Raw genomic sequence first — 144,179 nt, 5'->3', positions numbered from 1 at the left:
AATATACCCAAATTATCCTAGTGCACCCCACCTATGTCTGAATCCAAGATGCACTGTTATTGCTTATTAATTTTGGGATGTATAATTGCCAGGAAATGAAGATCTGCAGAGAGCAAAGTGTAATGTTTTCCAGACACAGCCTCCAGACATCTCACTGTACGAAATGTGCTTCAGATTTAATGAAGCCTTTATATCCTGTTGTATTCAGCCTGTGCGTTTCACGCAGGGTCACGCAGCAATCAGACAAAGGGGTTTGGTTTATAACTGGGTGCGGGAGGAAAAATACACAAACAAACTCAAAACTCATTTCTAATTTGCTTATGAGCTACACCGTATTTTCTTAATTAACTCTACTGGTTTAAGTGCTTGAACATCAGCTGACCCGGCCGGGAGATAGGGATTTATAATTAGTTTAGTGCTTTGCATCAAACGCATAAAGATAGAGTTTTATGACATCTGTAATTTGGTGGCCCTTTTTATTGGCCTCCATCACCCCAGCAAGCTGAAAAGAGGGCCCTTCAATAAGATTCCTCGATGAAGTGCAGGGCAGGCAGTTCTGTCCTCCTCTGCTTCCTCCAGCACTTCCTCTGCCTCTATTTTTCACCCAAGGATATCATTGTGTCATCTGAAGGGGGCACAAATTTATAGTGCATTGCCCAATGGTTCCTTCTGGGTGCCAGAAATTAACCATTTGTGGATAATGGCATTACCCATTGTGCTAGTCCATTTTTATAGAAACAAGAAGTTTTAGACTTTACAGAGGCTTGTCCCATGCTTCATAGAAACAATAAGCCAGTGGCCAACCTATTCTCACTGACCACTACTGGGTGATTTTTGGTTTTATATGTTGGGTTTAATTCTGATGATACAGGTTTATGTACATGGTTGCCATGTTTGTGTATTTTTCCTCCCGCACCCAGTTATAAACCAAACCCCTTTGTCTGATTGCTGCGTGACCCTGCGTGAAACGCACAGGCTGAATACAGGGCTGACCAACTGGAGTCCCTAGACCCAGAATTTCGCCTCCAAAGGATAGGTATATTCCCTGGCTCCATCATTACACTTACACACATGGCGTGTTGCATGGCCTGATACATGGAAGAATTTGGACACAGCTGATATACAGGACCAAATGCCACAAATGGTACCTTTAAATGCCATTATTGATACAAAGCATAGACTCCAACAGATGCAACGTGTCAGGCTGTCATGATCCTATTTCTCAAGTTTGAAATCTATGCTATTTGTTTCAAAAAAGACATTTTAAGGTACATTTGACCCTTTAGTGTTGGAAAGCGGATGGAAGATAGCATGTGCACCCTATTAATCGACTAGATCTGGGCAAACTAAACTTGTACTAGAAAAGATATACAGTATATGGAAACAAAGACTTTGTGGCAATGGTAAATGTGATGTTGTGAGCACAAAGTTTTACCCCTAAGAATAGAATGATGATCATCTGGGGACATCATAATCCCTGACCTTGCATACTGCGCCTGTGCTACCCCCTTTAACTCGGTCCTCAAAGCACAATGGACTGCGATTTAGTGCATTTTTATGCTGTTTCTTGTACACCACAATGAATCTAATACCCTTGAATATGTTCCACAGCTGTAATATTATCACATTCTGTATATAAAATCTTAACTGCACAATCCCAACCATATAACATTTTAAAACCCTTTATGTTATCACAGTGTATTACAACAGATATACACACACATGGCTCTGTTCTAAATAGTTCATTGTTGCATTTCATACAGAGAGACTTACATGTCACTTCACAATAAACCTGATTCATGGATCATTGTTTATCACAGGCATGTACAAGTGAGGGCTTAATCTTAGCACAAGCAGGGCAAGTAAATTATCTTGGCCCCTCTCATTGTGTTGAGTGAGCAATTGCAGGAGGGCACAGGAACAGTGACGGTGAATGAGGCTGGGAGAGCAAGTGAAGGAATTACAAATGAATGTAATCTGATGTCTACAGGCTGCTTCTGCACAGGGTGTCTGGGGGTTTAGAACAAAGCACGAGCAGAGAGGGGAGCAAGGAAGCTGCATGTTTAATGTATAACACTATTAGCTGGCAGCTCGCAAAGGCTCTGACCCCTGTGGAGGTGCAGAGAAGTCATGAACACAGATTGATGAAGGGGACAGAGCCCTGACCTGTAGCAGGACACAGCCTGTGACAACTGACAGAGCACAGAAGGAGGGGTAAGAACATACATTAGTGAGCTGGGAAAGTGGAGGACACAGAAGCAGAAAACATAGTGAATGGCACAGAGTGGTGTAGGGAAAACGGTGCAGCAAAGGGGCATTTATTATTAGTCTTTATTTATATAGTGCCAATGGATTCTGCAGCTCTTTATAGGGATTAAGAGAGAAAATGTTGTTATACGTAAAGTTGGAAGGGCATTTGACACCTATAACTACAACTCCGAGCATTCTAGGACAGTCTTGGGCTAGTTATGTGATTCTGGGTGCTGTACATTAACATGTTTAGGTGCCAGATGTGAGGCACCCATTGCCTTTAAAGCAGGGAGACACTGCTTCCATCATTTTCATATTTAAATGAATACTGGATATTCAAGAATTGATTTGGGTCAACTCTGAACCAAAACTCGGTTTAGCATACCCCCCCCCCAAAAAAAACACCCTCTAACTCTCCCTAGAAAAAAAAAACCAGGAAAATCTGTGACCAAACTGTCATGTGACTTTATTGCGCTGGAGAGTTAAACACAACTAATCTATGCATAATAGAGATGTAGGAATCATAGTGGGTAGCTGTGGAATATTGTATACAGAATTATGCCTGTGCATGGCTGTGTTTCCCTGTGCATATCTTTAGAGCAGACTCCGTGCAATGAGACAGTGCAGTTCTTGTTTAACAGCCCCGTTCCCCTCTACCCACCCTGCTGGACCCAGCCTAGTTCCCACTAGCTCTATGCATAATGCTGTTGCTGTAATTGCCTTATTTATCTTGTGACTCTCACACAAGCTGTGTGTGCACTGACTTCTTGAGTTTGATGCATGCGTGTCCCAGCCGGGCCTGAGCGAACCTTCGCTTACACTTCACAGCCATCTTGCCACCCTCCCACTCAATGTCCCTGTGCAGCCCCTGGATAAATCATCTCCGAAATTTACTCTGGTGAAGTTTGGCTGCGGTTGGAGCTCCAGCTTCAGAGTTGCTGGAGCGCAGGCCCATAACATGCACTAATTACAGCGGAAGTTCTGGTCAGTGAGTGATGGATAGCCCTCCGCAAGGCAACCAAAGCATTCCCAGCACAACTGATGGGGGGGTCGAGCGAGCAATATTCTGCAAGCAACTATTCATTCCCAGCCAGAAGAGCCACTAGTTCATTGTAACTCAAAACTGACCTAAAACCTGCACGCAGACCAGACTATGCTTACTATAGTGAGATCTTGCCCTTACCTATTGTAGTGCTGAAAATAATGATACCTATTTGAGTCAGTAAGTCACCCACCCATTTAGACAGTGAGCTCCATGGGACAGAGGCATCTTTCCTTGCATTTTAACAGTTAATCTCAGTTGTAACGCCGAGTTGCTAAAACTATACAGTTTGGTATATATTATTTCATACAAAAAGGTAACGATGTATGAAAACATGAACATTTCAGTTATCTTGCTATTACTTTGCTACACCTTTGGGGGAATACTTACAATCTGGCAACCTATGAGTAAGAAAGTAGAGACTATAAAGAACACATAACAATTCAGAGGCAGTAGGCCTTTATATATAAAAGTGGATTCGGAAGTACCTGCAAGAGTCATTCTGCAAGACTTACTATACATACAGACTAAAGACCTGCGCTAAGGTAAGCTTTCCCGTATGGTTGGTGAATATAAACAATTCAGATCTGTGACAGAGACAGGGCAGTCTTTCACAGCTTATATTGGTATTAGGAAGGTAGTAAGGAGAATTAAAAAAAAAATTGTGTATGTCTGTGCATCTAAAATAAATTATCTGCAGAATGTGTGGGTGAACTGAAACTCATCCACTCTAGCCCACCATTTACATTCATGAAATCAGAGCCATTAGTTCACATTTATTGGACAAGGAAAATTATATTTAATTTAAGTGTTATTCAACTGGTGCAATCTGGAGTGATCCAAACTTATAAAAGGAAAAGCAGCTGAACATTACAGCAGATCACCTAAAATCCATATGTTATCGCTCCCTCCAATCAACCAAAGCAACACTGTAGAGCTGGACTACTGTAAACAGAGTACAAGTGTATGTGTGGCATGGTGGATAAGCGGTTATCACTCTGCCTTCCAGTGCTTGGTGCCTGAGTTCAAATCCAAACATGCCACTATCTGCAAGGAGTTTGTATGTTCTCCCTGTAGGTTTCCTATGTACATTTTGGTTTCCTCTCACAAAGATATACAGGCAGGTTAATTGGCCTTAATGTGATTTCTACATACTATGTGGGAATTGCTACCTTTACAGATATACCCATTTACATTTTTTAAATCACTGTGTGTGTGTAATATGTTAGTCTCTCTCATATATTCTATATATATATATATATATAGAAACGAGTTGCTGGAAAGCTGCACACCATAAGAGCAAGATAATACCTGGGTGCCAGTGCTGAAAGCGTAGATACACAGGGTTGGAATGACAGCACACGCAGGATGTTTTTCAAGAAGAATCACAGAGGTTTAGATAAATAAATGTGAGGCTTTATTCAGTCCGACGTTTCAGTTCCTATCTGGAACTTTCATCAGGGACTGTCCCTGATGAAAGTTCCAGATAGGAACTGAAACGTCGGACTGAATAAAGCCTCACATTTATTTATCTAAACCTCTGTGATTCTTCTTGAAAAACATCCTGCGTGTGCTGTCATTCCAACCCTGTGTATATATATATATATATATATATATATATATATATATATATATATATATATATATATATATATATATATATATATATATATATATATATATATATATATATATATATATATATATATATATATATATATATATATGTAAAATAAAATATGGTATTTAATGATTCCCTCAATCAGTTTTAAGGTTAATAGAAGACACCAAGAAGTCCAAGGTATGTATCATATACTATGCATTTGTAAGGATAGGTATATTTGCTCATACACGGTAATCACCCATATTCCTCACCTCCATAAAAGAGATGCCCAAACTCCAGACATCAGAGTGGATTCCATACTGTTCTCCTGCAATACGCTCTGGCTGCAAAATGCAGGATGGGAATTAGAACAAGAACAAAGGGAATTCATTCATATGTGAATCAACATATGGCTCTGAATTCTTTCCAAGGTCAAACAAGTGCAAGGTTAGTGGATAGTTTTTTGCCCTGGACTGAGCTTCATGCTGTGCCCCTAATGCACCTGGCTGACTCTCTCTCCAACTAACAGCCTCATAACCCGGGGCCCTGTACAAGAAACCAAACCAAGGAATTAGTGCCAGATGACTGTGTTTTGGGTGGTTATTCAGGTCAGTGCTTATAAGGTAGAGGAACAGTAACTAAGAGTCACAGTGTGATACTTAATGTGAGATGTGTCTCAGTATTTTCCTTTAAAGAGTTATCCCCAGAATACTGGGAGATGCTGAGTGTATGTGTGTACTATTACAACTCCTCACTCCAAACTAATTTACCTTGGATCTAAGTTGGCACATTGTGATTGTTTTAACATAGACCAGCAACGACACAGTTACTTATATAGTATCATTTCCAACAAAGCAACAAAACAAGCAGAAATTACATTGCTTCTTTATTTAATCCCATGTTTCAATTAACAGATGGACCCCTTAATCTGCCAATCTCTTTAATGTACACCTGGGAACAGTAGGGGTTATCTGCCCTTTTGCCATCAAAAGGGCCCTTAATTTAATTACAGTCTTGTTTTATCTTGAATGAATAGTCATACTTTTAGGTTAATGCCACAAGGGGCTGATTCTCAGCCTTAGTTTTTCAGCGGCATCAGCCTTGTTCCTTGCCTGCACCCAGAACCAGTGAGTTGGCCTGGGCGCAGGCACGCGTGGCAGATATAGGCATGGAAACATACGAGTATGCACTTTCCATGCCAAAATATGCCTGCATTCGGGTTGACTCAATGGTTCCAGGGGGCAAGCAAAGGAAGAAGGATAATGCCAGCATAGCAGCCCTGTGTGGCATTAGCCTTAACTCATACTTCAAGCATGTAGCTCTACATTGTAATCATACAGTGCACAGGACATGAAGAAGGAATTCTGGGCACACCCTGGCAGATCACACTATTCAACCTAATAGCTGAATGACTAGATTCATGGGCAATTTGGAAACATAACTGAATTACTGGGTGGAAATCTAGCAGCTTGGCCACAATTAACTACTGGGGCCTATGTCTAAATACAAAAGCTGATGTAAGATCAAAATCTGTTTGACTTCAAACAGAATCCAACTTAATTGTGGTTGCTATAGGCCCACACAGAGCCAGATTTACCTATATTTTTGTATAGTTCCACTCATATGAAGCTAAGAATTTTTACAACAATGGGGGAAGAGTACAAATATGCAGCAGTTGGAAATACCCTGCACCACTAAGTTTAATATCACACAAGGGGCCCTTATTGGCAAATAAAGCATTACAGAAGTCACAATCAAAGCTGTTACTATATTTTTAGCAGCTGCAGAGAACAATGGCAAGTGTTGGACAGAAAACAGAAAAGCAATAGTCTGCACGTGGTAGAGCAGCCACTATAGTTTGAGTCTTGCCTACAGAAACAGCAGCCGCTATAGTCTGAGCCTTGTCTACAGACCCACCTTCCTCCTTAGCTAGCCATACCAGATCTGGCCACACCAGGCAATATGAACACAAGTAGCTGAGGAACCTTGAACTCACCGCCATATAAGCGTTTGTTCCCACATACGTCTTGGCGATAGAATTCACCAACTACAATAATAAGAAAACTTGTTAAAATGGCTTGAACATAAAATGGGTAATTATTTCTCATTTAATCCACCCATCAAAAGCAAGAAGGATAAGAAAAAGAATGAAGAAATAAACGATGAAATAAAATAATATAGAGAGCCTTTATCTGCAGACATTAAACAGAAATTGATTAAAACTCTCTTTCACACATGAAAATAAGAATATTGTGAACAGTGAATCAAGTATGTGCTTGGCTGATAATCAGGACGCTCGAAGGCAAACAAGGAGACTGGTAGCTGCGGATATTATTGTCTAGTCTATACTAAGCCACTGAGCAGCCAGATGGGTCTACTGTTATAGCTAAACACTTGTTATTCCTGTCTCCTCTTACCTGTCCTGATCATTCCCTGTAAAGAAGTGCTCATAATCTGGGGTAGGGTATCAGTGACTCTGCCTGTAGCAGGTAGGAAAACTGGATATGCATGGGAACAGTAGGACTACTGGAGATATAAAAAGCACTAGTTACATAGACCTGTACAATGAGAACAGGAGATATTAAAAGCACTGCTTATGAAATAGAACAAACAGGATACAGACATATCTGAAATTCTCCACCTACGGTTTGTTCTCTTTCATAAGCAGTGCTTTTCTTATGTTAAAGAAATGTAGAGGAAGAATTGTAATTCTTACAGCTTATGTAAGAGAACTAACTTGGGACTGAGAATTATAGATATGAAAAGGGCTGTTTAAATTATAGAAGCGACTTTTTTTAAAAAAAACTTTACATACAAAAGAAGACTACTTTGGCTAGAAAACTAGATGTACAGGGGATAACGCCAGATACAAAAAGGGGGAAAAGTACAGATACAAAAACAAGGGCAGCTGAGATTACATAAATAACAGTTGAGAAACAACTCATATATATATATATATATATAAATAAAGCAGGATGGTTTATGATAGACAACTAAACGCTGAAGAGAAATGTCAACATAAAGAAGGACAGTTTAGGTTATAGAAGACATACTGTACTGTGTGAGCAGGGGGTGATGTGCTGAAGAGACATAGCTAGTAGCATACAACTGCTGTGTGGGTAAGGCTGGCAGTGCAGCAGGTGGGGCCTTACAGAATAGCTTCTGGCCCCCTGAGCCCTGTGGTCTTTAGCTGAGGAGGGGACTGGAGGGCCCTATTGAAAGTGACATGACAGGAAGGTCAGGGGTCACCTTGATGGGTGCTCCCTGGGGAGGCTCTGAGATGGAAATTAATTACAATTTAGGGGGAGGGTCCTGCCCAGACCTCACAGTCTTTGTTTTGCTCAACATTCATTTTTTAATTATTATTATTTTTGATAACAGTTTCCCCTGAAAGTCTCCCCCCCGCACATCATTCCTTTGTCTGGACAGAACCGATCTTTGACTAACTCCCCAGGCCGCATATTAATAAGGCCGCAATCCCATTTGTAATTACCACATCATCTGGTACTCCCTTTAACCCCCTGCCTGCTGGAGAGAGCGCTAGTGCCCGGCAGTGCTTCCAGTACTACTTCAGTGATTTCTAGTAAGGAGATGCAGACTCACCTGTGTGCTCACACCAAAGTCGCACAACTTCACATGGCCACGTGTGTTCACCAGCATGTTAGAAGGCTTTACATCTAAAAGGGCAAACAGACATAGGTTTCATATATGGGACAGTTCAATAGACAGATTATGTATGTCATTCAAATCAATGCAATTAATGTAAACCCTTCAATCAGCTTTATGTAATCTGCAGCTATATCTTATCATATATGCCCCATAAATATTTACACAGAGCTCAAGAAATGTAATATGAAATATACACAGATACTGCCCACAGTTGGCATTAGGGCTTTACTTTAGTTATAGATTGTATTACCAAATGAGATTTTATATATACACCGTATAACCAACATTCAAGATTACTATATGCCCTGAAGAATGGTATTATAAGTAGTAATTAGCATGGTTTTACAAAGGTCAGATCATGTCAAATAAATGTAATTGCTTCCTATAGCAGTAGGAAGTTAGACAATCAGGTTGCAATTAATGTGTTCTATAAATGTTTTGCCTAAAGCTCTTTATACAGTGTGACATAAATGTCTAAAGTAGGGTGGCGCTATCTACAAATGGATAAAAACCTAGCTAAAAGATTGTGTACAGTGTAATAGTTAGTGGTACGTTCTGAGGCCCAAGTATTCTGTACTGGGTCCACTTTTCCGGTGACACCAAAGTGTGCAGAACAAGTGAATCTATTCAAGATGTGGCTGTCATTGCGCACACATGATGGGGCAGATGGGAACAGGTCCACATTTCTCCAACAGGAGTATCCTCCCCAGCAGACAAAACACTATGTATATGCTCTGATAAAGCTGTACAAAAAGTTTTTCAGTGTGTGTGTGGTAGTACAACAATCCCGAACAATATCAATGTAATGGGGATATCAGTCGGCTCAAGAAAATATTCAGCTTTGAGAATTTCAACTTCCAACACACAATAGCTGTCAGTGTATGGCAAAGCTCATCTTCACTTTCTGCTAGAAATGCAGCTACACTGTGCAGAGCCCATCATGCTCTATCTGTCCGTTCGGCCCACAGGCCAGCATACAGCGATCATAAGGGGACCTGTCACCCTAAGTAATAATTACAAGTTATTTTCCATTGTGCTAGTCAGGCAAAATAAACTTTATTTGCAAATAAACTATAGAAGTCTTGTTTCCTTCAGTCTTGGAATTCACAGCCATTTTGTGAATACATTTTATATGTTTAGACAATCTTTGCATCACCCCAAAATCTTTGCAGACTGAAAGGTGAAAGTAACTGCCTGTCCTGCCCCTCAGCACACAGGCAGGGCAGGCAATATATCTGCCATCTATATATGCCATCTGAGATTTTTAAATACCAGTTATTATGTTCAAATTAACACTCACATATGTTTTCATTTAAAAAGGACCTCTTTTATCCAGCTTTTTATGTCTGGGTAAGAGGTCCCATGTATGACAGGTATATACCCCTCTTGTACAGCGCTGCTGACCATGTTGGCGTTTTATAAATACATGTTTACTATTGTAACATGTAATATTAATAAAAACATGTATGGAGGGTCTCAGCTATGAAAGGATTGTTTACATTGGAGAGGAGATGTTTAAGGGAGATCAAATCACAAAGTATAAATATACTGTATAATAATCTCTTTGATGCCTTCATTACCAATAAATCATTCAAGGGGACGCAAGGGCATCCCTTGAGAGTAAAATGGAAAAGAAAAAAAATGTTATGATGCAAAAAGGGTTTTTATAGTGAGATCTGTGGTGAAATGTAATTTCAGAGAGGATGGTATTGGCAGATAAAATTTTAGCAAGTGACAAAATACTATACTACTGAGATAAAATCTTGGCATAAAGTTGATGCAGGCACTGGCCTGAGTGCCCTTTAGGAGTATGAGAGGTCTCTGTTACCCTCTCTGAGGATAATCAAAGATGGCTTCAGAGGGGTTATTCTCTACCTTCCCCTGGATAGAAGGCAGGATTTGTTATGACAAAAGTCTGAAGTTGACAGATGTGATTTTTTCTTCAGTCTCAGTTTGGTTGCCTTATGCAAACCATTAACAAACAATGTGTAAAACAGAAATGAAAATAATCAAAGAAATAAAATGCCAGGACACTTGGTATGCACTCATTACTTGTAGACATAATTAAAACAACAGCTATTGACCATGACTAGCTTCCCACTGACCTGGATAGGAAAGACCATGGTTACCCTGAACTTGTAATCCAGACCCAAAAACGTACCAGTGAACATTTTAGGTTAATAAATTCCCATGAGGTGCTACTTAAACCACTTCCTTGGCTAGTGGTACATGCAGTATTTTTACCACTTGCACCACCGGCCATTGACTTGAATGATGACTGATTATGGCTTAAAGAACAAGAAAAGCTGCTCATGCATTTTATTACCAATAGATTAGGCCAGTGTCGGACTGGCCCACCAGGATACCAGGAAAACTCCCGGTGGGCCCAGGGGTCAGTGGGCCCTCCTGCTCCTGACCATTTGGCCTGTTTCATGATCATACCCTATTTCTGAATGTGAACAAATAGGAGAAATAGATGGAAGAATAGATGCTAGCATGTAAATAAAAGAGATTAGGAGAATAAAGTGGTTGAGTGAGTAAAGGAGGAGAAATAGTTTGGAGAGTGGGCCCATGGTCTAAGGTTTTCTGGTGGGCCCCTGGGGTCCCAGTCCGACACTGGATTAGGCACAATAATGCAAGCTAGAACGCAACATTTATTCTGCAGAAACCTTTACCATACAGTAAACAGCCCTAGACGCTCCCTCTGTTTAAGATAGCAGCTGTCATTTTAGCTTGGTCTGACTTCACTTCCAGGAAACAGTGCGCAGGCAGGGAACAGCTCTCAGCTCAGATTATAGCAGAGGGAAGAGGGAGAGAGAGCAGAGGGGAGGGGGAGAGAGAAGTAAACTGAGCAGGCTTGTGATGTGCCCTGAAGGATTTTTCTAAGAGCACAAAGTCAGACACAGGGAGATCATGTGTACAGAATAGAAGGAAAGAAATGCGGTGTTTCTTTTCACAGAGGACCCAGAGCAGCAGTTCTGTAATTGCTTATGGCTGTATTTACACAGACCTTTCTGGTAAAGCTTACTTAGTTTTAACCTATTCTTCTCCTTTAAAAACATCTGATCAATTTTAGGCCAAGATTTGCCGGTGAAAGTTGCCATTCCCATTAATGGCAGGCATTCAGCAGAGCCTAATAGGCTGACCTAACCATTTGGCCACTGGGCCAATGATATCATGTATGACAATATCATGACTGAAGGCTATGGTTTTGGCACCATACATGGAATATATAATACTCAGCATTTGGCAGCCTTTATGGGTACTTGTATGGGCAGCTTAAGTTGAATACAGAGCTACATAGACTTAGGTTATATAAAATACATGAGTTAATAATCCTAAAATGTGCTCATTTGTAGTGCAAGTTAATAGCCTACAGAGTATGTATTCAGATACAGTGAAAATATTGGCATCACCCAAAGGATAATACTCAGAGTTTTAGACTATACCTGCTGTGAATTAAAGTGTATATTGCAAAGGGGAACCATAGAGCGAATTGCTCAATTGCCACTAAATATACCTACTAGTCAAGATTTTCCCTGGCTCTACAGGAGGCTAACCACTGCTTCAATGGAATCATTATTATATAAAGATAATAACATTAATTTTTTTTGAATATGTGGAATTTTTCTTATCAGTAAATATAGGAGAGATAAGAATGCTGCATAAGACGTTTCAGAAAATACCTTGCCTTAAGGCTGAAAAACGCTGCTGCTTTAAAACTCAAATGACTCAAGAATTAATTTGAAGGCATATCACAGGGCACCCTGATTAATCAGAGAATTGGCCTTGTGGACCGCTTTAGATTCAACTACCCACATCAGTTTCATGTCTGTTTTCTATTGTAGGTAGTTATTTTAGTGCATTACTGCAACTGTCATGAGTTCCTCCTGTATTCAGCCATGCAGCAGGTTGCTCTTATCTCTTAACTGATCTCAGAGGATGTTGGTGCAGCTACATCAGGGTGCATCCTCCAATACCAAACACAACAAAACACCATCAAGGTTGAAGACAAGATGGGCACACTGGAAACATTGGATATTATCATATTCAATTAGTTAACTAAATTGCAGTTGATTACATGTTCCAGCATTGGATTATAATACAATGATGTCAGAAAATAGGTCTGTGGAAAGGTAGGGCAGATGTGGGTCAACGAATCTCTCTGGGGGCCATACCTGTCCCACAGTTGAATAGCCCTCAACTACATGAATTTTCTGTCCAATGCTCTAATGCTATGGCAACCAATTTCACCCTGATCTACCCTGAAAACAATGCAAACCCCATTGATTATGACATGGCCACAACCAGAATAAACTGAATGAACTGCAGAAAGATTACAATCTTCGTCTAATTTTATTCTGAGGCAGTCTGATAAATGCCCCCCCACTGGTCTCTGGGGTGTCACAGTGTTCAGGCTGCTGGCTTATTGACAATGCACATGGTTGGTAGATGAGGTGTTGCATGCTGTGACATCCTTGGAGCACATTTAGTACATCCAAATCACTGTCTCCCATTAAGGGATACAGAGCAAACTTACCTCTGTGTAAAATCTTTAAGCTCCACAGGTAAGTCAAGCCTTTTAATACCTATGAACAGACATACTGTTAGCCACGTGCAACTAAGATATAGTAAAAAATAAGTGGATCTACAGATTGCAGGATGTAGACACTAAAAATATATTCTAAAAGAGAGCAGTTTAATAATAACAGAAAACTAGATATTCATAAATGGTCCCTTTTTAGCCCAGTAAGAAGTCTTGTTAGAATACAAACAAAATATTATATGGCTAATTCTCCTATCGAGGGGCTATTAGCAGGGTTGTAAATTTCCAATCACCACTGACTAATAAAATGCAAGAGAATGGACAATGCTTAACATTGAGTGGACTGAGAACATTTTACCCCTGACTGGCAGATCTCAGTGCTCATCCATACTAGAATGGCACAATAAAGCTTTCGGTGGAAATAGCAATGCACAGATTACTAGTGTGTCTGCACTGAGTGATGATATTATTATTCCTGGCTAGTGGCTAAAGGACACAGGCCAACTTATGCTCTCGAGGGTCACAGTGTAGCCACAGTAAATTATTTTGTAAATGATGTTTTGTAAATTAAATCTGGTGTGCTTGATTATGATGTATTAATTAAAGAAATCTCACAAATGGCCATAGATTGTAAATTAATTGCTCCTTCAAGACATAAATAGCCTATATATTCAAAAATTAGCCTGGCATTCATTTTCTGGGAATATTTTGCCTTTAAATCAGACAAAAACATGTGGCACTTTTATCCTGAACTACAGATGCCAGCAATCTCAGTCAGTTTTTCTTTCAAGAAAAAATGTAAAATCAGTTGATGTGTAATTGCACCACTTTCACTTGCTCTCTTTCCTCATCATGTATCAAAAATGTAGTTTTCCATAAAAACCGCAGAATCTAGGTCCACATATCGAATTAACACTCAATACTAAAATGGGAAATGTTGAGGCCTGAGCCAGACTTACAGCAACAGCAATTCTTCCAAGGACCTGTTCTGGAATCTTCCGGTACACATCCAGGGATCCACCTGAGCAGGTTGTAAAGGAGAAGCAATGTGAGAGGAAGCCCTTCTGTACACGTGCAAAAATATTGGTTAACAGGAATCCTTTTTTTTTTTTGTCCAATTCACTGATGAGCAGCAAGTTTTACTTGACAACAGTAATATATAGCATTTGTATTAGTCTTACTGTAACAGTTACTGTGGATTAGTTGTCATTTGTTACTATTCTAGAATAAAATGATTCCAATTTTACAACCTTCCCCCCCACACCAGATCCAATCTAGCTACTCACTCTGCTTACTATCAATGAAATTGTATAATCCTTATTGTGTGTGTGTGGAGTAGGTGCTTACCCAAAACAGCAGATCAGGTTGGCAGCTGACCCACATTAGAAAGTGTACACAATACAGAATTGGATGGGGTTACAAATCCACAGGGATTAGATTGATGCCTACAAGTTAACCTGTTGGACCGCTATAACTTGCCTACCAGCAGGTGCAGCCAGTCTGATCAATACGCAACTATCTGGCTTGTGGAGCACAGAGGTGCAAGTTATGGAAAACTTTAGAATGCAAAAGAGAAGATTTATGTTATTCCCCAGAAAGTACTGTTTGCACTAACTTCAATTCCCGCATTATCCCCAGTTATTTAATAACCAGCCACAAGAATAAATTACAATTCATTTCTCTAAACTCACCATCCATAAATTCAGTACAGATGGAAATCCGGTTTTCCACAAAAAATGCTCCGTAAAACCCAATTATGTACAGAGAATCGCACTGTAAAGGGGTAAGATTGAAAAAACAATCATATGTCCATCACAACAACATACAACAACACAAGTGACACTGATTCCCCAGACACTGACCCCCAATGTTCAAGTACCTTGTACAGGATTTCCAGCTCTGACATAATCTGTCTCTGCAGCTCCACAGTAATATCTAATGGGATGACCTATGGAGAAGAGACAGAGCATTGTCACTGATGGATACTATGTGCTTGGCTCGCCACTGCTAGCAGCACGCTCTCTCCCAAACACTGCTATGGCTCCATGTTAGAAGAGACACTGCCGCTCTGAGCTCTGTTTGCTCAAAAACACACTGATAGCATAAAGCTCTCAGTACTGAGACTAAATAGCAGATGGTGAGGTTTTTTTTTCATTAAATGGGAACCATTGCTATTATAAAAATCCATCAAACCATAGTGGAAGTTCATCAGAGCTATTCCTCAAATAGTTTTTATGTTCTTGCAGTTGTGTATATATTTAACAAGTTACTTGTGCATTCCTCAGCCTAACATTTTATCCTGGCTGCACTCGGGTGCTGTGAGTTGCTGACATGTTTCACCTGCTCTGATTGGCTGATTTTAGCAGGAGACAGCAATCTGCAAGCACTACTAACTAGGGGAACCATAGTAGGGAACACTAATTAACCATTTATATCTCAAAGCCATAAGAAAAATATAATAACACCTGTGTATGAATTATTATAGTTTGGTGGTTTTATTTAAATAGCAATGTCTCCCCTTTAAGTGGAAGTAAGTTTATTCTATGTATAACAAATCGTACCCTGCACAGAACATTCTTGCCAATATATTTTAACAAATATCCATTAAGTGGCAATAAGGAGTGATTTTGTTCCAGCATTTATGAAGCATTTCTTAGCGGAACAAGTAATATAGCTCCCACTGATGCTGATATCTGCAAACAAGCAGAGAATGAATGTTTTGTGTACACAATAAGAGAGCTAGGCTGGCATTCTGTTCTTTACAGTCTATAAAAAGGAAAGAAAAAAACCTATATATCCCCTTTAAAAGTCACACTGGGGCTCATGTTCCAAACTTGGGCAATTCAACCACAGTGCCGTTATACACAGGAACCAGGGACTTAAGGGGAAATGCACACAAAAACAGGTTTTTAGACATAACAAAAAAAGTTTAATCCTAAGCAACTTCCTATATAAATAAATATATCTACCGGTAATAGTTTTGACAATATTTGCAAATGCATTTTTTACTGAAGTAGTATCTGTCTGGCTGTTTAGATTCTCTGTATTTCTGGTTCTATCCCCAGAATCCCATATCATGGATGCCAACTGTTTATCTGACCTGTGCAGTCCTGGTGCAAGAAGGCCAAATTGCCCAATGGGATTTTCTGGGTTTGGGGACCGAAATGTTTATCCACTAAATCAGTTGACATTAACACTCTGTGTGTGGCCATCTTAAATGTTATTTTTCTACTTGCAACAGAGAGGTCAAAGTTATATGAAGCAGTGTGGCAAACGTGACCCCTTATTTCTACATCAAAATCTTACCCTTTAGGTAAGAGCCTTAGACACTGGCCTGGCTTTGTAGCTCGCATACACCCTTGCCTAGCATTAACTGGAGCCGTAACCCTTGTCTAGCATACACCACCACCCTAAGCCATACTTAGCATACCACTGAACCCCCCAATAACTGCTTAGTATTCACTGGAAGGTCAATCCTTGCCTAGCATTAACTGGAGTCCTAACCCTTGTCTAGCATACACCAGCACCCTAAACCATACTTAGCATACTATTGAACCCCCCAATACTTGCTTAGTATTCACTGGAAGGTCAATCCTTGCCTAGCATTAACTGGAGCCCTAACCCTTGTCTAGCATTCACCGCCACCCTAAACCATACTAGCATACTACTGAACCCCCCAAATACTTGCTTAGTATTCACTGTAGTCCTAATCCTTGTCCAGCATACAAAAGAGTCCCCCAAATCATGCCTAGTATTCAATGAAAAGCCAATCATTGTCTGGCATTAATTAGAGCCCTAATCCTTGTCTAGAATACCTTGCCACCCTAATCCTTACCTAGCATACAAAAGACACCCCAATACCTACCAAGTATTCAATGAAAGCCAATTCTTGCCTGCACATCATAAAAATGTCCTACTTCTGACCCATGCAACACAAACCATTTCTTAGTGTGCAAATATTAGAATGCACCCAATCCTTATATTTTGATCCACCAAATACTTGAAAAAATATTTAAAAAAAGACTTGGGCAAATAACAAACCAAATCCAAACCTTAATTTGCATTTTAAAAATGTGAAAAGGTCACTTTTTCTAGTCCACAGCTAATCACAAGACTAGGGGTTCAGGTTCAGTCTGGCTGATCAGTTTAGATGAATTCTTCAAAAATTCCTAGTGTGCACTCAAATCCGGAACCGAATCCTAGATTAAGTGCAGCCCAACAAAAATCTTTAAGGTTGATTACTGGCCATAATACCTATACTAGTACTTAACCCTTGCAGTGTTGGTTGGGTTTCTCTAATTGTGCGTTAAAGACCCCCGGGGCACTGACAGAAAAGGAAAAAGATGTCTTGATGTGCCTCTTATACAATGCACTTGTATATCTGTGCAGCCATCAGAACAGACATATAAATGAAGATTTATATGTAGTGTGGGGGGGAGAGGAATCTACAGACAGGATATTCAAAGGCATAAATTAAATTTCAGAACATTGCATGAGAAGAAATAGACTAAGACGCAACCTGTTTCAATCAAAAGCTTGCTTTAGGGTTATTTATAAACGCTCTGACTAATCCAGCTTGTAACTGTAATACAGAACTGCCAAGAGAAATTTAAAACACACATTCCCAAATCAATAGTCATTTGCCAACTCCTCTCACTTACATTTTTTTCAGCTCAAAAAAACCAGAAAAAATATATATAATTTGCTGCTACATCATAGCAATTTTACTCAATTAAACTATGAAAGGCATTTAACGTTTGTCAGGTGCAGCCGAGGGGGGGGGGGCTGTTCCCTGGGGACAGGTCAAACTGCTTTGCCAGCAAAGGGACTACATACGTTATTATGCTCTAATGGGGCAGCACACAAACAAGGTTCACTACTACTGCAATTTTATTTTAAGTATTACATTTTGTGTGTCTTTTTCCATTTGTGATAGCGCCCACCTAAGCAAAATCCCTCGCTTTAATATAAATTAGAAGGGATTTGACAATTTTTGAATAAAAAGTATATCCTATTCATACACAGGAATTACTATACAATTCTTTTATTTATGCAATAAATGATTACTCCTATGATTACTCAATAGATTTCAAAACTACTTAGTAGAATTAGATTGCGTTCTTGATGCCAGTACATAATGAAGTTGCTACCAAAAAGCGTCCAACTATAACAGCTTGCATGGGGTCCTGGGATGCACTTCTGAGCACTGTAACCATTCTTACAGCTTAGTGGTATAAAGCAGCTTGTTTACTTCTGGCTTTTCACTGCTGCATTCAAGATAGTCCCTTCCACCCATAGCTAAGGAGCTAAAGTCTTCTAATGCAACAATTATTCTAAATGTTGAGGAAAGTAGACCCTATTCAGCAACCCATTAGTTTGAAAAATCAAAGTATAAGAGAAAAGTGGATTACTTGACTTATTTCCCATATCCTTCAAACAGCACTGTAGTCTGACCGCACCACCATCCAGGCCCGGACTGGCAATTTCCAAACAGCCCATTCTGGCATTTGCCAGAATCCACAGATTGCCAGTCAAAGCCTGCCACCATCTCATATTTAGGCTAATTATGACGTGGACAAGCCAGTCAGTTCACCCCTATATAAGAGACATTAGTGCAGCCGTACTACAGTGCCATTTAGGAATAGAGTTTATCAGTCATAAACTCAACTTGTCCCTTACTTTCTAATTTTTTCTATGTGAATTAAGCTGTGATGAGCACATCTAATGTCTGTCTAGAAATCACTCTTCTCTGGTGTTGTGGGGAGTTCTTTCCATAATAAAACCCAATTTGCCACAAATTTTGTTGACCTAATCAGCTTACATGTTTATTTTGCTCCAACAGCAAAGATCAGATCTCATAGGGCATCTGCAGATCTAATGGCCATGGCAATGTTTCAATGGCCACATGCGGTTCTTGGCTGAAGGGATTTTTCCAACTCTATGGGGTCAGCTTCCTCCTATGTCTCATAACATTTAGAACCTAATCTTGTGACTGTGTATATTTATTGTTGGCTATACATGCAACCTGTCGATATAACTAATGTATTGAAAAAATGTACAGTATTGCTTATACAAGAAGCACCATAAAAAGATACATATTCATCCATACAGTAACCAGGTTACACAGGGTCTCTCTGTATATGGTGTCTGGCCAGCCATCCTTGGCCAAACATGTCTGAAAGCTGCAATACACTAATGCATGGGAGAGCTGTTAATGCCTTTAAATCAGGGGTCCCCAACCTTTTTTACCTGTGAGCCACATTCAAATGTAAAAAGACTTGATGAGCAACACAAGCTGGCTGTTTGGTAGCCCCTATATGTACTGAGACTCTGTTTGGCAGTACATCTGTTTTTTATGCACCAAAACTTGCCTCCAAGCCAGGAATTCTAAAATATGCACCTGCTTTAAGGCCACTTGGGCGCAACATCTGAGGAGTTGGAGAGCAACATGTTGTTTACGAGCCACTGGTTGGGGATCACTGCTTTGTACACTGTATATGGAGGGAAGTGATTCTGTCATGATTTTTATAGTGTAGGTTTTTTTTACTACATTACACTGTGTACATTACAAATTATTCATTCTACCATTTAAAATTTTATTCCTGAACCAAAAAATGTATTATTTTTTATTTTGCTTTCTGCCTGATTGGAATCTTCCTTCCCTGTCTCTAGAACCATGCACCAACTGATTTTAATGTTATTCTACCTTGAGCCAAACAATCAGATCACAATGAAAGTAATGCAGGCTGCTGGCCCAAAAACTGCATCAACAAGCCAATGCAGTCCTTGCCCCAATGGGATTATTAAACCTGCCCAATTAATACTTATTCGATTTTTGAAAAAATATTGGTTGTACAGGGCCCAGGTGTGTGCTGATTGAAGCTGGGCATATGTGCAGTAGTACGATACTACTTATATATTATAATAATTCTATACTATGAATGCTTCTGTACAGGGTGGCACAACAGTTATCTGGGGGCATGACACGCTGGCAGAAATGGACTCTGGGGTGGAAAAAGGTAGCAAATTTGGTTGGCAGAGCACCTAAAACTGGCACGTCCCAGCGTGTAAGGCTTTTATTTTCCTTTAACATCATTATTAATTATTAGCTGGTCCAGCCGCTATTACAAATGTAACTTCAATTTCTGCTAGTTTAGATGAGTTCTGCTGCCCTCCGGGCTGGTACAGTAAATTCAGCATATAGAATACTGCATTTCTAGCCGTATCCTTTTTTTAGGCTTTAGTTTTCCTTTAGCTTTTCACATAAGCTCTCAAGAAGGAGAGCTCAGATATAGCCATTTCAAATTCACTTGCGTTGCTCTATTTAAATTACTGTGAGACTATTAAAATATACAGGTATATATAAGGCCATCTATCACAGGCTGTCAGTGCTGACTCGGTGGACAAACACTGCACCAAAGAGAAGGTGCAAGCATCACAGGTCAATTGAGGCGCTGTTCAGTTTTAATTCACTTAATCACCAGTGACATAATTGTCTGCTACAGTAAGTAAAACACTGCAGGGCGCGGGTGAGGATTATGCTGCCTCGTGAAAGGGTTATCCTTCTCTCTTACACCTGTACTCTGCTGCTGTAGCTTCTCTTCATGCACGAGGAGCATCCAGGAAAGGTAGCAGTGCAAGAGCTATGGGTGCAAAGAACAGAAGATGGGTCCTAGCCTTGCAGTAGATCAGGTCAGGTTATTACAGAGAGGGTCATCTTGTTTTAAAGTCAAATATGATATGTCGCCCACTATTGTGCAGTGCGGCACCATTATCTGTGTCAAGGAGATAGACACAATTCGGAGGCAAATGAAACATATTTAATGTCACGATAAATTTGAAAATGCAAAAATAATACGTTTTGGTCAGTGTGTATTGCATTGGAATTTTGACTTAACACTTAGGGCACTTAGGGCCTTTAGTGGAAAGTTGACCTCCTGACTGAAAGGGAAAATGCCAAACACTGTCTAAAAACATCACCGGGGCTCTCTGGGTTAGGTATCTTCATGCAAGTGAGTAGATGCGTTTTGTTTCTTCTAGCACCAAAAACAAAAATAATAAATACTACTACTACATACCATATATTGTACTTAAGTCGTTAATTTATAAACGTACAACTTCAAAAATGTACCCATAAGTCTCCAACTTCAAGTGATTTTGACGCGTTCCTATGAAACTGTAAAACCAGTACCTGACAGACCCTGGGGCAGAATTAGGGGATAGTTAGAAAGGCCTGGACGTTAATATTTTTACATTGAGCAACCATTGCTGCTACATACCTGACTCTTCTATATCCCCTACAATGTCTCATTTATCAGAACAGTAATATTAAAAATGTTTTCCAGAAGTTGCAGACCTTGCAAGAAAATCCCAGTATCTTTATAAACATGATTAGACTGTTGCCTTTCTTTGTGCTGAGTTAAAGTCTGGACATGTAGCTAAGAGCATAAGTCATTTACTCATCCCACCATTGGCCATGGACTTTTTATAACAGCTGGTTAGTCTGGAGCTTAGTTGTATGTGGCCCAGAGATTGACCTGAGACAGCTGAGCACTCAGACACCTACCTTTACAGCCAGAATCTTCCCACTTGGCACATGATATGCTCTGTGAAGACAAAAGAGAAGAGGTTTTACTTTCCTTTTCTTGTCTAGCACCTGCTCTGGAGTACAGTCTAATAATGTCCTTATAGGTTTGTGCAAGGAGCCTTTTCAATAGTGGTGCAAAATTAGTAAATATACTTTAAGTAAAATAAGTATAAGAATATAAATACATCTGTGACTTGGCAGTGGCTAACAGGGAATCTTTCAATGTCTTTGAAAAACATGTCTGAAACAGCTCGCAAAACAGCAGCCTATAGGGGGCTGTTTGGGACTTTGTGTATTTGAAATTCCAGGGCCTATGGTAGTCCAGACCTGGATAATATGTCAAGAATCCAAGAATGGAACTACCTTTACTCCAACAGATGTACTGGGCACTACCAATTTTAGGGGCTATTACAAACAGAACTTTGAAATTCAATGTATTCCTATTCTTTTTTCCCCCAGCTTTCTATAAAATAGGAAAAATGGCTTTCCTGCTGTTAATTTCCTAGTCTTCCCTGGAAATCCAATGACCCTTAAATTGAGAATTTTACTGATCAGATTGTTGAGAAAATAGATGCTTTTTATTTAACTTTGTACTTAGAATTTCAAATTATTTTGAGTTAATGGAGGCTTTATAATTCATTCATCAACAAGGTTATATGAGAAGTGAAATTTTAGCTGCAGATTTCAACTCAGTAAGTGATAAGACTCACTGATAGTCTGCACTGAGATAAAAGAGAGCTGTAAAGGGCATTTAGTTACCGGAATGAGTGCTGCCATTTAAAGCAAGAAGTTACACAACGTGCAGATGCCTGATATGAATCAAACCTGCAGATATTCCTCTGGTCTAAACAACAGCTTCCAGAATATTGTGAGATGTAATTAAAAAGCAACGAACGGTCACTATTTACAATACCATGTTTAAAGAAGCTTCAAAAAAGGTGCTTCTCAAAAAAAGAGAAAAACAGCAGGGAATATACGTTTTTGTAAATATAATGGGAGTTGTGGTTCGGCCACGTGGAAAATAGGTTAAAAAAATAGTACCCTTTATGAAGCAACATAATGGGCACATTTTGTTACATATACACAATACTAGTAGGCCAGAAGAGATGGAAATAATGTTATAGAAAGAAGCTGGCCACCCAGCCAGAAAGAAAGAAGCTGGCCACCCTGCCGGCTACCCTTCCAATAATCAAATTTGTCAGGGCTAAAGAAAATCAAATTATCAGCAGGGCTAGCCTTAAAAATTACAGACCCCCTGGGGCTTGCTGGGCTTATGATTATTTCAATTTACAGCTAGGCAGGCTTCACTTTGACGAAAGGTTTCTGATAGCCATATCTTTTTTTCAACCTCACCTACTACATTACTATGTATACTCAGGTTTTCACTGGCAGCCTGTAGAGAATGGCTTTTGCCAGTAATACATTATAAAAGCACAGCCTGTCAACACAAGACTCATCTTTTCACTTGAAGCCATCACATTAGTACTGAAAAATGGCACAATCTGTGCATACCAGGAGCCAACTTTAAACATGTAGCAAGCTCAATCCACATCCAAAACCAATGAGAATCAAAGTCCCAAATTCCAACATGCAGTTACCACTTATCACTGCAGCACCTACAAGAACACATGCTTGCAACATAGCACCCATGCTACCTCCTAGCCATCTCCAATTGGATGAACCAACGCCACCTCAAACTAAACCTAACAAAAACTGAACTAATGATCTTTCTGTAACCTGCTACTAACCGGCCTCCCTAACTCCCATCTTTCCCCCCTACAGTCTATATTAAATACTGCTGCCAGAATTCTCCTCCTCTCATCCAGGAGAGTTCAGGCCCTTCCCCTGCTAAAGTCCTTATCGTGGCTTCCTATTAAACAAAGAATATCTTACAAACTTCTCTTAACCTTCAAAGCCCTCTGTTCCTCACTACATCGCTTCTCTTGTGTCTCCGTATGTTCCTGGCCGACTCCTTCGTTCCTCGCAGAGCAACCGCTTGGTTGTGCCCCCCACTACTACTGCTGTTTCCTGCCTTAAACCTTTCTGCCTCCCTGATTTCCTTCAAAGAGAATCCTCCCTCAGTCTTTTTAAAACTAAACTTAAAGACTGCCACTGGAGCACTCGCACAGCACCTGATCTGGAAACTGGCACTTATATTATATTGTCACCCACTGTGACCTACAGCACTTATATTTGTCTATTTGTGTCTGTAAGTTACCCCTCCCATATAGATTGTAAGCTCTACGGGGCAGGGACCTCCATCCTCTTGTGTTTTTGACTCTTAACTTATTACAACTGTATCTTGTATTTATTTTTATACTTTGTATTTATCTATTATTATCTTAATAACCCCGTTTGTATTAATGTATTCTACTGTACAGCGCTGTGTACATAAGTAGCGCTTTATAAATAAAGATATACTTACCTACATACCCATACTGCTGCGGCCTGCAAACTCACACACAGTAGGCTGTGGCTCCCTTTCCGCTCAGCAACAGTCACATGTTTGCAGATGCCTCAGTTCATTAAAGAGTGCATCACAAACCAACTCGCCAACTTTGAGTAGGCTCAAGGTGGAGAGTAGGGGCTCAGTCTAAAGCTGAGATTTGCGGTACTGACCTTTGTGCTAGCTTCTAGAACTATTGTAAGGTGTCTATTAAAACAAAAATCCTTAGACCACAAAAGGTGAGATTGGGTCAGAAATTAAAGCTGGACTGAATTTGAGCTAAGAATTGTGATGAGAGACTGGGGAGTTTATCTAGCTCTACCTTGCAAAGATTTAAAAATATTAATTAAGGTATCTACTTTACCACCCTTGTGAATAGAATGAAAAAATAATGAGCAGCAGTGTATATACGTTAGGGCTAATATACCGATATCCCACCCAGAAATCGTTATTTTGCACTGCCCCATTGCTCTGATTCGAGGAGCACTATAATGGTCAAAAAGATAAACTTTTCTTAATTCCAATTAAAATGCCAATTTATTATAACACAAAGGGTAAGCAGGTGTATGGTTTACTTGAGCAAGCACATATAGGGGGATGCCTTGGTATGTGTATACTAACACAGGCCAAATTCATTCAACTCACAGTGTTAGGAATTGGAAAGAAAAGGATAATAAAATTTTTTTTAAAATATCTGATCCGACTATTTTGCTTTAAGAAAACCCATACTGGCTAACATTGATACAGTGGATGCTGATGCATTTTAGGGATACTAGATGCTAAATATGAATGGTACTTATATGTGTTTTACATTCATTTATATGTCGATTTGATGTTTACTGAAATACATTTCTGGTGTCATCTTTGCTTTTTGTCCATTATTAGAATTAAGGATTTAAAAATATAAGTGAGTTTTGCAAGTCTGTCACCGTACCTCACTCACCTCCCCTTAAATGAGGCTAAACTTAATACTTGGCCTATTTCACCCCATGAGGACTGGAGCTGTTCACGCCTGCTTTATAAGGCAGTATAGTAGAGATGGTCAGCTCCAAGACCGAGAATTTGCCTGATCTCACCTTGAGAAAAACAAAGGAAAAGCTGCTATATGGGCACAAAAATCAGGGGGAATTCATTAACACTTACTATACCAGAAGTTTGCCAGCTTAATTAGCTTGTTAGGAAACTGGACCCTTTATCCAGAGGATGGCTCTACTGTTTCCCAGCCAATTAAAAGAGGTAGCATGATGATTTAATTATGGCTTGTGCCAATTCACCCGTGGAGACTCGGGTTAAGTTTCCCGTGCAGGGTACACGCCTGGTTTGGTTTACAGATCACTGACAGTACCAATTTAACATTTAATTATGGGGAGGATTTAGGTCACAAAAGGAGGGAGCAGGCAGAGGACACGTGTCAACGGGAAGGAAAGGGAATGTGCTGGCTTGAGGATGGCATCTCAATTGCCTTGACTTACCCCAAACACTAACTGTAAAGTGATTAAAGGAACCTGAATAGTAGATCTAGTTTCACTGTAACAGACACCTGCACCGCGTACTTCTCTCTTACTTAACAGCCAGGCCTTCAAATGAGGCTGTAGCAGCTGTAGTAATTACCTGTCTGTCTGCAGCATTTGCATAACAGAGAGGAGAATTTTAACTCTTCCTACTGGCAACGCACAACCAACCGGTATGGCCATAAAATGGTTAACAATTATGCATATGTCAAACTAAAATACTCTGGGGGGTTCAAACTGCATGTTATGCAAACATGAAAAGAAGCTCCAATGTAACATTACTGGCACAGTAAATGCTGCGTTATTTCCTAATTGTCATTATTATAGCATCTATAACGTGCAAAGTAAAGGAGTTAAGAACTAATTAAGCTCTAATGACTAAATAATCGGATTTATGTAATAAAAAGTCAGGTGTTAAAAAGCTGCGTTAAGAAATCTGGTGCAGCATTTTTCATGTGTCCTTACAAAGTACACACTACAACTTGTTTTGGACCTGTGTTGAAGGTATTTTTGGTAAAGGGGAGACTGTATACAAAAAAAATGGACTTATTCCCTAATGAAGGTCCTGAGTTCACAATCTAACAGGATCTGATTGGGCAGGATAAGGACTTCAGTCCTATTGGACATGCCAGTATGCACATTCGCTACTCACATTAGACTTTGACATGAGGAAGAAATGCTAGCAAGAAATGCTAGACGATGCTAAACTGAAGTCCTCAGCCTCTCCCTACATGTAAAGGGTGGAAGGCACTTAAGCCTTGATGGCTTTCAGTTTCATCTGAACCTCTTGCACAATGTTGAGTCAATATTGAAGAAATACTTGGTAGCATACTACAAAGTGGCTACCAAAAGAAAGAAGAGATAAGTAATGTCAATGTTGTACTATGATCTTGGGCATCACTTTTGCACCATTTATTTCCAAGCAGATGCGGGCGAGGATAACGACACCACGGGGCGCGCAGGAAAAAAATGCTTGAGAGTAGGAGCCCTAAGGGATAAGTCCTTGTACGACATTTCTATGCCAGACTTCTGTCACCAGTAATATTTGTTTGTGGTCACTTTCATACAGGACAGTTGGAAGACCTGTGCACAAATGGAGGAGCCTCAACAGGACCTTACTTTGTATTAATGTTGTCAGCAAAATGGTAGCAGTGGCACCTCTGTGGCTCTTTGCTCTGTCTCCTACTGCTTCTCTGCTACTTTCATCACATTTCTGTACATCACATATGCACTATACTCAGCTGGCCTGCAAAGATTTTCAGTGTTATTTCATGCTGGAAAACATAAGCATCACACTAGCACTGGAAGAGGGCTGTTTAAATCTCCCCCCTGTTTGGTTTTACTGCAGCTCCCTTATTTAAGAAAGGAGAAAATCACTTGCAAGGAAAAGGTAAAGCACTTACACAGCTTCATGTAAACGAAACACAAAGGCAAGGCAAGGAAAGGGAAATGGCAAACAGAAAGTACAGAGAAGGGTTAAGTAGAAATGTTATGAGACAAGAAAAATTAAAATCAACAAGTCTGGTGGCTTATCACTAATAATAGGTCCCCACACCCTGATAGTGAAACATACAACAACTTAACCCCACCACTAATAAAGCACAAATGTTGGTACAGCTCACATTTTCTCATGCATCATGTTAAATAGTCCTAAATTAGTCTCCTTATATACAGTTATGCCAGTGCCCCAGCATGCGAGTTTGCAGAGGGGCCAATGAGGCCCAGAAAGCACCCCCAGCACTGTCTCTCTTGCCTGCAGCCATGCTGTTAGATCCATTCTCTGGGGGCCAAGGGAGAAGGGGTGGTGGTAATGTGACATGGAGGGGGACACAAAAATGTTTTTGCAGTGGGCTCCAGGAAAGTGAAGTTACACCACTGTGCTGCGGTAAGGGGATAATGTTGTTGCTGAACTACACATATCACCTCCTGACAGTCTTTTGTTTGCTAAGGATATTGGGAGACAGCGGCAAAAGATAAATAGGGGGTGGCTTGTGCAGAACGCTGGGAACAGAGTTGGGAACAGCTGGCAAACCACAGTTTGGAGATGGGTATTTAAATGACAAGCTGGTACAAGCAGTAGTTTAACTGCAATGAATTCCTATTTTATTGCTAGAGGTGACAGCAATTTGTTAATAGAGTGCTTCAGAATTCAAACAACTCCGGGAACCGAACGGAAACTTCTGGGGCAAATAAGACAGTGGTATTTAAAGCGAGAAGGTCAGATTTCAGTAGAAATTTTAAAACATGTGAGATGTGCCTGCCAAGCCCTGGGGAGCTCCGGCATAAACTTGTAAGTGTGCCTTTTTATTTTGCGTGACGCTTAAGTATGCATCGGGAAAAAAAAACAAAACCTAAGAAAGTACTTTCATTTAAGAATCAGCCTGTTTCTAATTAAACCGGCGCCGGTAACTGGTTGCCTAAGTTTTAATCAGTTTCAATCACCTATTGATCTGCATACAGAAGCAAAGCAAAAATCATCTGAGTAAGAGATGGGCTGGGAATAGAAACGGCTGAGAATAACCCAGCAGCCTGGGGAAACAAGTCCTGCTTTAAGCATCCGATAAAGAAGCTGTTCAGCGCCGCAGCCTAAGGCCCCCGTGCAGAATGACTTTAACTAACCAGCAGAAATTTATCATCTTCAGCCAAAATCAATGCGCTGATCAATTCCCCCGAACGCTGCTGTCTGCAGGGACTGGTTGGCAATTTAGGGAAATTACACCATGTAAATGCTTGTGCTTTTAATTGAACCGTTTCATCAAGATGCTTTCCTGAGGCTCACCCTCCATCTATCTGCCCAGGACCAGGAACTCTGTCGTTTAAAAGCCTTCACTGCAGGAGAGACAAGGACTTTACTCAGATTTTAAGGAAAGCTACAGGGAAATAAAAGGAAGATGGGGAAATGTTCTGCTTACTTTGAGTGATTTAATGTATTAACATTTTACAAATTAGACTGAAAGCTTTTGGGTAAGCTTTGAGATTTTCTAAACAAGTAATTGTAATGTCACCTCTATTGCAGGTAATCTAAGTAGTGTAAACATGCTGTATATAAATTTATGAGCACATCTGGATGTGAAAAAATTAAATCAGACCCATAATTTGAAGGTCTAGTTTACTGTATAATTAACATTTAGTATGATGTAGACCAGGCATCCTCAACCCTTTTTACTAGTGAGTCACATTCTAATGTAAAAAAAAGTTGGGCAGCAACACAATAATTAAAAAAGTTATTGGAGTGCCAAATAAGGGCTGTGATTGCCTATTTGGCCTCTATATTGACTGGCAGCCTAGAGGAAGTTCTGTACACCTGGTACAACCAAAATTTGCCTCCAAGCCAGGACTTCAAAAATAAGCACCTGCTTTGATGCCACTGGGAGCAACATCCAAGGGGTTGGGGAGCAACATGTTGCTCATGGGCCACTGGTTGGGGATCACTGGTGTACACAGTGATATTCTGAGACAACATGCAATTGGTTTTCACTTTTTGTGTTTTTTTTTAATGATTTAGCTTTTTCTTCAGTAGCTCTCCCAGATGGATTTCAGCAGACATCTAATTGCTAGGGTTGCATTTACTTTAGCATCCAGGCAGGGGCTTGAATGAGAAGATGGAAGATGAACAAGAGAGGGAATTGCCCCTAAGGCCAAAGTCAAATGGGCCTCACATGGAACATGTGGATAAACACAAAACAAGAATCAGCCCCTACTCTCTAAACAGCCTTTCCGTGCACTTGCAACCAGAGCCACTGTGTCGCACTGGATGCGGATTTTGGTGCTGAAATCCACCCCATGGGCCCACACATTGGCTCTGGGTGTAGGCAAATGTTAAGGCTGTTCTGAGCATAGGGGCTGATTCGCAGGCTGAGAGTCATCCTGTGTGGCCGTGGTCTAAAGGTTCTGCCTACCCGAAACCACCTAACCAAGAGGTTTCCCAAAGCTGACCCACCCCATGCTGGAAGTATACTAAAACTGGGGAGCAGATGTTTCTTAAATGCTTTATAGCTGCCCACAGCCTAACTGACTACCTCTGCTGGGTACCCAGGGACTGCCTGCACAGTCAGGGCTTTTCTGCCTGAACCCTGACCACTTCAAAAGTATTGCACGGGAACCCAAACTAGTGCAGGACCCTACCACTCAATCATTTTTTTGGCTGCCAGTGTCAGTGAACCCCAACTGAAAGCCAAGAGGTAGAAAGTAGCAGTAAATCCTTTAAAAACTATAAAAAAAAAAAATGAAGACAAATTAAAAAGTTGCTTAGAGCTGGGCAATCTAAAACATACTAAAAGTTAAGGGATTTCAAGCAATTTCAATAAGATTTCATCAGTTAGGATTTTGATACCTAACAAGGAGAACATTTTTGGCATAGATAATATTGCTAATTGTTGGAGATACTTCTAGTCATTACCACGCACAATGCAAGGAAAATATAGGTGAAATAAAAGGAGCTGAAAAAGCGTTTGTTCTTCAAGTTGAGAAACTACAACTCCCAGCATGCTGTGGTTCAACCAGATAGCTAGATAGATACCAGATAGATACAGGCTGCATGCTCCTGAGAGGGAGAAGGAGATCTGAGAAGAAAGGAAAGACAATGCAGAAAGGGAAGGGAGTGTACTTTATACACAAGCCATGGGCCTAGCACAGCACACCCGCAGAAACATTTAATTAGACCGTGAAATGGTGGCGCAGAACCGGAGCTGTCTGTTCCTGAAGCAAGAACGGGATGGATGTCGCACACTGACAGTTGTTTGAGGCTTAATTGGTTTTGCAAGAAAGTTAAATTCAAATAAACGTGCAAGCTCCTCATTTACTGCCACAAATAAAGACATACAGACTTGTTAAAGGTGATGGGAAAAGTTTTTATGACTTTAAACGAGCTCTTTCTCTGGAGGTTTTCCGCTCCATGATTTCTAATATATATCAGCTTTTGCAGCACTTCAATTTTTTTTTTTTTTTTTTGCTAAATCAATTAGCTATAGTTTATTGCTTTACTGCCTACCTTGTCTATCCTTCTGCGCACTACAATACAGAAAAAATATCATTATATGGAATTGGCTGTGAGAGAAAAGCATCTCTCTCTGTTCCCATTCTTCTGTAAGATAAAAGGGCAGGATTAGATATGGAAACGTAGCAGGTCAGGAGTTACCTGGGAACATAATTGAACATTGGAAACTAAAGGCTAAGTAAAATATTATTTTAATAGTAATAGGGCTAAACGTGGCCATGCACGGACAGATTTCAGGTGCCGACTTAAGTCCTTTAGACCGATTCGGCAGTTTATCTGCCTGTTTATGGGCATCCCCGACAGGCCTACCCAACCGATATCCGGCATCCGGCTTTTACGTCAGATTGGGAACCACTTCAGCATGTTGATGTGGTCCTTGGTCCGACAGTGCCTATGTCTGCCATTTTAATTTTATCATTTGGCCCTGGGGCAAAACGATAGAATTAGCCCAATATCGCCCACCTTGGGTGGGTATATCGGGAGAGGATCTGCACGTTTGGTGACCTTGTCAAACCAGCGGTTCGCAACATGTACCTTTAGGGCTGCTGTGCTGCAACAAGAAGTCCTAAATGATATACCCCATGTTCCCCAAACTTACTTTCCCATGATCCTCCTGCATGGTCCTTTATCCAAGTCTTCTGAGGTTCTGCCTATTGACATAGCAAATATGGGCCAACTGGTGACAATACAGAGGAAGACTACATAAAGCAACAGATGGCATTATAACAGAAAGCCCTATCGAGCAATGGATGACATTATAGTGGAAGGATACGTGGAATAATGAGTAACATTATAGGGTAAGGCTACATGGAGCAATATTTGATATTACATGGATATATGAAGCAATAGGTGACAGAGAGGAAGGCTATATTGCGCAATGGGCGACATTGCAGTGTAAGCATATATGAAATAATAAATTACATTATAGGGGAAGCCTATATGGAAAAATGTGGTGTTACAGAGGCAGAATATATGGAGAAATAGACTAAGGAAGACTATATTGTGAATATATATGGATTAGTAATGCTGATTAAGAACTGGGAAAAATTATTGGTCATTTCCCACAATGGACAAACAGAAAAAAAAATACGATGAGTATAGCTTACTTACACCTAAGAAATGTACGTGAAGTTCCTATTGTCCATAACATAAACATGGAAAATCTCTATGCCTTTCATTGCTAAATGCATTGATCCCTAACCAATGGCTCAGGACCCAAATATTGGCCCACATATTTAGGGGTGTGCCTTGGGAACCCCATGTGCCCTCCCACCGATAACCTGTACCCTTACTCCCTTTCCAGTGACCCAGCAGTTCGAGTGCTCTGTTAGAGGGTTCTGACTGGGCCCCCACTTAATAACCCACTGCGGGATGCCATGCAAGAGTGGGTTCTACTTCCCTTTAGTTTCACCACTACCCAAGTTGTTTAGGGAGGGCTTCCATGAAGTGTGAGAGTATAATTAATTAGAAAACTATTTTTAAGATTAAATTCTGACCTAATGTCAAATTTCCCAAAGAAGAATGTTTTGGACCAAAACTAGGAGGCTTTTATGGCAGCCTAATGAAATAAAAGCAAAGAAATGTAGAAAACTGATCTGGGTAACCAGAAAGGATTTTTAAAGGGGACCTGTCACCTTAAGAAATAATTACAAATTATTTTCTATTGTGTTTGTCAAACAAAATAAACTTTACTTACACCATATAAATTATTTTAATCTTATATTCTTCAACCTTGGAATTCACAATTACAGCAAGCAGGCAGGCACCATTTTGTGGACACTGTTATCAAAGCAGGCATTGCATCCTGTCAAAATCTTGTTTCTGTGCCAGTGTGGAGGGACCTAATGCCCATGTCCATGCACTGGTTACAAAATTAGATGGTGAGGAGGGAGGGGGAATGTGAGGAGAACAGCAACATCTAAGAAGTTCTGAATTGAAAGTGAAAGTAACTCTCTGCCCCACCTCTATGCCTAAGGCATAGAGGCGGGGCAGGCAATATATGATTGACAGCTGGGATTTTTAAATGCTTTTATAATGGGTATGGATCATGACATCATGTAATGAGATGATATAACTTAAATATATAATATATAAATATATAGAAGGATTAAAGGATTTTCAGTACAAACACATGGGCCAATTATAGTTGTATATAAGGATACAGAAGACTGGGCAGTCCTGTCAATGATGTTTCCTTGGGAACAGTCTCAGAACCAGCATCTCTCACTAGTTGGCTTGCCAGCTATATAGCCAAAGGGTGACTGTAATACCTGGCAGTTAAGGGGTTATCAGGTAACAATGGAGTGGCAGGGGAGGGGAGCGAGCCCCCTGGTGTTTCATGGCAGGAGGGGTGTTTTTGTTTTATTTCTTTTCCTTCTTGCAGCAATGTTATTATCCCAGAGAAACAGGCTGGTAATTACAGAGCGTGCAGAGTATTGTTTCAGGGTTCTGGACAGGTTGATATTGCTACACAAACAAGTTTTCATCCAATTGAGCCCAGTAAAATCAATACAAGGTTGCCATATTTCAGCACTGAACTTGCTGAGTCCAGATTAAGACTGCAGCCTGCATTGAGTGTGATGTTCCACATAAAAAAGTCCCAAACATATAACAGATATCTCTCAGCACAAAACTGCAGATTTATGGGCACAAACACTGTACAAACTGCAGGACACAGCTAATAAACAGCACAACCCTGCACACCCATCTTCACAATTCCACACACAGCTAGAAACATAAGGGCACAAATGCTTTGTGAGCCTCATACCACACAGCAGGATACATATTCTTTTTGCCAAACCTACTCTACATGCCTGGAAAGCATGCTAGCCAGCAAGATATAACATACAGAGAGTAGCAAACATGCACGCTGTATGATCAGCAGCAAGGCAGCCATTACATAAGCCCTGCTTGAGTCAGCAAGACATTCATGACCTTGCTAATGGCAGCATGTACACCATACAGCATCCAACATGGCAATTTATATATTAAAAAAATGCAAACCTACACAAAGATACACAATCCACTTTAACGTGCAGGATGTTGGTTGCATAAATAGCCTTAGGACAGCCAACATAAAAGTACTGGGCCCCATTAATCCCAAGGCACTGAAAAGCAACATTTTGAATTGATTAAGCCACAGAGTGTTCACTGGATTTTAATTATATTTACTGGAAGCAGCATCTAAATTCATAATAGACATATTTACACCTGTGTGTTAGCAGGCAAAATAGAAGGGCACTACTAAGGAATGTGACCAGCTGTACAACAATAATTTATTTTTTAATATTTGTTTAACAAGAGCTTCATTTGTGTTGTGTGTGTATATAACCTCTTAGAAAGGAGCCGAAATGTCAATGTGTACATCTTTTTTGCTACTGTATAATAGTGATCACTGAAACAACTTCTGGGTACATTCAGCTTCTGTTATGATGTGTTAATACGTGGATCTATTAGACAATATAGTAAGTCTGGGTAGCCATTTGGGACAAGCTTGGTAAAGAGGTGGATGTTTCTGAAATGTTGCTGTTTTAGCAATTATATGTCATAAACAATAAGCCGTCTTGTTGACCAATTTATAAGTTAAGGTGTACGACAGATTTTAGCTTCCACCAGACAAATATAACAGTTTTTCTGCCCGTGTCTGGGGCACTCAGACCCAACCAATATCTGGATTAAAATCATCCATATGTCAATCAGGCAAGTTTGATTTTCCAGTCAGGTAAAGGACCACATCAGATTGTTGATGCTGTCCTTGCCTTGACAGCCTGTCTCCCTATTGTTGAGATCTGATCATTTGGCCCTAGGGCTAAACTATTGGATAAGCCCAATATCAGACACTTTAGGTGGGAATATCAGAGAAAGAACCGCTCATTTGGGGGCCTCAACAACAAGCAGATCTTGTAATGCAAGGCCAGCTTAAAGGAGAACTAAAGCCTAACTAAAGAAGTAGGCTACTTTTATATTATGTCTTAGGCTTCTGTTCCAGCCCCAGGCAGCCGCAACCCTTTAGCAGGGAAGATCTGTGCCCCCCATAGATGCCTCCAGTAGCCCCCCATCTTCTTTTCTGCTGATTCACAGCACATGCTCTGTGCTGCTGTCACTTACTGAGCTTAGGGGCCCACTGACAATTTACTGTGTATATAGAATATAAATGTCACAATGAATATAAGGCTGATTAGTATTAATACAGAACATTACTACATGGTAGCTCAGAAACCAGCATTACCATTTGCAAATTTAAGATGTGCTCCAACTTAAATTTTGAAGAAGGTCATTTGTAAGTGAGCAAAACGTTGGATAGACATGACTTGATTACCGTAATAAAGAGATGTGATGATAAGTCCCACTTATTAAATTACTTTGCACATATATTTATTTATTGATACAAAGTCAGATTAAAAACATCTCTATTTTGTTTGGACTATAAATGATGGTCACAGTGTTTAAAAATAAATTGATTAAGATTTGAGTTGTTTTGTTAATGACCAATTGCCTTCCATCAATGGTTATTTGGAGTGGTGTTAGGGCTCAGTGCTGCTGCTGAGCTCTAACACCTCATGGAACAGTGTTGAAAGCAGTTTTACACAATCTGATGAGATTATCTGCTTAAGGTGGCCATACACGCACCGATATTATCGTACGAAACCTCGTTTCGTACGATAATCGGTGCGTGTATGGCATGTCGGCGAGTCGACCGATATCGCAGGAAGCTGCTGATATCGGACGACTCGCCGATCGGACCAGTTTGAAAATTTTGATCGGGCGCCATAGAAGGCGCCTGACCAAAATTCTCCCTTCAGAGCTGAATCGGCAGAAGGAGGTAGAAATCCTATTGTTTCTACCTCCTTACCTGCCGATTCAGCCCTGAATGGTGTGTGGCGGATCTTACGATGTTTCGTGCGACCGATGGTCGTACGAAACATCGTCAGATCGCCACGTGTATGGCCACCTTTACATAAGTGTGTCTACCCTCACACACTTTCCTGACTGTCTGGACAGGGTTTACTAACTTAAAAAACATGCTAACATCCCTTACGAATCCCTAGTTCAGTTATAAATCTTAATGACACTTTTGAGAAGACCATGGATAATAAGTTTTGGTTATTAAGAATTGCTTCTGTAGGTCACTATGTGTCTCTCCTTCACTGATGCGGTTTTATCATATGACCCATTTAACTACAATTGTGTTATGCAAATGAAAGAACCTGCCATGGACAGATATTTCGATCACTGAATATGGCTCATACCCGCAGCAAAACTTACCCTTAAATCCATCATTTACTCTAAATGAAGGCAACTATTTGGGTGAAGCACAGACAAGTGGTGCAAAGCTAATTATCACAATACAGAGCAACAGCTTGATGGCAAAATGAAGACATGTTCACCACCAGTAAAACAGACTTTACAACCCTCCTTAATGATTACTGCAGCAAGCTCCATTGTGAAACGGCTTTGCTTTACAACATTATAATGAACCTACTTTTTACTTGCCTTCGTTTCCCATCATGCTTCAAGCTCAACCATATTATTTATAATGTGCTTGATGTTTTTATTGCAATCTACACCTGGAGCAACATGTATTCCACGGACAAACTGGCATAAATTTAATTGTGCACACTTGTATGTACATTATACTGGGAAAGGGAATACCCTCTGCAACTTTTCGACAAATGACTGAATGGTGGAATTTGGAGAGTATGTGCACAGCTTTATTTAGAAATGCACTTTCACTGCCTGATAATTTCCCCCCTCTGATTTTGATAGTGGGTTTGTCCCAAAGCAGTGCTATGTGTTTAGCAGAAGGAGAACAGCATACTTACTTATACACGGTCCCTCCATTTCCATGCCCCAGAATGTCACGGCACTGGATATCAAGCTCATTAATCTGCACAGCAAGAGAGAAAAGGAGTGAACAAAATACCTAAATGTGAGAATGAGGCAAGAGGGAATGATATACAGAAGCAACGCAAACAAAGAATCAGAGGGAGACAATGTTAGAAGCTGAGGAGATAGAAACAGAAGGGAAAAAAGTGTAAATAGATAAAAGGGTAAAAACAAACAAAATAAGGATGTAAGAGAGCAAGCCAGCAAGTGAAAAGAGGCAGTCAAACTCTGGATGTAAAGTGTCAGGATAAAGCAACTTGGGGCCATAAACAACACAGAGGCCAGGTCAATCCAAGTTCAGCTGCAAGAACAGCAGGATCAATACAACATTTGCTGTCCAATTTATAAAAGGTGATACCAAGGGACAGAGTGATGGAAAGTTTAATGGCAATTTGTTTACCTGGGTCATTTCATTAAAGTTTGATAAAAGGTGTCAGGCTAAGATGATATAGTTGAGGTGCAGAGGGTCACACCAGGGGAGGGCAGGGATAGGGGACCTTCAATAACCCTACACCACAGTTGGGGTTTAGCAAGGCTGAGCTGCTTAACTAGTTCCTAGGCACATACCTATGTAGTCACTTTGTGATTAGACAGTTAACCAATCGCAATTCACTAACAGATGGCTCACAGTATCTTTACTGCTTGTAAGAAACCAAAAGGCCCTCATTTTGTAGAGAGTTGGAAAGAATCTAATCCAGTTAAGAGATAAAGTACAGGATTTTTAGAATGATAACACTCCTTATCCCATTACTGGCTCCCCACTACTTTTCCATTCCACAAGCTCTACAACAAACACCTACACAATTCAATAACTTCTCTACTACAGACACCATTCAATTACTTACTGTCTACAATAAGAGACTGGAAAATTCTAAACAAATTAAAAATAACGCAAGGTAAGAGCGATGTTATGGGTGTTGGAGGAGGGAAAGAGGGCCATATCTGTCTAAGGGTTATGTATATCCAAGGAAATATCAAAACAGACATACTTGTACCCATCAGTATTAGTCGTTTCATTGGTTGGGCTGGTTTGAAAATTTCTGTCATTCTAGGCAGTGTCATTCTGTGGCTTCTAAAGCAAATAAAGTGCTCTCTTGTATAAAACAGTTATTGACTCAAGGGATGAAAACATAATTGTGGTGTCCTTTTATAGGTCCCTGGTAAGGCCTCACCTTAAGTCTGCAGTGCAGTTTTGGGCTCCAGTCCTTAAGAAGGATATTAATGAGCTGGAGAGAGTGCAGAGACCGCAACTAAACTGGTAAAGGGGATGGAAGGGTTAAACTGTCAGGGTTGGGGTTGTTTTCTCTGTATAAAATGGCGCTTGGGAGGAGACGTGATTACTCTGTACAAGTACATTAGAGGGGATGTTCTTTTTCCCATAAAAACGACCAGCGCACCAGAGGCCACCCCTTTAGATTAGAGAAACAGAACTTTCATTTGACTCAGCGTAGGTGGTTTTTCACGGTGAGGGCAGTGAGGTTGTGGAAAGCCCTTCCGAGTGATGCTGTGATGGTAGATTCTGTTAATGCCTATAAGAGGGGCCTGGATGAGTTCTTAAATCTACAGTTAGTATTGATGTTGGTATATATAGTTTATGTATGTGAGTGTATAGATAGGTCAGTATAGGTTGTGTGTGCTGGGTTTACTTGGAAGGGTTGAACGTGATGGACTCTGGTCTTTTTTCAACCCTATGTAACTATGTAGACTACTTAACTGTGTAGCAGATACCTGTGCCAGTAAATATTTTTTTAATAATTTACTAATGGAGGATGGAACAAATCCTATGTAACTAACTATGTAACTATGTACTAGTGGTTGTATATATAGTGTATGTATGTGAGTGTATAGATTGGTAGGTGTGGGTTAAGTGTGCTGGGTTTACTTGGATGGGTTGAACTTGATGGACACTGGTCTTTTTTCAACCCTATGTAACTAACTAACTATGTAAATCTTATTACTACATGTAATCATTGTTCTGTTTACCACCCATAAAAGGGTATCTCCAACAAGTTGCTTTCCATCTACTTGCACAAACTCATGGGAGCTGTGGGAATCACAAATTGAGCACCCCTGCCCTGAAGACAAATGCCTATAGAAGGCTATAGAAGGCTGTTATATGACAGCTTGATATATGACACATTTCGTTATATACATAGTGTATCTGTGCTATACTTGAAAATTGGAAGTTAGCCATGAGCTATGTGTTAGGACAGAAGAGAAGATACAGTGACCAGTCGCCGTTCATATCACATAAACTCACACTGTGCTAATCTGTGATTCGCAAAGCATTTTTTTCTGTTCCGGTTTGAACCCTCTCGCTGAAGCCCAATAAGGTGCTCTTTCTATCCCATGATATTGGGAGTCTCTCCTTATATTTATATTCCCAGCACTGTGCATATCTCCTAGCGGCAGACAGTAGGGTAACTTGTATTTGTTAATGAGTGCCTGAGAGTAACCTTGCATGTGCCAGATTCCTGCGTAGTCAGGGTCAGTAAATGTGGATTGAGCATGTGGGGTTGAAAGACTCCCAGCAGGGGCTGCAATGCTTCCTATCAAGTGCTGACACTATCAATAAGAGATCAATGACGGCATTCAGCCAGAGTGACAGAAAAGAAATAAATATTTATACCACATAACCTGTATCAATGCACACCGTGGCGCCATTCTTGTGCTGTCAATATCTGATTATCTTGAAGAATGGCCTCTTGTTTTCTATTAATGATTTATTAGAAGTGATATTAACATTTCAGCTGCTGCGAGCCACCACATCCCCTGGCATCATGCTGAGCATTACTCACCAATGATAGGGGTTAATTTAAGTAGTGGTAGGAAAGCTATCACTTCATCACTCACTAAACCTACCCCTATTGATATATATCACTCAAAAGGCTAGTAGGCATATATAGGCATTATACGCCTCCTAACTATGCTTGGATACAGGTAGCAAGGTGTTTGTGTTATATTACATTGGAAGATCTGTGTGAAATAATGCTTTTATATTGGTTAGAGGAAGTTGAGAGGAAGTTGCTTCTAGTGTCTGTATTTAGGGGGGTGAGAGGTAGGTGATCATGCTGTCTGTAATGTGGGGGTGAAAGTTAAGTAGTTAAGGTGTCTGAAGGCGTTTATACTGTTCATATATTAGCTTAGATGCAGTTACATTAGTGGAAATGAGTCAGTTTGATTACTTCTGTTTGTATGGAGAAGGGAATTTTGTCTGTGTGTAATTAGTTGGGGCTGTGACTCCCTAATATGAAACTAAATAAGCAGTATTGCATTCTACAGTATGTGTGTGAGGAGGAGGATTGCTAAGCACTCATAATATCAGTATTACATTAATGAAATTAATTAAATCCTTTTCAGCATCTGTGCATTTGTACTGAAAATGTATGTAGCCCATGGTCCTCTGCTGTGTATTAGAAAGGGCAGAGATATATCTGTATCTCAGTGTCAGTATATTAGAGGGGGAGAAAGGTTTGTGTCCATAATGTCTGATTATAAAAAGGGGAGAAATTCACGTGTCCATAATGATTGTGTTTTAAAAGGGCAATGTCGGTGTATTCGGAAGAGAGTAAGATGCAAGTGTCTTAGACTTGTCTATAAAGACAGGTATGAACATAATAAGCATATTAAAATGATGCAATGAATGTGTCCTTTATTTCAATATTGTTCCTTTATAGAGCTGGTGTCCAGCTTGAATAAACAGATGAAGAGATTGAGGAGAGCGCATGATAGATGTGTAAGTGTGCAGGGTCGGTAAGAGAGGAGGCGAAGGGCCGAGTGGGGGGGGCACTGTTTAATTGTGTTCTTGACATGCTCAGCTATGACGACTTGATTCATGAAATGCCGATGAGTCTTGGAGGGGTCACGCAGCGAAGACGCTGAGATAATTAAGATTTCAAGCATCTGAACAAGGAGGGGAAGTGAGCAGCAGTTAGGAAATCAATAAGACCCTTTTATTTGCAGTGACACAGATGTCTTGGCCAATTGATCCTAATAGGCAGGCTTGATAGCATCAGGCAGCTGCCTCCCAAGGGTAGTGAGAGGGACCCTGCTGGTTATCACATGCCCAGATCCCACACTTAACTTCCACAGGGCAACATCACTAGGCCGGCAATTGTTACACACACGTGCACATCAAAACTGTCAGGTCCAGATGTCTGTCATGCTAAACTGACACTTTAGGAATCATTTGGAACTAAGGATAGGCGGGTGTTTAAGAGACACAATTGTGACACTTCAGTCTGAAATAAGACTCAGAGGCCTGTACATAGGAGGAGGGGTATCAAGTATCAGCAGGTCCTACCAGGTTGCAAATCTAAATAAAGAATATTGAAATGAAGAGGTACCTTTAAAGCACAATAATCCATGCCACTTTATAATTGGTCTTTATTTTTTGTTATCATTTATTTATTAATTTTAAATATATGCCTTTCAGCCTTTGTGGGCATTATGGTGGTTAAAGCATACTGCAAAACGATTAAGGGAAAGGAGAACTGAGTTATATTACAAGCTTGATCAGTGACCTTCAACATTTGACTCTCACTACAACTGCCCTGCGACAGCCTGGGGTCACTGGGCTTGATAAAATACTTTTATTTACATTAGAAAAAAAAGGATATGATTACTTTAACTATCCTCAGGGCTAGTACAAATCACAAAAATGACACCAGGAGAGCCACTGAAATTGACAAAAATGATTAGGTGGTAAAAATAAAACATTTACTTAAGAGGCTGGTGGTCTTTCCATTGTATCCAGTACTGTGTACCGTCAGCGGACAGTGTTCAAGCTCATTAATATAAAGCAGTATAATGCTACGGAAAAAGTCACTGCCAAAATACTGAGGTAGGTAGTCCTCCACTCTGCACCTATATATATATATATATATATATTTATATATATATAGCAAGACAATGAGCCACACACACAGGGACTTTGTTAGAAAACAAAAAAATATTTAATGAAAAAGATCCAACGTTTTGAGCACCAACTGTGCTCTTCCTCAGGGACAAACCAAAAGACAGTGTAAACCTCACCCCCCATAAATACCCCACAACAACAAAAAGGGCGCTGGGGTATTTATGGGGGGTGAGGTTTACACTGTCTTATATATATATATATATATATATATATATATATATATATATATATATAAAGAACAGAGTACCGCACACATAGGGACTTGTGAAAAAACAAAAAAGTATTTATTGAAAGAAATCCGACGTTTCGAGCACCAACTGTGCTCTTCCTCAGGGTTGGTGCTCGAAACATCGGATTTCTTTCAATAAATACTTTTTTGTTTTTTCACAAGTCCCTATGTGTGCGGTACTCTGTTCTTTTATTATTTATTTTTGACCAGCACCTAGGGCATTTGACCGCTTGAAGGGTGTGCTCCTTCTGTTCCTATATATATATAAAATATATACACACACACAATATATTATAATATATATATACACATATATACACACATGCCAAACTTTGCTCAATTTGGTCACCCATGTGTTGGGCCAAATCTCACAACAACTTGTGGTTGTTAGATGGAGCCTATGTGTAATTTTAAATTGTATCAGCCTGTCTATAGTTGAGGCCAGGTAGTCATTGTCTTTTTATGTGGCTTCATCCTAGTCATCATCATCATCATCATCATCATCATCTATCTCTGAAAATACCCTATGCCATTTTGTGTAGGCTGCATTGAATTGGGGCCTAATCCTTTAAAGGTGGAGAAACTATAGAGGGTCAGAATCAGCTGCCGATTCAGGTCCTTCAGACTGAATTGGCAGCTTATCAGCCCATGTATGGGCACCCCCAACAGGCCTACCCGACCGATATCTGGTTGATTTTCCATCGGATTGGGGACCATCAGAGGCGCATAGGCTCGTCATCCACAAGGTTACCCTTCGGATTGCCGCTATTTTGGGGAAGCTGCCTTGCAAATTGCTCAAACCTAGCAGCCGATCATATTTTGTTTTCTGCATTTTGCTGCCACCCATCGTGAAGGGGGTATGTTGCAGAACCTGGAGGGGGTAAGATTCCTGTAGCAGATTGCCTGCTACTGGGGTTTCAGGATGTGGTGCACAGAGCGCCATGAAACACGTCTATTCAGCTTGCCATGTTGGTCTTCCTCCGCCACCCCAATGAAATCTTTTTAACCTGCCAAAGATATCTGGACAATGCCTGGCCAGATATAGTTTGGGAAAGTCATTGTTTTGGCCCCATAGACGTGGTCTGATGTTGGCCCATGTAACCAGTTTTAACAGAGAAACTCACCTGTCCATTAGCCAAAATCTTCTTCAGCTCAGCAGAGGACTTCTTTAAGCTGTAAGAAAGGACATTCCCATAAAAGTATTGTGCTTAATACAGCCACACGCAGTATTTTAAAAGGTACAACAGTAATTGGACAACATATGTGCATCACTACCCTGATGTGGTTTCTGCAATAGAATATACTTGTGAAAGATGTGTCAGAAACCTTGAATGTAATGTTTTTGCAGTCAACTAAATAAATAAGGCTGGCTTACATGCTGAATTTAGCATTTACCCACGGCAGCCCCATTATGCTGCTTGTGTATGAGAAACAATAGAAAGTGACACTTCCTGCACACAGCCCGAGGATAATGCAGTACTAGGCTCTGCCCAGTGCTACGTGTATGCACCCACCTATTGCCGGCAATATTGTCTGGCACAGACGGACTGCTGTTACTGGAAGATCCGGCTCTGGTGTTCACCTGCAGGAAGTGATAATGTCAAGTGGTCAATATATGGAAAACAGTATGAAGCTGCCAACTGAATGTGTGATATTATTTTTACCAAAATCAATGTGCCCATCCCCAGTGCCAACACAGACACTAGACGTGACTAAGTATGCTTGCAATGTAGTTTACTACAGCTTGGGGCCATGAGTTTGACATTTTTGGTTTTAAAAAAAAAAAAGGAAAGGAGCCTGGTAATTTCATATTATCATTCTGAATGTCTGCATTATTTACTGCTGAACTTAAAAAAAAATATCATTATGGGAATAAAGTGAAATTAGCTTACTGTCCCACTTTCTGCTTAAGGGCCGCAGGGAGGAAGCTCAGTGATATTATATAAATACCCTTATTATTGCTTGCTAAGGATGAACCTTTCCATGTAATCATGCATTGCTTTGATTAAAGCAGGTAATAAATGAGTTTTGCCCTCCTTGGGAAGCAAAAGGGTTAATAATAACAGAAGCTGCTAATGGAATTGGCTGTATACATCAAAACAGAGGTGCAAATCCTTGTGTCCCTCTTAGTATCCCCTGTATTTGTGGCCAGGAAACACAAGCTCTGCTTGTCAGCACTGCTGGAAGTGTGGGTTTTTTTCCCTGACATTTCAATAAGTGGAACACAGCATTTCAAATCCATCCAACTTTACTGAAACAATTATTGAAATTCCTACCTTGAGGCCATGTATGTTCCGCTTCCCGGGAGGCTTGCAGGCTGCAACAGTAATAGACTAAATTGTAGATCACATTGGGGCCGTTTACAATTCCAACCTCCCCCCCTCCTTTCCTTTGAAATGAATCGTTTAAAAAGAAATGAGAGTGACACCAAAATTAGCAGCGAGGAATGATTGAAGAGAGGCTCTCAGAGCCGAGTGAGAGAGGTCCCAGAAGACAGGATCCTTTCTGTGAAAGCAAAGGCCCTCCTGACACCGTCTCATCTAAATTCTAATTTCTGCTTAAAACACTTAATAAAAAACACACACACACTGTAAGCGAAAACTGATTGTGTCCTGCCCTTAATTCCATATTCTGGAGCAGGTGCAGAAATCCAGGGAATTCCGTGTGATAGGGAAGGTGGCCTATTCATATCGATATTCAGGATGCTCGCCACGTGCTGCCTGTCACTGTACAGCTTGTTATTAAATGATCCTAATATCTCTCTTACAAAGGGCAGTCTGGGCTCATTTCACACCATGGAGAGAAGCGATATGCAGGTATAAATAACATTGACCCACGGACAGCAACTCCTATAACCACAGGAAGGGAAACCTGGGGCTGCTAAACTGTATCTTAACAGGGAAAGCAGTGAATATCTTTAGATTTTAGATAAACCCCTTCCTCTCTGATTATAGGTCAGGTATGTGCAGAAGAGGAAGAAATGGTTAGAAGGAATTATGGGGCCCATTCGCAGGATGCCACATCTAGTCAACAGCCGCAGGCAAGCAGAAAATTGCAGCGTGGCAACCTAAACAGTTGCAGGGGAAATTTACTGCATGGCTGTGCAAGGCAGCTTATAAATTGACAGCATACAAGGCAATGACTCCAGGCCTTTTCAGGAAGGATGTAGATTGGAAATATCAAACTCATGGGCCTCCAGCTGTGAAGAACTACAACTCCAAGCATCCTCTGTTGCAACTGACAAGAAGCTTTGATTGACATCCCTGGTGTAGACCACACCTATACTGGGGTCAATAATGCATCCTGTGACACTTGTTAAGTGGCAAATTGTTTGTTCCTGAGGAGACCTAGACAGAGCGGGGTGATTTAACAACATCTCCAGAGCCAACACTTTCTTGCCTGTGTTTATGTGGACTCTTCCCGTGATACCCAAGGCAATATTGCACCAACATGGGCACTCTGAATCAAGGTGTGGGTGCAAGGATTTGCCAGAGATAATTATGATTGGTAGCAATGTGGCCCAGTGCATTAGCATTACTGACCTAAAGATTTGAGCAGTGGGTCAGTAGTTAGTGGCAACCATAGCAAAATAATTTTAGGCCCATTGTAAACATTGGCAATAAGATGTTCTCATAAACTTTTACTGAAACTGCGTCATCTCGGTTACCTTAAAATTAACTTTAAGGGGCTGATTTACTTACCCACGAACGGGTCGAATGGAGTCCGATTGCGTTTTTTTCGTAATGATCGGTATTTTGCGATTTTTTCGTATGTTTTGTGATTTTTTCGGATTCTTTACGAATTTTTCGTTACCAATACGATTTTTGCGTAAAAACGCGAGTTTTCCTATCCATTACGAAAGTTGCGTAAAAAGTTGCGCATTTTTCGTAGCGTTAAAACTTACGCGAAAAGTTGCGCATTTTTCGCGTAAGTTTTAACGCTACGAAAAATGCGCAACTTTTTACGCAACTTTCGTAATGGATACGAAAAACTCGCGTTTTTACGCAAAAATCGTATTGGTAACGAAAAATTCGTACAGAATCCGAAAAAATCGCAAAACATACGAAAAAGTCGCAAAATGTTCGTTTTCAAGTCGGAACTTTTCCAATTCGGGTCGGATTCGTGGGTTAGTAAATCAGCCCCTTAGTGTTATGTAGTTATTCATGTTCTAAGACTATTTGCAATTGTGGAATTTTGCAGCTATCTGGTTGCCAGGGTTCAGTTTACCCTAGCGACCAGGCAGTGGTTTGAATAAGAGACTATAGGATGGATAGGGGAGGCCTGGAATTGAAATATAAAAAAAAATGACAGTAAAATTAAGTTTTGTTGTTTTCTTCTGGGTTTTTGTGTGTAACCTCTGGTTTCTATTGTTTCCTCCCACGGACCAAAAACCTACAAGAAGGATGGCTTCTAATGTAGTCAAACTTAGTGACAGTTAGTGCCTGGCACAGGGAAATTAGATTGTAAGCTCTACTGGATCAGGAACTGATGCAAATGGATATATAGTCTCTGCAAAGAGCTGCATAACATGTTGGTACTAAAGGACAATAATGTGTATTACTACATAAAAGATGGGCCTAAACCTAGCTACTGTTGTACAGTGGTAAATAGGTCCATCAGTTCTATAATGCCAGCCAGGCATTAAACCCCAGCAAATATGCTTGGGCATGGAAGAATAACTCTGTAGTGCACAAGTGCCACCAGTGATGGCGGGCATATTTACCATTTTATACAGTGCTGAACTTGAACTTGTACAGTCATAAAGCTGAACAGACACTGGAATGTATGTCGCTGGCAGGCTTTTCCCTTGCTCGATTTTTCAGACATGACCCCCAATGATACAAATATTAGCATGCACACAGAGAGTTATTGCAAAGTCACACTCTCCCATCTTTGTGTTCATACAATTCCATTAAAATCATGCAATACACAGAGAGATGTGTCAGGTCCTTTCATTAGTGCAGCACAATTTCAGAGGCAGCTCTGTCACTGCTACATGACAAATAAACATGATTATTCAGAATATAAAAGCGCTCACAGGTCTTGGCTCACACAGAGCAGGCTGCTCCCTTTTCACGTCCCTTGCGCGCCACAAATTGTTGTTAAAGTCACTGTCAATTTTGATGGATTGTCTTGAAGCAAAGAATTAAATTTTTGCCCCCTGCTCTGTCTCGGTGGAATGCATATTTAACCCCTGCTGTGTCAGCGGAGAGTGTGCTGTGCCCCAGCTATTAACAATCATCACACACTTTATAATTACTGCACACATCAATAAGCCTTTGTGCAACGCAGCAAGATGTGAAGTAATGTATCAGTGTGGGCGGTGGGGGGAACAGGTGCAGGGCGTCCTGCCTTTGTCGCTGCAGAATGGGTGCGCAAATGATCGTCAGGCGTGGTACTGCACTTTATGTTAAGGCACCTAGTGAATAACCACTCTGGTAAACCTAAATGTCCTATCTGTCAACAAATCATATAAGATTCTTTTTCAGTAAGCAGGACAGATTTTAGCTGCCCCAGTATTGTTTTATTTTTTGATCCTTAGTTTCTACTAGTCTTGGTAGAAAGACATATCAGGTATTCACTACTGACGGATACGCATAACACTGTTTCGGTGTTTTGACATGACAATTTTTTGGGTGCTATTAAAATGTGTGTTCCATAGGTACGGCCCAATTACAGCACACCCTTCCTGTGCACCCAGAACACCCTTCAGCTGTTATTAAAAGGAACCTGAAGCCTTAATTATTCTTACATCTGAGGACTTGCCTTCTATACCACAAAAAGAAATTAGTTGGGGAACAGAGCAAATGATATTAATAGAAGTAGAGCACAAAACTCAGATAAAGCCAGCTGAAAGGCAAATCAATTCTCTGTGTACTATATATACAATGCGAAGCATCAGGTCAGAAGCCCGAGTTGTAGAGCTCAAAACAGGACTAGGCATTCAGTGGGATGATTTGAGTTGTAGTATGATAACACCTGGAAAACTGTAGGTGGCATATTCTTGCAAACAAACTCCCATGATGCTTAATGCAATCTCTCTCTCTCTGCAATCTCTATTGCATTCAAAGCACTTTAGAAAAACACAACGTTATAGGTAGAGGGGTCCCTCCAATCCCCCCCTTTTTCAAGTGATGGAGTGCAAATCCTGAACATAATACCCAGAGTTTATTGCTGTTACAGTAAACAAACAGAGGTTTTCTATGTTGGCTAAAGAAGGCGCAGAAGAGAAAATTTAGAGGGAAGCCCCTAGAAAGTGTGGCAATCATATCCCTTGCTGAAGGCTAGAATGTTGTGCCTTTGATCCCACTGACACACTGCTGTATTTTGAAGCAAAGTCAAAGCATTCACATTCACCACAAAATGTCCCCCCCTCCACTGCCCCCTGTAACACCAAATTAAACCAAGATTATTCTTTCTATAAATTAGTTAAAGCATAAAGATGCTTATGGTAGATATATGCATACATTTATCATGGTTGTATTGTATACCTAGCACAACCAAAAGGTATAAGACCAGGTGAAAGAGTAGGGAGGACACAGAAAGTAGCCCTTGAATTGATTAGTTATCATAACCAGTAAAATCCCTATTATAATGGCTACAGAACTGAAATTATTAGCAGCCCTTGAGACTACACAGCCATGACTTCTCACAAATTAATCAGGATATAGTGCTATAGTGAATGGGCATGCCCAGAGAGCACCTCGGGCCAGATTCATAACCATTTAATAGCTTTAACAAATTGACAGTGGTTTAATTTAAAACATTAACAGATGAGCTAGATTACAAAATTAAACCAAAGTTGAATCTCATAAAGTTAAAGCGACCTTTTCAGGTTTTAATATCACAGATTAAAGAAACAAGGCCCAGCAGAAAGCCAGGCAATCACATGACTCCCATGTCAGTAACATGTGCTCTCAGACATTTTATATCAGGGCACAGCTTGCTAGCCATCAGTCTAGGTCAGAACTATCTCTGCATATACTCTGCAATGTATCACAAAATGTCGGTGGCCAAAAGTTAATATATCCTATAACTATAAATATATTCCAAACTCCACAAGACTGTCACAATTTATGGGGTTGTAGCACTTGCTTGGTGTGCAGTGAAAAAGACTTACCACGTGGATAGATCTGCAGAGGTTCAGTCAGAGGGCCACTCCCCTGTTGCTCAAGGACCATGGTGCAATACTGCAAGAAAAAAACAGTGGCTGTGAGGAATGATCTACTCAAAAGGATAACAACTACTCCTTCCAAAGTCCTACTCCCCCCCCCCCCCCCCACCATAACAAGTTTCAAATGCCACCATTACCTGGTCCACAACTACTCACTCATTCCATAATTTCCTCTCCTATTAGCTATGCTGTGCATAATGGCTAGTAAGACTATGCACCAACCAATACCTATGCCCTACTAAGAGATTAGCTGCTCAGCAGCCAGTCACAAGGAGCCTTCTGGTGTATTATCTGGTGTATTAGTAGTGACTACAGCACTCCAGATATAAAGCATGCCTCTTTGTGTGCCACACAGGACTGATTTGTGGCCTGCAGAAAAGCCCAGGCTGAGAACCAGCCCTTATGCTGGCATCAGCCTTCTTTTGCCTGTACCTGCCATTGTATCCAGCTATTTTCAACACAAACACAACTGTATCTGCCCATGTAAAGATGTAAGTGTAAAAATAATAGCATAGCTGGTTTACACACCCAAGGGCCCTTTGTAAAGATACAAGCTTCTCCCCCTCTCTATTTACATCTATAAATGTATATGCCTGTAAGAATGCAAGGATTATACACACAGAGGCCCAGCCATATTTGTCTTGTATGCACACAAAGAGGGAGCAACCTTGCACACAAGGCTTGCATATATATGTCCTTGTAAACTGTACTGAGATTTCAGTTCCTGGTTTCTATTCATTTCTACTGCAGCCCAACATTTTAGATAAACGGGTGAAAAAACAAAAACAATGCCACTAGGATAGGAAGGAAGAAAAGCAGCTGACAGCCTGGAGGGGGTTAATTAGCAATGAGCCGTAACTTTAACTACCGCATAAAAAAAGCTAAGAAATTGATAGTTCATTTATCCGGCACAATACCTAATGCACAAGTCATTAAGAGAGATTATTTCTAATGCGAAGCTCACATAAAAAAACATCAAGCGAGACCCCAACCCTCCAAGTCACTGAAGATCATTTATTTTTCTAGGACTTGACAGTAGCTGCGGGACAGAGACTGATAACCAGATCTAGAGTGTTGCAAATCTGACATCACTAAAATGAAAACATAATAAGTCTGCATAAAATGGCACACCAAACAACACAGCTATATGGCTTCTAGTTCCAGCTGAAATGCGATGGAGCCATGAGCAGAGACTAAAGTCACAATCAATACATAAAGTTCCCAGCATGCTTCCTAACTGGCAGGGGATTGCACTGTCTATGGGTAAGATTATGTACCAAAAGTAGAATAGGGGATGGATTAAGTAAAAGTGTGTCTACCTGTGACTATTCACTTACTGCCCTATGGTCTTACAAAAGTATAACCAGTGCAAGAGCAGAACCACAAAGCTTGTTTTCTAGATTACCAACAAGTGTCAATAGTTTAAGGTTCACATTATTACTGTCCAGCAAGGCAGCTTTAGAATTATTGGTTTATAGGAAAGTATAAGCTCTGCTGGTATACAATTCATTATGATATACACTTCAAGGAAAACACTGGAGGCTCCTCCATTTCAGATAATTTCTCCTTTATGGAGTTATACATTTTAGCAAAAATGGGAACCATTTAGAAAAGAGAGTAGGATAAAGGTAAGTATAATGGAGGGTATGTATGATTTAGACTTGCAAAAACCTGACTAAAGCTGGCATACCCTTGTTGGAGTGCCCCCTTACATAGGCAGATAATATAACAACTTAGATTGAAGGAGCCAAATCAGCAGCTAAAATCTGCCCGTGCATGGCCACCCTTACACTGCATGCAACTAGGGAGAAAGTATATGAAAGTCTACAAGTAGAGGAATGCATATAATAGTGTATGTAATGGTGGGAGAAATGTATGCAACTAGAAATAGTGTATGTAACATGGAAATAATGTACCTAGGAAAAGCACTTTACAAAATTAGGAGTGGAATTATGTTAACTGGGAAAAGAATAAATGCATCTGGAATGGTATATAACTAAGAAAAGAATGTATTCACCAGGAAGGGGGAGTATATGTAACTAGGAGAAGAAATGGGAAAACAATGAACGTTACTAGAAAAGCATAGCATATGTGACTAGTAAATGAAGCCTTTATTATCCTAACAAGGCAGGAATTAGGAAGTCAAAGAAAGAGAGAGGAGTAAATGTAAACAGTAGCAGAATTATGTTTGCTTTTACCCAAGTGTGTTAAGTGGCATATATGTAAACAGGAGCGGCGCACACATAGCAGGGTTAAGCATGGTCATATGGATGGCGTTTATACAAACAGAAGGGAAGTGAATACATACTCAGAGCTGAGTATGTCAGTACTGATGTTGTGAATTTAAGCAGTAAAGTTTATGTAAATATAAAAAAAGTATATAATTAAGGGCAATAGCTCACAGCATTACTTTGGGCACTATAACCATCATATTTTTCAGTAGCCCCAAAACACTGCATCAGCTACATGAATTTTTAAAAATAAGCTACTTCCATTTCAGTACAGAAAGTTTAAACAAACTGTGCTCTCTTTTACATTTCTATGCTGTCATTATTAAATCACATATTCAGAATACCAACACTATTATTTGTAAGACCTCCATACTGCACTTGTGAGAAGAGGGAAAAAAGTGAGCAGGAGGTGCATAAGTGCAAGGTAAGGAAGGAAGCACTATTGCAAGCATTCAGATACCTACATATGACAACATGGCCTTCATTTCTTCATCACTCCGAACTGTAATCCGATCACCATCCTCATCTTCATCTGCAATATAAATAAAAAGAGACAGACATTTAGAAGAAGACAGCATAAGAGTTAGAATGCAGTTATTGTGATACTTATATGCCAGCAGCTCATTCTGTACAGGAAGAATACCAAGCATTCCAACAGGATGGAAGAGTTGCATACTTATTATGCTGGTTTGCAAAATCCCTAAACGTTGGTATATTTAAGAGATCTTGAAATCATTTTTTACTCCTTCTTTGATTATAAGGATCCAAGTAGATGCACTATAAACTCTGACCTATCAAGATTATTAGAAACACTATAAGATTATGTTACAGATCAGCTTAAAGAGGCATTACACCTTCACAGAACTTTTGGCTTTTAAACAGTACAAGTCAAATAATGACTTCCTTCATTTCAACTTACATTTCAAAAATGACTTATCGCTTTGTCAGCAGCAGTTCAGTAATACTTGCTGTCATGACTATAAATTCCTGGTGTTCATCAGCAAGCTTTATCCACTACCAAGCATGCTTCACAATCTAAAGCTCTACTATTCTCTCCTTAAACACTTCACCACACAGCAGTATGTCCAGTAAAGAGCAAGGTGTACTCCCATAGAAGGTGAACAATATTTACTTCCAAACTGCCTGCAAAATCAAAACGATCCCTTTCAGTACGCCCAGATATCCTGCTGCCCCCTACTCTTGCCCACCAACTGCCCCTCATACTGCCATGTCCCACCACTTACCTTATTGTAACACTAACCTAATAACTGTTCTAGCATTCTGCTGTCCTGCTTCCCTTTCTCCCAGCAATACATTGCTGAGACTGTCAAACCCTCACTTCAACCTACCTGTAACCCATTTTCCCATCCACTCTGCCCCCAGACGCCATGTATGTTTGAAGTTGCTTAGAATTACATTATGCAATATTTTTATTTGGGTGGACATGGTCTTTAAAGGATCAGTTAAATTCTTTGTCCAAGGGTCCAATGAACCAAAATGTATCCAAGCATTAGAGGGCTTGGGTAACTCACACTCAAAGGCAGTGGTTGTTGCATCTGGGAGAACCTGACCAATCACATCCTAAAAAGAATAGAAAATACAGAATTAGTGAAACTACACAAGAATAATAAGCTGAAAATCCCAAACATTTGGGGATAAAGGTGGCAAAAAGATGAAAAGAGGCGGTCCAATATAAGTTTGAATGGGTAGGGCCAAAAAAGCTGAAGCACATGAAAAAATATATTTTCTACCCAGTTTTAGCTCTACCTGTATTTCAACACATAAAGAATAATGTTTATTTTTGTATATGCTTTAAAACAGATTTGCGTAGCCCAACCCACTGCTTCAGTCTATGTCATTAGGAAATATGATCAAAAACACACAGGTAAATGTGTCTGCCCATGAATACGCCAGAGGGCTTTACTACCCTTTCTCCCTTAAGGCATTGCTTCTCATAGGCCCTGGTGAGGCTCACTCAACTTTAAAATTCCTTCTACACCTAATGCTCATTCACAGAGTGGCAGAATCCAAAACAAGTGGTGTAGGCTGCAGCACAGACTAATATAGTATGAGGAAAATAGGGTGGGGGAATAAAAATAATGCACTTACTTGGGCGTCCAAATTTGACCACATGCCACAATTATTATTTTCTTTGTTCCTATGTTTTAAAGTTCATTGAATAATATTTAACAGTGCATCAACATTTGGTAATATGCTGTTTTTTTTTTTAAAGCACTGGTACCTGCAGTAGTGATTTACTATTTTTAAAATTAACTAAACAGGCAATCTGGTATGGGGTGCTCAATCTTTTGCATTAAAATGTACCTTATTTAAAAAAAAAAAAAAAAAAAAACTAAATCCCAAACTATAAAATCATTTGAAAAGTGTTTAAATATTACAACAACAGAGAATGTTCTGCCTAGCTGTGCCTGAGATATTGATTGGTACATGACCTTGGTATTACTCAGATAATTATATCCTGCCAGTGGCTTGGCTAGAAATGAAATGCCCTAGAGCAGTGTTTCTTAATTTTCTCTCAAGGGACCCGTATCAAGTCTCAGAGTCAGCTTTTTGTACAGCAACAAATCAGGGGGCATCCAGTTACCCCATGGCCAAGTGCCTTTGGGAACAAAACAAGCAGGGCCACTGGAGACAATGAACTTTTAAATATAATTTTCAATATTGTTTACTTTGAATTTTGTGGCCCTTGTTGCTGTTGATTATCTGCTCCCTGAGTGGAGGGTCTGGGGTTGGTGTACCTGGACCATCCTTTCTACAAGGGGAGTGTTCTCTAGTGTGGGTTCCTGTGCCTCGCTTCATTTCAGTTGATTGGTCAAGTCAGATTTTTGACCCAAAAGAACCGGCTTAGAATTACTTGCACCTTATTTAATTACCACTGCCTGTTGTAGCAGAACATTACACCTTACTAAAGCAGGTCATTGAGACCCACTGGTAATGTGTGTGCCTGTGTGGGCAACTCCATTAGCACAAACATTCCCACCTAGAAGTTTACATCTCTGGGCGCTTCAGTAGCAGGTTAGCTATCTGGGCTGCCACTATAACTGCATGCAGTGTTTGGAGTTTTTCTTTCTGAGTTGTCTTTAAAGAAATAAAATAAGTTTTTTTAGTTATTCAATAAGCCAAGTAATACAAGTGCATATATACATGTGTGACAGACACACCTTGGGGCACATTTACTAATCCACAAATTCGAATCACGAATGGGAAAAAATCGTATTAGAAACGATAATATCGTATTGGTGATCCGAAAGTCACTAAATTTTCGTACCAAACAATTGTAAACAGCGGTAAAACCTTTCCGATTTTTTCGTGCAAACGTCCGAAAAAGTCGTGCGGCGTCCGAAAAAGTTGTGCGCCTTGCGAAAAAGTCGTGCGGACCCCCGAAAAAATCGGCGAAAATACGCTCGGAGTGTTCGCATGAACGCTCGAGCGTTCGTGCTTTTGTAAATGTGCCCCCTTGTGTCTCAACCCTTTCTCCTTGTAGATTGTAAGCTCTTTTGGGCAGGGCCCTCTGCACCTCTTGTATCGGTTATTGATTGCTTTATATGTTACTCTGTATGTCCAATGTATGAAACCCACTTATTGTACAGCGCTGCGGAATATGTTGGCACTTTATGTTAATAATAATAGTTAGTGCCAGTTTTAAACATCCCTAATTCCATTATAAAAATAAAAGAAAAATATTTTTCCAGGTGTTATTAAAGAAGTGGGGTACCTATAGTATTAAAATTGTATTAAAATGGTGAACGGCGCCCCATTCCCAGAAATATTTTGAGGGCTGTGCGTGACGTCATTGTGACAGAGGTTTTGTGTTGCTTGTGGCCCTCTCTTACCAAGATGTCCCGGAACAGCAACTGAGTGGCCGGCTGTACTGTCCAGTCAACGGCGCCCCCATCAGGGATTCGTATCCGAATAACCAGAGCCTGGCTATCCATGTCCAGAGGCAGGCCGAAGCCAAATAACAGCATCCCGGGCCGTAGCCGGGTTACATCATTTGGGACGCAGGAGTACCTAGCCTAGGAACCAAACACCATAGCGCCGGAAGGTACGGGAAGAGGAAGGCAATGGACAAGACGCCATATTAGAATAGGGCAAAGTGACGTTTTATGACTAGCGATCGCCATGTTTGTTTAGGGGAAAAAAAGTAGTGAACTGTATATCAAAAATAACTTCATAGCTGTTGAGATGATAATACGTTGAAGTGTTTAGTGGCCAATTGTAATTGTTAAATATGTTAGAATTTGCTTTTTATCAAGGGGTGTACCGTGTACTTTAGCGCTGACAGCTGAATTGAGGTCCTTACACTGATCCCCGCTAACCAGGGCGCAATATCTTAGCGTTTGTATATTTTTTCTGAATCTTTTTTTATTTTTATTTTTTGCCACCTCGCCAAGTGAGAATCTGAAGCTGCTGCATAAAGGCTAATAATAATAAAATGTTTGCCACACCAACATATTCTATACATATATATTTATTTAAAGAATTAGTGCAGAATAAGTAAATATCATGAGTGAACTCATTTAGGGCATTCTTAGTTCCTGGTGTTATTGGCCTCCAATAATAATGTATTTATATCTTTATTTATAAAGCTACTTATGTATGCAGTGCTGAATGAAGACATTAAACCTGTAATAATATTCCTGAACTGGATGTGGAAATCACTAGTGTCCCAAAAAAATAAAACTTCCAATCAGAGCCACCATCAAAACTTTGGGGCCCCATACAAGTTATTTATATGGGCCCCCCCCCCCCCATAAACACAAGCATGCAGTTCCAGAATATTTGGCCATGCCCCTTGTGTGCACTACACAAACAATGTGTCTCTTTAAGCATAGCTCCCAACTGTATGGTTTCGCGTTGACAATTTAACCCACAGTCCTGGATTCTTACTGAAACGTCCCTATTTTTCATTTGATCCCCTGCACTGAACGCTAAAAAAAAGATACAAATTTAAATAAAAAGTAGCATTTGGCAAAGAGCCCAGAAAGTTAAACAAGCTTCACCTGCATTTAGATACAAATGTTTCTCAAACTTAATTAAAAAGTAGCTTTTGGCAGAGAGCCCAGAAAATTAAGGCTAATGCCACAAGGGGGTATTATCGGCAAGCCAAAAAACGCTTGCCGAGAATACGCCTCGCTACTGTAAATTCAGCCTATCTTGTGCCTGCACCCAAATGAATGGAATACACTTGGGTGCAGGCACATGTAGCCGATATCCACCAAAAAACGCGAGACTTCATATTTTCGGTGGATATCAGCTACATGTGCCTGCACCCGAGCGTATTCCATTCATTTGGGTGCAGGTACAGGTAGGGGCATTTTCGAGCGTATGGAGCGTATTCTCAGCAAGCATTTTTTGGCTTGCCGAAAATACGCTCCATATGCTATGTGTGGCATTAGCCTAACAAGCCACACCTGCACTGAGATCCATTGTAACTAATAAACTAAACAGGTCTCTTGGGCGAACTGAGACTCAAAGCTGCTGTGTAGCCACAGGGGCAGCCATTCAGGCTGGAAAAAAGGAGAAAACGCACAGGTTACATAGCAGATAACAGATAAGACACCATTGTATTCTACAGGGTTTATCTGTTAGCTGCTATATAACCTGTGCCTTTTCTTCTTTTGAATGGCTACACACCAGGGTTTATATAAACTCTAGTAATGTTTCTGAAGCAAACACAAAACTTTTACCAGTGCAGGGCAGCAGTACATTATAGTTTAATTTCTTTGAAATATATACATTTTTTGGTGTTACTGTTCCTTTAAGAGAAGAATTTAAAAAGTTTGTTTACAAAGCAGGGTGATAAGCATAGGTGCTGTTGGATAATAGTCTAGTAGGTCTCCAAGCAGGGACTAAGAAGTTAAACTGTAGATTTTAACCAGATGCACCATTTCTCAGCTATTTATCTTTTAGGGGATCTTAGCAATTTTGTGCATGAGAAGGCTTCTTATGCCATTAGATTACACAAAAATGGGGCAAGCCAGAGACAGGCGTAAGCAGTCCTTACTAAACATCTCTGAGCCTCTAATAACCCTACCAGCATTAAACATATGTTAAACGTGTTAAAAATACGTCTGTTCTGTCTTGTAATCAATCAGTATTTGTATGTGTTTTGTATGTGTGATGTATTGAATAGCACTGCAGAATATACACTTTATAAAACTGCATTATTATTAATTATGATAATTACAGCAGAGCCCTTAGACCCAACCTATACTAATAAACATGTCTTTGGGGCACTTTTATAAAAAACATGGCAAATTTGCAAGTGCAATAACCCATGGCAACCAATCAAATGTTTGGTTTCATTGTTTAACCTCAGCTGGCTGCACCATGTTGCTCACCAACCCACTAGATGTTGCTCCCAGAGGCCTCAAAGCAAGTGCTTATTTTTGAATTCCTGTTCTGAAGGCAAGCTTTAGTTGGATCAAAATCATGTGTACTGCCAAACACAGCCTCCTATAGCCTATTAGTTCACATAGCAGGTACCAATAGCTAATCACAGCCTATATTTGGCACCCCCAGAAACCTTTAGCATGTCTGGGTTGCTCGCCAACTCTTTGAATGTGGCCCACAAGTAAAAAAAAAAAAAAAGTTTGGTGACCCCCTGCTATAATCCATCCATGATCTATCATGTAATGGACATCAGCAAGTTATCTGCAGGTACAGGGTTTTTTGAAGCACACAGTTTTTTCTGTTGGTTCATGGAGATGATTGTGCACAAAAAATATCCTATAGCTTTCAGATGGCACAGACAACATTGTTCACTATAAAGAGCCATAATACTGTTCCCAGTTTAAAATCTCTGTGTGAGTCTTGAGCTTTTGGCATCATTCTTAGTGTCACAGCTTTAAATATTTTATGCTGTTTCCAGCAGTACTGTAGAGATCATTTGGCGTTATTCCCATTTTAATCCTTAGCACCCTGCACCCAGATTTGCAGCACAGAAGGTTTTATAGTAGATAAAAACAGAATGGGACAAAAACTATTTCCCCACACCTACACACTGTGTTGTTATGGTAGTAAAGTGTTTGTTCCAGGCCTCATAAACCACTGCAGCATGTTATATCAGATTACTTGCTGTTAAACTGTAGTCCAGTAAATGCTAAATACCAATTTCTTATTAGTCCCCATGGGCTGATCAGTCAGATAATATGCAACTTGACCACAGAAGAATGGTAAAATTGCACCAGTTGAACAGAATGGGTCATAAAAGTGCATGCCCCAATTACAGTAATTTTAAACCTTAGAACTGGTTAGGGCTACTTTTTTATTATATCTTTTGCTTGTAATAGCATGGTTTAATTTACCATCTAATTTGTGCATTTTCCACATCAAATACATAACACCAGAGGCATTACTGAAGCACAGGGTAAATTCATTTAATGTTAGGTAGTGCTCTGGAGTCTAAGGACTTATATTTACTGCTGACATAAAGGGTTGAATGGTGTGTAGGTAAGTGCGCTGTCCATGGTGCCAAACAGTAGACCTTTCAGATCTGTCTATCCTATTGAACCCTTTCTAAGCCATTGGATTTTTTTCGTTCAAAAAAGGAAATAAAATGTAGTCCAAAAATGATGAATTTACACAGAATATACACTCTACATTACAAAAGGGGTTTAACCAAATTAAATATAATTAAATGAAGGGCCATGAGCACTATACCTTATATTTATTAGGTATAATGTATTAACTGCTCATCTTACAGTTTTATTGTAACTAAACACAGTGACAACAATTGTTCTAGGCTGGCTTACATCACCCCAACAGGCCTCCTGTAGTGTTGTAATCTCCTAGCAATCACCCAGCAGAGGATGTGACCTAACAGACCAAGGGACAAGACCTGATATCAGTGTGGGCATGGCCAACTACATGGGGTCAGGAGCAGAGTGCCCTAGGCATAACACAGCACTAGCAGGAATAGCCACCACCACAGCTGTGTAGAGAGGTGCTGTAAAACTGTGCTGGGATAGGCATTTCCCAGCACCAATCACAGTTCACCAGAAACATTATAGGATACAGAAGCCCTTTATATGGAACGTTAATTAAAATATAGGGTTTTTGTAGAATGTTTGCATATTTTAACTTAAAAAAACAGATTTTAAACAAAATAGAAATTGGCTTCCTGGTATGAAAGCTATTGCACTATTCCACGCGTTAGTGTGTTAGTCGTGACAACCAAGGTTTTGTTTTTTTATATTAAGCCCCACTGACTGAATCTCATTTCCAAAAAAAGAACAGACTTTTTTTTTATGTCAAGACAAATGAGGGTGTTCCATTTTAGCACTAACCAAGAAACACCGTTGTGGTACCCTTTGAAAGGTCACAGGGGTTGCATGATAATGAACTCTGAGAGCTTCTTAACAGATGATTTTTTAAAATAATCCCATGACCTCTTTGTCAGTGATGTCTCTTGCTCTTTATTTACATACTTATTGTGAGGCCACCATTTTGCCTAGTACATATGTACCTAGGCACAATTACATCCTGTACATATACTGTTAATATTTAATACTAGCTTTAACACAGTTATACATTGCATATTTGTATATATATATATATGCTTTTAGACTTATGAATGGGGGACGCCATATCACTTTCTCTAGTTCAAGGTAAGGGCACACACGGTACTTTTAGCATCATATTTTATAAGAAGCCCCAATACACAGAACCAAAGCAGCCCTGTATAGGCTTAAAAGTAAATCACCTGACAAGTGCTTGTGTCACCACTTGTCAGGCAATAGTAGCGTAGAAGAGCGTCACTAAGAGTTTGTCAGTTGATTTACATTTAATTCTAGGGGAGGCTGATTCAGGAGCCTTGCTGCTGCGTAAAAATGCAACTCTTTAAGTAACCCCCCAAAAAAGAGTATGCAGCCCTACAACTACTGTTGCACTCCATGCAATTTCTTTATCTGTGGGGTGATGTGAGATGTTGCTTAACAACAGCTGGGTGGCCCCAGGTTACCTCTCCTCCAGTCTATATCCTTCTTCACTTTAGGAAAACTACAAGCTCAGTGTATAATTAAGGATTACAAACAGGAGACTATCACTTGTACACTGTTTGCAACCTAAAGCACAAGAAATTAAATGATAAAGTACAAAGTTGAAAAAAAGCAGGAGAAAATGAATAGAAATTGCCTACAACACATTGCTCCTATTTTAACTACTGCTCTTTAATGGCAGGTTGAACACAAGACATTAGAGCACGTCAATTAAGTTCTCTCTTTTGGTTATTGGCCAAGTGATTGATTTTCTTTGAGATGGGAGAAATCATTTGCATTGCGATGCCATTTACATGGAAAATGAGGGGTTAACTCCTTCATGACTTTGCGCACCTCCCACCATTAAAAGCCATTATTGCGACTGACAGGCTAAGATATGCTGATTACAATTGTTCTTGTATTGATCTGCATGTCATAGGTAATCTTTCAGCAGTTAATGGCACCCAATGTTAGAGATCCTGACGAGTTTTCCTGTCAGCGATTCATCTCCCTAATATAAAAAGCTCTGATTACATCTGATCCCTCTGGAGCCATTGCAACTCTTGGTTATGTTCCTGGGATGAAAATGTGGTTACTTAATTTTTAGAGAGAGTTGATTACAAAATGATATAGGCAGGAGGTGAATACAAATCAAGTCAAATCACTTAAAAGAGAACTAAAACCTACAAAAAATATGGTAAGAAATGCTGTGTTTTATATACAGATATCGGCCCTGTTATCCAGAATGCTCAGGACTTGGGGTTTTTCTGTAATTTGGATCACCATACTTTGTCTAGTAAAAAAACGATTTTAAGATTAAATTGGATTCTTCTTCCTCCTAAAAGGATTAATTAATTATAGTACAGGTATGGGACCTTTTATCCAGAATGTTCAGGGACCCATGGTTTTCCGGATAAGGGATCTTTCCGTAATTTGGATCTCCATAACTTAAGTCTGCTAAAAATCATTTAAATATTGAATAAACCCAGTAGGCTTGTTTTGCTTCCAATAAGGATTAATTATATATTAGTTGGGATCAAGTACAAGGTCTTGTTTTATATTTACAGAGAAAAAGGAAATCATTTTTAAAAATTAGAATTATTTGTTTATAATGGAGTCTATGGGAGATGGCCTTTCCATAATTCGGAACTTTCTAGATAACGGGTTTCCGGATAAGGGATCCCATACCTGTACCTTGTACTGTTGGGATCAACTACAAGGTACTAGTTTACTATTATAAAGTAAAAGGAAATCGTTTTTAAAAAAAATGTGAATTATTTGATTAAACTTATTGGAGATGGCCTGTAATTTGAAGCTTTCTGGATAATACAGAAGGTTTCTGGGTAACAAATCCCATACCTGTTCTGAAATGAATGTACCGGTCCAGAGGCTTAGCAGCCCTATAACCGTAATTATTTGTGCCTTTAAAATTGTACAGAGAAGCACCCCATCTTCTGATCCTATTTGACCATCTATTGCGTGTCAGTGGCACCGCACAAAAAAGGTATTTAGGAACTTTACAATACTGCGCATGCACAAGTCTTGTGGGGCACAAGGATCCACAGGAAGACACAACAAGGCAGCACAGTGCTTAGATAGAAAGAACTCCAGGAAAAGGTTAGTGATTTAATTAACAGGGGTGGGGGTGCCTAACAAATTCCCTAGTGTATAAAGCATTCCTTATAACTCACTGGTTAAAGGAGAATGCAAGTCAAAATTTAAAAAGCATACTGCCCAATAGTCCTCCTATTGTTTAGTAAAAACGCCACACTTTTGGCTCACCTAATCAAATATTTACTCACACTTACTTCACATTTTCTAGAACAAGCAGCCATCTCTAAAAAGGTATTCTCCCTTCCTTTCCCTCCTTGCTTCATACTGCACATGTGTTTCATTCCCTCCACCCCCCCCTCTGCCAGATCCGCTTCTGATTGGCTGGTGGGCATGTGTAGCTCAGAACAGGAGACAGGATCAAGTTAGACACATGCTCAGAGAATAGGAAGGCTGCCGCTGGCACCTACAGGAAGGGGAAAGAGATTTCAGTGATGTCACTGTAGGCTTCACACTGCTGTAGGCTGCCAGCACCATATCTCAGAGAAGCAAGCAGGTATCTGGGAATTTAGATATGCAGTAAGTACTTAAAAAGAATGCCTTTAGACTTACTTTTAATTTATTTTTATTTTTTTTGTATTTCAACATATCTTTATTGAAATGCTCACAGTGTAGTTACAGCATTGTTATCTTATAGATTAGAGCATATGTTTACAATCAGATGTTCTTAGTTATACACAATAAGTGATATGGGGTAATAAAAGAGGAGAAGAAATGTAGGCCGATGAAGAAAGGGAGAAAGAAGAGTCAAAGACCATCAGAAGGCCAAGTTCGGGAAAGTTCAAGGAGAAAAGAGAGAGGAGGGAGAAGAGGGGATCAGAGAGAACTGCACGGCATTTTCAGGGTAAGTAACAATATGATATTCTTACATTAACTCGGTATGGCATGGCATTAAGTACTACAATAATCATAAACTATTGTGAGAGTTTAGGTAAGAGAGCCAAGGCTGCCAACACAACACAAACTCCCGCTGTTTCTCATGTATGGAGGATGTGATTTCTTCCATTGTGTATATTTCATTCATGACTGCAAACCATTCCTCTATGGTAGGAGGGTTTTCGTCTCTCCAGTGTCTAGGGATAAGAACCTTAGCTGCAAGAATCATCTGCAGTAAGAGACTATGTTTAAAAATGTATTAGGTGTATCCGTATGATATAATAATACTAATTGAGGAGTTAGTGGTGTTTGGCAGCCCAGGATCTCCTGGCAGGTAGATTGTATACCATTCCAAAAATGTGATAGTTTCGGGCAATTAAACCAAATATGGGTAAGTGACCGCTGTGAGGAGTTACATCTCCAGCAGGTATCATTCGCTAACAGGTGCATTCGGCAGAGTTGGAGTGGGGTTCTATACCATTTCGAGAGTATTTTGTAGGAGTTTTCTTGGTATCTATTGCTGATAGAGCATCTCGCTATTAACCTAAAAATTTTTCCCCATTCTTTTTCTTGTAGGTCCAGACAAAGTTCCTCATTCCAGGCTCGCGTAAAATAAGGTAAGTTTGGGTATTTTGTGGATAGAACTAGCTTGTATAATATAGAGATCAGATGGTGTATTGGTGCTTGGGTGTCGCAGATTTTTTCAAAAGCAGTGAGGGTCCGATTGGCTTTATGTAGGTCCGGATTTTTATGGAGGAAATGTTTGAGTTGGAGGAGTCTCCAGTGGTCTCTCCCCGACCAATGAGAAGCGGTTGAGTGTATCGTGGCAGGTTGGGTGGGTGAGTCCAGGATGTGTCTTAGTTGTAAATTTTGTAATCCGAATGCATGGGGTAAACCATCCTCAGTTAGTCCAGGAGGGTATTCCGGATTGGAGCTGAGCGGGTACAAAGGGGATGGGTATATGACTATTTGAGATTTCAGATTGAAAAATTTCCAGAATGTGGAGATAGCATGAATCTGGGGGTTGTTACTGATATTGGGTGACTTGGGGTTATTCTTGTTCCAAATAACGTTCTGTAGTGGTTGTTTAGCCCAGTAGTCCTCTAGTGATTTCCACTGTTTACTAATGCCGGGCTGGGTATGTTCCGTTAATTTAGCTAGTAGACTTGCTTGATAGTATGTGGTAAAATCTGGTAAACCTAGGCCTCCAAGATTTTTGGGAAGATATAAGATGCTTTTCCGTAGTCTAGGACGTTGTTTGCACCAAACAAAACTACTGACAATTGAATTTTGAGATTTAAAGAAGCTTGCCGATATGTTGATCGGAAGAGTTTGGAAAAGTAGACTTACTTTTAATTTATATTAACCTTTCATTGTCCTCTAAGGCCCCACTAGTCCCCCTACATTTCTTGGCCCCCTAAGTGGTCACAAGGTCTGCTGCACTATGGTTCTGCTTGTTCAGCATTCTTGCCTATTAGTGCTTACTTAGTTTTATTAAAGGCAATGATCCTTTAGAATGATAACAGTGGTACTGTAAGTCTATTAGGCATTTCCTTTTTTATTTTTTAACTTACCTATTTTTCTCCGCAGCTTTCTGGTCTAATATATAAAAAAACTACTTGTTGCTAGGGTAACTGACCCTAGTAATGAGGCAGTTGTCAGAAAGACTAGTTAGATACATAGTAGAAGCCTAAATTTTTAAAAAAAAAAAAATTTAAAACTTACAGTTCAGCCTTACAATTATCCTTTCTATTAGAAAGCCTTCCAGAAAATTAACTTTAACCCCTCCCTAAGACAAATCTCAAGGTTCTTATCCCTATGATATAAGACTTATAGGACTTATCTGAACTGTTAATATGCATATATTGCCTGTGTACATGTTTTACCACCTGTTTGTATACTACTTACCAACAGAACAATGTCTGCATTTTCCAAATGGAAATTCTTGCTTCCCCTTTTCCCTTTTTTCTTCTGTATCCCCCCCTTTTTTTGGAAAAATAAAAAGAATTATAAAAAAAAGAAAGCCTTTCAGGGAGATGATCTGCAGCTCTCGTGATTTATGGGTCCCATTTATGAAGCAGCAAGTAACTTCAGAGCTCCCTGCGCCACACAGATATATATTATGACAGCTAAAGTCCTATTCATATGGCACGACACAACTGCAATTTTTTACAAAAAGGAAGTAACGCGAGAGCATGTCGTAGGGAATTCTCTGCTTTGTGCAAGAGAAAACAGAAGTCAATGCTGTTTTCTATATAAAAGAATATATCCCCTTTAGTATCTCTCTATACTAAGAATTTCACCATGTCAGTGTGGTGCCCAGTTATCACTGGTCCTTTTTGCTACAGTCTGAAAGAGGTCACCAGGTAATGAAATCCCAATGAAGACAGGATGGGACCCACCTTTGACCTTGGAATAGTAATAATGCAATTTTTCTAGCACTTCCTCTAGGCTTCTCACCCTGGCTATGCCCTGAAAGGCCTAAATCTCTCAGCACATTTCAGGGACACTCTATCTTTCTGACCCCAAGAGTGTGACAATATGAGACAGAGAGATAAAGAACGCTGAAATGTGGCAGAGATCTGATCTGGGTGCTTGAGCTTCAGTTACAGTCACTGCTAAGGACTATTAACCTGTTCTGTGCCATCTGAACTTTTCCATCTGTTTCTGTATTTAACACCATGCAACACATGGAAATGTAGTCATGGTCCTAGAGCAGGAAACAAACTTGTGTGCCTTTAATTGTTGGGAATTACAACTCCTAGCTTCCATGTCAGAGCTGAATGTAGTATTTCTTGGCATCTCCAATGCTATATTGCAGTTATGGGTATTCAATCATTATCTGCTCCATGCTGTACTTGTATATATCCACACAGTAGAAGTATGTACTGAGAAGTGTGAAGGAGTCCTCAGTGACAGATGGAAGAGCCACTTATCCATGCTGAGAAATGATATCGTTATGCCGACCTCTGAACCCCGACAGCTCATCTCTCACCGTGATCACCTCCGAGGGAGCAAAAGGTGCATTGATTTCCATGTAATACAAGAAAATATTACATTTGCCTAATTGTAACACAGTGACAGCGTTAGGCAAGAAATCAAACGTCTGTTTAATGCAGCTTGCAGCTCACAACGGTCAGATCGATGAGGCAGTTTGTCAGGGGCTCTCTCAGAGGAGCTTGCTTTGCCGCTGATCAGCCACACAGCCTCGTTATTTGTATTTATTGGAAATCAGGTACGCAGAGTCAGCAGTACATGTTATCCGAAATCAAAGCATTCCTGACTGGGGGGGGGGAGAAGGAATGGGGCTTCATGGAGAAACTGCATTTACTCGGGTGATTAAAAGCCATTTTATCATAGTCTTAAAGAGGGTAGAACTTAACACTCTGTAAAGCAATAAAGTCCAAAATGAAAGAACCTTTATTGATTTATAGAATGTTAAGGTTATGAACTACATTGCCACAACAATACCAGTCTGAACAAATACACACATTAATTGGAATTAAAAGACCAGTTATGAGGATATCTGACATAATTAAAGTGGGAAAGCTGCAACTTTGTACCCCTTATGTAAGGTTAACTAAGGTCTACAAAAAGAAAACACATCCCAGGCAGGATGTGACCCTCTAAGAAATTTTTATGACCCCCAATATTACCCATAAATGTCTTTGTATGAAATCATTGTATTGTAAACATCTGGCCCTTAAAAAAACTAAAGCAGTGCATAACTGGATGAGAGCATGTAAAATTATGGAGAGCACTGCTTTAGATGGCATTTAGACTAGTGAAGAGCTAGTTGGGATACGGATTGCTGCTGTTATTTCTATACATGTGCATGCCCCAGGAGGCGACCCCAGAGATGTGCAGGTTGGGTATGGGTATATAAATCAGTGTGACACAGCAAGTTGGGCAGGATTCTTGTTGGGTCAAACATACATAAGAAGTCCTCTGCACTCACCCACTGTCAATATGTCAATATATATAGGACATTAAGACATTCTGTGCATTAAGCTATCAAGAAATGTCCTCCCCTTTAACAAAACAGGGATTGGTTGTCCATATACTGCAATATACTTCAAGCTGGCCAACTACTTTAAAGTCATCCCCAGTGTGGCCGGTCCTACACTCACTTTCATTGGATTAATTAAAGGAACAAACAATGTAGGTCTCTATAAAAATATATTGCATAAATAAGCTCATCTGTAAAACCCTGCTTCATCTAAATCAGGGGTCGGGAACCTTTTTGGCTGAGAGAGCCATAAACATCACATATTTTAAAATGTAATTCCGTGAGAGCCATACAATATGTTTGGCCGCGGATGATGTGGGGCAAGGTAGGGAGGGTCCCAAGGATGCCGGATGTGGATGTGATGTGGAGGAGGGCATGGCCTGCGCCCGGTGGATAGAAGACGTGTTCTAAGGCTTAGAACAAGTCTTCTATCCGCCGAGTGCAGGCCACAACCCCCCGTTATTTTTTTTTATTAAAGATTTGGCATCGAGCCAGATGCAGCCATCAAAAGAGCCACATCTGGCTCTCGAGCCATAGGTTCCCTACCCCTGATCTAAATAGACCATTTTCATAAAAATATACTTTTTAGTACTATGTGCTATTGGGTAATCCTAAATAGAAAACTGCCATTTTAAGAATTAAGGGCCTCCTCCTGGGATCATAGGATTCAAGCCAAAGCACACATACATGCTAGGCCCCATCAGCTAATTAATGGGCAGAGTTCTGTCTTTTGCTTCCACACTTCTTCCTGTTACAGTTAGAGCTGCATTATTTCTGGTCATGTGATCTCTAAAGTAAGCACACAGCCAATCGCTAAATGGGGGATCAAGGGAAAGGATGTAAAAGGGAATATTTACTGATATAAAAATTCCAGTTTTGGGATATTCTTTAATAGGTCACTTAACATTATATAAACTATATGTTGGTCAAGTATTCATTCTGGGGACTATAGTTTATAGTATAATGAAGTTTACAACTTCATTACGATTTATTTTTTTTTGGTTAGGGTCAAATCAATTTTGACCTTTACCTCAATAATAAAGTCTTATCTAAAGCTGTCTCCATCATGACTCAAAAAATCCTTCCTGACTTCAAATAATGAATAGACCAACTCTTTCCCTCAACCACTTACTAAAGAGAGTGATTGCCATACTCCTAAGCACTGTCACTTGTTTGTATATGTAGTACATTTGTGCAGGTAATGTATTATATGGCCGTTTAACCTTGGTTAGGGTAGAGCAGGAATGTTTATCTGCAGCCCACCAGCTAAACCCTGTTGATAGATGTTGAAAATTATAGTCTGCAAAAGTCTGGGGGGCCACAGATTGAAGGCCCCCTGGATACGAAAAAAGACACTTGTTATAACAATATTAAGTACTATGAATAACCTTCATTTATATTTGTCAAACGTTACTAAAATAAATAGCATGAAATAACAAAAGGCAGAATCAGAAATAAGTCTCATTGGTTCTAGTAGAAATATGGGACAGTAAAAGGGATCAAATGGGGATGGAAAGAACTGTGGGGTGGAGAGTTGGACTGAAGGTGAGTAAAATGGAAATGATGGCACCAAGGGACAACTTGAACAGAAGGTACGAGAACTACATTGCAGCATATCTCAGAACAAGGCCCCTTCGTCCTCCTTGATGAGAAAGTAGATGGTCACTGGCCCGCAGCTGGTTGGGACAGTCTCAGTGACTCGGGCAAACAGCCAGGACCCCAAGCCATACATCAGTGTCGGGATGCCTGCAGAGAGAAGGCACACAGAACAGGTAAGGGCCAGAAGACTTTAGAGCAATAATTTCCTTTCTTCTGCATTCTGATATTGTCGTCTTTGGCTCCCCCTCTTCTATGCAGGCAGTGAAAGGATAAGTTTATTTTATTTATTTATGTTTGGAGCATCTCTGCAGCTTTGCTAATGAAAGGCAGCCAGAGAGATAATAATGCGATTAATATGAAACCCATAATAACCCGCTAACATAATGGGCTGTTCTAACCAACGGCAGCAAGGGAGATTTTAATAAGCTGCGATAATAAAGCAAAGTAATTAATCCCAGCCATATGGATAAGCAGCCACAGGAAGCCACGCTCCACATATTCTGTTTGAAAAGACAATTGATGGCCTTTATAAAGCTAAATATTTAATAAGCCTTGGGTGGGAGGCAGGATGGAGTGTGTGGGGTGTAATTACAGCATCTCTCCATCACTTACCTAGATTTATGGCTTTGAGTGCCGTGAAAAAAAGGTTGTGGAGCCTCAGGTCCTGGGGGGCAGCTCGGGAGCAGTGATATTTAATGAATGGGAAGCAGCCTGTTCGGAGAATATGGTAATTTGTCCCTTTCACGTCCCAGTTGAAGTTGGACAGAGCAAACTGGTCATTGGAAACAGAGCTATACTTAACACAGTAGGAAGTCCAAGGAGGCAAATTCCGTTGTAAAAGGTGCTGGGTTAGAACCTCTGATGCATTAGGGCGTGGAGGGCCCCCAGAGCCTGATGGGAAAAGAAGAAGGCGAAGCAACACCTCATGGGCTGTTTTCGCTAAAAGCATGTCTGGAAAAGGGGGGAAGATGCTAATCCTACAGATGACGAGCCGACAGAAGAAAGGTTCCAGCACACGAGAGCCAAGAAATAAGGTCAAAAGAAAACAAATGAAAAAGCAGAGTATTAAAGTTAGCCAAAACCAGAGTAGGCAGACACACAAATTCCTAAACCCTTAATGTCATAAGGTTACACACACACTCTATCTCCTCACCCTTTATTTTCCTTCGTTCATGTTTTCATTGGCCTTTATGCTTGGAACAATCAAAAGTACTATCTGCCACTATGACCTTGGCCAAAATTATCTATAGCCCATGGCCAGATGGGGTCCTCCACAAATTTTTATGGACCCTATTGATTTGATAATTTATGATCATTTAGCCCCCAGACACGGGTGCTGTGTATAATGATCTTGCTAAAGCCGTTACTGAACTACAACTTTCAGTCTCCACTCAAAGTCAAAGGCTCTCAGAGGTTGTTGGGACTTTTGGAGAGGCATCTAGAGTTTAACTGCAAGGCTGTACATGTCCCATCTCTGATCAAGGAATCAGGAGATATTACTAGACTACCCCTATATTCACACAACATGGCTGTGTGACTGTAATCACTACCCCGGGCCATACTGCATTTCCCACCAGTTGGGGCTTACAGTGGTGGTGGAATCATTAGAGAGAGATTAAAGGAATGCAGAGCTAATTTACTGCACAGTAAGTGTCTCTGTAGCTTTTACTAAACATTACAATTTGTTAACAGTCTCCAGTCCTATTTATTAACACACAAAGAAAAAGATCCTGTTCTATTAATTACTGGGGTGATGCCGGCCTTGTTTGTGTCTGCATATGATTAATAAATAGCAGCACCTGCCATTTTAGTGCAGTAAATAAGAAGGGAGCTGATTAATTATCGGGCTCTGACTGCACAGCTCAGCGAGTTCCGGAAATCACAACAACAACAAAAGCAAACCGATGCGTCCTGTTCATTCCACTGACAGGGAGGCTGTTTATGGAATTAAATTATTATATAGTAGCTGGAGCTTGTTCATAATGGGAGTGTCCCCCCCAAATGAAGGGCCATTAACACAATGGGACCCTCACTAAAAGCAGGACTCTGATCTAGTTAGAACTGTAACAGTTTAAAAGTAAACAATAGCTAAAACGCATTGAGCTCCTTTGTAATTCGTATAAATGGCAATTTTAAGTCTTTATACTGCATGTATTTAAAAACCATGTGCTGGTTGTACTGATTAATTGGAGTCTGCAGTAGTGACTTAATGATCCTCCTCTGTGATTGGACAATAGTCCTGTATTATAACTAAGGTTCCCTCTGCTTTCCTCACCAGTCATCAGTTTACCCAAATCAGATACAATCCAATCATTCATGAAATGACTGGTTTTCGCAGGAGTCAAAGTGTGGGCAGTTTCACTTTAAATCAGTGCCTTATAAGGCCATTAATGGCCAGCCTTGTACAATATCTGACTTATTAGGCCTTGGCCTGAATGCCCAGAGGAAGCTGTGGCACTTCTTCTTGCACCATGTACTGATAGATATGGAACATCACCAGCTTAAATGTTCAAACCTATCCGACCAGCCAAAGATTTCCAAGTATTAGGACTTACATGTTCGCCGGTGGGATGGCGGGTCATGGCAACTCGGGGAGATTGGTCGCCCGTGACAAGGGAGATTTGTCGCGTGCTACTAATCTCCCCGTGTGCCAGAGCCCTTAGTCTCAAAACCTTATCTACACCAACACAGAAGCGCCTAACCATGAGCTCTGATATAGTGCTAAGCACACAGTTGTACATGTACACTATAAAAGCTGATGTACATGGGGAGGTATCGGGGTAACCAAGGTGGTAGCCATTTAAGCTAAATAGGTCAATAGGGTCTACTTATACTGGTTTTAGTTCTTAAAGGACATGTAAACCCCCCCAACAAAAAATGTAATAAGTGAACAGCCTATTTAAAAATCTTTTAATACCTGGTTAACGGTAAGCCTGTAGCATCCCTTTAATCACTTAGGATTCCTTTTCCTCTAACTCACTAGGCCCCCTCCCTTAGAAATTGACTTTGGCTCTTGGCTATTGAACATGCTCAGTTCTTCTCAACTCAGGTTACCAAACACACCCTTCAGTCTAGCAACCAATGAAGAGATGGCAATGCTGGTTTCCATAGAAACTCTGCTCTAACTGTGCACTCTGCTAGAGAAACATGTTTTTTCTCCTAGCCTCCTGTCCTGAGCTCAATGTAACTGTTACAGTGCTTAATCCAAGCAGGACTTTTTATCAAAGTTCTGCCCGTGTAAGCCTGCATTTTTCATTACATAACCTTTACAGCACACATGTTCCGTTTGCAGATGTAAATGCCACTGAGGATGAATGAGAGGGAATACAGCCACCAGGTGAAAGCTGCTTTTTGTTTTAGGAAAATGTGATGTGCTGGCTAGAGAGGATATATACTGTATGCAGTACATGTATGGTTTACATGTCCTTTAAAAGGCCACTTAATATGATAAAATATCTGTTGGTTAAGCATTCATTCAGAAAGTATAGTATTCTTTGCATGGCATGATTGACAATTGTATTGAAGTTTGACTGATATGGCTACTTACCTGCAGGGCTGAATCAGCCTGATTATAACAGAAGGTCTATGCAGGCCCATCAGGAACAGACTGCAAAAAGTGCAATTGCAGTCTTCGCCAATGGGATTTTCAAACCTGGCTGAAAATCAGCAAAGGCCACTCAAAAGGGCTCAGAAGCTGCTTACCTGCCCGTGTCATCTTAATGGGGTTGTTTGCCCTTAAATTAACATTTATTATGATGTAGACAATGATATTCAGAGAAAACCTGCAATTGGTTTTCATTTGTTGTTATTTGTGGTTTCTCAGCTTTATGTTCAGCAGCTCTCCAGCCTGGAATTTCAGCAGCTATCTGGTTGCTAGGATTCTGTTTACCTTAGCAACCATGTAGTGGTTTAAAAAAAAGAGACTGGATAATGAATAGAAGGTGGCCTTAAAAGAAAGATTTAAGCTTACAGAGCAAACAAAAAGCTACAAAGATGTAGAAGAGAAAGACAAATAATTTCAAAACTATAAAAAACGAATAATGAAGTCCAACTGCAATGTTGCTAGGAATAGGACTTTCTATAACACATTAAAAGTTAACCTAAAGGTGAACCACCCCTTTAAAATGGCAAATTTTCTATTTAGGATTGCCCAATGGCACATACTACTAAAAATGTATAATTTTCTGAAAATGTTTTTTTAAGATGAAGCAGGGCTTTGCGTATGAGCTGTTTTATGTGACGCTGCTGCCATGAGGCAGATTGAGAAACTCAAGTGGCAGCAGCCTGCAAGTTACCAGGGGCGGCAAAAATCAGCTCCAGCTAACTTCAAGAGCGGAAATTCCGATGTTAGAATTGGCATTTTGGCTCTTCTAGTGCAGAGAGTGTTCTTGCACTGCTCCATCTCTTACAATGGTAAGTACGGGGTGTAAGGAGGGGCAAAATCCAAAAGGCCGCCGAGGGGCCAGGAATGCCATAGAGACCTACAGTGTTCAGAGCAGCTATACACATAGAGGCGGCTATGGCACATATACAATTGCCCCGCTAATTACCTGAACAAAAAATTAAAACTTTCCCCAACGCTCCCATATACTGACCCATTCTAGAGCCTGAAGTGCTATGTTACTGGTTAATATCTACGGTCTCCAGTCAATTTGGGTACAACCACGTGACACAGCTCAAGCCCTGCAGCCAACATACCCATGACCTCCAGGGGAGCAGGGGAACTTCCCATCCCATCCATACCGGGATTGGCGTGACGTCACTGTACCAGCTGACTGATCACATGATGCAGCCTGGGCGGAACTATTCGACTATAGAGGAAGCAGACCAGTTAAGAAATGATGTTGAAAAGCAGATGAATTTAATTTACCAGTAAAAGAGACTTATGTGTGGGGAAGTGTACTGTCTGTATGAATAAAGGGGCGGGTAGGAGCCTGGGCAGCGTAACGAGCTTTTGCTCGGTGTAAGTACGAAGTATGGGGAGACTCAGCGCTGCAGGCAGACAGAGGGCACAGGTTTCCCAGCTGCTGTAACCCAAAGTAACCAGTACTTTCAGCGGGACAGTCCCGATATTTATGGCACTTCCCTGTCCCGGATTCACTGTTAGATGTCCCGCTTTTCAGGTTTGCCATTTAATTGATTGCTGTGCCTGCTCTGCTCTGGGGAATAAAGCCCCGCCCCCTTAACTCTTCAATCTCCCCTGCTACACTCAAGCTCACAGGTTTACCTTGATGTTTAATTGTCCTGGGAGGAGCATTTGTGACAGGCAAGGGTTAACTATTGGCTTTGGCTGCATTCCTCTCCTGCTCAGTGGGTCAGGGGCTGAGGGGGCTCTGTCTTTTATCAGGCAGAAGAGGCTGCTGCTTTTATTTGTGTGCTGGGCAGTTTCACCTTCCCACCCCTAACATATATCTCTCACTCCTGGGAATCTCTGGCAGAGCACAGCATGCAGGGGAAGTATCGCTCATTCATAAAATATAGCAGACATTTTAAAGGGGCCCTTATAAGTCTGGGAACCTTAGGCCTTGTTAATATGGCAAGAAATCATACTGCCCAACTGGCCCGCTTTTGGTAGCGCATCCCGCTGTCCCGGATAGTTCCATGAATGTCCCGCATTTCCGTAATGCCGGACATTCATGGAACTATCCCTGACAGCGGGATACAGGCCCGGATTTGTGGAGAGGCCACAAAGGCCCGGGCCTAGGGCGGCAGATATGTAGGGGCGGCATGCCGCCCCGCCACAACAGAATTTCTAAAGTTTTTTTCAATACAGAGCAGTGGGATCTTCTCCCCACTGCTCCGTATGGGGCTTTAAATGTATGAGCATGCGCACTCGCACAGGGGGGCGGGGCGAGCGGTTGTTCGCGCATGCGCGTTGGGGGGATGATCAACGGGGGCGGCCTAGGGGGGCGCCCAGAAGACAAATCCGGCCCTGGCGGGATGCGCTGGCTGTAGTCACGCGTTCATCTTCTTCAGTGGCTCCTCTCTATATGTGGCTCCTTGTTCGGCAGAGCCAGGCCCTTTTATAAGGTTGCGCCCCGTGCGTATTGACGTCACACGCACACACGCACGCACGCACGCACGGGCGTAACCTTATAAAAGGGCCTGGCTCTGCCGAACAAGGAGCCGCATATAGAGAGGAGCCGCTGCAGAAGAAGAAGCAGCTGCAGCATGTATGGAGGCACTGTGTATTAGGTGGATACTGTGCATGGGGGGTACTGTGTATGGGGGGTTACTGTGTATGGGGGGGCACGTGTGTTTGGGGGCACTGTGTATGGGGGGGCAAAACTGGTACATAGTTATAACTCACTTATAACTCACTGCCTTCTCTCTATATTTGTATTTTATATGTAGAAGTTGCTATATTGTTTTCCTTAGGTAGTTCAGTATGAGGGAATAGCACATTTGCGTCTGATCCCGCCATTTCATCTATATAAAAGGAGTATTTTTTAAAAAAATGGGGTGTGGTAATTGGGGCGTGGCCACAAAAGTGGGCGTGGCCAAAAATTTGCCGCACTGCGCACGCTAAATCTTTTTGTCCCTCTTTTCATTTTTAAAATGTTGGGAGGTATGTAGATGGTTGTTTGGAAATGATTTATCGCTGAGGGGGGGTGCCAGTTTGTTTCAATTGTAATTATCACTTACTTGAGACCCAGGGCTGAAGCTCCTCTGTCTAATAATATTAGTATATATATTATTATATATAGTATTATAGCAACTGCCACAGAACCAGCTTCTTTCTTATCTTGGGATCTTTTCTGTTCTGATTTCATTGTAATGCCTAGATCATACCTCCCAACATTTTGAAAATGGAAAGAGGGACAAAAATAAATGCCACGCAGACCACACCACACCCCCTAAATACCACTCCCATTTGACTAAATTTGGCAAGTTATTTAAAGTTTGAACACATTTCTGGGGGTTTTGGGGCCCAGTTTGGTGTTATTACAGTTTTGCTGAAAAAGCTGAAATTGCCCTTTAAGCTGTATGTCTCAGTTCCCCCAAGAGACCTGTTCAGCTTATTAGTTACAATTGTATTTCAGTGCAGGGGGGGCTTGTAAACTTTCTGGGCTCTCTGCCAAAAGCTACTTATTTAATTAAATATGAGAAACAATGTTTCTAAGTGCAGCTGAAGCTTGTTAACTTTCTGGGCTTTCTGTCAAAAGCTACTTTTAATTAAGGCTGATGCCACATGGCGTATTCACGGCAAGCCGAAAAACGCTTGGCGAGAATACGCCCCGCTACTCTACATTTACACTACCTTGTGCCTGCATCCGAATAAATGAAATACGCTTGGGTGCAGGCGCATGTAGCCGATATCCGCCAAAAAACATGAGACTTCGTATCTTCCACGGATATTGGCTACATATCCCTGCACCCGAGCGCATTTCATTTATTCTGATGCAGGCACAGGTAGGGGAAATGTAGAGTAGCGGGGCATATTCTCGGCAATCGTTTTTCGGCTTGCCGAGAATACGCCCATGGGGCATCAGCCTAAATAAATGATGGCAGCATGGCACTCACCTCCTCCAGACTGTGTTTTTCAGCAAAAAAGAGGTAACTGTGTATAATCACTTGGGGGCAGGTCTGGACTGGGATTCAAAATAGGGTTAGGGTATAGGGTTTCATTAAGGTTTGTAATCACCAATATATACTGTTTATTCTGGTCAAACTACTACTCGTTTTGTCCCAAAATAACCACTAGTTTAGCAAAGATTAAATGTAAAAAAGCAAACCATACATAGCACTCCCGATTTGTCTTTCCTTGGATCAAGACCAGTGCTGCTCCTGCCATGGCATTTGTGAAAAAATCCTAGCCCAGTAATTTAAAAAAAAAAAAATCTATACCCCCCCCCAAAAAATGTAGGTCTTTATAAAAAATATATTGTATAAAACAGCTCATATGTAAAACCCTGCTTTATCTAAATAAACAATTTTCATGAAAAGTTTCAAGTTTTTTTAGTAGTGTGTGCCATTGGGTAAATACTAAGGACTGTCCCTTGGGAACATATGATTCACGGTGCACACAAACAAACCAAGGGCACACATACATGCTAGGACACATCTGCCAATTAATGGGCAAAGTTCTGTCTTTTACTCCCACATGTCTTCCTGTTGGCTAACATCACTAAGCATAGATACCATACCACCAATAAGAATACCATTTACAGGATATTCATGGCTCATATGTATTATATGTACACATATAAGGGCAGTTGAAGACGGGGAGATTAGTCTCTCCGCAACAAATCTTTGTTGCCGCGGTCGACTAATCCCCTCGCAAAGCCATCCCACCAGCAAGAATGTAAATTGCTGGTGGCATGGCATACGCGTCGCTACGATTTCCAAAGTTGCTTTGAGAGGAAATTTTGGGTGACTTCGTAGTGACGTGTATCCCATCCCACCAGTGATTTACGTTTTTGCCAGTGGGATGGCATTGCGAGGAGATTTGTCGCAGAGCGATTAATCTCCCCGTCTGTGGGAGCCATGAATATCCTGTAAATGGTATCCTTATTAATAGTGCTTAGTGATGTTAGTCACCAGGAAGACATGTGGGAGTAAAAGACAGAACTTTGCCCATTTATTGGCAGATGTGTCCTAGCATGTATGTGTGCACTTGGTTTGTTTGTGTGTTCCCAAGGGAAGGTCCATAGTATTTACCCAATGGCACACACTACTAAAAAAACTTGAAACTTGTCATGAAAATTGTTTATTTAGATAAAGATTACTTATCTCCCCGTCTGCCACTTCCCCAACAGAACATTAACTTTACCCATAAAAAGCAGAGAATAGAAGGCACTCGAAAGCAGTAAGGTCTTAATGATTATTTTAGAGATTCAAAGATTCTTGTTTTAATTAGCATTGAAAGCTCTATGACCCATCTATTGTGACAAATCTATAGATCACGCAAAGAATAGAATGCCTGACAGTTTTATACAGATTGTCTACTGATCTTTATTTCATGAAGATATCATACAGCAACATGTGTACAAGGCATGTACTTGTTTGCACTTTTAAAGCTTCCTGAAAGTTAAGCTTGAATGACACACCCTGCTATTTGGCACTGAATGTCTCTCATCTTTACATTATATCAAAATCTAAAAAAACAGACCTGAAAGTACAGGTCCCGAATAAATACACATCATGCTAAGATTTTTCATTAGTCAGATTCCTACAGGGCTTTCTAAACTCTTTGGGCCACCAGCAGTCACAGGGACTCATTGCCTTATTGTTTTATATATTGTTATATATATTGTTTTATACAGTATATATATATATATATATATATATATATATATATATATATATATATATATATATATATATATAAAATCTAGATGTACATATAGGTTTCACTCTGTGTACAGCATTTCATCAAGCAGGCTCCTGGGTACAGTTGCCAGAGCACCTAGGTGTATACTGGCTGGGCTAGGTTTGAATTGCCTTCCTGGTCAAACTTCAGTTTGTTCTCTTCTGTGACTCCTAGAATTTCTTCAATTTCCTTCACAATTTCCTGGATGAAATACAAAGATTCCATTAGTTTGAAACCCCAAAAGCTCCTCCTCCTACTACTAAACCTGTTAAGAGCACATTCACATCACTTTCTATTTCCTTTTGGTAAACATGGGCCTTCATGATCAGATATGATAGTTTAAAAGGCTAATGAATGGTATAATAAGGGAAGGGGGTGCCAAAATGCCAAAAGGCACCCCCCAGTGATCATAATCACTTACTGCATTGGCCCAGGGTATTTCTGCAGAAGTTCATCATCGCCATCTTCTTCAGTCTTCTCTTTGTTCTAGTCAGGGCAGACGCAAGTGCAGTAGAATGAAGGCCACACTTAGACCCAAAAGTCAGCTTTTTCACTCTAGTGTGCCTGTGCCTGCCTTGGCCCAGGGAAAAAAGACAGAAAAGGAAGAAGATTGTGCCGAACGAGCTTCTACAGAAATACCCCAGACTGGAGAAGGTTTCTGCTAACAGAAGCATGGGCCCAGGATACCAGGTAAATGATTATAATCACTGGGGGGTGCCTAACATTTGGTTCTCCTTTCACATTTAATCTCCTTTAAAGACAAATGTTCATATTATCGAATGATCTGATACTTAATTGATTAGCCAAATCCATAGACCAAAAACATTCTAGATCGGAACATTTGGTAATAAAATCATTTTTTTGTCTGCATAGGAAATAACTTGTCTCTGCAGGTCATTTATAAATAGCAAGGTATAGTGCAAAATGCAAAAATCACACTCAAGCCGTCATGTTTTTTGCACTTTGCAGCCTGCCCATCATTAGCACCTATGGGCATAGTTCCTCTGTGCTCCATTACAAGCAAGCTGGAGGACACAGGCACCACTGGTTTGTTTCCCCCACTGACATTCAGGGCTGAATCGTCCGATATGGAGGTAGAAAAAATAGGAATTCTACCTCCACCTGCCGATTCAGCCCTAAATGCAGATTTTGCTCAGGCGCCTTCAATGGTGCCCGGTCAAAATCTTTAAACCCTCCCGATCGCGAGACCAATATCCGAAGCCTCTGTGGATTGGTTTTAATTTTTTATTATTTGTGGATTTTCAGTGATTAAGCTTTTTGTTCAGCAGCTCTCCAGTTGGCATTTTAGCAGCTACCTGGTGGCTAGAGACTGGTTTACCTTAGCAACCAGGCAACAGTTTGAATGGAGAGTGGAATATTAATGGGGGGGGGGGGGGTCTGAAAAAGAAAGATAAGTAATAAAAAGTAACAAAAATAATAAAATTGTAAGCTCACAGAGCAATATGTTTAGCTGTGGGGCCAGTGGAAAGATGTAAAAGAGGAAGGCAAATTCTTAAAAAAACCATGACAAATAAATAATGAAGACCAATTGCAAGGTTGCTATGAACTGGACATTCTATAACATATTGAAATTTAATTGAAAGGTGAACCAGCCCTTTAACTATGCAAGTTCAATTATAAACGTAGGAGTTTCTTATAGTTTCCATGTAGGCTGCCATTTGTGGTGCTAAAGGGACCTTGTCACATACAGCAATTTCATGTTAAAATATTTTTTCCATTCTAAATATGCAGTGTCAAAAATCACTATCTCCATTCTTGGTTGTACTATTATTTCCAGTACTGCCTGCGACTCTGCAGCTAGAATGTTCTATAAAATCCTTTTTACTTTTTATCTTTCTCGAATGCCTACTCCTGATTCTCTCCGCAGGGCTCTTGTTAGCATGCAACACCCATGCAGGACAGTAATTAATGGACACTCGAGATGCCTCAATTAAGAGTGAAGCTTCTCTCTCTTCTTTATTTGCTTGTGACAGTTGAGATGGAGCTGAAATCATTACTTAATTAACAGCTCACCTTGAAATTAGTGTCTCCCTGCATATTAGGGGCTGATATTTCTTGATGAATGATGAACAAATTGCGAGCAAAGGTCATCAGTGCTCCCTGAACATCCTCGGCAATGCTCCTGGTAATGAGATTCAAAGAAAATCCTATAAGTGTCTTTCCCTTCTATGTGCCCAGCACATCCACACCCCTGATACCATTCCATCACTTATACAGCCTTCCTTCCATTCATTTATACAAAATACATCTCCACCTAAAGGAGATCTATCAGGGACAGAAATGGAGAGACAAAGAGGAGGGCTGAGACAGAAGAAAAGAGGACAGGCGACATACAATTAACTGAATTTCGTAAAACACAGAATATTAGTTAAGATATTCCAATTTTCCTGCTTGATATGCTTGCTATTAAGAAATCATAATGTTATGGCATAGGGCCTTGTACCTTATGGTTCATATACAATGGGGCCTAAGAGCTTTGTGGGCCAATCACAAAGGCCAGAACACAAGGGACCCAGTGAGTAAAAGGAGACCTGTGTAAGTGCAGGGGGTAGTTGCAAAGCTGCAGAGTATTGCACAGGCACGGTGCAACTGCACTATATTGGGGCCTGCAAACATCTGTCTGGGTGCAGCTGTGCGGTGGTACTGTATGCATCTCCACATGATCCCCATGTAGGCTACTAGCACCCACCGAACCCTTCTACAGGGTAAAACAGTAAGAAGTAAGCCAATCCTTCCTGGTGATGCAGGCACTGCATTGACTTAGCATTGGCCACTGAGAGATGTAAATAGCCACCAGAGCATGCTTTGTTACTCACAACATCCCCAGGCGGTGCCTCTTCTGGTTTTCTAGGAGAACAAACACTGTCCCTTGTTTCTCCTGACAAGAAAAGGAAAGTGTGTCATTTTGTCACCTGAGTCTCTCTACTAGAAAGGATAATCAATTTTTATTAACTCTGAGACAGATTCCTTATAAAATATGTGTAATCTGTTATTATACAACATCCCATAGGAGTGTGCTGTAAACCTTCATCATGCAGGGCCCCTGTGTCAAAGGTGAAGAGCCGATTATCTGATGGGTTTGTACATGTAATTATTCCAGTATAGACATTGCATCTAGCAACAATGCAGATGCAGTACAAATGCCCATTTCAAGGCAATGTGCTCTAACGTTAAAATGTCTTCTAGCCACGCACACACCTTGCCCCTGGCCGTGCACACACCTTGCCCCTGGCCGTGCACACACCTTGCCCCTGGCCGTGCACACACCTTGCCCCTGGCAGAGCACACACCTTGCCCCTGGGCGTGCACACACCTTGCCCCTGGCCGAGCACACACCTTGCCCCTGGCCGAGCACACACCTTGCCCCTGGCCGTGCACACACCTTGCCCCTGGCCGAGCACACACCTTGCCCCTGGCCGTGCACACACCTTGCCCCTGGCCGTGCACACACCTTGCCCCTGGCCGTGCACACACCTTGCCCCTGGCCGTGCACACACCTTGCCCCAGTATAGACATTGCATCTAGCAACAATGCAGATGCAGTACAAATGCCCATTTCTAGGCAATGTGCTCTAATGTTAAAATGTCTTCTAGCCACGCACACACCTTTCCCCTGGCCGTGCACACACCTTGTCCCTGGCCGTGCACACACCTTGCCCCTGGCCGTGCACACACCTTGCCCCTGGCCGTGCACACACCTTGCCCCTGGCCGTGCACACACCTTGCCCCTGGCCCTGCACACACCTTGCCCCTGGCCGTGCACACAGCTTGCCCCTGGCCGTGCACACAGCTTGCCCCTGGCCGTGCACACAGCTTGCCCCTGGCCGTGCACACAGCTTGCCCCTGGCCGTGCACACAGCTTGCCCCTGGCCATGCACACACCTTGTCCTTGGCTACAAACCTGTGATTACACCCATAGAGCCATCTTGCTGAGCTTATGCACTTGGCCATGCTTCACACACAGACTCTGGTCACACCACACATCTTGTACAATATGTACACCCATCTGCGTCAATTATACACCATTCTATTGGCCATGGCCATACACCTGCAATCTAGCTAGCTAGCTAGCTAGCTACTCCTGCAATCCATACACCTGCAATCCAGCTTCTAGCTACTCCTACACACTTGTTTGCATGCTCATCTGTCATATCTTCTGTTCTGTGGATGGGTATGCATATCTTTCTTTTGGCCATACTTACACTCTTGTGTTCCAGTCATGCAAGCCCATGTCTTACTGTCTAATAATCTGTTCCACAGAAGTACCTAGAATTTTCTTCTCTGGCATTCATACCTGTACTCTACACATTCACAGCCCTCCTGTGGTTGTATTCTCACCTCTACCTGCATACATCAGTCCTTTGGCCATGTTCTCACACCTGTCACTCACTATGCCTATAAAATTGCTGCCACATTATATTCAAAATTATCATTCAGCTGTCTCACGAGTAGGGTTTCGATTTGAAATCTGTTTAGTTCTCTAGTCCCAGTACAAATAGATTATTTACTGATTTTCACATACACTACTTTCCCTGGTGCATATACAATTTTTTTACCATAATAATCAGGCTAAAGCATATGTCTCAGTATTTTTCTACCTATTATCTGGGCACCCAGTGAACATGTCTTAATGTTTACATCATGTTTCGACATTTCCCATGTCCTGCCAGAAAGCACATGATTGCTGTGTAACAGCATGTCGACCCTTACCCTCACATCATAGCCGATACCATGAGCTCTGCACATCTGGAAGAAAACACTGTAATACACAAGAGATAGGTTTGTGTGCATTAGGCGAGAGCTCAGAACAGCAACACGACACGTACTTGGGATGTTCTGCAAGAGAATAAAGAGCACAGTAATGAGACTGAAACCTTGTATGTTAGCACAGCATCTGAAATGGGCCAATATTTATTTATATATAAAAGTGGTAGCAAAACTAGCAGAATGTCAGAATATTAGGCTTTTAAAATTACATGGGCTCCTACAGCTTTCTACTTCCCTACAAGAATAATATTTAAGTCTCATTTGCCTTTACTGAGAGTAAACCCAAGGTATAGCCATGTTGCCTATTGAGCTTTATGGATTAAACATACGCCACTATTTTGCTCCAATAAGCCACAATATAACCCAAGTAGAAGGGGCACAGCCTGTAACTTATTGATTAGGTTTAGATTAACAAGAGTCACTCAACTTGGCTTTTGTTGCTTTCTTTGTAGGAAACACACACACACAAATGCCCAAGGGTAATAAGAGCTGTAATTCAACAACAGCTGTGCAGTTGCGGGGTGCACTGCAGTAGGAGGCAATGCTAGCTTAGTGCCACAGGCCTCCAATGATGAAAAAAAACACCTTTCTGTATATGACATAAGGCAGTACTCCCTGTCTATGTGTCACAGCGCAAAATTAATGATAACCTGGATCTCTTATAGAAAAAATTAAAAGCAAGCTGTTATGGTGCAGCGTCCCAGAGAAATGAGCTGCAAGCACTGCCATTTATGGTTTTCTGATTCATACCCATTTAATTCAAAAGAACACTAAAGAACGGCTCTATTTTATAGCTGGGCTGGTACTTTGCGTACTTTGTGTATATCCATACCACCCTAGCCTAGGGATGTGACCTGAGAAGGGCTACAATTAACCATGGGAGGCATGGTCTGTTTTCCAATCACTGGTAAATACTCTGCAGAAAGACCATAATGTCTGTTCCGTGAATTAATATTGCCAAAGGAGATAGTAGCAGTCATTAAAATAAATCTTCAAATATACCCACCTACGCATTACATAGCGTATTGTCTCTTTTCCAAGAGCTTTAAACATGTGGTTAAACTAAGTCATAAAAGATAAAAGGAGGAATGAGTGAATATATATTTGTGCATAAATATATCCAGGATATCAAATTCTCTTCAGTTGCTGTGAACTGCAAATCTGAGCATTGGGTCCAAGGAATGTAGGAGGCTGTAGTTCAAAGGCCACAAATATGGTATGTATATAAGTAATATATATCAGTGTACAAAGCAGGCACTCACCATTCTCCAAGAGCAGGGAAATAAGATTATTTAGCCACACACTAGAAGGTCTGATTTCAGTCTGCTTTGAAAGCCATAAATTAAGCCAAAAATTAAATATTAGAATTGCAACAGTTGTTGCACCAGCAGTGTCATGTCACTTGTGATGTTACAATGAGAGTGACATGCTGATATATTTCTTTAATGATATTGTAAATCTCCAGATGGACAACCCTGACACAGGGATCCTAATGTGCACCCAGAGACCCAACTGTTCCCTGCACTTCTAATCTCCATACAACTTTATCACTCAGTGCATCCCTACACTAGAAAACCTAATCTATTATAAAAGATAATGTATAATGGAATAGGCCATTATCCATTTACTTTAAAGAAGAAGCATATTAAAATTCTATGATCTGTATAAAAAACAGTCATCCTGTAGCCTTGATCTACAACCCAGACTTCACACACAAACCCTGCAACAGCTTCATCCAATCCTGACCAAACCCTTTCCCTGCCCTGGAAGTAACATCACCCTAGGGTGGGAAGAGCTACTTTAAGAAAACTCTCTTGCCAGACCCATTTCAGCGCCAGTGGTATTACATGGTACCTGCCCTTCTTTGTGGTTATCTATGGGTAATTTTCTTATATTTTAACAGCATTTATTAACTGTTGCTCTTTATAATACATTCTCTCCCCAGATAGACAACCCTTCTCATCTACCTAGTTGGCTTCCTTTTCTTTTTAGCAAGTGAGGAAATACAGGGTTATGGGAGATAGCTCTTGGTACAAATTGATCCAGGGACTGGTCCGATTGCCATGTTGGAGTCAGAAAGGAATTTTTTCCCCACCTGTGCCAAGGTAGAGAAGTTTCAGGTGGGGTTTTTTTTACCTTCCTCTGGATCAGCTAGCAGTTAGGCAGGTTATATAGGCATGAAAGGTTGAACTTGATGGATGTGTGTCTTTTTTATCCTAACTTCCTATGTTACTATATCCTCCTTTTAAAGTACTTGCTAATCTGTTTGCATGAAAAACCATGGGCACTGGGCCTATTCTATTTGATATTCTTTTCTAGAAGTCCAGTTAATTCAATATATTGATTACAGCACCATTGTTTGGCATGAGCACCCTCATGTCCCATCATCCCACAGGGCCCCATCCTATAACATCTTCATACAATACATTTATGCACTGGGAATCATTATGTTTTGGAAAGATCATGTACCCTTTACTGTTAAACATACAATTATTATAAGCCTGCATAAAGTTCCATTGCCAATAAAAAGTTTGTAGGCCTAATATTTCTATACACAGGTCACTGACATAATGGGAATACATTGGGCCCGATTCACTAAAGTCCGAAATAAGGAGTGCTATTTATAGCATGCGTTAAAAATCTTATCACTTCTTATTTTTCGCTCGATTCACTAAAAGGACACTTGTCATAATTAAGAAGCGATGTTCTTGGCGTTATTTATCTTGCGACGACATATTTTCAAGCAATATATTACGCAGCGCACAACATATTACGCAGCACGTTGCTTGAAAATATGTCGTCGCAAGATAAATAACGCCAAGAACATCGCTTCTTAATTATGACAAGTGTCCTTTTAGTGAATCGAGCGAAAAATAAGAAGTGATAAGATTTTTAACGCATGCTATAAATAGCACTCCTTATTTCGGACTTTAGTGAATCGGGCCCCTTATGTCTTATACTATATAACATTTATTACAAAAAATATCACCAATAAGCACTGTTTCTAAGCAAATATTTTACTTTATTTATGCTTTGTTTCTCTCTCTATATAAATATATGTATATACACCAGGTATAGGATCCGTTATACGAAAACCCAGAAAGCTCAGAATTATGAAGAGGCCATCTCCCATAGACTCCATTATAATCAAATAATTAGATTTTTTAAAAATGATTTCCTTTTTCTTTGTAATAATAAAACAGTACCTTGTACTTGATCCCAACTAAGATATAATTAATCCTTATTGGAGGCAAAACAATCCTATTGGGTTTATTTAGTGCTAACATTATTTTTAGTAGAGTTATAGAATGGAGATACAAATTACAGAAAGATGTCTTATCTGGAAAACCCCAGGTCCCGGGCATAATGGATTACAGGTCCCATACCTCTATATATATATGTAGATGTATCGGGTTTAAATATGAATGCGTGTCTGTGTGTATTAACAAAACCTTTAGAATGACAACCTTCTGGCTGTTGTTATACAGCCTATAATTAGGAGAGCAAAGCATGTACAAATCATGTAAGGCCTGGGCAGGTTTTTAATCACAAATTCATTTGTTCACTGCTTCGACACAGGTTTACAACTTGTTCTGCAATGCCTACAAACTGTTTGCACATTAGTCTGTGTGTTGCCACCAATGAGCTATAGGTCCTCACCCAGACCAAACCACATACTGGCAGTTAATCTATTCACACATGATTTGTGTCGGGTGGGAGGAATTGGTGCGGACATAATTGTGATGGAATCTGATTTTTTTTTACCTCGTATCTTTTCACGAGCCATTATTCTGACTGCTGAACACTAAAGGGGCTGTGTAACATCCTCCCTATAGAGCTTTTTTCTCACCCTTCCGTCATCTGCCCCCTCGGATGAACAGGAGGTGTCCTCTCCCCATGCTCCCAATGGTGGCAAAGAGTTGGCACTCAGAAAACTCTGTTGCAATAAATCACTGACTGCAGGCTAATCATGTTCATAATATTTGCAGAATTAATATCACCCATCGTTTGAGTCATTAACATGGGCATGGGGTGGGGAGTAATAGAGGAGGCACATTTTAGAATGCATTCCCTTCCAGGGGGGGAACTGAAACTAGAGGAGCGTTTGATAGAATAATCCATGTCTCTGTTTAACAAGCGTGAAGCAGGATGGGGCCGTGGTGATGGAACGCCATTGTTTAAGGGTTGGCATCAGACTGAAAGAATTGCTCTTGCTGGGTCTCCGCAGCCCATACACTGGCATAATGAAGAGCCTTGTAAATTATTAATGCTGTGCTTATTTAGCCTCATCTATCTCCTAGATAATGAGTGATTGGTTTTGTACATAATTACAGGAGCAGCAGCACTGAGGAAATGTATTCATTTAAAGAAGGTTGTTACCGAGCGGCGTTCAGAAACAGAGTGAGTGGGTGGCATAGGGTGGTCGAGCTCAGTAAGTGGCGATATGACGAAGAGCCACTTGTTCATCTTACTGACAGCACTGACCAAAAAAATGTCAGATGACTGATGAAATCTACAGTAGCTTTATCCGCTGTGGTTGCGCATAGTAAGAAACACCGAAATGGGTTTGGTACCAGCGGAAACACACTGGGGGAGACATTAGGGCTCATTTACCAGCGCCAAGTGCAGTGAGCAAAGTGCAATGTAAGGGGCAAGTTGCCATGTTTTTGTATCCAGCATAATAGCAGCTGTGAGGGGGCAACACATGTGGTGCAACTGAACCCAATATATTAAAGTGCACAAACTTGCCCATGCGCTTGCATTCAGGTCAGAAACTCATCTGTGGTGGGATGTCTTTATTTCCGAAGCTTGACAAAAAATAAAAATGTCTGCAACAGCATGTTAGGCACAATTATGCTGCACAAGTAGCTTTAATGAATGGTGCTCAGAGTCAGATTGGGGGCTAGTGGCAGGGCCCAACAGGGTCAGGGCCCATTGGGATTTTTTCCAGTGTCCCAGGTCAGTCCGACCCTGATAGTGCTGATTTGTGCACCAACTGTGCCCATGTTTGCATAACTGCAAATGTCATTGTGCTTTTTAAATGAGCCATATTGTGTGTGAGCATTAGGTACTAGGATTGGCACAAACAGTATAAAACTAATTCATATACAGCATGAAAGTCATAGGACATGATCCCAAAAAGATGTAAAAGCAATGTGTAGCATACCTGTAGTATTTATAAGGACAGTGCAAGTGTACAATGTGGAATGTTATGGTAGTAGGACCTAAGATAGTTACACAATCAGGGGCAGTGGAGCTGCAACTTAATGCATCTTACCTCTGTATTCTGAGCACGGGGTCTAAAGCGTTCAACTTTCTTGGGTGCAAGGGGCACATTTAGACAACTGCTATTACAGTCCAGGGTGCCATTAGTTAAGTACAGCAAGAGCTGGGTCATTGCTAGTTGATCACTGTAGCACACATTCAGATCTGTGGCCCAAATCTAAATAAATAAAGGAAGAGAGAAAAAGTCATTATAGGCCATTGATATAGCTTATTGTATAGCCCACAGAAGTATAACTACAAACAAGGACACCTTAGAATTGTGTGTGGGCATTTAGATTTGCAGTTACTGCAATGATGCAATATTCTGCAAAAATATATGTATTCACAGTTATATGTCACACAAATATCAGGTTCTAGAATTCAATGCAACCAGGCCACAAGACACAAGGAGCTAAATGACTTTCACAAGGTGACACAAGAGTGGAACACACGTCTCACTTTAAGAGTTAGCAGTGTAACCAGCAGCTCTCCCAGGGCAGGAGTGAAGGCGGATGTGAGAGGCAGTGCAGACATCTGTTCTGATCAGGACTTGATGTTAGGAAAAGTTGTGTGTCTCCCTCCCTGTGTAACCTGTCAGCGCAGAGCCTGCTCTGCCAGCACTGAGCCAAGTCAGTGGGGTAAGCAGTGGATGGTAAATGGCATCATTATAATATTATTAAGGGGTCAACCAGTTCTAGCCTCATGCTAAACTCCTGCTAATTTCTACATCATATTCACCAAGAAATGCCCTCTAAATGAATCAGTGGTGAGATATTCCATAGTACCCAACTGACAGAGTCTGCTGAGCTATTAAAGATCCAATCCGTCATCATACGGATCTGTTCCAGTGGGGAGAGGGACATGCTAATCGGCAGCTGGCAATGAACTGCCCTGTGAGGGGGATGCCCCCTTCTGCAACACAGATTTGTCCAAAGTAGATTAGCACAAGTCTTATCCTTTTAGGCTATTAGTTACTACCCATACACAAAGCAAAAATGAACTTGTCATTGTGGACCAAGCAGTTTGGGTATGATAAAGAGGGGGGTCCTGCATCTAATTTTTTATTGTTCTGGAGGCTAAGGGTATCTTGTGACCAAATAGAAACTTAGACTTCTGTAGGTATGAGTGCCACTGTTGTGATCCATGTATTTGCATCTAAAAACTTCCAGGCTGACTGCAGTCAAAGTAAAGTCTTCTGACACATATCATAAAAGCACCAGGTAGTTTAGAACTAAATGTGCCTTGTCTCTGTCTACAGAACCCTCTAGCTCCTTCTGGCTCTCTTTTTCTTCATTGACAGTCTCTTCCTTTGAAGAAGCAAACACACATGTACAATTAACTAATTATTTTTCTTTATTCATCCTAAACACTGTCTCAAAGTAGGGTTCAGTCTGTGTGCTGCCCCAGCAAGAAGGGTCTTACTCAAAACAATAATTTTGGGTGATGGGATGGCCCTAAAGCAGAATGCTTAATCTAGAGTACACAAAGTTTATGGTTCCAACACAAATAGTCAAAGTTCACATGGTTGTAGATTTCGGGTCTGTGTACCAGCCCAGCGTGTAACCAGAGGCTGCTATAAGATGCCACAGAAAGTCACTATTTATTGTCCTGGTCGGGGGCGTTTTGGGCCTCTGTGTGCTTGAAATGCCAGGGCCTATTTTGACTCCCAGTCTAGACCTGTTTTGGGCAGAGCCCTTTTTCAAGTGTCATTGAGAAATGCTGAATCTAGATGAGAAATTCCACTTCAACTAAACTTTAAGACATGTTACACAATGACATAGGCTGCTGTGCCAGACAAGAACCATGTCTCTAAATTTGCCCCCACATGTTTCTCAAACTTGTGGTGACATGCTGTGGTAGGTTTAGACTAACTACATAAGTGAATATCAGAAGAAATAAAAATAGATTCCAACTGATAACCAGGTAAGCCAGCCAGAGTAAGTTACTTCATTTTCATTACATATGAGCATGTAGTGACATCAGTATACATTCACTATCAACTGATCACAAGAATGAGCGTTTAGAACAAGGGGAGAGACTTTTGGCTTCAGGAAAACATTAGAAAGACAGTAAAATAAAAACTTTTGTTGCATAAATATAAAATTATAAAAAAATAAAAATCTGGATAAATGAACTCTTGGGACATTGGTTTATAAGTGGGTGACTCCCGCTTTGTTCAGTGATGTAAATTTAAAGCTATTAATAGGTAATGCCTTTAGTATTTCTATATATACTCTGACCTGCTGTTCCAGGCTCTGGGGGTCTATAAAAGTGAGCAAGTCCACCGACAGATATCCCAGTAAACCACAGGCTTTGCATGCCTCGCCAATGCGCTTGCACACGTCGGTGAGAATATCCGGAGGCACAGAACACTGAGGGACAGAGCTCCCGACGCACTGAAGGTTACTGTGACTGTGAAGCTGGTCCCCACATGATACCATCTGAATCTCTCCATCTGGGCTGATCAGGAGATCTACAGTGAGACAGGTGATGCTCTCGGCTGGGGGGAAAGCTTCAATTACGCCTCCTAAAATAATAAAGTTACAAACTAAGAAGGGATACCAGTATCACGGTAGTATATAAATAAATCAGACCGTGGTCAAATACAATTTGCTTCTATGATTCATTTATCTGGCGTGACTGGTCGGTGCTGGTAGAACACTTACCACAGCTCACTAGTGCATCCAGGAACTTGACCCAGGTGGGGTAGCGTTTCCTGTTTGTTGGCTGAGCGTGGTTCTCTAGGACCTGTGGCAGCTCCTGTGTGATGAGAAGCAGGGCCTTTTCCTGGAGTAGTGAGAGAGAAAACATTAAGAAGGATATTGTATCCTAGGTTGAAGACACTAAGGGGCATATTTATCAAAATGTGAGATTACAGTCTACCAGAGAAAAGTACATCCACTTTCTATTGATTCCTATGGAATTTTCAGAAAAGTAGTTATCAAATAGTGAACTCACCCATTGATAAATATGCTTCTAAAAGTCACATAGGAATGAATAGAAAGTGATTAAGTTTTTCTCTAGTGAGTTCAAATCTGCCCATAAGTGATGCAGAAGCAGCTTAATTATAAGGCTCCTGAACCATGAGAATGAAGAAGCTTATTAGAGGGGATGTAAACCCGAATATAATGTTTTATAAAATAAAAGAAATTCCAAGCAGCTTCCCAATATACATTCATTACATAATGTTATTGATTTTAAAGTTATTGTAAATGTAATTTCTAGGAGTCCGCTTTTCTTCAGTCAAGGTTCCAATACCCACAATGCCTTGCAGCTTGCAGTACTGTACAGCAGATCCTGCAGCCATAGGGGGCCAGGATATCGGGATCTGCAGTTTGGTATTTCCCCTATGAAAATTAAACTTTGCCACCTATTCACTAAATTGTGGGAGTGGCAAATGAGTGAGGGGGGTGGGGGGGAGAGGACAAGGGAGGAAGAGTTTGGCCTTGGCCCGGCTGGATCAGGGTATGCTACTGATGCCTTGCATGTTTTGTGATTAACAGACCTGAGAAAAAGGCTGGAGGGTAGCTGACTGCTGCAACATAGTTTTAACAGTACACATAGTCAGAACCAGCAGTACAAAGAACAGCAATGGACAGATACTGCTTTCATTCACAAATTAATTTAAAATCCTTGATAACCGGTAATTTATATAGTTTGTAAAGTTGAATTAAATTCATTATCTCATGATGCCAATGTCATTATGTGAATTTACAACTCCTTTAGATAATCCTGCAGACTAATGGTTGTTTTTCTGGTTAGTGTATTTGCATGGGGCATTTTCTTTGCAAATATAAGAACAAACATTTTCTGCATACACAGAAAGGCCTGTCCTTATAATGTACTGTATATTTTTGTGCAAAGTCTATGCACAGTAGCATACAATTGTGTCCTTTTTTACAGACAATGAAAACATGGGCATGTTAGAGGGAGCTGAAACAAAGGAAAGCTCTAAGCCATGTATACCCTCCAATACAAAGTGCGACAAAGCAATTAAAATTTACAGCAGGGTGGTCCAGCTGGCAGGCTGTGGGCCACGGCTGGCCTTGGGCTCCTATTATCTTTTATATGAAGTCTGACCCTTATCAATTTAGAAGGCCTACATCACCAAAGGCATTCAACAGCACTGATTTACAGTTCCAGTGTGAGAAAACTAACACATGAAAGCACCAATGTAAGAACTAAACATGAAATAAAATTAATACTGTCTGGATAATGAAAAAAGCAGGGATTCCTAACCTATTGATTAGTGTTAGGTGTGCAGCTCACTAGTAGCTGCTTATTATTACTAGCCTTTATTTGTATAACACCAACAGAGATTATACATCATTCATATCATCCCTATCACTTTCACACACATTACTGCCAGTTTTAGCAGGAGCCATGTATATTTTTGGAGTGGATGTGGAAACTAGAGTAGCTGGGATGCAAGCTGCACTGACACTGGGAGAACATACAAACTACTTGAACATATCGCCCTAGCTGGAGTTGAACCTAGGACCCAAGCACTGCAAGGAAGAAGCTAATTACTGCGCCACCTTGCTGCCCAGTTCATGCAGGCCACACACATTCATTTTTACAGTGGATAATGTAACCTTTACTATGTCTATAAAGAGACTTCTAGTATCTTCTAGTATGTTATTAATTGAATAGGTGGTACATTATTATTATTATTATTAACATGTAATTATAAAACGGCAAAATATACTGCAACACCGCACAATAAATGCGTGTGTACATGATAAACTTCATCAAAATGTAAGATTAAAGCTCACCACAGAAAAAAATCATCCTCTTCTATTTATTTTAGAATTGTATTTATCAAATGGTCAACTTTCACCCATTGATAAATATGCTTCTAAAAATCCAATAGGAATGTTTGGAAATCGGGTGAATTTTTCTGTGGTAATCTCACATTTTGATAAATCTGCCCTTATTGGAAAGTGACCATACCACAGATTATAATAAACTCTGTGCTAAACCAGTCAGCCAACTGTAAGGATTTATTTTTTTGGGGGGGAGGTTATAGCAGTTTATCAATAAAACATTAAGTAAGTTGGGCTAGGGCAGGCAGGGAAGGGTTATTGGGCACACAGCAAGTGCACAGCTACTGTCTCTGTATCTCCTTCACATGTCAGAGCACTGCTGATGGAACCTGGCCCTCCTCATCCAACTGATGTTATACAATGTCTCTCCTCCATCTGGCCTACGAGGCCTGGAGCAGAAACGTGGATATTTTGTCACTGCTGTTTTCCTCTTCCCCAGTTCCCAGATGGTGGAAATAACATTCAAACCTATTTTTTTTTTGGTTTGTGTGTGTGTGTATGTTTTTTTTTTATTTGCTTCTAACAATGGTCCTTGGCATCATTTCAATGTTCTACTTCGGTAATTAACAGCACTGATATGGCCACAATTACAAGTCCCCTTCTCTCCCGCACTAACGCTGTGAATTAGTAGGAGCTAATGACTGCGAGCAGGGAGAGAGCCCAGGCACAGACGGGGAAGCGCTTGTAAGATTGAATAAAAAGGTACAAACAGCGAGTTTGCACTAGACGATGATTACCTAGTAATTAGTTTACACAAAGCCCTCTATTTAATGGCAAAACAGTGTAATTAACGAGCGACAGAAAATCAAAGGGTTGTTTTGTAAGCATATGAAAAATTAACATGGAGGGGAACAAGTGAATTAAATCGATAGCATGAAGAACGTGAGCCTCATACCTGGGGGGGTGTAACGGTCTAGTAATAATGCACTCATACATAGCACTATCTGATTAGATACATCCATATATATAACATTTATTGAGCTTATGCTCTTGTAGCTTTCATTGTTTTATTATATTATTTCATTAACTAGATCTATTTTACAAATAAACCATTAGAAATAATTCTTAGTATAATGTTTGTCTGGAAAAAGAATATGATATCTGTTCATATATATATATGATTAATATTATAGAAGGTAGTTTCGTTTTACAACAAAAATAGTAGCTTTGACAGTTGTTGTTTTTTTTTGCATTAGAAAATGTATTTCCTGGTACTCATATGACTTTCTATTCTTGCATAAAAAAAAACAAAAAAATAGAACAACAGTTCTGCCTTGCTTTATGGCAGGGATTTTAGACATCACATAGAGCTGTGCATTGGGTGCCTTCCTTCCACTTCAACAGAGGTCAGCTGATGCAAATGTCATCATAACTGTATATAATATACTTAGTTTCTGTTACAGCCTAGTGCCAACGTTTTTAGATTTAAGGAGTACCCAGGACAGGCATTTACTACAAGCATTGTAACTGGCCTTTAGGTGCTGCCCCACTATTTGAAAGCCTTTTAACTTTTGGCTGAATGTGAATCAACAGTAAAAGTGACAAAACCTTGCAATGACTGCAAGCTTTATGGGGCAAAGATTCAACGTGCCTGAAACATCCTTTTGTTTTTACTGCATATAATTAACAGATAAAAAATAATAACCACAGTACATAAGTCTTTCCAAATTGCTAGCCATAGCCACTGTGTACTACATGCACATTCAGGCTGTTTATTGCACAGGACAAGTTATATCACATGCATTTTTGATATTGGTTAAAATGTAATTTGTAGTATTATTGTAATTATTCAGAATTTTTAGTGAATTAGCAGAATTAGCAAATAAATCATAGATTCCCATAGCAGGACCTTGTGCAATGTCTTGCTCAGGGCTTTACCAGCAGCCTAAGAGTGATATTAAAATGCCTTCCCAAATAACATGTAATTATAGTCCATCTGCAAATCCAGGCTTTAATTCTGCACAGCAGTTAGGGCCCTGGCTGATAGGGTACCAGCTTGTTAAGCAGAAGGGTGCCCCGAAGTTGCCCTTAGGCTGTTTCAGAATATAGAAAGGAAATGGAGGAGCCAAAGCACAACCAAGATTGTTAATATCTTCCAAAATCTCATTTTGCAATATTGTGGTCTGTAAAGAGGTCTGGTAATACAGGGACTGAACCATGCAGGGAAACTTTATTCACTGCTTAAAGAAGTGGTACACCCACTTTCTCAACATTGGTTCAATGTTTTGTGTATTGCTTACATTTTGCCTGTCCTTTTAATGATAAAATATCTATTGTTTTTGTTATTTCCTGCACTAATGAGGCAAATTCTGAAACTGAAAGTCACATTCTACTTCCTGTTTCCAGAGTCCAAACAATTTAGCATTCTCTCTTCCAATACATGGTCTGCCATTCCCACACAAGCTTACTTTCTTTTTCCCTGCATTGTACTCCATTCCTACACATGCCAATAGTTATTCTCCTTGTATTGTATTTTACTTATGAGCAAGCTCAGTGCCACTCCCCATGTACTGTATGCAGTTTTTGCACGTGGGCAGTGCTATTCTTACTATATTATATACCATTCGCAAATGTCTTATTGCCATTCTCCCATCTGCCATTTAAACCCATGCCTAGTGCTTTTGACTTGTGCCTGCCATTTACTCCCATGCTTAGTTCCATTAGCCCAGCATTGTCTGCCATTCATACATATGGCCAGTGTCTTTTCCCCTGCATTGTATACCATTCCCACACAATACATTCCTAGTGCCTTTTCCTCTTCATTGTCTATCATATACATACCAAGAACCTTTTACAGCCAGTAACTCCCTAACTTATCTGCCATTAATGCACATTCCCAGTGCCTTGTTCCCTGTATTGTCTGTCATTCATACACATGTCCTGTGTTGTTCTCCTTGCAATGTCAGATACTCATACATATGCTCCATGTCCTACAGTGTCTACCTTTTATACATCCATACATTAACCCAGTCATTTTCTCTCTGTATTGTCTGCCATTCATACATTTATTCACTGTATTCTTTAGTGCATTGTCTGCCATTCTTACAACTGCTCAGGGCCTCCCCCCTGTATGCTGCCTTCCTTGTATGTGCCAGTTAGTCTTCTTCATGCATTGTCTGTTTTTTATACAGATACTCTTTGCTGCTTGTCTCATTATTCCATTGTCCCAAGCCTTTACGTAACCCACTCTCAGTGAAGGAGTTAAACAGCAGGTCCAGTTCTGGCCATGTCTCTAATATCTCTCTATGGCTGCAGGGGAGGGTGAGGGTCTGTCTGAGTCTGATCTGATTTTACTACAAACAGGGGATGCCATAAGGAATTCACACTCGTCATTTGTCAGCAGAACACTGAACAGCGGGAGTCTGATGACTGCCCCAGATATGGGGAAAGAAGCCAAAATCCCACAGTGCGAGAGATTACTTAACACTTTCAGACCTGCAGACATCTGATGGAGAGACGTGAGAGGTGTTAAACACAGAGGGCCAATCACTAAGAACGACAGTGTACAAAACACATGCCACAGTGTCTGCCATTTAAATAGAGCTTTTTGTTTTTTGGCCTGAATTGCTGATAAAAATAATAAATGCGGGGCAAGTGCAATGGAATGTAGAACTATGGAGAAAGCAAGAAATATAAATGGGTAGTGATAACAGTGTATGAAGTATGAAGAGCATTAAGGTATTAAAATGTTATTAAATACTATATATCTATAGTCAGTGAATTGTTTTCCTCTCCCATTGTTAGTGACATTAACTTTTCCATTTGCATTTCTAGCTGTTCTCTTTAAATAGGTCTTAATTTTGCACTGGAAATGCACCAAATACCTAATTTTGGGATGTGGCCAAATACTGACTCTACCACAAATTTATTTGACTTTTTTCTTTGGCAAAATAAATTGAATCTTAGCTTACTTATTAAAATGTGAGTACACTGATTAAACTTATTTGTAATCTACAATATTTTGCCAAAATCCTCATATGAAAAAAAACGTTATTTGGAATTGGTTAAAGCAAAGTGTAAAGGCTCTGGCTCAATCAACATCTTGTAATCATTCCAACTGGGCCAGATCCCAAACAAAATGCATATAACAGTGACCAATTATTCATTTAGAAAATTAAGCATGGTTTGCAAGGCCTCTCCTCTTGGATAATTTAGCCACTGGAGGGCACTGTTTCATCAGACTGTGGATGTGGATGAGATCGTCAGAGCAATCATGGCTGCTTGTACTTATATGAATAAACATATTACATACAGATAAGGGAGGCTTCCTGTGGAGGATAACCTATGGCAATATGTTTTACGGAGCATTTAAAGACAAACTAGATTAATTTAAACCCTATTTAGAAAAAGAGCAAAATGTTAGGGGGCAAAATGTACTGTAAGAGTAACCAGCTCTTGTCTTGCATACATGTAGCCAAATAACAGAGGCAGATAAAAGTAAGAAAATTGTATCAGTTATTAGCAATATTTGCTAATTTATATATGTGCCCCTTTCCTTTCTGCTTCGCCATATAGATTAGAGGGCAAGTTTTCAAGCCAGTCACAAACTGCATAGTAAGATGCATTAAGGTGAGTTTAATTTAACTTATTTCTAATCAGTTAAAAGAATCTAGGGATTTACTAATCTGTTTTATTAAGAGCAGATATGCATCTATTCAGTTAAATGGAACACCCCAAAGCCATACAATGCCAGGATGTATTCAGGTTGCGGAGATGTCACTAGAATACGAGCAGGGCTATAAAAAAATAGATAGAAATCCTGTTTCGCAAATATGTATATGCTTCATCCAGCACAGGTCTCGGAGATGTGACACACACAGTGAAAGGGGAACTTGTCATTATGTATCATAAACTGTTATGCAAATACCTCAATTTGTAACTATTAACATAATTTAGCGCTCAGAGACATACACTCATTTCTAATCATCGCCGTGGAATGGAGTCTTGTTCTGTCGTTCTTAGCCTGCAGGAAAGTCTTTCATCAAGATGCTGTAATGTTTTAATAACCTGCCAGCGTTCACCGGCTGTGCCGCTGCCGACGCCGCTCTTACATTGTCCTCATTAAGGAACAGAACAGGTCGGGGAATAACAGGACATTAAAGCATTGCCGGTGTGCGGGAACCTGAGGCTTGAAAATTGTTATTACAGAGATCTGTGCTGACAAGTCACGGCAACCCCTTGCTTGCCGAATTGGCATAGAGACTCACCTGTGCCCACTTCTGTTTCCAAATATCAGGGCCGTATCTCTGGCGCTCACTCACAACCCAGGCATAGCTTGGCAGGTTTTTAGCGATGTCACAGAAAGCAATGCCATTTCCTCCAAACTCATTGTCCACTTTAAATAACCAGCGACTCACCAAGAGGTTATCAATGATCATTTGTGCCAGAGATTCCAGGAACTACAAAAAGAAGAATATCAAGTGATATATGGCTGATATATCGCAGACAAACATTTATTGTAAAGTGATCAATGATACAGAAACACACACAGAATAGACACACTGATGTATCATAAACTACAAAGACTTGTATTGATTGTATATATAATGAGAAATCACCATCACCAGAGGCCTTATTCACTAACATAGGCTCAAGCACTGGGAGCAAGAAACCCTTTACATAAAGTGCTTACACCTATGTTCCTTTGTACCCTTTGCCTCAATTAATGTGAATGAGGTGCTAGACACAAAGCACAATATTTATGTGGGGATAATAGCCTCTGGGAAGGGACTATGGCTGTGGGATAGCAGGTATAGTAGGGAGAGATGGTGCCTATAGTAGCAGTGGGGATAATAGCCTCTGGGAAGGGACTGTGGCTGTGGGATAGCAGGTATAGTAGGGAGAGATGCTGCCTATAGTAGCAGTGGGATAATAGCCTCTGGGAAGGGACTGTGGCTGTGGGATAGCAGGTATAGTAGGCAGAGATGGTGCCTATAGTAGCAGTGGGATAATAGCCTCTGGGAAGGGACTATGGCTGTGGGATAGCAGGTATAGTAGGGAGAGATGGTGCCTATAGTAGCAGTGGGATAATAGCCTCTGGGAAGGGACTGTGGCTGTGGGATAGCAAGTATAGTAGGGTGAGATGGTGCCTATAGTAACAGTGGGGGGATAATAGCCTCTGGGAAGGGACTGTGGCTGTGGGATAGCAGGTATAGTAGGGAGAGATGGTGCCTATAATAGCAGTGGGATAATAACCTCTGGGAAGGGACTGGGGCTGTGGGATAGTAGGTATAGTAGGGAGAGATGGTGCCTATAGTAGCAGTGGGATAATAGCCTCTGAGAAGTAACTGTGGCTGTGGGATAGCAGGTATAGTAGGGTGAGATGGTGCCTATAGTAACAGTGGGGGGATAATAGCCTCTGGGAAGGGACTGTGGCTGTGGGATAGCAGGTATAGTAGGGAGAGATGGTGCCTATAGTAACAGTGGGGGGATAATAGCCTCTGGGAAGGGACTGTGGCTGTGGGATAGCAGGTATAGTAGGGTGAGATGGTGCCTATAGTAACAGTGGGGGGATAATAGCCTCTGGGAAGGGACTGTGGCTGTGGGATAGCAGGTATAGTAGGGTGAGATGGTGCCTATAGTAACAGTGGGGGGATAATAGCCTCTGGGAAGGGACTGTGGCTGTGGGATAGCAGGTATAGTAGGGAGAGATGGTGCCTATAATAGCAGTGGGATAATAACCTCTAGGAAGGGACTGGGGCTGTGGGATAGCAGGTATAGTAGGGAGAGATGGTGCCTATAATAGCAGTGGGATAATAACCTCTAGGAAGGGACTGGGGCTGTGGGATAGCAGGTATAGTAGGGTGAGATGGTGCCTATAGTAGCAGTGGGATAATAACCTCTAGGAAGGGACTGGGGCTGTGGGATAGCAGGTATAGTAGGGAGAGATGGTGCCTATAATAGCAGTGGGATAATAACCTCTAGGAAGGGACTGTGGCTGTGGGATAGCAGGTATAGTAGGGAGAGATGGTGCCTATAGTAGCAGTGGGGGGATAATAACCTCTGGGAAGGGACTGGGGCTGTGGGATAGCAGGTATAGTAGGGTGAGATTGTGCCTATAGTAGCAGTGGGATAATAGTCTCTGGGAAGGGACTGTGGCTGTGGGATAGCAGGTACAGTAGGGAGAGATGGTGCCTATAGTAGCAGTGGGGGGATAATAACCTCTGGGAAGGGACTGGGGCTGTGGGATAGCAGGTATAGTAGGGAGAGATGGTGCCTATAGTAGCAGTGGGGATAATAGCCTCTGGGAAGGGACTGTGGCTGTGGGATAGCAGGTATAGTAGGGAGAGATGGTGCCTATAGTAACAGTGGGGGGATAATAGCCTCTGGGAAGGGACTGGGGCTGTGGGATAGCAGGTATAGTAGGGTGAGATGGTGCCTATAGTAGCAGTGGGATAATAACCTCTGGGAAGGGACTGGGGCTGTGGGATAGCAGGTATAGTAGGGTGAGATGGTGCCTATAGTAGCAGTGGGATAATAGTCTCTGGGAAGGGACTGTGGCTGTGGGATAGCAGGTACAGTAGGGAGAGATGGTGCCTATAGTAACAGTGGGGGGATAATAGCCTCTGGGAAGGGACTGGGGCTGTGGGATAGCAGGTATAGTAGGGAGAGATGGTGCCTATAGTAGCAGTGGGGATAATAGCCTCTGGGAAGGGACTGGGGCTGTGGGATAGCAGGTATAGTAGGGAGAGATGGTGCCTATAGTAGCAGTGGGATAATAATTTCAACACTGATATTCACAAAACACACATCACAATGCACATAGCAACAAAACAAAAAAACATTCAAGAGGTATTCGCAGGATGAAGGAAGATGAAGGGTAATCTGATGAAGAGAAAGAGACAGACTCATCCACAAGAGACAATAGGTAAATCTTACAAACCTGTATGTGTCTAGTCACATATCATGGGCAAACTCAGCTAAGGGCAGTGAGTACTTTACTGCCCCACAATACTGTACAATACAGCTGGGGCATCTATTCTCAGTAAATAATTCCATAATATTGAACTGCTCACTCTCTGTGCTTTCTGGACTTCTAGAATCAATATAAGTAGGCACTGGTTCTTACCTGTTGCTGGGTATAGATATCATATGTCCCAGGTGCAGTGGCCAGACCTGCACTAAAGAAGATCCGTTTGCTCCCGGACTTGGTACTGTAGAGATGTGCCAGTTCTGGCTCAGTAGCCAGCAAGGGGATATCCAACATATCTGCCACTGCAAGGTCATCAACATGTGGGACTCCACCTACGATGTAGGCCTCGCGACCATGTGTTAAGTGGCGGATGCGCTGAAGGGTCTTAGGGCTGTATTTAAGCAGGGTGGAAAGGCACATGTGATGATTCTATGACACAGAGAAGGAGGAATACATCATTACTCACCTTGGTTTAATTTTTATATCTCTGTATGTTTAACAATTTATACAGTTCCATTCTAAAAGTGCCCCTGTACCCTGATGAATAAATAGTAGAAATCATATGGAAAGAGTATGAAATTGCACTCCCTATGGCAGATATTGGCTATGTCAGAAGGGAAGCATTCCGGCATACATTTTTCCAAGGGGTGCCTACTTGAAATTGTCAGTATTCAATGCCAATTAATGATAATCTCTTTCCAGAACAACATATTCTTGTATATTTTCTAACCATGTATAGAAATAGTCAAGGAAATAACATTTGTAAATAAATGTACTTAACCTTAAAAGTTATTGGGAACTTTATGTGCTCCAGATGTTGCCAAACTAAAATTCCCAGCATTCACCTGTAAACTTGATTGTACTGTATATGTGGAACAGCTGGAACACCAAAATATGCATATCCCTGATTTATGGCATGTACAGATGGGACCTCTATTCCCTGTATGCAGACTGCAGTCCTTCCTGGTGTATTTAAAACATGGGTTTGGGAGACAGAGATCCTAACATTTACTGCAAGTAGGTTTAGTTAAGCCCCTGACCAGAACTCTGTATCATAGACCTAAAAGTCAAGTGAATATCTATATCTATAAAGAAAATGTATTGCAGAATGATTTTTCGTTAAGGTTTAATGTAATCAGCACCTCTGAAGTGCTCCATGCTTCAGAAATTAATGTTTCTCCATTTGCTTATTCACTATTGCTCTGCCTGTAACTCTCTTTTATCCATTACAGAATCCTTCATTGGGTGCAACACTCCTGCCCCAATAAAGTGCAGTCACTGTAGACATCTGCCTCCACGTCGGAACCAATTTCTGACTTCCCCTTATTATCACAATCCCATCATCCTTGGTTGGCAACTCCTAGTGCATATCCCCATGCATGTTATCAGTGGGTGTTTGTAAGGAAAAAAAGGAAACAAACAGGGCTACAGTTAATACATAAAGCCATGGAAACCCAACTAATCCCTTTCTACCAGCCTACAAGGTGATGCATGTTGTATTGGCAAAAGACAAATGTATAAAGGCATGCCGTGCAGTCATTAGATAAGGATGCCAATGGAAGCTAAGTGGTTAATTTAGAGACTACAATCCCAGCAGGATTACAATCTATTTAGACCAGGTCACATAAGGGATTATTTAGACCAATATCCATGGAGAGTGTTAGTCCCCTGCGACAGATCTCTGCTATTGAGGGCGACTAACTGCTCAGAAATGCCTTTCCACCAGCAACAATAGGAAAAACATCCTTTGCATCGCTTCGGTTTTCAGAAATCGTAAAAAGTTTCCTCCTGCAGACAACTTCCACCTGCAGGCAACTTCCACCTGCAGGCAACTTCCTCCTGAAGGCAACTTCCTCCTGAAGGCAACTTCCTCCTGCAGGCAACTTCCTCCTGCTGGCAACTTCCTCCTGCTGGCAACTTCCTCCTGCTGGCAACTTCCTGCTGCTGGCAACTTTGTGCGACTTTCCACTGGCTACTCCTATTGTTGCTGGTGGAAAGGCATTACTTTATACAACATTACATACTTTAATCATGAGGGTTTCACCCATCATCATCATGATATCATATCTATATAAATTTACTCAATTAATGGCCACACTTGATGGTCCCTAGGGGTACATTTTTTTTTTTTTGTAATCATCATTCAGCTTTAGTTCTACTTTAAATCAAAACTTAAAGGGGAACTCCACCTAAACACAACTTAAGTTTTTTGAAAAGTAAACATAATTTCAAGCAACTTTGCAATATACATCAATTAAAAATATGCAGCCTTTTCATGATTTTTAATATTATGGGTGGAACAGTTACCTAAGCCTGGCCCCCTGTTCTCGTACTGACTACTGGCTGACTACTGAGACGTAAATGAAATAGAACAGTAGTCGACTGTCCTCAGCCTGCATCCTTCAAATCCCACAATTCCCTACACACATGATATCAATAAGGAAATGAACATTAAAGTTGAATGCATTGTGTATTTCCTGCATGCTGTCAGTAAGCTGTGGGGAAGTTGCTACAATTTGCAACAACAATGTTCTAGTCCCTCCTCCCCTACCAGGATTTAAATGATGCAAAAAGAGAACTGTTTTGCAGCTGCATCTCAGCATATAAAAAGCCTATTTATTCATACTTAATAGGTATATTAAGAGTTTCTATGTTGTGTGGGGTTCTTTAACATTTTCTGGTTTGGAGTTCTCCTTTAAAATCCAACCTAAAATAATCAATGTCACTGATAAATCTCTTTGATTCACAAAATGTAAAACTTTGCTCTTTTAAACCCTATGTTTTACAAGAAGCAGTTATAGAACTGTACATCAGAATCATTTGCTATTTTAGGCTGACAACAGTTTCAAGCGCCTGCATCACTTCTTTGTACCACAAGTGGGCGATATTCACAGCCCAGGGCTTATGTCTCATGTTGTAGTGGGCTCCTGCAATCTCGCTGACAAAATTAAACAGTGCTGGATGAATGGAGACACAGAACTGCTGAGGGTGAGGGATATATCACTATATTTCATCTATCTCAATTTGCACAACTCAGCAGATTAACTTGTCCCCCCCCCCCCCCCCATAATACCATCAACAATCTTTTTAAGCATCAAGTGAAAAATTTCTAGTGCTATTATAATTACCATTATAATGATATTAGCTTAAGTATAGTTACAGGGAATTAAGCAATCCCTGAATATCTAGAAAGACGCACACTGGCGAATAAGGTTACTTGGATTAAAGTCTTTTTTTCTCTTCTTTTTAAATCATATTTTAAATAAATGTACGTGCATTTTAATACAGCTCAAAAGCATTTAGCGATGAAAAAAAACAATATTTTCATTGCAAATAGCTCTATTACTCAAATGACTTCATTACAATGCTTTGCCTATCAAAAAATCCATGATTAATATACGGCTGGGTTGTGACCTCTGTTGTAGTCGAGCTGTTTAAATTGATAAAAGCTGTTGAGGTGATACTATAATCGCTCACATCTTTAGTGCCTTGGAAATGGCCTCTGTGGGAATAGAACTAATTACTACACATCTGTATTTATTTGATCCACGCAGAATTATCCTTCTGTCACTCGGAGAAGCTGCTGCCAGCCTTTTGTATAACGCTAACTCATCCCATGCCTCCCTCCTGGCTCACAATTCAGTCGTATAGCTGGGAGAAAATCAATTGGTGCCATAAAGAGAAAGAAGGGGGTTCGGCGTGTGCGAGAGAGGTGGATAGGGCGGCCAATCTGCCTGCACCGAGGGTGATGTCGGCATGTGCATATATTACATACTGGCACCGATTCCATATCTGGATGGGTCTAACAGGATGATAGAACTGTAACAGAATAATGTATTTGTCCTTATTTAGCCACTACATTATGGGGGACAGCTTACTGTGTGCATAAGCCATTGCTTTTATAATTAAGCATGTGAGTGGGGCTTGCCATATTTCTTGCCAATGGAGGCATTTTCTATAGTCAATATAGCGGTACCATCCCATGGGAAAAAGTGCCATAGAATGAAAATAAGGCTTTCTTCTCAGTCCTTGGTTAATATGGCCATGTCTTCAAGCTTCAGTCTCTCATGTACTCTCTACAGCTCCATCTAATTCCTGGGTACAGTGGCTAACTAACCCTAAAAATGAACATAATATTCATTGCTAACCTGGAAAACTTCAGCAACTACTAAATTATTATTCCGTTCCTACATCTTCCATCCTCTATCTGGCATTTGGGCTATCACTATTACAGGATATGAACTTACAGGAAAGTCCTTCACAGCTTCTGGAGTAAGAAAGATAATTCTGTCATGGAGTTCACATGCATCCTGTTGGTTCCCAGATAGTACTGCTGGCCTCAGACCGAGGAGCCTTCGGTAATACTGTAGTGTTTCTTCATCCAGCTCCACCGGAGAGATATAGATAACATCCACATTAGGGTCTGTGGGGACAGAATGGGAACAAGAGTTGTACACGGTGCTCCATTCTCTATAATTCTACCTAGTGTTACATGCAGCCAGATCATCATTTGCTATTTTCAAGGTCCGAGATGAAACTGATTAAAAAGTTTTGAAAGTGTAAATAGAAAGGAAGGCCAGAGAAAATGCAGTACAGGTATAGAATCCATTAGAAACCCGTTATCCAGAAAGCTCCAAATTATGGGAAGGCCATTTCCATTAACTCCATTTTAAGCAAATAATTCTAAAAATTCTTAAAAGTGATTTTCTTTTTCTGTAATAATAAAACAGGAATTGATATTGGTAGCAAAATAATCCCATTCAGTTTATTTAATGTCAAGTTGATTTTAAGCAGACTTAACAAATAGTGATTTAAATTACATAAAAGTCCCTTATCTGAAAAACCCTGTACTTTAAACACTGTGTGCAATTCAAATCTCTTATAACTCTAATCTCTAATGTACAGCTATGGGACCCGTTATCCAGAATGCTCGGGACCTGGGGTTTTCCGCATAAGGTATCTTTCCGTAATTCGAATCCCCTACCTAAAGTCTGCTAAAAACATTATTTAAACAGTTATTAAACCCAATAGGATTGTTTTGCCTCCAATAAGGACTAATTATATCTTAGTTGGGATCAAGTACAAGGTTCTGTTTTATTATTACAGAGAAAAAGGAAATAATTTTTAAAAATGTGAATTATTTGATTAAAATGGAGTCTATGGGCGATGGCCTTTCCATAATTCAGAACTTTCTGGATAATGGGTTTCCGGATAAGGGATCCCATACCTGTACAATAAAGTTACTTTGTGCACAATTAAACTCTAATTAGCTGAAAAACTTTCCCGTACTAGGAGTCTGAAATGACTCCCAAACATAAGTAAATTGCAGCCTGTTTGCTACAGGTGCGTTTGCATTACCCCCTATACAACTCATCTAACTACTTAACTGCTATAAATCCTTCTATTCTGGCAATCTAGAACTCGATACCTACAGTACAGTTCCTTCTCTTTTTCAATACATTTACATTTGATCTACAAAATAGTCTCTTATTAGCGTTAACTCCCACCTATAAATCTTTCTTCTCTCCACTAGCAACTCCCACCCTTAAAATCTACCCTTTTCACCATTTATTATGCATCAAAACCACAAAAAATGCCAATGTAAAAATACACCATCTAAAAACTATCAAGGGCATGTAGAAACCAATGGGAGCTGCCCTGAGTAAATTGTAACATAGTTACATAGGGTTGAAAAAAGACCATTGTCCATCAAGTTCAACCCATCCGAGTAAACCCAGCACACAACCTATACTTACCAATCTATACACTCACATACATAAACTATATATACAACCACTAATACTAACTGTAGATATTAGTATCACAATAGCCCTGGATATTCTGCTTGTTCAAAAACTCATCCAGGCCCCTCTTAAAGGCATTAACAGAGTCTGCCAACAACCTTTATTTAATTAATTGTTGTAGAAGTTTTAACTTTTTTTTTTATTCAAAAATCTGTAAAGATTCATAAGAAAATGTAAAAGCCACCATGTTCTTTTTGTTAGTGTTCCACATTTTAATAAATGACTAGACATTTGTGATTTTCGTTGCAATTAGTTTCTTTGCGGTTTCAAAAAAAATGTTGATAAATCTGCCTCTTAGTGTGGCTTCTCTTCCCTTGCCAATAACTCCTATAACTCTTACTATGATGCCCATTTATTAACATTCTCATTTTCGATTAAATTCTCTAAAACTGCAACTGCCAAGTGATGCATTTTTTAAAAAAAAAAAAAGCATAAACGGAAAAAATGTGTAAACCATAATTTTTTTTGTTTTTAAACTAATGAAGATTCCAAAAAATCTTTAATACCATGAAGCAAAAGAATATCTTCCAACTGGAAACAGTACAGCTGCCACTGACTACTGCATGACCTCAACAGGTTTTAGATGGCGTGGTTTTACTCAGATTTTTCACTTTTTTGACACATAATAAATGCCAAAAAAGTATTTTTTCTCCCAAAATTTTTATTTTTTATTAAAAAATACAAATCAGGACCCCCCCCACAAGCAATTCCCTCCCCATAATTCCTCCAACTCTTACCATCATATAATTCCTACCATAAAACTTTATAGGGCTGATTCACTAAAGTGCGTTAATTTTTATTGCACGCTTTTTTGAGTTAAAATAGACGCAAAAATTAACGCGCGATTCACTACAGTATTGCCGTGTGTGTTAAGTCGCACATCGCATGCGTTAATTTACGCGCAACCGCATGCGTTAATTCGGGCGCCGAAATAACAATAACGCATGATTCACAAGCACTTAGACGCACTAAATATCGTATTAGTCTATGCGAAAATAAACACCTACTTGGGGCAGGCAGTAATTATAGAAAAGTACAGTTATTGAGCTTTTGGCAATAAAATAAGGACTTTGCAGTGGGATTTATTCAAGTCTGTGTTGGCCCTAGAGTGATGCAGCCGCCAGTTTGCAGGGAAATGGTCATTTTCAGTACAGTAATTTTCCGCAAGTATTGGAGTGTATGGCTAACATGGCGTGTGTTTATTCGCACGACTATTTATATGAGGCTACTATTTACATGCGGCTACTATTTATACGCGGCGACTATTTATACGCGGGGCATTGATTAGCGCATGTACCATCAAATACCACATGAAAATAGTCTTCACGACTAAAATAACGCATGCAGTATCACGCGTAAATTAACTCAAGTATGCTTTTAGTGAATCGTGCATTAAGTCGAGAAAAATTTAGACGCGATAAAAATGTTACCGCATGCTATAAATAGCGCACGTTTTAACGCACTTCGAATCGGCCCTTATGTCTCCTCTGTCCAATGCTCATTTTATACTGGTAACTCCTATATATAACTTCCCAACTTCTTATATTACATGTAATTCCCTATGTACAACTTGAGTCACCATTCTCCTTCTACACAAAGGCTTAAGATACAGGTTGGGGCATTGTCTGCAAAGAGCTTGTATAATCGCCCAGTTTCTAAGTGTGTTTCCACAGGGTACTTAGTTTCCTTCTACATGCCAAAAACATGCAAGAAGGTTAAGTGGCCTTAAAGGGATGTACCACAGGATTCTACATGAAGAAGGGGCATCTCTGTTACACAGACAGGCTAGGTATGATATGTGTGATTAGTGGTAATACACATACAAGGGATCTATGACAATAACTATGTGTATGCCTGTTCATCAGCAGATGTGATCTGTCTAAGTGATCTTGAAGGATTTTTCAATCAACTTTGAATGAAGATATTTTAGCGCCCGTTTGCCCCTGTCTGCAGTTAAACCTCTGTATTGTATTCTCCTCTTGATCACAGAAAAAAGACCAAACCATTTCCATTATTACAGTCACTCTCTCTTGCTTTATAAAACACCACATAATGGGATTTTTGCATGGCTTATAAATTCTCCCAGTGTCTTAATTTAGCGCAATGAAACATCATTGTGTCCATAATCAAAGGATTTCAACCAATAGGTGAGCAAGAGACATCTTCAAGCCTCTATAAATAGCAAACAGGATAAAAAAAGTTTAGTGCAATGTACGGAATATTGAAAAATTCCTATTTTTATCCTCCATCCTCCCCCCTTCTATTGTAACCTGCAATGTCGCACAGTCGTCCTATTTGCAAATTTTGCAGGATGTGCAGGTCATGGGTGTGAGCTCGCTGTGATTCTGTGTAACCTGAAAAACACAAACCACCAACACCATATAAATGATCTATAATGCTATATATTATTCACTGCTATGCCTTTAAGGAATGCCTAGAGGTGTTTAATAGGGTCAAGAAAATTATGGTAATTCAAACAATGGTCTTGGCTAACAGGGATGCATATACAGAATATGGTTCAGGACTGAGCCAAATCGGAATCCTTAAACTACATCCTTAATGCATGCCAAGATTTAGTTAGGAAAACAAACTATACTGACAACCGTGCATGTGGGTCATCTTGGGATTCTATGAGATCTTAGTCTCAACATTGAAACTTTCAAGTGCAGTTGAGGAAGCAAGAATAGCCAAAGCCCCTCTTCATTTTCAGCCTCATTTTGGCTACACCCTGTTGCTGAACAGAAAAGTATGGCCAGTCACACTTCATCAAATCCTTCAGTTGAAGCTGCAGTTTAGTCAGTCAGATGGACAGTGTATAACCATTACTACTAATCAGTCTGATTTCTAAAATACTGGGGCATTAATTGTGGCTAAATTGAAAGAATTGTGCCATCACCTTCATGAAACTTGGAGCTGTGGATAAGATGGAGTTAATGACAGCAATTGTGCCTTCCCATATATTCATTGTCAGCATTCCTTATACACATAATCTACTACAATACTGCTGTCACCTCCAGCTCCTGCTGAGCTGTGGGATTTCCCTGGGGTCCTAGTACACCTTTTTTGCCTGCACTTTGCACAAAACCTCTCTTTAAGTTCCCCTGATTCATAAATGTAATTAAATAATTACATTAGTGCTAATTAACATGAAACTGCAGATTATTTAAGCGCAAAAAACACTATTCAACTTCTTAATTATTCTTGTTCACACAGCATTTCCTTTTGCTTGCACGCCCTAGGTGCAGATAAAGCAGCCCATCTGCTGGTAATTAGAACTAAATAATTTCCGACAATGTAGCTTATCATTTTGACTGCACATTTGATTAAAAACATTAAAAAACAGTGTACGGGCAATATCCCAGAGCGACAGCGTCAACCAAGGGCCCAGGGAGGGAATGCACAGGGACACGACCTGCAGTTAAAAGGAAGAGACTGTATGAGACATCCATAACAATATCCACACAGAACGTAGAAGCACTTAGAAAGCAGGCAAGGATACAAGTATGCACTCAAGTAGGGAACAGTAAGTATAAACAGATGTGCACATAGAACCCCACAGGTATATGTGAACAATGATATCATGGAAAAATACAGAGCCCTATTTACAACCTCACATATGCACCAGACAGTGCACTCACATGTCAATATCCATGTCTCCCCATCAGTGATACATACAATCTGACACACAGACACAATGCCTTACGTGTGGCAACACAGGTCCCCTCAGTCACACACACACGCACACATGCATAGAACTTTCTTAACTCATTTCACACAGATGAAAAGCGAATTAGAGGAAACGGCCCCTTGGCTGCTCATCTCCCTCCTTATCCCCCACATCCCATAATGAGTTTATTTGTTTAACTCCCCGAATTAAACGCCACTTCCAGCGCGGGCCTGGTAATATCACTCTCATCATGTCGAGAACATTTTCCTGCAGAGACCCATCTGAATAAGAGAAGGTCCCCGCGCTGAACTCAATCAGAGAAGCGTAATGTGCTGGGTAATAGAGGTGGCTGATAGATCTGGAGGCTAAGAGCTCTTTACCTAATGATGGGATATGGATAATGCTCCTCCTGCACGTCCTGATGTGATTCCAGTTGGATGCCAGATGCTAAAAAATCAAGAGGAAGAGCAATGAGTGAGAGAGGCAGTCTGGAACACACTTATCGGAGAGGGCGAGGGGGGTCTTAAGCTTCCTTCCTTCATCCTGCCGTACGGTTAATCCAAGCTTAAATTATATTAATTGATTTAATTATATGCTTTAAAAACATCTCCTCACCTCCCCCCCCCCCCAATTAATTTAATTAGGAGGCTGCATGATGCGACTGGTGAGGGGAGATTAAGGCCGTATTTGCTTTAATTAAAAGAATATGAATTAACACAGAAAGTGTGTGGTGGGGGCGGGCGGGAGGTAATGCAAATATAAATTAAATGGTGCGCACTAATTAAAAGGCCGTGTTAAATACTTCCTGATGGAGCAATGACAGGAGAGAGGTGTTCAGTCTCCCTGAAGAAGAGGTGAAGTGTGATTCTACATAAACATAGACAACATGGATATGCCACCGGCAGCCCACCGGCCATTGCTGGGCTATAACACCTCCAATAGAATCCCAACAGCCCCACTGCTGGGAGTTGTAGTGCAGCAGCTGCCAGAGGGCTGCAGATCGGGTATCTTTATTGTACTCTACATATATATATATATATGGGGAGGCACACTTTTCTACTCTAATGCTTACTGTACCTCCTAGCCTCGAAACGTTGTGTGTTTTAACCAATCTAAAAACCTCACTCCATTAACACAAAGCCTGTGTCCTAGCCTAAATGGATTGCATGCCGACACCCACCATTATGTGGGCAGAGCACAGCCATTGCCAGGGCAGAAGAGATCTTGGTAAATCATCTGTGCATAGGAATGCGACATGGCAACTTAGTGATTAGCTTTGCCACACTGGGTACTAAATTTAATTATGACCAGGGTGCTATCTGCAAGGAATTTGAAACGTTCTTCCCTGGGCAGGTGTGAGTTTCCTTTCAACTAATTGGCTTTATTTCACACTATAAAAACACACAGGCAAGTTACCTGTCTGGAACAATCTCTGTAAAGAGCTGCATAACATTTTGGCGCTTTATAATAAAAGTTTGACAATAAAAGGAGTGTGTAATGGTGTTATAGCATTCAAATGCAGAAAATAGGTCTGACACACAGAGAAACCTATGCTAAGTTTAGGTGGTGATATTGAGCCATCTACATTGAAAGCATATAATAAGAAAGGGAGTTGTAACCCCATAAAATGTAATTCTGTTGTTATGTTTTCCCATTTGTAATGTTGGTGTACCCACATAAACTATATGGCCAAAAGTGGCTCATTCCCTTAACCAAGGTTATTAATATGACTTAGGACCTGCCTTTGCTGCTAATAAAGCCTCTTCACCTTTAGGAAGCCTTTCCATAATGGTGGTGGCATTTGCTTCCATTCCACCACAATAGCACAGGGGAGTTATCAGGTCTGGTTCACAGTTGATATTTCAATTTATCTCATGGATGAGTAGGTTTAGGTCAGGCTCTGTGCAGGCCAGTTAAGGTCCCCATACACGGGCTGATAGAAGCTGCCGATATCGGTCCCTTGGACCGACTTGGCAGCTTATCGGCCCATGTAGGGGCAGAAACAATCGGACTGGAAATTGGCCAGATATCGGTCGGCCAGGTTAGAAAATCCCGTCAGATCGGGGACCGCATCGGCTCGTTGATGCGGTCCCCGAACCAACTGCCCTATAGCCGCTTGCAGAATTCGATCGTTTGGCCCTGGGGCCAGACGATCGAATTCACCGACATGCCTCCCCGATATCGCCACCCGTAGGTGTGGATAACGGTTGAAGATCCGCTCGCTTGGCGACATCACCAAGCGAGCGGATCTGCCCGTGTATGGCCTTTAGACTCCTATCTCATATTCAGTAGGACCTTGCTTTGTGCATGGGGGCATTGTTGTGCTGAAACAGGAAAGGATCTTCCCTAAAATGTTGCCACAAAGTAGGGAGCACATATATGCTAAGCCCAAACTCCTGATAAATAGTTAATGTACAGGCAGCTTTGTGTAAAGTCCACAGACATGTGGTTAGCCAGAGTAAAAGTGCAGCTGGATAACTGGAAGATTTTTTCCCTATTTATCTCAATGTAAAACAACACAAAATCACTGTATTTGTCTCTTCCAAACTACAAAGGCACAGTTTAAATCACTCTGCCTCTGACATCACCTTAGCTCTTGAATGGAAGTTCTGTAGCTGCTGTGCCCTGGATTCCTGCAGGAGCTTCTTTACACGGGACCTCTGCACATGTAGTAGCCAAGTTATAGCAATGACCCCAGCAGCCCACTTTTGCCGACGGTAAGTAAGGTAAGCTTTGCGGTCCTGATAACTTCGCCATGAAGACTGTATTCTAACCGCAGCAGCCATCCTGCCTTCTTTTCCCTTGTACCGCTGCCCGGGTTGATTCATGATCTTCTGAACCCAGGACTTGTTTTCCAAGACGAAGAGCAGCCGGGAGACTGCTGGAGTAATGCCCAGCTCTTGATCTAGAACCACTGCTTTCAGCTTCTCTCCATTCACTATGGCAGTGGGCACAGCATAATCCTGCAGCAACTTCTGTAAACTCTCCAAGAAGGAGACAAAACTACCCCAGCACAGGCAGTAGCGTTGTTTGAAGGCCAAAAAGTCTAAATCATCAGTATTTATCAAGCCATTGCGTAAAATCAAGCTGTGGCCAGTGGGAAGAGCAAGAGCAGTCAAAGCTCCAGGATCCTGATAAGTTAAAATAGTTACATAAGGATAGTATTATATATAATATATATAAAACAGTATCTCAATTCCAAATAAAACATTTCTACCACTAAAATCACGAGGTGCCCAGCTGCAAACAGTGTATGGTGTTCTAGCTCAATCCAACAGTGGAAGGAGCTGCTTCTTTTTAGCAACATATAACAAACAAAAATCCACTGGGGAGCATAACAAACAGTGATAATGTTTATTAAGAGATATGTTGCAACAACTGTCATCACTGTTTGCTGTGCTCTCCATTGGAGTTTTCTTTGTTAAAATGTTTCTACGTATAACAGATATTTTTAATTTTCTGTCACACAGGGAGATCGTCAGCTGCTTCATGTCTCTGGCTAGAAATAGGTTTGTTTAGCAGGCATCATAATAGACTACTTGCCCTATAGGAAACAATGCAATACATTACTAACCAGCTGCAAGTAGCAGATAGCAATGTCCCACTGTGAGAGAAAACTAAAGCAAAGAAGTTTTGGGCTCCCTCTACTAAAACCCATGCTAACTCTTATGCAGCCTGCTGCTCTATAAATATACACAACCAAACAAGATGGCACAGGAAGTGCCATGGGCTTTACCTCTGCTGTAGGATTGGTGCAGGCCGGCTTTCTTATGGTTGTAATAACAGATGCCCTTGCTATTTTTGATGATACCGAGTGCAGCCTAGAAGGATAAGGTGTATCCATTCCATCATCTGGTAACTCAGTTTGAAACAGCTGGTAGTCGCCCTCTTTTGCCTCTGGGTCAGTCTCTTCATTATGTGTAGATTCCTCAACCATGGGGAGCTCTTTGTCTATATCAAAGACGATAGTAGGGATAAACAGGCACACACACATATACACACTAATAAATGGCCATTGATTAGTTACTCTGCTGTGGGAATATCCTGGCTTCCTACCTTTTGCCTGCATGGAGGTTGCCTTTTGAATTCTTGTGCTGTGAAGTTGAAGGCTTCGGGGTACAATGGCAGGGGGTACCAGAGTGAGCTGAGCAACTGAAGGAATCAGGCCTCTTTGCTGCAGACTTAAAATACCTGAGGAGACAAGTAGTGTAAACATTAGATTTTTCTGTGCTTCTCACACCACTCACACAACATAAACACCACTATAGAACTGTTACTGCCCTAATTACTTTATAAATAATGGAATAGTCTTGGAAAGTGTCATATAACTATTAAACAAATAAAATACAGGTATGGGACCTGCTATTGAGAATGCTTGGGACCTGGGGTTTTCCAAGGGTCTTTTTATACTTTACATACTAAGAAATCATTTAAACAGTAAACAAACCCAATATAATTATTTTGCTCTAGTAAGGATTCATTGTATCTGAGTTGGGATCAAGTACGAGGTTCTGTTTTATTATTACAGAGAAAATGGAGACATGGCCTTCCTGTAATTCAGAGCTTTCTGGATAAGGGGTTTCCAGATAAACAATCCCATAGCTGTATAAAGATTTTCCTGTACTGGCAGAGATACATACACTGCTGTTTAATGGCTATAAAGTAAGCAATTTCCTTGCACTGTTCAGGAGGCTGAGATCTATAATGGCAAGTGATAAGACACATTTCTTGCACCACTAACATGAAACACAAAACATGGTGCATGGATTTATCCTCTGATATGCTTGCAGGATCATATATTTAATTGGTACTCTCTCTTGTATGTATATGCTGCACTTAAAGGAATTCTGCCATGATTTTTATGGGGTACTTTTTATTTCTAAATTACACAGTTTACATAGCAAATAATAACAAAATATAAAAAAATTGTATTCTTCAACCAACAAATGTATTTTTAGCTATAATATTGGTGTGTAGGTTCCATCTCAGTGCATTGTGCCTGAGTCTGAGCTTCCGGAAGGAGCCAGAGCTACACATTAGAACTGCTTTCAGCTAACCTATTGCTTCTCTTACTCCCATGTAACTGGAGGAGTCTTTCAGTTGCTCAATATACGTCTAATAGGACCCAAGTAGCATAATAGCAAAACAGGGTTTCTCCAGCTTTGGGTGCCATTCTCTTGTCTACCGCTAGGTGGGGCATGTGAGCACATTTAGCAATACAAACAATTCTGCATTTTTTCGGCATCAATATAATGCTGAATTCTTTTCCAGCCCTAAGGAAACCTTCTCTTTGGAATGGTAAGAGGGTCTGGGGTGTCAGAAACCATTGCCTCTCATTGTATTTAATGTATTTTGGACTAAAATTCCCACTGCTTCTTACTGTATTTAATGTATTTTGGGTGCCACTACTTATGCCCCTTACTGTATAATGTATTTAGGATCTGGAGTTATTTTTCATAGAAGTCAATGTACCATTATTTACAAGTGCATACTGCATGTATATATCCTTTACTGTACAAGTTGATTGAGGCTAATGGCACATGGGGCAATTTTTCCACAGTGTATTTTAGCTGGCAGAAAAACGCCTGAAGCCATCCTAAATTATTGTGGAGCAGTATAAACAACTTTGCCTGTTTAGCAAAAAATTTAGGACAGTGCTAGCAGTGCTATTAATTAACACATGGAGGTACTATCAGTTCAGGCAGCTGAATCCTACAGCAGAGGTGTCAGGGAGCTGCTATCTGGTTACCTGTCTACTGTACTGCTGATCGGCTGCTGGGGGGAAAGGGGAAGGGGGTTGATATCACTCCAACTTGCAGCGCAGCAGTAAAGTGTGACTGAAGTTTATCAGAGCATGAGTCACATGGCTGTGGCACCCTGGAAAATGAACAACATAGCTAGACCCATGTCAAATTTCAATATTTAATATAAAAAAAATCTGATTTTAAAAAATGGATTTCAACACAGGATTCTGCTGGAGAAGCTCTATTCACTGATGCGTTTTGAAAAAAAACATGTTACATTATTGAGTTACTAACATTATAGACACTGTGTACATGCAGTTCCAGTCATTTAGAGGAGTGCTCTTCAACTTATTACATGTAAGAGGCCAATTATATGCCATACAGCATGTATGAGCAGACTAGGGGCCATATAAATCCAGCCACATGTGGCCTCTACTTGGACAGCCCTGATTTAGAGGTATAGATTATAAGAAAGACTGGCTCATAACTATAAAGGGATGCCGGTCTCATCAATATCAATAGGGATTTTGAAATCTCCCATAATAATTATATTGATATCTGAAAAAAGCAATGGTAAGAGCCAAGCTGACAAATGGCAAATAGTTGGAGGGTGATAGATACTTGCAATTTACAGAGCAAAAGCGGAGTAAATGATCTTTCTATTTAGTGGGCTTTAAATGAGGAAAATATGAGAAAACAAACTCTGCTCAGACAGGAAGCACCTTGTTTGTGCCAGAGTTTTTAGGTGTTGCTTTATTAAAAGGTGCCATAAGTGTGGGTGGGACTGTGCCAGTGGAGACAGATCTTATTTTGCTAAAGCAACATGGACAGCAACAATCCCATATACAATATATTAGATAGGGATGTTGGCATGCAATAAGTTCATAATGGTCATACCTGCAGGGGTGTATCAGTCACAACTGCAGTGAGAATCATGGGTTTCCCCACATGAGCTATGCAGGTATTGTATGTCTAGATGGACACAAGCAGTAAGATTAAGAAACTAGTGGTTATTGCGGGAGTGGGGGGAAGTGACAAAGAGGGGACCCCTCTAATTTTGCATAGGGGACGATGTGCCTACGAGTTTTGGTTTAGTTTAATGTTTTACCCTATAAATTCAGGATTGAACTGTTTAAGCCTTTATTACATGGATTATGGTACCATAGAGCAGCTCAGGCACTGCAATGGGGGCACGGATGTCCCCGCTTACCTTTCTGCATATCCTTCTCGTTCAGAGGGGGTGGAGCTAGTGAGGCATCCCTTCGGTTCGAGGCAGGTAACACAGAGAGATTACTAACTGTGGAGCCTCTTGTGATCTTGTCATTTGACATCTGTGAAAAGATACAGTCATTTAATTTTTTCAAAGCCATATGCAAATATAAAACAATGGCACAACATAAGTGAGCTGAAGTCTCATATATACTATACATAATAATGGGAAAAAATCTAAATATACTCAGAGGGACAATGTATCAACTATCACCTAACTGTATCCTGCCTCACTTACCACCAAATCTACTTATTTGATACTGTGGGCGGCAGTGCAACAGCTATCAGCTATGCACTCATGTCCATCCATTTAATAGAAAGTTAATGTATCATTTGCACCTCATTTCCTCCCATAATGACTACTCAATCACTCAGCTAAAGGCACCCATGCTCCTTGTGACAAAGGAACCACTTTCAGCATGTGTGGTGTTTGCAAAGGCCTCCGTCCATCTTGCAGAAGCAGCCCAATAACTGTCTGTTCCTGAGTCCAAGAATCTCTTGTACTTTGGTCCTTGGACCTTGACAGAGAAACATGCGGCAGGTGTGGAAGAGAGAATGCATGCAGAACTTTTGCAAACGCCACATCTGTTTGGTGAAGCGGGTGACAGCAGTGGAGTAGAAGGGAGGGAGAAGAGGATAGTAGAATGAGTTGGGGGGGAGGAAGAGAAACTATCTCTGGCTCACTCTGCCTAATGTTTTGCACGTGGGCAGAGGGCCAGGCAGAAAAGCATGGGCCCATCTTATTGGAATTCAGAGGTGGCCCTCGCTTCCTGTCCAGAGACAGATGTAACGCAGCCGTCCATGGCATTGCAAGCAGGCACTGAGCTGTTTCCAGGGATTTCTAAGCGGTAGAGAAGCAGAGTTGGAGGCCCCTGCCTAGTGAGATGACAGCCAATCTCCTATTCCACATGACAAGCACTGGATAAAAACTTACAACAAATGGTGACCTTTGCAAAGATTAATTTGTTTACCAGCAGAATTCTTCTCTTCTTGTCATCCCAGATGGAGCATATCAGAGCGTCCCCAGATTCTAGGTGTAAGGAACGCTGACTCCAATCAGCTCCAGCATTAAGCCCCCCCACAATTAGTTCTGGATTTGTTTTCCCTCTTCTATTGTGATGTATTTTTTTCTCCCCTTCATCCAGTTTGGGGGGGATTGTCACGCTTTCCATTAACAATTTAGTCAATAGAGAAAACACGTGAATACAAGTTGCTGCCACAACCTGAAACACAAAGAGCTGGAAGTGCTCACTGGCCTTGGACGCTCGCTCCAGTTCTCAGTAACCAGTTTATGTTTTAAATACAAACCCGTGGACTTAATGCTGGGACTCTGCACATTCTGTTACCGTTAAATAAATACCAGCACTGTGTTCAGCTCAATCAGTTAGAAATCAAAGACATATAGAACAATGTAGTGCCAAGCTTTCCGCAGCTACATGCATGTTGATGGTCAATTTACAGTGCTTCTACTGATTAGCCCCATGGATACAGCCATGCATATCCAGGCTGGGCACCGACCCTGTACATGTGTCCATACAGGTCAAAAGCACAGTCTTTTGTTTTGACCAACCAGCTTGGGTTTGATTGGCTGCATTACTCCGTCCATAATAATTATCCAAACATAATTATTATTCACTGGGTCTGATTTTTCCATTTACCTTTTCAGTTTATTAATTTTAAGGTCACCTATCACCTAAAAACTGATTCCCCCCCACAGGAGTAAGCAATAGTATTTGTCTAAGAAAAGTTCCCTGATCTCTCTGCTCATATGAGTGATTGGCCTATCTCACTTGCTCATTATGCTTGTGCATATGCCTCAACATTTCAGCCTGCACCAGGCCAAAACACTCAATAGGGTCACATAGGAACAGGGAAAATCCTTCAGAAAAATATTACCTGAAAGAATTTGATTTGCAGAGCCTTCAACGTGGGGGCTATCTCACTGTTGCTAGACTATATGACTCAGAGTGTCATGACTTACAAATGGCTAGCCAAAAATGCAGGAACTTTAAGGGCCATCGTTAGAGTCTTGTGAATATAGTATTTTAGTCTGCAGCACTGACAGGAGCAAAGGAGTCCTTTGGTTGACACTACCCATATGCCCATTTTCTACCCACCATATCACTTTGGTCATAGAATGTGCATCTGACTTTAAAGTCATAGCATACACGTTAAAGGGGAAGTTAACCTTATAATTAACTTTTAGTATGTTATACAGGGACCAATTAAAATCAAGCTTTCGTTTGATCTTTTCTGTTTATTTTGTGTGGTTTTTGAACTGTGTTCTTATTTTGCCTATTTTCAGCCTACACCTGATAATAATAATAATAATGTCAGGGGTCACTGACCCCGAAAAACCAAAATACAGGGTTGTAAGAGATTTTATTGCTTTTATTTTTTTTGACCCACTTCTATTCATCATCAATTAAGTATGTATATGCTTCACAGTAAGCTAAACTTTACCTTTCTGATTTTGGGTACCCTGGGCAGTAACAATAACTCAGTCTACTAACTAAGTCAGTCTACTTGTTGCCATACTGATCTTCAGTACCTATGTGCCAGTTTCTAAATTTAAAATCACTGCAGTTTCCTGCCTAGTGCAGCCAAGTACAGTACAACTGTACAATAGTAGCAAAAAATCAACTGCAAATAGCCCCAGATCACCAAAGTGTTCTAAAGGTTGATTCTAGCATGAATTTGCTCCCTACCTAAAAACGTCACAATGGAGAGTTATTTAATTTCAGTTGTAGTATCCAGAATAATTCCACTTTTTTTAGAAACCACCATCTCACAGTTGAACTATTATAAATTCAGAGGATTTGGGTTAACTATTGAGAAAGCTAAATAAAACAAAGTAGAAGGCGAGTAGCTGGGAATATACGTACAGATGTTTTCTGCCTGGTGCTGATGAGCGGCAAACTGATCCCGAGGCTCTGGTTGAGCAGCTCACGGTGTGCCGCGCTCTCAGGATTGCACATGATGCGATTGTTCAGGAACAACTTGTGCTGTAACAGATACACACTGCTTTATTCCTACAGGCCCCCCCTGAAAAAAGCACATAAAGTGGAGAACCCTGAACGTCTGGCATGTAAGCGGGACTCACAAAACACAGCATGCCCACCTTATGGCCGCATGTTACCTTCCCAGTGAGTGACAGCCAAGTCATCAAGTCACATTTCTTTGTGTTCTGCTGACAGCCTGGCAGATTTTGTACTAATTTCTTGGCAGAGTCTAAAACTTTTATAAACTGGGCAAACATTGTTTCTTTCTGTTTTTAGCTGCCTTCAAAGACTCACAATGGAATCATTACATAGGGCTGAAAATGACAGTTGTGGGTTTGGCAAAATTCAGAGATTATGCTAAATTTTTTTTATAGTTTACAGCTTTTTTCCCCCAAGTGAACTAAAACCAAGATATGGCAGCAACCTGGCATTGGCTCAAGATGCAATCATATTTAAGAGGCAGAATATCCCCTTTTTCGACATAAGTGCTATGTATTCGGCTTAAATATATTTGTAAATGTCACTTTAATTGAAAACAGTATCTGTCTGGCTTTGTACATTCTCTGTAATTCAGGTCCTGGCTTTAAAAACAATGTAGCAGGCGCCAGCTGATTAAAAGACCTGGGGGTAAACTGATATTGTTTCAAGGGTCAGCTCAGAGAGTACAGAGGGATAAACGATAACAATTATACTTGCAAATACCTTTAAAAACCATTGAAACTATTGAATTAAATTTTAATTACTGTATATTGAAAAGTTGTTGAGAATTACATTTTCTTTAATTATGCAAGAACAATTTTTGGGCGGAGATCTCCTTCAAGGATAGTTTAGCTTTAGTTTTAAGTTAGTTTAATTTAAGATGCACTTTTGTCCTTTTTAATGTTCATTATACAGTCGTGGTTACAGTTGCAGTTATAGCTCTGTAAAACTAGGGTGTTCCATCTCTAAGAGTTGCTTCATTAAAAGGTTATTGCTGGGTAAATCCAAACAAGCATTCTATTATTCTGGTGATACTTTAGCAACTGAAGGATACGAGGGCTTCAAAGTGCAAAAAACAGATGCAATCCACTTTTTATTTTTGCTTTTTTTACCCTGCCTTCCATTCTATTTGAATTTCTGTAAAGCTCCACTGTGCGGCACAGAGACCCCTGGCTTTCACCATGAATACAGAGCTGCCTGGTAAACGGCACATACGTATTTCCCCTCCCACCACCTACATGTCCCCTAACTTGCACATTATTCAGACACAGGCTGCAACAGGGTCTTGTACTTTCCACCTGCCCCACTAAGCAATATGCACTTCAGTCGGGGCCATAAATGGGTGCTAATGCCTGGGTGCTATTTTTCCTTGTCAAAGCAACAAATATAGCAAGTCTAACTGATATTAATCAGTATAATTGCTCATAACAATTCTTAGACATGTTGGTAAAGCATGTCAAAATAGCAAAAAATAAGTAAGTTTTAGGCTAAGTTTGCACTAAGACTTATCTATTAAGCAGTATAATGAAGAAGTAAACATCCAAAATCAATAAAATGATGTTCATTTTTGTGTTCACACAGCACTGGGTTTGTACCCTGGAAATAACTGCAGTACCTACATTGTACAGCTAGAGAGCACTATCAGTTACAGACTGCAACATCTAATGAGCACGGCCTTCTTTATATCATGGATTGAAATTTGTTTGAAATTCTTACGTTCTCATGTAGATGCCCTAATCCTATGATACAGCACTGTCGATCATGGCTGTAAATACTTCTTCCTATTATTATTAATACAAATAATGAACAGAAATCACCAGAAACCTAAGTTCAAATGGCTATTTAAAGTGATACTGACAAGTATTTCTTGTAATCAAAAGCTGCAGTATATTTTCTTAACAAGAATGCTCCTCAGCCCATGAGATTTACCACTCCAAAACAGCACAGGCAGCATTTGGCATAGCAAGCTGCTACCTTTGGTCACAACAGGCAAGAAGCAGTACAAGCCTTCCATAAGCTAAAGTACAAAAGTAAACCCAGCCAAAAGTGGGTGGCAGAACCTGTTCTCTGCACTCCGGCTGGTTGGAGTATTGGGGGGTGTTGAGAAGAGTAGGAGTGGTTTAGAGTATATCCACAGTGAGAATATCCACAGTTCTGAAATGTGACTGCTCTTTGGGACAATCATAAAAAACACTGCAGCCCTTCCCATTCATAAGAATGGAAAATGTGTTGCCTGTGGCACAAAAGGGTCACTTGGTACAGCATCAGCTTCCATCATAGACAGTGCATTTCTCATGCATAAGAATTAGCTGCCAATGGGGAAACATCACAGTTGTAAAATCTTCCCATGTGCCATTCACATTAGAATTTATTTTAATTCTGTTGTTGCTAGATATTCACAGGAATGCAAAAGAGTGGGTTGCTTTTCACATTGTGGCCATTGTGGAGTAAGGAATAGGACTAATGACTTTACCCACAGTGTGCAGCTGCCACAACTAGCTCAGCCCAGCTAAATCATGCCACTTTACAAATGTATTTTAGCTTTTATTGTGCCAACTAAAGCTTACCTTGTTTGAAGGATAGAAGGTGGCAAATTATAGGTGGCAATTTCCCAGCTGGAAACGACAACTAGTTAATAATAACACTGTTCCTACCATCGTGCTAAGCAAGTGGAACAGCTGGCAAATCAGCACTTACTTACAAATAAGAAGCGAGGTGCGTGTGTTTGCTCCTGGGATATGGATTTTTAAGCAGGTATAAGGGAATTTTAGCAGAAGGTGGAGGGGAGCACAAGGGAGATGAGATCTAGGGGAATGCTAGGCATGCATATGGACGTTAGCTACATATATTATCTCTGCTTCCTGAAGTAACCTTTGGCTGCAGCTATGTAAACATAAATGGACACAAAAAGTTTTGCATCCCTATTAAATGTGCATAGAGAATATAAAAAGCAGTGTCATCAGACGCCAAAGGATAAATGGAATTCTTGTAATTAATATTAATGGTGTTGTTTAATAAAAGGCACTGAGTTTGATCATAAATTATGATTGTCCTTAGTGATCATTAAATTGCAACGTCCATATAATTCAGTGTAATTACTGTATTTTGTCATGCTTTAAAGTTAATAGGTGTTTCATTTTTATCTTTATTGTAGGAAGCAGCATGGCAGCTCACATAAATAATTGCAAATATCCAGTTAGGTGCCTTATAACCTGTATCGGGACATTTCTTTAACCATAAAATATTCAAACCTGCATTTTGAGATATCATAAAAAAAATCAAAAGAAACTCTTTTACCTGCTGGCCTGGTGAGAAGTGGCTGATTGTGCCCCAAGATTGCCCTCTAGTGTTTGGTAATTCTGAGGGGTTTTGGTCTCCTGCTTGATTTCCCCTATGATGAATGATAATGGTGTTAGGTACCTTATCAATTATGTGTTAGATCATCATGATTATTATACAGTGGCAGCAAGTAACAGTCAGATGTAGATTTTTGCCATGTTGGTATTTGCAATCTCTAAAAGGAGCACTATCATGGCCCTTTAAAGTACAACTTAGCAATTATAAAATTAACTTTTAGAATGATGCAACCCTTACGATTCTGAGACACTTTGCAACTGCTCTTCCTTTTATATTTTTGTGGTGTTCGGATAATCTGCTTTTTATTCTGTCTTTCTCTCTGGTTACTGAACCAGAAAGCATATTGATTCCAAGGCTACGTATTCACTTTTATTCTTATTCTTATCTTATTTTTCATTTCATATAATATGAACATGTCCTTATGGTCTAGACTAGACCAAAAGACCAATAGCCTTATGTTACAATTAATGTTACTTCAATAATCATGGGACCCCATACTACTAAATTTGCACGGCTCTCTACTGTAGGGGGCCCCAGTTATTATTATTATTATAATTTATTTATAAAGCGCCAACATATTCCGCAGCGCTGTACAATAAGTGGGTTTCATACACTGGACATACAGAGTAACATATAAAGCAATCAATAACCGATACAAGAGGTGAAGAGGGCCCTGCCCAAAAGAGCTTACAATCTACAGTTATTGGTCCACTGCTTACCTGAGCCCCCAGGGAGCAGTGGCCAACAAGTAGAAAGGGGCCCCAATGGAAAAAAATGCCCCGCACAAGAATGGATCCATCTATACATGCCCCATTAAGCCAAAACCCCACCCACGATACACCCAAACCACACAGATCCCACAAGCCCCACCCCTTTGTGACTGCTGCTCATGCAAAATAACAGTAGTGATTGCATGTAATCCTAAAAACCTGCTGTCGAGGACACATTTAGGGAAGCAGAAACCCAACAGTTTCCTGCATGAGGAAATACACCTGTCTGCAGGTCACCAGGAGGCTACAAAATACAGCCATAAGCTAAGCTTAAGCTGGCCATACACACACAAATATTGTCATATGAAACCTCGTTTCATAAGATATTCGTTGTGTGTATGGTGGGTCAACAAGATTGATGAAGACGAAAATTGTTTTGTGTTTGGCCACCTTTAGGCTGAAGTCTGTAATGAAGCAGAGCAGCAAATTTATTTACACTGTCCCATTAAATGCTTAGCAAAAATCATGTTACATTTGAGCTACGCCAAGAAACACCGGTTCTGACCAACAGTACTTATTACAGCTTTCTGCATGATTTATCTTTACAAAAGCTCCTTGCCCCTGGAATCTACAGTCACTCTCATTCCCTGTGCACCCTCACCATTTCAGCAGATGGGGAGTATATTTATCTTTGTTTCCATCCTGAAGTAGAGTCAATGGATTACAGCTGATATAATGCAGGTAATCCTCAGTATGTTTCTGCCAGACAGAGAGAGACACACAGTCTGTTAGACAAGTGGAGCAAAGCATGATCATGAAAATCGGTTTTATAATAAATACAATACACAAGAGCCATACATAACCTGTTAATTATATCCTTATAAACAGGTAATTAGTGATGCAATTGGTTAGAATCAGTGCTTAGTTATGTAATTTGTGTCACATGACTAACTGAAGCTTGTGTATTCTAATAAATAATACCCCCTTTTATAAAATAGAGGGTATTAGACATTACTTTCAGCTGTGTGCCTTTATTTGGTCATAAAACTCCTTAGTGCTTTATGATATCCTTATACTTTAAAATAGGGGGTAAAGTATATTTAATTTCAACCATTATATTGTAATCAGATCATACTTTGGGCCCTGTTGGTGTGGAATAGTATCATTCATGCCTCTTATTGTGTACAGGAAGAAATTATAAATAGGAAAATGCCAGGAAAACCTTCCACATTAGTAATATTCCCCCCCCCCTTATTCTATGCACCTATCACCTGTACCTATGTACCTGTAACAACATAAAGACTGTATGGAAGATTTATTAATGTGCAAAAAACATTTTTACCAGTAAAAAAAACAAAAAAATTTTTTTTTCAGGTATTAGCAGTACATTATCCAAAATGCCCAGGACTGAGGTTTTCTGGATAAGTGGTTTTTCTGTAGTTTGGATCTCCATTCCTAAAGTCTGCTAAGAAATCATTTAAACTTTAATAAAATCCAACTGGATTGTTTCATCTTAATAAGGATTAATTATATATTAGTTGGGAACAAGTACTAGGCATTATTTTATTATTACAGAGAAAAAGGAAATCATTTTTTAGAAATGTAATTATTTCATTAAATTGGAGTCTATGGGAAATGGCGTTCCCATAATTTAGAGCTTCCTGATAACAGATCCCATACCTGTAGTAGTAGTATTAGTGTCCATATATTTCCACAAAACAACAACAAAAAAAAACTACTGTTTGATGAGGGCTAGTTTTCCATAGGCATTTATTGAGTATCATATAAGTATTTATCAAGCACAGTAAGAAATGTTTTCACATTAATAATGACTTAATCAAGCAACAGAATATGAACTTGGAACAATTTTGGCCATTGATTGTAATGGTTTTTGCCACCAGCTGTCAATATGTGAGTCATTAGGTGGCAGTGCCCTCCCCCTACTAGCCATATGGGTTGAAGGCACTTCTTCTGACTGACAATTATGTGTTGGGTAGAACAGTCCATTAGAGTACAGTGACTAAAACTGGCCCCTCACTCATAGTGAGAACCATCTAAAAAAAAAAGAACTATTGCAGTAATTAAGTACCAATACATATTTGTTTAATTAGCTGAATGTCTCCTGGAATCTATTTTCTGTCTTACCCTCAGTCCGACCTCTGTTCTTTGAATTGCAGTCTCCAAATCCTGAATATCCACACCCTCTCCATCCTCCCCGAGGCCAGTGTTAGTCAGTTTCCTTTTCAAGTGTTCCAAATCATCTTGAACCTAAAGGCACACAAAGTCATACCATATTATGCAAATATCCTATGTCCTGTTTCTGATATTACAAAGCTAAACAGATGCCAATTCATAGAAACAACATTAAATTAATATCTGCTTTAACAGTGAATAATCTTTAAAAGGGTGGTTCACCTTTAAGTTAACTTTTATTATGTTATAGAAAGGCCAATTCTAAGCAACCTTTCAGTTGGTCTTCATTCTTTGTTTTTTTTTTTTTTTTTTAATTATTTGCCTTCTTCTTTTAATTCCATGCAGTTTTACATGGGGGTCGCTGATCCCTAAACCAAAAAACTATTGCTCTGTGAGGCTACAGTTTAATTGTTATTGTTACTTTATAACAGTGCTCCTGTTAAGAGAAATTTGTACCAGACGGGGTGTATGCAAGCTAGCAATCCTTATTCTTTTTTAGTCTTTGCGCACGCACAGTAGAGTGAAAGACAACTTTAACAAAATTCCGTCTTTTTCACTCAACTGCGCATGCGCTGGCCCAAGATCCTAAAGAAAAAAGACAGAAGGAAGAGAAACGCTCCCTTGAATATACCCCGGGAGAACACCAGCCAAGGGTTTCAGGTAAGTAATTACAGTTGCTGGGGGGTGCCTACCATTTGCTACCCCCCAGTGATTTAGCCTTTCCGTCTCCTTTAATATTTATTTCCTGCTGTAACTATTCTACAGCAGGAAGGCTGATGGATCATAAAAGGATTGGTGAACCCAAAGAGTCTGAAAATTACCAGCCTAATCAGTTATCATTGTACATTATGTTGAAAAAAGACATATGTCCAATAGGTTCAACCATTTATGTCTATATGAAACCTGCCTAACTGCTAGGAGAAGATTATTATATGATCCCTTACAGTATATATAGTTAGCATATCCCCTTTTCAGCGCCTCTTCTTCAGTGTAAACATCCCAAACCTGGCCAGTTTGCCTTTTAAACTGAGACTTTCCATACCTATTACCAGCTTAGTTGCCCTTCTCTGTACCCTCTCTAACACAATAATATCCCATTTGAGCACAAGAGACCAAAACTGCACTGCATATTCTAGATGAGTTTGTACCAGTGCTTTGTAAATGGGAAGACTGACGCTCTCTTCCTGTGATTACAGCGCAACTTACCCCATACAGCATAAGTCACTGCATTCCCAACTGCTGCACTACACTGTATAACCTGCCACTACTTTCTTTAATTAGTTATGGCCTGAAAAATTACAATTGGCTAGGGTCCATTAATATGTTTTACCAACAAACTGCGACTTAGTGAAAGTTTCTCTTAATTCTTGTTCCTTGTAAATAAAAGGTTGGTCATATATGGCCATATACTGGTGTTTAGCCTCCTAGATAATGGGGAAGTTCAACTTGAAAATCTTTTAAATATGAGGCTCTTTCACCAGATGGTCTTCATGGGATAATAAACCAACTAGAATGAGAGACTTTATAAGACACAATAAGATGATACCTTTGGCAGATATTCAAAAAAAAATGGGGAACACACCCAAGAGATATATGGAATTATAATCAAATTCACCATTTTATACAAGCCAACAAGAACCATAAATGGAATAGACCTTTGACCCCGTGGGAACAAATCATAATAGAAACAAAAATGATTAATAAGCCACTTTCAAAGACCTACAGGTACTTATTAAATGCCATGCCCTTACCAACTAGATCATTCTGCAAAGCGTGGGAAAAAGAACTCGACACGAATATATCTGAAGATGCATGGGATAGAATCCTAAGCACCATACATAAAGCATCCAGAGCATCCAGAACGAACGAGGCAATTTATAAGCACCACACACCAGTAAAATTAAATAAAATGTACCCCAATACCTCTGACATATGCTGGAGATGCAATACACACAGAGGAAATCATACACACATCTGGCTAACTTGTCCAAAAATACAATATTACTGGACAGAAGTACTGAAAACAATAAATGCAATTACTAAATTTAATATAGATATTGATGACCCCGCACTAATCCTACTCAACATCCATTCACGCAAGAATGTCTCTATCTCAGATCCACTAACTTTACATTTATTACAATCTGCGAAATCTCTCATACCCAGAAAATGGAAATCCGCTGATCCCCCCCTCTTTGCAGAATGGCTAGCTAATACAGAAGAAATTAGACAGATGGAGGAAATAACCTTCATGATTCACAATAAAAGCACATACTACAGGAAAATATGGACTCCCTGGATAGACTATTTAAGATCATTATGAAAAAATTACCACAAATCAGCCATATAGAAGTAGCATTTTACAACCACTGTATATATGGTTTAGTTAAGGAATATTTACCTGGAAAATATAGAAATAACTTGACGACAGCTTGCCTGATACTGTATATGTAAAGAAATGTAAAATCAACATGTGCAATGTTCCCCTCCCTACCCTCCCCCCTTTTACCTTCTGTATCCCTTCCCCATACTTGAAAATGCAAAAATAAAGAATTCTAAAAAAAAAAAAAAAAAAATCTTTTAAATTTTTAAATATAGAATAGATGGGCCTAATGTAAGCAAAAAATGCTCTTCATTTTTATTTTTTAAGGGTTAGAAAATTATTGGCCTTCCCATGCTGTCTCTTTTCATTCAGTCACTAAAAATACTATCTGGCTGTTATCAATTTATAAACACATGTTGTGACACCAATTTGGACCAATAAGTACTAAACATACATTAAATGCTGGGAATCCATAGCCCTGTAGGGCTCAGAGCAAAGTAAGTGTACTTTAAGCAGCTAAATATCTGCCCCACACAGCAGGGAGGTGTTGACTTTGCTCACGGGCCCCAGAGGAGCCTAAAATGTAAACCACAAAGGGAAAAGAAAAGAAAATGAAAATTACAGGGCTTATTTAGTAAAAACATTCATAATACTTGGCACAAAAATGCTGTATACAAAGTTTTTGTTCCTAATTTTTGCAAGGTGCCCATGGTGCCAGTGACCAGATTACAGTTAGCAAATTGCTCCTGCAAATTTTTTTTTTTGCACTTGGGAAATTACTCACAAATGGGGCACACAAATGCCTGCCGGGTGCATATTATCATAGGTGTATCGTATGCACAATTTTCTGGTGCCATTTTTTCCCACCACAACATATTAGAGCAACATTTTTACTGCCTGTGAGGGACTATAACTATATGAGATAATGCTAAATGGGGAGATGAGGGAACCCATGAGTGATTGTATATCCTCATATATGACCTCCTTCCTATTCTGTCTCATACCATCTCTGTAAATGTATATATATTTATTGTATTTATTATAACACTTGTCCTCCCTGTGTGTATATTGTAAGATTGTACAGTGCTGCGTATCCTTGTAGTGCTTTATAAATACAGTTATTCATACATACATACATACATACATACATACATACATCCTTAGGTGCAAGAGTTAGAAGGAATAGCATTGGGGTAACACTGTGGGTGAGGCAGTAAGCTGCTGTAGTAACACTACTAATGTGCTTAAGGTGCAGCAGGAAACATTGCCCAACACTGTATTATACTATGAGGCTATTTACAGAGCATGCGCAGAGTGATCTTATCATTAATGAAAGTATCCCACAGCAATGCCAAACGTCAATAGCACACATTTATCTACGTCCTTGTCTTAAATAAAGATTCCGGGGGAATAAGCCTACGGTCCCTTACCTGCACCAGGAGGCGGCCCACAGGGTCAGGACCCCGGGATGTTCCAGCCATGCTTTCTTTCCCAAGAAGTCAGAGCCAACTTGGGTTACCATGACAACGAGACGCGCTCCGCTCTATACCAATGAAAAAAGAAGGCAGGAAGGAACTAGGCTCCTCCTCGTTCTGAGATGACTGGCGGAAGTAAAACAGTTGTGTGGTGGAAGTCGGAAGGCAGCCGCTGGGAAGTGGGGCAAAGTGAAGGGCGGAAGCTGTGGGGGAGCAGAGATGGCTTCCCTTCCCTGTGTGCTGCTGACGAGCTGCGCTCCTGGATTCAGCGAGGAAGAGCTGGTGGCACGTAAGCGCTGGGATAAAGGGAACTGTGTGCATGGAATGAATGGAAGGGGTTTAGCGGGGAAGAAGGCACCATAGGGCTAGGGCACTGGGTAGGAACGGGCATCAGTATCATATGATATTTGTTTGTGGGAGCACTACCCTAGTACCAGTCCCTATCCCTGGCTTTATGTGGGACTACTAGCAGATAAACATACAGCTAATAATATGCCCACATACACTGCATGAGTGTGTGGCCTTAGCTATTGCAAACAGGTGCACTGGTGCCTTGCTATAAGCAGGAATCGCCATCAGGCTGCCCAGGTGCGAACTCCCAGCATCCAGCAACCCACAGCAACGTAAGGGACATTGCTTGCCCATCTTTCTGCCATGTAAAGGGCCGGGGCCATCTTTTAGCTTATATTAGTATTACAGAGGCCCAGAAATAAACTGTTCCTTTGTTACAGAGGGAGATGTGTGAGGTCTCTGCACAACTCTAGTGCATGTAACAAGCCCCATTGCACTGGCCCTTGCCCATGTTCCCAGTATTATGGAAGAGGAGCTTTTACTAATCTGTCAGTCAGATCATTGTTCTTATATGTTACATTATTAGGTCTCAAGGTTTGCAGGGAATACACTAGATCATGCTGGTTATGGTAACTAAGTCAAATTAAATATTATTATTATTAACATTTATTTATAAAGCGCCAACATATTCCGCAGCGCTGTACAATAAGTGGGTTTCATACATTGGACATACAGAGTAACATATAAAGCAATCAATAACCAATACAAGAGGTGAAGAGAGCCCTGCCCAAAAGAGCTTACAATCTACAAGGAGAAAAGGTTGAGACACAAGGTGTGGGAATGGGCATGACAGAGTTGTGAGAGGTGGGGCACAGGGTATTGCTAAACTAGATTAGGGTAAGCTTCTCTGATTAAATGTGTTTTTAGAGATCTCTTGAAGGCAGAGAGATTGGGAGAAAGTCTGACAGTTTGTGGGAGCGAATTCCAGAGAAGGGGGGCAGCTCTTGCAAAGTCTTGAATGCGAGCGTGTGAGGAGGGAATGAGAGAGGAGTTGAGGAGCAGGTATGTAGGAGCGTAACAAGCGGGTTGGATGGTACCTAGAGATGAGTTAGAAAGACATTAGCCTTAGAGTGAAGGACACATATAATAATAAAAAGGGGGATATAGAGAAAACCAAAACAGAGAGTACTTAATCAAGTTTCTACATACTTTAGAAATAGTGATGCCATAGAACTGATCATTACTTGCAGGAAATGACGCTGCTCATGGGAGAGTGCCTGAAAAGCTGACATTCAGTCGGCATAGTGTACACCTACCTTCCCAGGCTTTCAAAGCCTTTAAAGCTTTAGAATACAACCCTGATGTTGTTGGACTACAGTTCCCAGCATCATTTAATCTTAATAATATGTTGCATTATTTTAGAATTTGTACTTAAAGTCCAGTGCAGCAGTTTTTAGTTTCCCTTTAAAGTGGCGGTAACCATAATACTGTGAATACACACTGGGGGTCATTTATAAAAGCTGGGCAAATTTGCCTGTGGGCAGTAACCATGCAACAATTTGATTTCTTGGCATGGGTTACTGTCCATGGGCAAATTTGCCCAGTGTTGATAAACGACACCCACTGTGCCTTAGGGGGCACTTAAGCATAGGCTCATAGGACCTGAATGTATCAGGAAAAATATGCACCAACATGTTCTGGACGGATACAGGTATGCTGTGTTCTATGTATGGAGCTGTCTGTTGCAGTGGAAAAAAATTCACACCAAGTTCCATTTTTATGATTGATTCTGTTCAATAGCCATTAAAGGAGAGGGAAAGGTAAAAATGAAGTAAGCTTTATCAGAAATGTCTCTGTAAATACAGCCATAAGCACTCACAGAAATGCTGCACTGAGTTCTCTGTCAAAAGAAACACATTGTTCCATGTCTCCTTTTTTGTAAACATGTTCTTAGGGTGTCTGACTTCCTCTCTCAGAAAAATCCTTAATTCCCTGGGCCAGAGTCTGCGCAGTTCTCTCCTCTCTCCCCTCTTCTGCGCCCCCTCCCACAAGAATGCTAAGAAATCCCTCCCTTAGGAATGTGTGATCTGAGCTAGACTGCAAAGACTGCTAGAGTGCAAACAGGAAGCTATTTAAAATGGCAGCTGCTATCTTAAGCAAATGGAGAGAGTTTCTAGGGCTCCTTACTCAGGTATGGCAATGCTTTCTGCAGAATAAATATAGTGTTCTTGGTGGCACTTATGTGGCAAATCTATTGGCAGTAAAATGCCAAAATGACTTTCCTTCTCCTTTAAGAGTGCAACTGGACATAAGTGGGCAGATTTGCTCATTGGGCAAGGGCATTAAACATATGAATCTTTGCTGATGTAAACCATAGATTTTGTAGGTCACATTTGTAGAAATGCTCAGATTTCTGTGCATACACAGAGTAATGAATGAAACTTCAGCTGGCTCCTCCCTCAGCTGGTTCTGAAGTCATTACAACCAAGATCACTGTACATAGGGGAGGCAGGCTGAGCTAGTTTTTAAAGGAATACTGTCATGGGAAAACATGTTGTTTTTTTTTTTTAAAAAAAAACAAACCACATCAGTTAATAGAGCTTCTCCAGCAGAATCTTGCATTATTTTTAATTTTGAAATTTCACATGGGGCTAGCCATATTATTAATTTCCCAGGGTGCTATGTGAGCTGCGCTGTTGGTGTAATATCACCCCCTTCCCAGCAGCCGATCGGCAGAACAATGGGAAGGGAGCAAGATAGGTAGGTATCAGAATATCACTCAATAGTAAGAAATCCAAGTCCAGCTTGGGACTCCTCCAGTTACATGGGAGAAGGAGAAAGCAGTTCTAATGTGTAGTGCTGGCTCCTTCTGAAAGCTCTGACTCGGACACAATGCACTGAGATGGCGCCTACACACCAATATTACAGCTAAAAAATACATGTGTTGGTTCAAGAATAAAATAAATGGTAGAGTGAATTATTTGCTATATAAACAGTGTAATTTAGAAATAAAAAGTACCCCAAAAAATTATGACAGAATCCCTTTAAGGATTTTTCAGTGCTGTGTTAGCTTCTGTCTGTCAGTGACTAAAGCTTTACGTATTAGCAGCAGCAGGTCCAGAACCACGCTTGTCCATTTTGAACATTTCATGATAAATTCATTAAAATGGTCAGTGGTTTCAGTAGTTCAGGAATGGGGCCTTTTATTTAGAATGCTCAGGACCTAAACTTTAAATCTATTAGGATTGTTTTGCTTCTAATAAGGATTAATTATATCTTAGTTGGGATCAAGTACAAGGTACTGTTTTATTATTACAGAGAAAAGGGAATCATTTATCCATTAAATTAACCCAATAGGATTGTGTTGTCCCAATAAGGGGTAATTATATCTTAGTTGGGATCAAGTACAAGGTACTGTTTTATTATTACAGAGAAAAAGGAAATCATTTTTAAAATTTGAATTATGTGATTATGGGAGATGGCCTTCCTCTATTTTGGGGCTTTCTGGATAACGGATCACTTACCTGTAATATTAAATATAACTGCAATTGAAAGCATCATCTATCTGTCCCTTACTCTACAGTACCCTGGTGGTTCTGACTTTTAAAACAATATAGCAAAAAAACAGCTGTCAAGGAGAGTTGACTTCTGCTACATTGTTTCAAGATTTTGAACTAGTGGTGCAGAAAGAGTAAAATACTTATTTCAATTGCATTTAAATTAATAATTTGAAGCCATTGAATACGGGTAATGAGTGTATACTGGACAGAAACATGCATTGAAGGGACTGCCAGGGTGATGAAGTCTAAAATGGCAATTTATTCATACAAGCACGGGAGGCTGTGGGATTTAAAGGGTCTCTAATATCATGAAAGAGTGTGTTTAATGTGCCGCCCAGTGCTTATTTCTTACCCTCCCTGGGTTCCTCACACAAGCAGTAATTGGGAGGCACATGTTCAAAGCACATTCCTGGGATAACATTTGTTTTGGAGGAGCAGCCTGTCTGAAAGGGCAACTTTGTGTTTTATGACTGTCTGAGGGGAATGTAGAGTTCTTTAGTTTGAAAGTGTTAGGAGAAACCTCATAGAAGAACCTGTGTTAAGTGCGGGTGCAATGGAACGGAGACCTTAAGGCAAGAATGCCTGTGTGTGCAACTGCAGATCTGCCCCCTGCGTCTCCACGCGGAGTAATGGTTCCTGTGTATGAGTTTGGTTTTTTGTAAGTGTGTGGATAAAGGAAAATAAATTCATTATAAAGTTATTTAATAGTAGCTTTTGTCTTTCCCTTTTGTAACAATAACCTGTAAAACACATTGCAAAGCAAAACCTTTATGGTTTGATAAGTGTTAGTGTTGAGGTTGGTAAGTAAAAAACAAGCTTTTAAAGCATTCAAGTTAGCTGGGACAGCAGAAACCTTTATTAGGTACAAGGAAGCAAATAAAGCTGTCAGGCAAGCTAAAATAGAGATGGAAAGGGGTACTGCAGCTAGGAGTTAAAGGAATCCAAAATTATTTTTTAATTATGTGAATAGTAAAAAAAAATGAAGCAAGAAGGAGTGGGACCCTTATCACAGGGGGGTCAGAAATTCTGATCTGTTTTCTGATAATTTTTCATCTGTCTACACAACTGAGGAGCCAGAGACAAAAATGAAGTTTAAACAATTTATAAATCTGGTATATTTATTGTATATCGTGATGTTTCTGAACATTCGTGAAGCCTGTGGCTTTTAGCTGGTTTAGTGAAGCAGATAGGAAGAATAAACACCAGAATGAAGCATTATGTATATTTGGTGAGACCTTTACATTGTAGCTTTTCCAGTCATTTACCAAGAGAGGCCCCCCTACACACATTATGTAATAGGGATGCCCTATATCTGCTTCAGCCATATGAGCTGGGTATTGAATAGAAAGGGACAAATGCTTCCTACAGTCGTTTCTGTGCTTGGATATTATGGGATACTGAAAACATAAAAGAATATAGTAAAACAGTAGGTGATACATGGGGAATAATATTAATATGGTTACAAGTGTGTCCTTTGTAGCGAGTGAGTTCCCCATTGCAGACATCTGCCCTTGTTTATCTAGGGAAGACTACTACTACTACTACTTTTGTGTGTGATTTTTTTGTTCTGGGAGCTCTGCAGATAGTCAGGTTGATAGGGTCCAATTTACCCTAGTAACTAGGCAGTGGTTTGAATGAAAGACTAGAAGATGAGTTTTGGACCAGAAGTAGCATTTCTGGCTGCTGTGGGTCAGTGACCATTCAGTGGTCATTCTGTTTTTATTGTAGCCTTTACCTGTCAAGGTGAGAGCACAGCTATAGGTATGAGAGATGGTGGGAATTACATTTACGACTGCCCTTGATTCATACACACACTCACCCCGTGTTCCTATTGGGACAATAAGCAGTGATTCATTTCCTACAGCCTGGGATGACATCACTGCTGGCAGGGACGGTGATTAGGAAATGTGTAACCTCGTCTGACTATATATGGTATGGGGCAGGGCGCCTGTACTCACAAGCAATGGCTCCAAACAGCGCCCATCCTGTCCCATTAATTAACATGCAGTTCTTCTAAAGGTAGTGCATCTATAGAAATGCTTTATATAAAGGGAAAGTACTACCTATTTTTGAACAGTTTACCCAACTAATTACAAGTACAGGTCTGCCATGTCTGTGAAATCCTAGGGTCAGAAGTTATTGTAGTTGATTGAATGTAGGGATTTCTGGCTGTAAGCTTCTAGGCATGCATTAATGTGATACACAATCTCTAGAAAAGTGCAGCATAACTTGTTGGAGGTACATAAGTATAGGGTGTTGATGATCAGCAATATGGCAGCTCTGCCTTACATTAAAGTGATACTGACACGAAAAATGACTTTAAATATGAATCTACACACAAACCTACCTATAGGTCATGTTGACCATTCTTTGCTGATAGGGCTGCTTTTGTAAGTAATTGTTACTTGAAGTCCCTAAACCTGACTGGTTTGCCAACCTGACTGTCCCTTCTCAGCCTGTCAGTTATAGCTTCTCACAAATATGGCAGCCCCCTCATAGAGGAACATGTGGGATCAGACAGGTAATGTAAAAACATTGGGCAAATATCTTTATGGCAAACTTATTAGCAGCATGCAACAACAATGTTATGATAGATGTAAAAAAAAGGTTTAATTTCTGGTGTCAGTATCTCTTTAATAAATACAGTGGTGTTGTGAGGCCAAAGAGCTACAATGCTCAAATCATAATATAAGAACATCAGGTGTGACATATGAGAGTGTTTTAGAGTTATTATATAATGAAAATGACTTAGTTTGGAGATTATTAATGTATCCCCAACTGCATATTATAAGGATATTAGAAGTTATTGAGAAGATCTATGACTATATAAAAGCCAGAGGACTGCAACCTTTGGTTTGTATACAGGTCCAGTAAGCTCTAGACCCTCATATAGGTGCATGCTTGGTGAGTATGTAATGTATGTGCTCCGGCTCATTGTCACACCATTGTCACCAAACATCATTTGGGTTTGTTTTCTACAGAAATTATTGGAAAAGATGAGTGTCCGGCCAACACACAAGGAGTGAAGCAGTACCCATGGAGGATAGATAACAAGTACTACTGTGCTGATGTGAATATCTGTGTGGTGCCCAGCACAACCTGTGTCACTGCACAGATAGCAGAGACTGTTCAGGCTTTCATTGTCTACTTTGACAGCAAAACGGTAAGTGTAATTGGAAACATTTTGCTAATCTGTGGCTGCTCTTCTCACGTTCAGTGAACTGGGCTTCCTTATCACAGTGAACACATACAGTGAATCCATTTTCTCGGCAAGCTCCCCATACAAGTGGATTTTGCCAAAGTTGACCATCAAGGCGCAGTGGACCAAATCAAGCTGAGCTGATCACAATCTGGGGCCTACCCAGCTTTAAGACCAATGGTCCTATGCTGTTGTCGCCTGATGGGATTTTCTAACTAGTATCGGCCAGCTGTCAGTCAGGCAAGCTGTCATTTTGGCCTTGTCTTAGTTGTGACCAAATGAGTGGCCAGTTTTAATCTCTTGGTAGCTTTATATTTTCCTTTTTTCAGTATAAAAACTTTGTATCAGTCAGGGACTTTACAGGGTGGGGCATATGAGACATAACTGTTCAGCTAGTTTGCATTTGAATCTGACCTGCGTGCTCACAAACTAACTGAACAGTTATGTCCCATGTGGCTCGCCCCAAAGTCACTGACTAACTAAGAGGTTAGAGAGCTGAAAGCAGGAAGTAGTGTTCTGGCTATTATGTTAGACATCTGCTCACTCCAGCCTTTATAGATTACATTTTTTGCCTAATTTACCATATTAGAAATATTTTTTTTTGCACAGTCTGTCTATTTTATCCAGTTTCATTTTTGCACAAAACTGTTCCCTTAAGAGCATTCAGAGATCATTGCATCATACTAGATGCAGTCCATGCTCTTGCTTGAATTACCCCTGCCAGTGTTTTACATATCCGCTCAGCTCAACAGAAAGAATGGAACTCCTATTGGCTAACCATATAGGAGAGCCAAACGCTTACCCAGATAGCAGTTGGTTCCTGGGCACTCTGCAGATTTGTATTTGGTTTATACAGTCAGGATTTGGAAGGGCCCGTAGCTATAAATGTAGATTTAAGGGGCAAGAACTTCCTAAACAAATAACTTTGCATTAAATTGAAATGGATTGCACAACGAGCAGAGACCGAATGCGTGTGTTTTCTATGAAACCAGAGGGGCAGTAAATCTGCTTGTGATTCAGTTTGCTGGAAAAGATTCAGGTTACTGGAAAGCTCAGATGATTAAGTGCTGATTTATAAAGGTTGGATACATTATTTGGATATCCAGTATAGCATCGCTTCAAATCTGTATTTTATTATACCGTGTCCTGTTCTGATTAACATGATGGGCAGTGCTGATTTGGGGAATAGTTTTTTGCTCTAAGATGTGTTTTTTACGTCTTTGTCTATTAAAGAATAAAAGCCTGAGAAACAGTACAAAGTACAATATAAGGGCTTAACGTATTGTGTGTTTAGATTGTTCCTGCTTTGCACTAATACATATGTTTGGAACTGCTGCGGAGCTACCATATTGCTTGCCTTCCTGTTGTATTATCCATACAGTACTGTACATTCAATTGTGAACCGTACATATATTTTTGTGCCCCTGTCTTTAATTAGAATGCTTTTACCAAGACAAATACAAATATGCAGTGTAGGAAATATTCCCTATCCACTGTAAGTTATGCCTCTGTAATTGACAGCAAGTGATCATGAATGTAGGATAAACCCTTTTTATAAAGAAGATAATATGTCATGTACTGTCTATTGCTAACAACCATGTTTTACCTACGAATGCTGCACAGACTAACATACCAATCTTTATTAGAAACTGGGTCTAGAGAAGGTGTCTGCATGGCTCCCACTGTTGGAAGACTGGGTGCTGGACGTGATGATCCTGGTGTGCGACCGTGTGTCAGAAGCTGGTAAGTATTCTGCATTTGATCTCTTTTTCATTTTCTATTGAAAAGGAAATGTTTAAAAAGCTTAAATTCTATGTATTTGCACTTAAAGTGGTTGTCTTATATGATGTAGGCAGTTATATTCTGAAACCATTTGCAATTGTTTTTCATTTTTTATCATTCGTGTTTTCAGTAATTTTAGTTTTTTGTTTTAGCAGCTCTCTATTGGCCATATATGGACATGGAGGGAATTTTATGGCCCATTCTTCCCTATAGGTTCCATAGAGTGCTGTGCATGCTTATACTGAGCAATACATTGGTGCAGCTGAGTATATGGGGGCTCTTTCTTTGGCAGGAGTGAATCGCCAGACAGCGCAGGAGTGGTGCATCAAGCACGGCTTTGAGTTGGTGGAGCTGAATCCTGATGAACTGCCAGATGAAGATGGTAAAGTAACATTTGTACTGTTCTCTTTAGCCACATGGAGGGAACATTTCATGATGTCTAATTATACTTTTCCTCTTGCACAGATGATTTCCCAGAATCAACTGGTGTTACCCGCATTGTCCAGGCCTTGAATGCCAACGTGTGGTCTAATGTGGAAATGAAGTGTGGTGAGTGACTGAAACACAGCAGAAGAAAGGGATGCGATGTATTTTGCATACGATTAGGTGGTACAAGCACGCATGCTGTAATGTAAAGCAGAACTGCATATAACAACATTTGCTGAATTTTATATCTGTGTAGCCATTTCAAAGAATCAACCACGTCATTACTTCATTTACAGTAGCGTAATGTGGCGTTTCAGGAAAGTTGTGCTACTGTGCATCACTGGCTAATCATATGTTTATTGTTACTTAATGGCAGTTCACTATATGAATTAAAATGGGGATTATCTCAGCTCAGGGACAGTCAGACCCCTGGAGAACCTACCTACCATGTAGGATTGTGCTTAATACTGTACAACAGACTTTGTCAAGGCCTCCAGAAGCTGATCGCAAAGCGGTAAGGAGATCCGGCTATGCCTCCCCGAGTCAGTGCAGTTACCACCGTTCCTTCTCTCATATTGGTATGCACTGAAGCAGGAATGCAGGATGGTCATTGCTCCTCTTTTTGTGCTAATGATTTTAGCAGTTGCACAAGATACCTTGAAAACATAAAGGAATGTGACAAATCAGATTGCACTACCATCCATGGTAAAGGTTTGCTGTGTTACAAGCTGGGCTCTAAAGATTTCCCGTTCTCTCTCTAGTATCAACTCTTTGCTTGCATTTCAGACGTGCAGTGATCTTGCTGACACACTGAGTGGTAACTGAGTATCCGTGTTATTCCAGAACAAGCTTTCGGGATCTTCAGCTCATTGGCTGCTGTGAATCACCCCCCAGAGACCAGCGGCGAGCTGCAGGGTGATGTGAGTGGTATCCTGTGTCTGTCTGTCTGTCAGATCACCATAGAGGACTTGCACAAAACTGACATGCATTAGCTCTTTGACCCGCACTTTTCAGTCCGTCCCATCTCTTCTTCCTGGGCCATTATTCTTATTTTATTTATATTTGTGTCCGAACTCACCTCAACACCCACCCACTTGGATACGGCAATGACTAAAGCACACAAAGGAAGAAACACAGCCTTATATTGCGCAGGCAGATGAGAATGAGGCCATCATAGAAAGGAAAGTGAGCATAAACAGAACTCGCTACGTTTGTCCTTCTAAAACAGGGGTCACCAACCCATTTGACCAATGAGCCACATTCAAATGTAAAAAGAGTTTGGGGGCAACACAAGCAAAGGGATGTGATTGGTTATTTGGTAGTCCCTATGGGAACTGGCAGCCTACAGGCGACTCTATTTGTCAGTACACATGTTTTTTATGCAATAAAATCTTGCCTCCAAGCCAGGAATTCAAAAATAAGCATCTGTTTTAAGGCCACTGGGAGCAACATCCAAGGGGTTGGTGAGTAACATGTTGCTCTCGAGCCACTGGTTGGGGATCACAGTTCTATAATATAGTGAAACTGAATTTTATATCCCAGCATTATCTTCTAACACTAAATAGGTGGCTAACTATCGTATACCATTCATAATGCCCACAGCCCCAATTAATGCAGAAGCCACTTAAAATGCAGCTCTTTTTAAAAGCCTTTTAAAGGAGGCACTAAATACACTGGATAGTATGTGAGTTCTAGCCCAGTGACCAAAGTACCCTGAATTATGTTGGATAGAGTTTGTAGGCTCCTACCTTGGAGCTCTGTGACCCTAAAAGCTTGTGCTTCTCTGAGCACCTTTTTAGAGACTTTTAGCAGGTCAGTGACTGACACTAACTGTCAATGGACTTGCTTAACTAGTTAACCCTAGGGTGTGGATTCTTAGTTGAGGCAAAAGACTTTACACAAACTAATTTCCATGCTGCTGTCACCTGGCAATGGCTAACATGAGTGCTATGTTTGATGCACAACCTTAAATGAGAACTAAAGCCTAACTAAAGAAGTAGGGGATGGATATATATATATATATATATATATATATATATATATATATATATATATATATATATATATATATAATATAATATAATGTGTGTAGTGGGCAAATGAGTTTGCTGATGGAATAAAGGCTTTTTTTTAAAAAAAATTATGTATTACACCTATATGGCATGTATTGTGGCACGTGGCCACTTAGGAAATGATGCCCCCAGTGGCTTCTTATCTGCCGATTTACTGCACATGTGCTGCTGTCACTTACTGACATTATGGACGCACAATATACAGAATTTTAATGTCACAATATAAGGCTGATTAGTAAAAACACAGAATTTTATTAATCTCTTTCACCCCTTAAACATTCAGCTACTGGTTAGAATACAAATAAGCTTTTTCCACTACTCACCATTCCTTACCTTCTCTCCCCACTCATAACTGCTACAATACTGCCAGTGCATTGCAGCAAACTTTGACAGGCACATGTACTCATGGGTAGCACTTCCTGCTCCCCCGTCTTACTCTCCACAATATAAATTACAGCATCCTGACCTATAAGTGATCAGTGTAATGAAATATAGTTGCCTTGCTGAGTATCACATCTGCTTTGCATCTGCTCAGAATACCAGATTCAGACTAACACCCAGTTATTCCCAGCAGGCGCCTGCAGCCAGTGAGGGAACTTTGGAGCAGTGCAGAGGAGAGGACTCTGGAAACCCCCGGGATTCGCAAGTTGATACCATAGTTGGTAGGTACACTTGATGCATGGTGCATGCTCAGCATTTTTCTGTAACTACTAGGTCCTCTCTGGAAAAGTGCTGCCCTTCTATAGGCTTACAGCCTGCAGCATCTGTTTGTACAGGGTCAGGTCTGAACTTGGAGTTAGAATAGGCCCTGGCATTCCAAGTGCACATAGGCCCAAAGAGACCCAGTATATACTGTCTGTCTATGGCTTCTTACAGCCCTTCTGGCATTTGCCAGAATCCACAGATTGCCAGTCTGGGCCAGTTTAGGGTAAAAACAGCAGGACTAGGTCACTACATATTTTTCATATGTGTATAGTGTGGATATCATGCTGCATAATAACTTCTGCCCCTCCACTAGATCCAATGCTGGACCTGGACATCAGAGAGCTTGCCAGTCTTACCTCGGGGGAGGGGGACATAGAAAACTTCAGCCGGCTTTTTACCAAATTGCAGGAGATGAAAGGTAACATACTATTAATCTTTCTACTTGCAGTAGAAGGCCGTATATTCAAAGTGACTGTTCCTTGGTTAGTGTAAGAGCCATTTTTCTACACATGGTTTGCATTTAGCAAATAAGATAACTGAGAAAACGACCAATCAGAAGACTTTAAATCCAGGTACAACTCGTACATGATCCGACACACCATGTTAGCTTTACAAAGCTTATGACTGTATGGCAAGGGGGTTGTTAACCTGCTTGTGACGTTCATTTGCTTTTCCTGTAGATAAAGCTGCCACTTTACCTCATGAACAGAGAAAACTGCACGCAGAAAAGGTAATAGCCGTGTGTATTTCATTGGCTCAGTAGATTGGGACGGTGAATGAAGAACAGGGGTTGTGCCTGTTGTGTGCCAGTGTGTTGGGCAAGGTATGCTTACAGGTTCTTTTGCCCCTTTTTTTAGGTTGCCAAAGCTTTCTGGATGGCGATTGGAGGAGACCAGGATGAGATTGAAGGTCTGTCATCTGAGGAAGAGAGCTAAGAGCCATGAGCCCCTGCTGTTTCCAATGAGAGTGGAGCATTAGGACCTGACTTGCTCACGTTTCCATCCTCCCTTCTACCTGCCGTGCTGGTCGGCCTCCATGATGTTTCCACTTAGTAGTTACTTGTCGGTGATTGTTTGCTTGTATATTTATTAGAGGATGACAAATCTAAATAAAATATTTTATATTCATTAAAACTACAGGTTTTGATATTTACAAGAGGCACATGCATTTTAATCCCAAAGAATCACTACGGACGCATACCTCTACAAAACAAGTCTTTTTTGACACTTTGTTGCTTAAAAGGGATGTAAACCCAAAATTATAATGTTGCTTAATAAAAGAAAATGTGATTCTAAGCAAATTTGCAATTGATTGAAAGCAGTGTCTCTCTGTCTGTCTGTCTGTCTTTCTATTTCTTGCACTGGTGGCACTGACACTTGAAACTCTGTAGCAGAAGCCAGATTATTAACTGATCTGGGAAGAAACGTGCAACACTGTCTCCTGCTACATGTTTTTTTTTAATAGAAGTTTTCAATCATTTTAATATAAGGTAATGCTACATTGTTTCAAGAGACAGAGACAGCAGTGCAGAAAGGGATTAACAAATACTGTACAGCTCTCAATAGCGAAATACATACATACTAATACCAAATGGTATTTTCTTTCATTAGGGATGAATGTATTTGTTGGCAGGGTGGTTTATGGCTCCATGGTGGAGGACAAAATGGGAATTGCCCGGTGCAGTCAAGTGACAGGCACACAGCACTCAAAAATGCAGCACTGAGCAGTACCAAGTGATAAGCGCCTGTTACTTGCCTGCATTGTATTAAAGGACAGGGAAAGTCTAAATCAGGGGTGCTAGTTTGATTATGATTGCTACCCTTGGACCCCCTATGCCAGTGTTTCTCATCAGCCCCGGGTATAGTCCTGCAGGAGTCACACCCCCATCTCCTGGGAGATTCCAGCAGTTACTTGTGGTGTCCGGGACTGTAACCCCCTTGCTGTTTATACATTATACTGGGCATGCGTTTGGTCCTGAACAGCCACAAGGGCTATTTCAGTTCCGAGCAGGTCTTGCCTAAGAACCCAAATAGGCCCTGGCATTTCCAGTACACAGAGGCCCAAACAGCCCCCCCCCCCCATCAGCCCAATAAATAGTGACTGTCTATGGCACCTTACAGCAGCCCCTCTGGCTTGTGCCTGAATCCACAGATTGCCAGTCCAGGCCTGGTCTGGGCCATTTTTCAGTGAACAGAAACACAAAGCAAGGGTCCAAGCTTAGCAATCATGACAGGGGATGGAGGGGCTAACAAATGATTTACACTTTCCTTGCCATTTAATAATAATATATTTACATATACTTACTAATTAGAAATTTGACTGTTTTCAGGCAT

The 144,179-nt window shown here is 40.5% G+C and overlaps 4 protein-coding genes across 12 annotated transcripts in view; 1 reads left to right on the top strand and 3 right to left on the bottom strand.

The window, feature by feature from the left end:
• The window catches only part of map2k5 (mitogen-activated protein kinase kinase 5), a 74,197-nt gene extending 19,008 nt beyond the window's left edge, over positions 1-55,189 (bottom strand). The window contains exons 1-17 of one of the 3 annotated variants that reach the window (XM_018092081.2): positions 54,943-55,189; positions 52,621-52,669; positions 51,553-51,620; positions 48,804-48,873; positions 43,960-44,000; positions 43,198-43,265; positions 42,808-42,856; positions 36,473-36,537; positions 31,249-31,326; positions 21,677-21,716; positions 14,990-15,058; positions 14,802-14,883; positions 14,070-14,131; positions 13,105-13,153; positions 8,499-8,572; positions 6,892-6,942; positions 5,168-5,239 (exon numbers count right to left, since the gene is read on the bottom strand). In XM_018092081.2, the coding sequence (XP_017947570.1) occupies positions 5,168-5,239; positions 6,892-6,942; positions 8,499-8,572; positions 13,105-13,153; positions 14,070-14,131; positions 14,802-14,883; positions 14,990-15,058; positions 21,677-21,716; positions 31,249-31,326; positions 36,473-36,537; positions 42,808-42,856; positions 43,198-43,265; positions 43,960-44,000; positions 48,804-48,873; positions 51,553-51,620; positions 52,621-52,669; positions 54,943-55,077 (1,122 nt within the window). In that variant the 5' untranslated portion in view covers positions 55,078-55,189. 3 annotated transcript variants of the gene reach the window in all.
• A 12,767-nt stretch (positions 55,190-67,956) lies between these two features.
• On the bottom strand, positions 67,957-73,103 carry c15orf61 (chromosome 15 open reading frame 61). 5 transcript variants are annotated; one of them, XM_004912592.4, is made up of 3 exons: positions 72,929-73,103; positions 68,798-69,162; positions 67,957-68,332 (listed from the first exon to the last, which is right to left on the bottom strand). In XM_004912592.4, exons 2-3 carry the CDS (start codon positions 69,132-69,134, stop codon positions 68,205-68,207), a joined length of 465 nt encoding a protein of 154 aa, XP_004912649.2. In that variant the 5' UTR covers positions 69,135-69,162; positions 72,929-73,103; the 3' UTR covers positions 67,957-68,204. The 5 variants fall into 5 exon arrangements, with proteins under 5 accessions (XP_004912649.2, XP_002932988.2, XP_002932989.2 ...); XM_002932942.5 differs by having other exon boundaries at positions 72,884-73,085; XM_002932943.5 differs by having other exon boundaries at positions 72,781-73,076.
• A 4,020-nt stretch (positions 73,104-77,123) lies between these two features.
• iqch (IQ motif containing H) lies at positions 77,124-129,852 on the bottom strand. Of its 2 annotated transcripts, XM_002932957.4 has the most exons (21): positions 129,767-129,852; positions 125,966-126,088; positions 124,482-124,579; positions 123,051-123,144; positions 119,658-119,777; positions 116,714-116,834; positions 113,816-113,950; positions 113,496-113,710; positions 112,348-112,890; positions 110,140-110,206; positions 108,363-108,446; positions 104,536-104,711; positions 100,445-100,717; positions 97,584-97,775; positions 90,217-90,337; positions 89,791-90,077; positions 87,564-87,728; positions 82,229-82,354; positions 80,336-80,397; positions 79,533-79,641; positions 77,124-77,699 (listed from the first exon to the last, which is right to left on the bottom strand). In XM_002932957.4, the coding sequence occupies exons 1-21, from the start codon at positions 129,815-129,817 to the stop codon at positions 77,595-77,597; spliced, it is 3,267 nt and encodes a 1,088-aa protein (XP_002933003.2). In that variant the 5' UTR covers positions 129,818-129,852; the 3' UTR covers positions 77,124-77,594. The 2 variants fall into 2 exon arrangements, 1 of the variants encoding a protein (XP_002933003.2); XR_208408.3 differs by lacking the exon at positions 77,124-77,699 and having other exon boundaries at positions 79,611-79,641; positions 82,229-82,277.
• A 135-nt stretch (positions 129,853-129,987) lies between these two features.
• Positions 129,988-143,163, top strand: aagab (alpha and gamma adaptin binding protein). Of its 2 annotated transcripts, none has more exon segments than NM_001251837.1 (10): positions 129,988-130,100; positions 136,644-136,825; positions 138,508-138,604; positions 138,936-139,025; positions 139,109-139,192; positions 139,913-139,989; positions 141,716-141,803; positions 142,160-142,264; positions 142,527-142,576; positions 142,704-143,163. In NM_001251837.1, coding segments are annotated over 10 exon segments (921 nt in total). In that variant the 5' UTR covers positions 129,988-130,030; the 3' UTR covers positions 142,782-143,163.
• The last annotated feature ends 1,016 nt before the right edge of the window (positions 143,164-144,179 follow it).

This window comes from Xenopus tropicalis, chromosome 3 (genome assembly GCF_000004195.4).
Source record: "Xenopus tropicalis strain Nigerian chromosome 3, UCB_Xtro_10.0, whole genome shotgun sequence".
Classification (NCBI taxonomy): Eukaryota; Metazoa; Chordata; class Amphibia; order Anura; family Pipidae; genus Xenopus; species Xenopus tropicalis.
Note: the sequence above shows the minus strand (reverse complement) of the source record. Positions and strands in the feature narration are given on the sequence as shown.

Coding starts and splice junctions, on each gene's coding strand:
- c15orf61 (XM_004912591.3), bottom strand. CDS start 71,782: ATGGGCCTGCATAGACCTTCTGTTATAATCAGGCTGATTCAGCCCTGC. Junction 69,163..71,732: donor AGGCTGATTCAGCCCTGCAG/GTAAGTAGCCAT, acceptor CGTCATCTGTAG/GATTAGCATCTTCCCCCCTT. Junction 68,333..68,797: donor ACTCAAAGCCATAAATCTAG/GTAAGTGATGGA, acceptor TTCTCTCTGCAG/GCATCCCGACACTGATGTAT.
- iqch (XM_002932957.4), bottom strand. CDS start 129,817: ATGGCTGGAACATCCCGGGGTCCTGACCCTGTGGGCCGCCTCCTGGTG. Junction 126,089..129,766: donor TGGGCCGCCTCCTGGTGCAG/GTAAGGGACCGT, acceptor GTGTGCCTTTAG/GTTCAAGATGATTTGGAACA. Junction 113,951..116,713: donor CGAGAAGGATATGCAGAAAG/GTAAGCGGGGAC, acceptor TTGTCTCCTCAG/GTATTTTAAGTCTGCAGCAA.